We start from the raw sequence: 140,644 nt of genomic DNA on the forward strand, positions 1-140,644 counted from the left end.
TCGACAGACCCGAGGGCCAGAGAGATCGCTCCCATGGGCTGAGCGCGTGCTTTGCTTGCAGAAGGCCTGCATGGTCCCCCGAGACCCGTGGGAAGTCCCAAGCACAGACCCAGGAATGACCCCCGAGCACTGCCAGGTGTGACCAAGAAACAAGCACAGAATTTATTCCCAGTAAATTCAGTCTAAGTATAAACACCATAAGCAAAGGAACTTAAAGCAAAAAAAAAAAAAAAAAAAGGCAGGGCTAGAGCAATAGCACATCAGGTAGGGCGTTTACCTTGCACGTGACCGACGCGGGGTTCCATCCCCGGCCTCCCCTGGGGTCCCCCAAGCACCGCCAGGAGTGATTCCTGGGTGCAGAGCGAGGAGTCAGCCCTGGGCATCACCAGGTGTGACCCAAAAAGCAAATAAATAAATAAATAAATAAATAAATAAATAAATAAAGCCCACCTGGGCGGCCCACGTGCTCACTGACGCTCCATACTCCAGCCCAGCCACCTGTGAGCTGGGAGGGAGAGAGTTAACCAGGGACATTGGTCAGGCCGACGTCCAGGCCTCTCACCAGTAGGGCCAGTCTGGCTGGTGACACATTCCGTTCTGACTCCACCCTCGAAAAGAAGTGTGAGTCTATCCACTTTGTTCAGGGGCTTTTAAAAAAAACTACATCGTGCAGTAGTGATAGCTGGAGCGATAGCACAGCGGGTAGGGCGTTTGCCTTACACGCGGCCAACATGGTCGACCCGAGTTCGATTCCTCCGCCCCTCTCGGAGAGCCCGGCAAGCTACCGAGAGTATTCGATATGCCAGACACAGTAACAACAAAGTCTCCAATGGAGACGTTACTGGGCCCGCTCGAGCAAATCGACGATCAACGGGAGGGCCTTTACCTTTACCTTTACATCGTGCAGGGTGGAGACCCGAGACCCCCCGGGGCAGACTCTTTTTCTCTAACGTCCTTCTTTCCCACTCGAAGGCCTGAGCCCTGTCAAAGGAGGACTCTGGGGGTCAAAGGTGAAGTTCAGAGGCTGTTCGCTGTGCAGGTCCCTGGGGACTGCGGCTGGCAAGCCTTTCAGCACTGGGACGTTTCCTCTCAACGTCTGTGGGCTGCCATCACTAAGCTCACTGAAAAACCAGAGCACTTTTTTTTTTCAGGTCACAGTGTGTGTGAGTGTGTGTGAGTGTGTCTATGTGTATCTGTGTGAGTGTGTGTGAGTGTGTGTGTGTATCTGTGTGTCTATGTGTATCTGTGTGAGTGTGTGCATGAGTGTGAGTCTGTGTGAGTGTGTTTGTGTGAATGATGTGTCTGTGTGTGTCTATGTGAGTTTTTTTTTTTTTTGCTTTTGGGCTCACATCCGGCGATGCTCAGGGGTTCCTCCTGGTTCTGCACTCAGGAATTACCCCTGGTGGTGCTCAGGGAACCATACAGGATACTGGGAATCGAACCCGGGTCGGCTGCGTGCAAGGCAAACGCCATCCCCAGCTATCGCTCCGACCCCAAATCAACTCCAATTCTATCACCTTGCTTTGTCTAGGGTTATCCGAGAGAGCTAGAAACCCTGGAGCTGGCAATGGAGGTTTGCCGAGCTCACTCCTATTCTATCATCTCAGTTTTACTGCATTGTGAAAGGTGGACGGCTGGTGACAGCAGAGCCGGCTGTGGCACTGCAATGGCCCGAACAGAAAATGACCCAAAGGAATAGGAAGAATCAAAACAGGTGCTAGACTGGGACCCCTGGTAGAAAAGCCACTTCCAACCAGGACCCCCAGGAGGGCGAGGAGCCAGGCTGTGAGAAATCAGGGGGTGGCGGGAACAATCCACACACTGCCTCGCCCAGCAGCTGGGCCAGTTGGCGAGCACGGATCAGGGCTAAGCTCGGTCACCACTGGACAACTCCCAGCCACCGGGGATGCAAGAAGACAGAGCCAGGGCCTGGAGCAGGGCTTGGCTCAGAAATATGGCTGAATATTAAACACTGAAGATTCTGGCAATGATGGAACCATCTGAGACTGTAATTTAAACAGAAATTAGGGGAGAGTGCTTTCCCCGCACATGGTTGACTAAGCTTCGAACCACAGCACCACATCTGGTCCCTCGAGTCCCACCAGGAGGGCAGAGCCAGGAGTAAACTCAGTCCGGCTGGGTGAGGCCCCAGAACATCCCCCAAATTAAAGATTTCAGAATCAGAGGGGTTGGAACGATAGTACAGCAGGTAGCACGTTTGCCTGGCATGCAGCCGACCCGGGTTCAATCCCCAGCATCCCATATGGGCCCCCGGCACCGCCAGGAGTAACCCCTGAGTATCACTGGCTGTGACCAAAAAGGAAAAAAAAAAAATTTTAGAATCAGAAACTCTAAAGACTGAATAACAACAGCAACAAAAATTTCTGAACACGGTTATAAGAAATTATTGGATAGCTTCTTGCAAAAAAGGAAAATGGGAGGCGAAATCCCCTCGAACGCATGTGTGTTAATGAGTTTGAACACACGGAGACCGGTACCGTCATCTGTGTCAGATAAGCCACCGCCAATTGTGAGCCTCTGGTGGTTCACCAACATTTATAGTTTAAAGCACTTTCTAAGAGTGGAGTTACAAACCAGTGCCAGAGCACAGCTCCACAGGACGATGGAGGGGCAGGCCTCTGCCAAGGGGCCCGGCCTGCATCACCAGTGATTGTTTCATGCCAACAAAGGCTTAACGAATAGGGAAACCACGACCCCCACCAGCTGGGAACAACCCTAACTAATCACCACACTCTCAACATCCCCGTTCATGACAGAAACGAGGTACCAGGTGGAAGTTAGCCAGCTGGTCAAACTTTGAGTCCGTTAATTTCATTTCCAGGGAGTAGCTCTCGGTCTCACTCAAAATGTGCAGTTATTTATATGGTTTTCGTGCATATAGTGCTTATAGTAGGAATTCAAATTACCTGTGCGTCCAGCAACAGGGGATTAATTAAGTACTTTGCATCTAAGACGAATGGAATAGTTTATATGGGTATGGGTACAGAAAGAGAGTCATAACATTCAAAATTAAATAGAAGGGTCCGGAGAGATAGTGCAGTGGGGAGGGTGTTTGCCCTGCGTGTAGCTGACCTGGGTTCAATCCCTGTTATCCCATATGGTCCCCCAAGCACTATCAGGAGTAATTCCTGAGTGCAGAGCCGGGAGCAATCCCAGAGCATTGCTGGGTGTCACCAAAAAAGCAAAATAAATAAATACTTACTAAAAAATGAATTAATTTAAAGTCCCCTCTCGGAGAGCCCGGCAAGCTACCGAGAGTATTCCATATGCCAGACACAGTAACAACAAAGTCTCCAATGGAGACGTTACCGGGCCCGCTCGAGCAAATCGACGATCAACGGGAGGGCCTTTACCTTACCTTTACCTAATTTAAAAGCATTGGTTTATCATCTTATTTTAGTTATAATTTCGGTTTTAAATTTTAGATGTAGAAGTATAAACATATGTACATGTATACATAAAACAACACAAGCATCTATCTGCATATGCATTGCACGTAGAGAAGAACGGGGGACCAATAAATCTGTTACCTCTAAGGCACTGGGATGGAAGAAAGGACATTTATGAAGTGTGATATTACCTCTGTATCATCTGAGGTTTTTAAATAGTTGTTTTGTTGTTGTTGTTGGGGAGGGGTTCGATTTGGGGAGTCATAGTCATCTGTGGTCAGGGCTTACTCCCAGTTCCGTGCACTCCCAAGTGTGCTCAGGGGAAGATGCAGTGCCAGGGATGAATCCCATGTGTCCTGCAAGCAAAGCATATGCTTCGGCCCACTTGACTCTCTGGCCCAATTCTAATTTTTCTAAAAGGGAAATTTTACAGTTATGACAATGCCGATTTTATGTGAATATAAGTCAGTATTACCTTAGACAGACTATATCACTTTACCGAATGCTGCAGCAATGTCAAGCAAGCTCGGATCTCTTCCACCCACGGGAAGCACCCCTGTCCATACCACTGGGCTGGAGCAATAGCACAGCGGGCAGGGCGTTCGCCTTGCACCCGGCCGACCCGGATTCGATTCCTCTGTCCCTCTCAGAGAACCCAGCAAGCTACCGAGGGTATCCCGCCCGCACAGCAGAGCCTGGCAAGCTCCCCGTGGCATATTCGATATGCCAAACACAGTGACTATGCCAAAAACAGTAACAACCAATCTCACAATGGAGACGTTACTGGTGCCCACTCGAGCAAATCGATGAACAACAGGAAGACAGTGACAGTAATGCCACTAACCACTAAAAGGAGTACACAGGTCATAACGGACAGGCCTGGGAGGTGAGCCAGATTTGTGCAGCCTGGTGCAAGAGTCATCCCATTTGTCCCGTAAGCAGGCCCACCACAAGCCCATGACTCACCGTGCCTCTATTCCAGGGTGATGTCTTCTTGGATTATAATTATCAGGAACACCCAAGTCTGTTCATGGCACCACAAACTCAATCATTAATCCTGATGAGCAAAGGAGCACGTGGCATGCAGTCTCATCACTCAGATCTATCACTATTATGTACCTCACCACATAATTGTCACCATCAAATCACCACGGTACTGTTTTTAAGTACTACCAGCACATTTGACACAACACTTCAACCTCTTGGGTTTTTTTGGGTTTTGTTAGTTTTCAACCGCCAAGATGCAGAGACTACAAAACCCAGCTCCCGGAAGAGAACAGCACAGAGTCTCCTGCCCCCGCGCCTGGCTGTCCTCACCGGGGCCCCTTGGAGGGGGTCGGGTTGAGTTTCCTTCCCCCACCCCCCAGCAGAGCCCCAGCAGCCGAAGACCTCCAGAACCAGCCACAGTCATGCTGAGACCACTCTCCACATATCCGGACGGGCCTCATGCATGAAGGAACCACCAGAGGAACCCAGGCATGCGGGTCCTGGGGCTGAGATCTCCAAGCCTGCTCGGATCGGGACTGGGACTTCTCCACCCAGATCCCCCATCTTCCAGTAGGTAGGCGTCACACTCAGCAGCTGCCGCCGGAGCCAGGTTGGTCCCATCAATGGCCAAGACACAGAGACTATAAAACCCAGCTCCCGGAAGCACGCAGCTGCAAATGCGGCCACGCGACATCTCATTATCTCATTTTTCCTTTGGAGAACCTGGCAGCCTACTGAAAGTATCCTGCCCGCACGGCAGAGTCTGGCAAACTTCCCGTGTCGTACCCAATATGCCAAATACCAGTAACAATGATGGGTCTCATTCTCCTAACCCTGAAAGAGCCTTGAATATGGCTCTTTTAAAATCTCAGGACTGGGAAGAGGGAGACGTTACTGATGCCTGCTCTAGACAATCGACAAACAACAGGATGATCGTGACCGTTAGTTTTCTGAGAAGGGGCCACACTGGCAACTCTCAGGGAACCCTGCAGTGCCACCAGGAACTGAACCAGGACCAGATGCGAGCAAGTGGCTTCACCCCCAGACTATTTATCTGGTTCCCAACCCCTCACTTTTTTTTTTTTTTTGCAGCCACCACCCAAAAAAAGGCATAAAATCTGCGGCAGTTATACTGTGAAATGTGGTCGAGACAGAAACTAAGTCGTGCTCAGAGCCAGGAAGGCAGTTCATCCCGCTGGAGCACTGGCTTTGCATGCGGGAGGCCGGCGTTCAATCCTGGCACTGCTCCCCTGAGCACCGATTCCCAGAGTAGTCCCCGCACACCATTGCAGGTGTCCCTCACAGCAAAAATGAAAACAAGACACTCTTTCTCTGAGCTAGAAACTCACTGCAACATGGGCGGATGTCGATCACTCAGATGAAAGGTCTGCCCACCATTTCTGGCACTGAGACCCCTTCTATACCTATAAGGCACCCTCAGGGGCCAAGCAGAGAGCACAAAAGATGAGCGTTGTGAGCCCCTGAGTCCAAACCCCAGCACGGGCGACCCCTAAGCAGCATGGGGTTGCCCAGCACCCCTGGGTCCAAGTGGCACTGCATCAGCAGCCCCAGGAGTTCAACTGCTAGGCCTGCACAGCAAACTGAGCCTCCCACCTGGTTCCGGATTTCTGAGCACTGCCGGAGAGCCCCTCTCTTCTCATCATTTCACAGGTATGTCTTTTTTTTTTTTGGATTTTTCTTGGGGTCATACCTGGCGATGCACAGGGCTTACTCCTGGCTTTGCACTCAGGAATTACTCCTGGGGGTGCTCGGAGGACCCTATGGGGTGCTGGAAATTGAACCCAGGTCTGCTGCATGCAAGGCAAATGCCCTGGCCGCTGTGCCATATATATATACATGTATATATGTATATGTATATATACGTATATATATGTATATATATACACACACACATACATGCACACACACATATATATACACACAGATATATAATATAGGAGTACTGCTATTTTTTTTAAGCCAAATTACAGTCTAAGTTTGGGAAACTTATTTCCAGTTAGGGCTGGAGCGATAGCACAGCGGGTAGGGCGTTTGCCTTGCACAAGGCCGACCAGGCCGACCCGGGTTCCTCCAATTTCTCCGTCCCTTGGAGAGCCCATCAAACTACCGAGAGTATCCCGCCCGCACGGCAAAGCCTGGCAAGCTCCCCGTGGCGTATTCGAGATGCCAAACACAGTAACAACAAAGTCTCCAATGGAGACGTTACTGGGCCCGCTCGAACAAATCGATGAACAATGGGAGGACCGGACCGGACATCCACGATGGGTTGGAGCAATAGCATAGCGGGTAGGGCATTTGCCTTGCATGCGGCCAACCTGGCTGACCAAGGTTCGATTTCTACACCCCTCTCGGAGAGCCCGACAAGCTACCAAGAGTATCTCGCCCGCACGGCAAAGCCTGGCAAGCTCCCCGTGGCGGATTCGATATGCCAAACACAGTAACAACCAAATCTCACCATGGAGACGTTACTGGGCCCACTCGAACAAATCGATGAACAACGAGAGGACAGTACAACAGTGCTATTTCCAGTTAGAGCAAGGTCAAAAGTTTCTAATGGTGCCTCAGAAGGGAATATTTCAGAAAACCACAGGAAAATAAAGCCCAGCGAGGACATTGACACGAACCAATAGAGAAAAAAAAAAATCACAAAACTTTTAACAAGTATCCACTAGTGTGCAGTTACCCCACAGTTAGTCGGCTGATTCCTTTTCCAAATTTTCCAGCAGGATGTTCAAAGTTCATCTGTTGTTTTTTTTTTTTTTTAATGTAGGAGTACTGCTATTTATTCAGCCACTGATTAGCTGATTGAATTGGGCATGAACTCCACCTTACTTTTTTTTTCATAGTTTTATTTATTTATTTATTTATTTTTCATCTTATATTTATTGAATCACCGTGGGAAAAGTTACTAAGCTTTCTGGTTTAAGTCTCGGTCATACAATGATCAAACACCTCTCCCTTCACCAGTACTCACTTTTCACCACCAAGAACCCCAATATACCCCCCTCCAACCCCACCCAATGCCTGTGAGGCAGATGATTTCTACTTAACTCTTCTCTACACTGATTACATTCATCATTTCGACAGAAGATGCACCATTATTGTTTAGAATTCCCCCCCCCAAACCAATCAGAATTGCTGAAAAGGTACTGTGAAATACTTTGTTTTCTATAGCTGGTTATGAGACTCATATAACGTTGCTTGCCCGCTATTGTGACCACACAATTTTGGATTTCTGCAAAGAGTCAGGCAATTTAGAGATTGGTTTCTGTGTGTCTGGTGTTATGGCTGTGCCAGAGAGCCACTCATGGGGGGGGGGGGGGTAATTCAAAGCCGGCTCATACCTGGCTTTCCTATAATCTCTGAGGCAGTGGCCACCTTGCTGCCAGAGGGGAGAAAAGGCGGAAGGGAGCAACACCCTTTCCCTCCCGGGGAGGCATGGTGCTGTAGTTTAATGCATGGTCCATTCGCTTTTCTGCTGCAAGCTGCCGGGCTCTGGATTAAGTCCTTTTGCCTCTGGAGCCATGGCCGTGTATGCGGTCCAGATGCATTTCTGCCAAAAGCCGCTGGGATTCGAGATTTGTTTCTGAGTCTCTGGGATCATGGTCGTTAAGCAGCTTGATCAGGAGCCAGAGAGGCCGTTTGTAGGCGGCGACTCGAGGTCTTGCTGGGATGGGGAGGAAAGGGCCTGTTCCACCCCCACCTGGTGAGGACCCGCATGTCTCATCACTGCAGGCCCAAACCTGACTGTCCAGTGGCCTCTGGAGGATGACAGTCACCAGGCCGCCAAGGGGAACAGGCCAAGGCACGAAACCTATTCCCACCTGGAGTGGCCCAGCCCCAGTAACCTACTGCAGGAACAGGACGCATTTCTGCCCAAAGCTTTTGGGATCCGAGATTCGTTTCTGAGTCTCTGGGATCATGGCCGTTAAGCAGTTCGATAAGGAACCAGAGAGGCCATGCCTCCAATTATATAGCTGAGCCGGAGGTGGTTTGTGGGTGTGTCTCCCACATACCTAACTTTCGGCTGTTTACTTTCTTGGTAAACTTTGCCCCAAGTTGACGGGGTCTGGTCAAAGGCACAGCAGCACTTTGGGGGTATCTGAAAGCCTGACGGTACCATCAGGCTGTGGATGCACTCGCCTCACAGGTACAGATTGACCTGCTGGCGGTACCACACCCCCAGGATATTCAAAGTTCAAATGGTTCAAAACAGTTCTCCTGGGGCTGGAGTGATAGCACAGCGGGTAGGGCATTTGCCTGGCACGCAGCCAACCCGGGTTCGATTTCCAGCATCCCATAGGGGCCCCCTGAGCACCGCCAGGAGTCATTCCTGAGTGCAGAGCCAGGAGGAACCCCTGAGCATCGCCAGGTGTGACCCAAAAAGCAAAACAAACAAAAAAAATAAAGCAGCTCTTCTGGCTCCAGGATTGTAAGGGAAGTTTCTCCTGCCCGTGGCCTTGCCCCCAGCCAAGCCACGAAAGCGTTGCTCCCTTCCCTGCGTTTCTGAGCCCCGGCTCTGCAGACCCTCCTGCTGACCCCGCTGCAGGGCAGGTGGTGGGGTCCAGCCCTGAGCTGTGCCCAGCGGCTCCCGAATCTCCAGCTCAGCCATCAAGGACACCACCGCGAGGTCTCAACGCGCCTGAACGGCCAAAAAAGCCCAAAAAACGGCAGCGGGCCTCTGCAGACCAGCGCTGACGCTTCAGCATCAGGCCCTACAGCTGCAAAACGTTTCCCCAAAGGGCTGGGGCAGCTGCTGGGGGGGCGTTGGGGGCGGGTTCAGGTGGGCCCGGGTTGGTCCCGGGACCCCTCCCGTGCATGCCCACCCACTGCTTCGGATGATGGCACGTGGCTGCGGCGCTGGGTGACAGCTGCGCAACACGTGACGGTCATGTGACAGTCACGTGGCGGTCACGTGGCGGTCACGTGGCGGTCACGTGCCGGGCCAGTCTGCAGGCGGGGCTGGGGGTCCCCACCTGACCCCCAACCCGGGGGCTCGGGGACCCCCAACTCCCTCCCAGGGGCTGCCCTGAGGGCCCCGCCTGTCCCTGCCACACGCAGAGCTGGGGGTCCCCAGAGGAGGGGCTGCTGGGGACGCAAGTGGGGGGACGCAGGTGGGGGGACACAGGTTGGGGGGACACGTGGGGGGACGTTCCCGGCGCTCTGAGGTGACGCCGAGAGAAGGCGCGGGCGGGCCACAGCTTCCGGGTCATGACTTCTCGGGGTCACGGCACAGCCGCCAGGCGACCCTGTGGCTGGCAGCGCCTCACCACGTGCTGGAGCACGTGCCCGGGAAAGGGCGGGACTTCCGGAGCGCCCGAGGGGGCGGGGCCCGCAGGCCGGAAGGACCGGAAGGAGGAGCGTCGGGATGATGCGAGCGCACGGACACACGTGGATACACACACACGCACACAGATTACACAGACACACACTCACATACACGCAGACACTCACAGACAGACATACACACATCAGATACACTCAGACACATACTCACAAAGGCACACACTCACATAGACACACACAGACTCACACAGGCACACACTTACATAGACACACTCACAGACACACAGACACACGCTCACACACGCTCACAGACACACACATAGACACTCACACAGACACACACAGACACACTCACACTCATACAGACACACATCACTCACAGACACACACAGACTCACAGACACACACACAAAGACATACACACATACCAGATACACTCAGGCACACACACGCTCACACAGGCACACACTCACATAGACACACTCACATACACAGACACATCACTCACAAACACACACACAGACACACACACTCACACTCATACACACATCACTCACAGACACACACATAGACACACACACACACACAAAGACATACACACATACACAGATACACTCAGACACACGCTCACACACACAGACACACATAGACACACTCACAGACACACACAGAGACATACACACATACCAGATACACTCGGAGACACACGCTCACACAGGCACACATACATAGACACACACATACACTCACACAGACACATCACACACAGACACACACAGACACACACTCATACAGACACACATCACTCACAGACACACACATACACTCACAGAAGCAGACACTCACTCACACAGACACACGCAGACACACCACACAGGCACACACTCACATAGACACACACATACTCACACTCACACAGACACATCACTCACAGACACACACAGACACACTCACACACAGACACACACTCATACAGACACACATCACTCACAGACACACACATACACTCACAGAAACAGACACACTCACACTCACACAGACACACACAGACACTCATACAGATACACATAGACACACACAGACACACTCCCACACACACTCCCACACTGAACTCAGAAACAGTGCGAAGATGCCCAGATGTGAAGAACACACACACACACACACACACACACATCAGACTCAGAGACAGGGAGGAAGCAGGAAGGTGCCCAGATGCTGCAGCCGCCTGCGTGCCAGGCGTTGACGGGTTCTCCGAAGCGTCCTGGCCACACACAAGCCTCAGGGATCCGGGATGCTGAAGAAGCCGGCACCGGGAAGGAAGCTCCACCACTGTGTCTGCTCCCACGCATTCCTCTCTGACACACACACACACACACACTCACACAGACACACACACTCATACTCAGACACACACTTACACACAGACACAAAGCCCCTGCCAGCAACCTGGAAATCATTCCTCACCCCACCCCACCGCGGGTCCTCAGGATTCCTGAACCCTGGGTAAAAAGTAGATCGCGTGGGTACTTGATCATTGTATAACTGAAACCCAAGCACAAAAATTTATAAGTCTATAACTATACCTCATGGTGTTTCACTAATAAAAAAATAAATAAAGTTTACCTACAATAAAAAACAAATAAAAATAAAAAATAAAAATAAATGCATATTGGTAAATTTCCTTGAATTATTTTGGAATAGATTATTTCTCTGCCACATCCATAGCCTCAGGCTTAGTTGGGGAATTCTCTCATCTTATTTCACAGTGAAAATAAAACTTTGATGGGAAAACTGATAAAGGTGGTGCAATATACCGCCACATACATCTTAATTTTGAATTAGATATAATTCAGGCATTACGAATCTTAAGCTATACTTCCATTAATTGTAATAGACTTGAAAAATATTCCATTAAAAAGGGGTTTTCTTATTCTCAAAACTAAAGCTTCAGAAAAAAAAAAGTAGATTGCGTAACAGATGAACCAGCAACGGGGGTGGGGGTGGGGGGCATTTCTGCACCTGCATCCTGAAAAAGCAGTTTAAAAGTTGGGCTGGAGACAAGCACTGCCAGGAGCAATTCCTGGGTGCAGAGCCAGGAATAAGCCCTAAGCATCGCTGGGTGTGACCCAAAAAGAAAAAAAAAATTTCAATAAAAATCATCTTGCGGGGCTGGAGCAATAGCACAGCGGGTAGGGCGTTTGCCTTGCACGCAGCCAACATGACCGACACAGGTTCAATTCCCAGCACCCCATATGGTCCCCTGAGCACCGCCAGGGGCAATTCCTGAGTGCATGAGCCAGGAGTAACCCCTGAGCATCGCCGGGTGTGACCCAAAAAGCAAAAAAAAAAAAAAAAAAAAAAATCATCTTGCTTCACCAAAACCAAATAAATTAAAAGAAAATACACTCAACAAGAAAAATTTTTTAAAAATTAAAAAAACGGGCTGGAGAGATTGGACAGTCGTAGCCAGGCGGGTTTAGTCCGAGTGGTGTTCGGATCACGTGCAAACAGTCCATCCGAGCCTTCCTTGAAGCTGGCAGTGTTCCCCAGGAGTGCTCCCTCACAGTCCCCCAAGTCTCATGCACCCCACACCCCTTTTTCCAAACGTTTTTCTTTAAGTAGAAGTCACTTGTGCCCCTTCTCCCCAGGTACACAGTCTTTGACCTGTTAGCAGTACAAGCTAGAAACTTCCAAATCACTTCTAAGAATATATTCCCGAGTTTGGTCAAATGTAACGTAATGACGGGATGGGGGAGGAGGGTGGGGGGAGCACTCCTGAATTTTGAAATTGTGAAAGTTGTTGTTGTGTGTTCACCAAGTGTGTGGGCACGCTCGTCACTTGGCGTCCGTTGGCCCTGAGCCAATTCCCCACCCTGGTCAGCAGATGCCACTGCCGGACACATGGAGAACAGGGCCACCAAGCTGGTCGGTGATCAGTCGTCTTTTATTCCAATCTCCCCACGCTTTTTTTTTTTATTTTTACTTTTTTTTTATTCCAATACCAGCCCCACTCCGTCCCAGTTTCCTCTGCCCCTCACTCCCGTCTCTAGTCTCTCTGCACCCAGCCTTAGTCAGAGGACAAACCATGAAGGGTTGGGGTAGCAATACGCCAAGGTCAGTAGCACAATCAAAATATGGAAAGCCCTTCCTTCCGGGGAAGCTCTTCTAAGACAGAGATCTCAGCCTGCTAAGAGATCCACCCAAGGGCAAATTTCATCTAAGGGCCTGTTTCTCCTTTCCTTAGTACATACTCATTTCAACGATCATTGTTTTCTTTGGTTTTGTTTTTCTTTTGGGGTCACACCCGGAGATGCTCAGGGGTTCCTCCTGGCTCATGCACTCAGGAATTACTCCTGGCGGTGCTCGGGGGACCCTATGGGAGGCTGGGAATCGAACCCGGGTCGGCCGCGTGCAAGGCAGACGCCCTACCTGCTGTGCTATCGCTCCAGCCCCCTTAATGATCATCTTATATTTACTTCTTTTTTTTTTTTTGGATCACACCTGGCGATACACAGGGGTTACTCCTGGCTCTGCACTCAGAAATGACTCCTGGCGGTTCTCAGGGGACCATATGGGATGCTGGGAATCGAATCCGGGTCGGCCACATGCAAGGCAAACGCCCTCCCTGCTGTACTATCGCTCCACTTGATCAATTGACATCCCGTTATTCATCGATTTGCTCGAGCAGGCGCCAGTAATGTCTCCACGTGCTAGTATAGCCCAATGACGTCTGCTCCTTCTAGGAACACGAAGAGCCTCAAACCAATCAGTCAAGGACTTGATGAAGAAGTCTGACCATCTGGTAGGTGGGCGGCCACGCGGTCTTTTGACGTCCCGTGGAATCCAGTCGGTAACGGCTCTAGTCCAGCGGTCGTCTCTAAATCTCATTACGTGACCAGCCCATCTGATTTTCGACACCTTGGCAAACGAGACAGCGTCCCTGATTCTTGATCGTCAACGGATGTCGGAAGTCCGGACTCTTTCTCTCATTTGAGTGAAACGTGATATTCCAAGCAGAGCTCTTTCTATTCTTCTTTGGGAGACCTGAATGGCGTTCTCATCTTGTTTGCGTAGGGCCCAGGTCTCTGAGGCATATGTTAATGCAGGAAGAACAGTGGAATCAAAGAGATGTGCCCGGAGCCGGAGGTTCTTCGTCCTCTTAGCTACTTCTTCGACGTTCTTGAAGGCGTTCCAAGCCGCTCTCTTCCTCCTGCGCAGCTCGGGTGCCAGGTCATTTGTCATGTTGACAGTAAGAGATATATTAAGCTTAAAGATATATTAAGCTTAAAGGGTGGCTCTCCTGGGGACATCTCACTATGGCATTGTAGCACTGTCCTCCTGTTGTTCATCGATTTGCTCGAGCGGGCCCAGTTAACGTCTCCATGGTGAGACTTGTTGTTACTGTGTTCGGCATATCGAAGACGTCACGGGGAGCTTGCCAGGCTTTGCCAAGATGCTCTCAGTAGCTTGCCGGGCTCTCCGAGAGGGGCGGAGGAATCGAACTTGGATCGGCCATGTCGGCTGCGTGCAAGGCAGACGCCCTACCGCTGTGCTATCGCTCCAGCCCTCTCACTATAGATCCCAGACTATAGATCCATACCAAATGATGCCAAATGATAGAAAGATTATAAGGTAAAGGTAAAGGCCCTCCCGTTGATCGTCGATTTGCTCGAGCGGGCCCAGTAACGTCTCCATTGGAGACTTTGTTGTTACTGTGTCTGGCATATCGAATACTCTCGGTAGCTTGCCGGGCTCTCCGAGAGGGGTGGAGGAATCGAACTCGGGTCGGCCATGTTGGCCGCTTGCAAGGCGAACGCCCTACCCGCTGTGCTATCGCTTCTCGGCCTTTTGGCTAAGATCAAGTGTAGTGTAGAAAGATTATTAAGAAGTAATAATCATACCAAACGATAGAAGGATTGGTATCATACCAAATGCATCATTTGATATGGATTTGGTATTGACTGTGCTCTTAACTTATTATAAGCTTTATGGCGCTTGCCTGTCCCTTTTCGAAGCCAGGGTAGCACACAGCTTGTCCTGGGTCCATCCACATTCCTTTCTCGGGACTCTGCTTTTGGGGTACTAGGAACTAAGGGCAACTGAGGTTTAAGTCGAGTAAATATGACGGATGCCCAGGTGTAAGTATTATTCAGAGTCAATTAACTTCCAAGTTACAAAGGCATAGCATTAACTGTCTTCCTGTGTCGATACAAGAAAGGACATTGATCTAAACTCAAAGGACATATGGGAGGGCTGGAGCGATAGTACAGCTGGGAGGACGTTTGCCTTGCACATGGCTGATCAGAGTTCAATCCCCAGCATCCCATATGGTTCCCCAAGCACCGCCAGGAGTAATTCCTGAGCACAGAACCAGGAGTAACCCCTGAGCATCACTGGGTGTGACCCAAAAAGCTAAAAAAAATTAGACATATGGGAAAGAAAAAGGCACTTACAAAGACAAAGTCCAGTGTCCTTGGAAGGATCTGAGCTTGCAAGTCACAGGGTCTGATTTGGGGATATAAGTGATTAACAGCTAGGGGAAGCAGAGCCCAAAGGAGAAGTTAAAGATAAACGCAGAGCAATGGGAGTGACTCAGGAGCACTGAGATGGGTGTAACCCAATAAACCTAAGCTTGAACTGGAAGAAACCTGAGTGCCCAAGAACAGATGACTGGTTAAAGAAACTTTGGTACATCTACACAATGGAGTACTATGCAGCTGTTAGAAAAGATGAAGTCATGAAATTTACATACAAGTGGTACAATATGGAAAGTATCATGCTAAGCGAAATGAGTCGGAAAGAGAGGGATAGACATAAAAAATTCGCATTCATCTGGGGGACATAAAGTAACAAAATAGGAGATTAATACACAAGAATAGCCGAGATCAGTACCAGGAGGATTACTCCATAGCTTAGTGGCCAGCCGGGCATTCTAGGGGAAAGGGCAGTTCAGATAGAGAAGGGAACACCACATAAAGGGTGTTTGGAGGATCCTCCCAGAATGGGAGATGCATGTTGAAAGTAGACTATGGACCGAACATGTTTGCCACTCAACGCCTCTTTTGCAGACCACAACACCCAAAAGGAGAGAGAGAACAAAAGGGAATGCCCTGCCACAGAGGCAGGGTGAGATGGGGGGATGAGGGGGGTGGGAGGGATACTGGGATCAGTGGTGGTGGAAAATGAGCACTGGTGGAGGGATGGGTATTTGATCTTGGTATAACCAAATCCCAAGCACAAAATTTGCAAATCTACAACTGTACCTCATGGTGTTTCACTAATAAAAAAAATAAAATAAAATAAAAATTAAAAAATAAAAACTAAGCTTGGAGATATAGGTGGTTAGTAGGAAGGGGTAGGAGAGCACAGAGAAGTTAAAGATAAACTCAATAAACCTAAGATCCTTGCGGCAAGGGAGAAAGGACGAGAAGAAAGGATGAACCAGTGTTACCCTACAGTGAACCTGTTCTCAAAAGTCTCACCATCAAGACCGGAGACACAGTACATCAAGTGCCTGCTTGTGGCAGACCCAGTTCCCCTCTCTGGTACCACACATGGTTCCCTGAGCCCTGCCAGTAGTGACCCCTAAGCACAGAGCCAGGAGTGAGTCCCAGGTGTGTCCCCCCACCATCCACACCCCTCCCCCCAAAAATTAAAGGGTCTTGCCAATCTAGCCTTGAGCTAACTCATTTTTATTTCAGAATGCTCTCTCTACTTAAGCACCATACAGCAACAATAAATCTGCTAATTTTTTTTTCTATTTGGGGCACACCCGGCGATGCTCAGGGGTTCCTCCTGGCTCTGCACTCAGGAATAACTCCTGGCGATGCTCGGGGGACCCTATGGGATGCTGGGAATCGAACCCGGGTCGGCCGCGTGCAAGGCAGGCGCCCTTCCCGCTGTGCTATCGCTCCAAGCCCCTAAGTCCGCTTCTTTAAAATTTTATGCCTAATTTTGCAGACCGGTGTTTGCCAGATTCTATTTGACGGTTCTTTGGCTTTGCGTTTGGCCTTAGCTGGCGTTTCTATGGTTCACTTGCTTGTCTCGAAAACCCACCTTTTTGAGCCTGTTTTTAACCATTTGTCTCAAATTGTAAGTTTCATTTCCTGTGCTGAGAAATATTATGGGCGGGGGCAGGTAAAATGAGTGTCTGTGATTCCAGGAACATCACACCTAATCAGTATCTGCATTTCCAGGGCCAGAACAATAGGATAGCAGAAAGGGCGTTTGCCTTGCACGCGGCCTACCCGGGTTCGAGCCCCGGCATCCCAGATGGTCCCCCGAGCACTGCCAGGAGTGATTCCTGAGTGCATGAGCCAGGAGTCAGTCCTGAGCATCGCCGGGTGGGACCCAAAAAGAAAAAAAAGAAAAAAAATCTGCATTTTCTCCTGCGGATCTGCCCGAGAGAGATGGAAAAAGTGGAGGGAGCTTTCCTGCTACTGACTGACCACTCTGTGCTCTTCCAGAGAGTTCCCCAACAGCCTAAGCCCCTCGCTGCTACTGAGATGCTGCCACCATCCCCCCTCTCTCGTTCTGGTGGGGAGGGGGGATTAGGGGGCTCCTGGGCATCGGGGATCCCGCTGGCAATTCTCAGTCTCAGGGTGGGTGGTTTCATGCAGGGGCCTGAGGATGTCACACCAGGACACCGCCCCCCCCGCACCCACCCCCTGCCAGGGTGATTCTCCTGTAGACTGGCCCTAGCCCATGCACACCTGCTTTCGGCGGCCGCACTGCCCAAAAGTGCAGTCTCCTCTGTCCAGGAAGGGGCTGACCCCGGGATGTCTACTGGGTGGGGGCAGGGTGGGCTCCAGCATCTCTGTGATCTACTTACACTGAGTCCCCTCACAAAAGCCCCCGCCTGGAAGTGCGAAGCCCAAGATCAAGGTGCTAGAAAGTTCTCTTGTGCAGGAAGGCTCAGGCACAGCCCCGGTGGCCTTTGGAGCTTCAGGGGTCACCCCAGATCACTGGGGTGGTCTTCGGGGAGGAAGTCGCACCTCCTAGCTCAGGGGAAATCCTGAGCGACTTTTTCTCTCTCTTGTCCCTGCCTCCCCACTTTTTCTAGAGGTGCCCATTCGGCTCACGGGGCTCACCGCGGCACCCCTGCCCTCTGTCACTGAGTCCTCCTAGAGCGCGTTCCTCTCTATCCCACCGTTAGCAGCAAGCAGATTGAGATTCAGTTCCCGGGTCTGGCCGCTGACAGGATCAGCCCTGGGTCAAAGCCCTTCTGAAAACCAACTGTGGGGAAGGAAAAAAATGAGGGGGAGGGGCTGTAATGCAAACCATGAAGCCCAAATGGGGAGGGAGAGAGAGAGCGAGAGAGAGAGAGAGAGAGAGAGAGAGAGAGAGGAGAAAGAGAGAGTGAGGGAGGGAGAGAGAGGGAGGGAGAGAGAGGAAGAGAGGGAGAGAGACAAAAAAGAGAGGAGGAGGGAGAGAGAGGGAGAGGGAGGGAGGGAGGGAGGGAGGGAGGGAGGGAGGGAAAGAGGGAGGGGGAGAGAGACAAAAAAGAGAGAAGGAGAGAGAGAGGGAGAGGGAGGGAGAGAGGGAGGGAGAAAGAGAGAGGAAGAGAGAGAGTAGAAAAGTGCCTGCCAGGGTGGCTGGGGGCAGGGTGGGGTGGCAGGAGGAATATGGGGGACATCTGTGGGGGGACTGTTCACTGATGGAAGGACGGGTGGAACATTGTATGACTGAAACTGGACCGTGAAAGCTTTGTAACTGTGTCTCACAGGTGATTCGATTAAAAAATAAATAAACCTATTGTTCATTAAAAAAAACTCAGGGGGCAGGGAGAGAGAGAGAAGAAAGGTGTCACAGAGGTAGACTGGGTGGGAGACAGAGGGAGACGGGCACACTGGTGACCGGAAACACACACTGGGGAAGGGGACGGGTATGGGGATAGTTATGACGGAGACCCAATTGTGAGCAACTTTGTAACATTGTATCTCGTGAGGATTCCATAAGAAGTTTTAAAATAAGGGGCTGGATGGGGCTGGAGCGACAGCACAGCGGGGAGGGCGTTTGCCTTGCACACGGCCAACCCGGGTTCGATTCCCAGCATCCCATAGGGTCCCCTGAGCACCGCCAGGAGTAATTCCTGAGTGCATGAGCCAGGAGTAACCCCTGAGCATTGCCGGGTGTGACCCAAAAAGCAAAATAATAATAATAATAATAATAATAATAAGGGACTGGAGCGACAGCACAGCGGGGAGGGCGTTTGCCTTGCACACAGCCGACCTGGGTTCGATCCCCGGCATCCCATAGGGTCCCCCGAGCACATCCAGGAGTAATCTCTGAGTGCAGAGCCAGGAGTCAGCCCTGAGCATCCCCGGGTGGGACCCAAAAAGCAAAAAAATAAATAAATTTTTTTTTAATAAAACAACTGTGGGGGGCACAGCCCTGCCTTTCCCGCCTACGCCAAGAGGGGGCGCCCCTCTGAGCTCCCGGATGCCCCCAAAGCCCAGATGGCCACCAGCCCACGCACACCTGCATTTGGTCCCTCAAGCCCACTGGCCTCCTGCGTCCCCCTCCCAACAGAGCTCAGAGCCCAGCTCCCCCCGCCCACCCACCACATCTGGAACCTTCCCCAGGAGGATCCCGGAGAGGGACCAGTTCCAACGGAAATGCCACCCGTGCTCAGATGCGGCGCCCCTGCTCCCCACCCAAGGCCCTGAGTGGCATTTCCTTGGGTCCTGGAAATCCCCTGACCAGGGGCTTTTGGGGTGACAGCCAGTATGTAAATAGCAAGGAGGGACCCTGCTGAGCGGCAGAGTGGGGGGTCTCTCATTAGTCATCCAGGGCATGCAGCTGGCTGGAGCCCGCCCGGTTTGGGGGTGCATTTTCCATCCGTGGGCGTCTGGAACTCTTTCTCCCCCTCAAGAAAAGAACCAAGAAAACCATCCCAGGGGCCGGGGAGCTGGTACAGAGGGTAGGGAGACTCGCTGCCCATGGCTGGCCCGGGTTCGATCTCTGGCATCCCATAGGGTCCTCTGAGCATGCCAGGAGTGATTCCTGAGTGCAGAGTCAGGAGTCAGCCCTGAGCATTGATGGGCATGACCCAAAAAGTGGAAAGGGAAGGAAGGAGAGAAGGACGGAGGGAGGGAGGGAGGGAGGGAGGGAGGGAGGGAGGGAGGGAGGGAGGGAGGAAGGAAGGGAAGGAAGGAAGGAGAGAAGGAAGGAAGGAGAGAAAGAAGGAAGGAAGGAAGGAAGGAAGGAAGGAGAGAAGGAAGGAGAGAAAGAAGGAAGGAAGGAAGGAAGGAAGGAAGGAAGGAAGGAAGGAAGGAGAGAAGGAAGGAGAGAAGGAAGGAGAGAAGGAAGGAAGGAGAGAAAGAAGGAAGGAAGGAAGGAAGGAAGGAAGGAAGGAAGGAGAGAAGGAAGGAGAGAAGGAAGGAAGGAAGGTAGGAAGGAAGGAGAGAAGGAAGGAGAGAAGGAAGGAGAGAAGGAAGGAAGGAGAGAAAGAAGGAAGGAAGGAAGGAAGGAGAGAAGGAAGGAGAGAAGGAAGGAAGGAAGGTAGGAAGGAAGGAGAGAAGGAAGGAAGGAAGGAAGGAAGGAGAGAAGGAAGGAAGGAGAGAAGGAAGGAAGGAGAGAAGGAGAGAAGGAAGGAGAGAAGGAAGGAAGGAAGGGAAAGGAAAGAAGAAAAGAAGGAAAAAAGAAAAGAAGGGGGCTGGAGTGATAGCACAGTGGGGAGGGCGTTTGCCTTGCACGCGGCCGACCCGGGTTCTATTCCCAGCATCCCATAGGGTCCTTCGAGCACCGCCAGGAGTAATTCCTGACTGCAGAGCAAGGAGAAACCCCTGTGCACCGCCGGGTGTGACCTGAAAAAGCAAAAAGAAAAAAAGAAAAGAAAAGGAAGGGAGGAAGAAAGATCTAATATAAAGATCAGAAAGAAAGAGAGAGAGAGAGGAAGAAAGAAAGAAAGAAAGAAAGAAAGAAAGAAAGAAAGAAAGAAAGAAAGAAAGAAACCAACCGCTGGTCCCCTGCAGCAGGCAGAGAGCCAGGGTGGACAGCGCCCAGGGGATGCCCTGGGGAGGTTCCCTGGCCGGGCGTTACTGGGGGCACTGAGGCCCCGCCGGAGCCCCCAGTGCCTGGGAACCCCCCAGGGGATAAGGCCTGGGGCTGGGCCCTTGTTGCGCCTGCTGCAAAGGGTCCCTGGGATTTGCCAAGATCTTTCCAGAACTGCAGGAGAGCAAATCTGGCGCCGACTCAGCCGGGTGCGGCCGCTCAGTGCTGCCCCCTGCAGGCCGGTGTGCTCAGAAGCGCTGGGGTTTGACCCCTTGCTTCAACCTGGGGCGGGGGAGCCCAGGTTCACTCCCCCGCCCCCACAAGGCCAGATCTCCCTGTGTCCCCCCGTCCTGTCCCCCTTAGCCACGTGGCTTGGTGTCCCCAGAGTCCAGCACGGTGGACTCAGGGTCCAGGAAGCTCCAAAGTTGCGTTGGGGCGCCCGTTGCAGTAAGAGCAGGCGGCCAGCAGGGGGCAGAGAGGGCCCGTTTTCGCCCCAGAAACCCGAGAATCACAGAATTTTCTCCAGATGCGGCTGATCCTGTTTGCTGGGAATAAGGCAAAGGGGCCTGAGGGCAGGGGTCTTCCAGAGCCTTAGAGCCTGGAAAGAGACAGCGGAAAACCAGAGCGCCACGGACCAAAGAAATCAGCTCATCCCGGGAGCAGAACGGGAAACTGAGGTCCTTAGGGAAAAGAACCCAGAGGCGTCGGGGAGATGAAAAAAAAAAATGCAAAAACTGGGATTCCATCCCTGGCACCACCTGGGTGCCTCACCCCCTGCACCCCGGAGCACAGAAAGATAAAACCCTAAGTGTTCCCAGCATCCCATGGGGTCCCCCAAGCACCGGAGTGTGACCCCAGAGTACTCTGTGTCCCAGGAAAGGCGGAAGGAATGTTAAGAAAGGACCACCCATAACGAAAACATTTTTAGGGCCAGAGCGATAATAGTCCATGCACCCTCAATCCCCGGCATCCCATTGGATCCCCTGGGCCCCGCCACCAGGAATAACCCCTGATGGGACTGGAACAATAGCACAGCGGGGAGGGTGTTTGCCTTGCATTGTGGCTGACCCGGGTTCGATTCCCGGCATCCCATAGGGTCCCCCAAGCACCGCCAGGAGTGATTCCTGAGTGCATGAGTCAGGAGTACCCCTGAGCATCGCCAGGTGTGACCCAAAAAGAAAAAAGAAAACAACAGGAATAACCCCTGAGCACGGATCCAGGAGTAAGCCCTAAGCATTGCCGGGTGTCACCCCACTCTGAAAAAAATTAATTTCATAGAATTCATAATAAAAGATAAAATTCCAGGCGAGAGACGCCACTCGCTGGGAAAGCATGTGCCTTGAATGTGCCACCTCTAGTCCTGGGAACAAAAAGGAAAGATAAAACCCTAAGTGTGCCCTGACCTGGCCGCATGACCTTAGCTGGTGATCTGACCCCCTCTGCTCTGACGCCATCCTTTCACTGAGACGCTGAGTACTTCCTTGGCCTGGTTATCGGAGAGGCTGAGAACCTCGGGGTTCCGCTCAGCCCAGCCTCACCCTGCAGGGAATCAATCCTCAGGGTCTCCTGCTGAGCCCAGGGCTGACCCCATGTCCCACACTCTCTCCTGCCTTGTACCGCGCTGCCCAGGGTGTCTTGGCAACCTCATCAGTCACATCTTTGAACTGGTGCCCGTCTGGCCTGCCCTTGGCTTACCTCCGTTCCCACCAGGGTGAGGATTAACGAGATCCCGTAGGGCAAGTGCCCAAAACATAGTTTTTATTACCACTTAGGGAGCCGCTCAGACTGGACTGTGGGGGCCGGGGGGGGGGGGGTGGGAGCGGGGGTCCGGTCTGGATGCCCCGTGCATGATCGGAGAACAGGAAGTGGAGGGTGGAGTGAATACAGGAAAAGAGAATGTCCTTGGCAGCCCTTGTGGAAGTGGGGAGAGCGATCGGTGATTGTGAGTTCACAATGTGGGCGCGTGACCCGTGGGTTTGGTGGCCGAGAGCCGCCTCTCCGTGCCCCACCACCCCAGCAGAGGGACAAAGAGACAGGGGACACAGACTGAGGGTCACAATGGCCCGTTGAGGGGCTGGAGCAATAGCACAGCAGGTGGGACGTTTGCCTTGCACGCGACCAAACCGGGTTCGATTCCCAGCATCCTCTAGGGTCCCCTGAGCACCGCCAGGGGTAATTCCTGAGTGCAGAGCCAGGAGGAACCGCTGAGCATCGCCAGGTGTGACCCAAAAAGCAAAAAAAAAAAAAAAAGGTCCGTTGAATGCTGCCTGCTATAAAAACCAGCTCCCGGAAGGGCGCGGCCGCATTCGCGTCTTATCAGGACATCTTTTTTATGACATCTTATTATCTCATTCCTACTTTGGACAAACTGGCAGGCTACCGAATGTAGCCTGTCCTCACGGCAGAGTCTGGCAAACTCCCCGTGGCGTACCCAATATGCCAAATACCAGTAACAATGATGGGTCTCATTCTCCTAAAGAGCCTTGAATATAATCTCAGGGCTAGGATGAAGGAGACGTTACTGGGGCCTGCTCGAGGCAATCGACGAATAACAGGATGGTCGTGATTCGTGATTCGTGATTTTGGATAAACACAGTAAGAGATTCAGGTTCCAAAACTCTGGGCTTTGAGGGCAAACAAGGCTTTTACCGGAAATCCCAGACCAGGTCCCTCAGCCTGGGTCAGCTTGTCTTGCCCCATGGGGGTCCTGCCTCTTGATTCATAACAGCTTGCATTAAGACTGTGCATTGATGCTTTCTAGACTGTTCCATTTCGAGGTCAGGGTAGCTTTGCTGCTCACTCCGGGTTCATACCAGTCCCACCGCGGGATCTTCCTTTTCGGGGTGTTAGGAACCACGACAATTGAAACCTGAATCAAGTAATTATGACAGATGCCCAGGACTAGATATATTTCAAAGTCAATCAACTCCCGTGTATTAGGAGCACAGTGTTCATGGTCTTTCTGTGTTTACGCAAAGAACATTGCTTTATAGTAAAATATGAAAAGGCCATAGCGGCCGGGCAGGTCGGGCGTTGGCCTGGCACGCGGCCGACCCGGGTTCGATCCCCAGCATCCCATAGGGTCCCCTGAGCACCGCCAGGAGTAATTCCTGAGTGCAGAGCCAGGAGTCAGCCCTGAGCATCGCCAGGTGTGGCCCCCCCCCAAAAAAAAAAACTATAGAGAAAATAGAAAAGCAAGTAATTCACTACAAATGCAAAGTCCAGAGTCATCATAAATTTTGACTTATAAGTACCCAAGACTGACTTGGGGAATGTAGCAATGAGAGATAAAGCCCAAAGAAAAAGTTAAAGATAAATTTAGGAGGTTAGGGGTGCTCACAAGAGCACTGTAAGCTTCTTACAGTGGGGGAGGAAAAGGGGCCATTCACTAATGAAGCCTAAAACACTTAGGGTTGGGGCTGGAGCGATAACACAGCAGGGAGGGCATTTTCCTTGCACGTGGCCAACCCGGGTTCGATTCCCAGCATCCCACCGGGTCCCCTGAGCACCGTCAGGAGTGATTCCTGAGTGCAGAGCCAGGAGGAACCCCTGTGCATCATCGCCGGGTGTGACCCAAAAAGCAAAAAATTTTTTAAAAATTTAAAAAATAAATAAAAATAAATAAAACACTTAGGGGTAGTATCCAACAGGTGATGGGGGTAGGATCTAGCACCCCAGCACCCGAGAATAGTCGGGGAAGGTGTAGGTTTGGAAGGGACAGGAAGTCACCCGGACCTTACAAGGAGAGACAACTGGTTGTGCGTTTACGAGATGGCTATACTGTGGGTGGAAGGTTGTGGTACTGAAGGATGGCAGCTGGTGGGCGTTTGTGACGGATTAATTCCCTCCTCCACACAGCCGAGAACTGCCTCCCAGTTCTTGCCACAGTTCTTGCCCGAGGGAGCCTGTTGGCTTTTAGTTCCGAACTCAGCCAGTTTTAGAACTCCATGTTGAACTGCTCACAGATTCATGGTCACACGGTCCTCCCGTTGTTCATCGATTTGCTCAAGCGGGTCCAGTAACGTCTCCATCGGAGACTTTGTTGTTCTTCTTAGCTTACAGATTAAAAAAAAAAATAGAGACTGAATTTGCTTCCAAAGAACACAGGAGGGGGCCAGAGAGATAGCCTAGTGGGTAGGGCACTTGTCCTGCATGCAGCCGACCGAGGTTTGATCCCCGGCACCTGTGCTGGGCCCCCGAGTCCCGCCAGGAGTGATCCCTGAGCACAGAGCCAGGGGTAAGCCTTGAGCACCGCAGGGTGGACCCTCCCAAGCAAACAAAAATACAAGAGAGAATATAGGAGGGGCTGGGATGAAACTCAGTGGTAGAATACACACCTTGCCTGTGTGGGCTCCAGGTTTGATAGAAATAAATCAATAATAATAATAAAACGCGACAGGGACGAATGGAGACGTTACTGGTGCCCGCTCGAGCAAATTGATGCGTAACGGGATGTCAAGTGATCAAGTGACTTTTACGCAAAAATGCTTATCATAGGTAGTTCATCAAGTTTAACAACTAAAATTGCGGGTTAAATACAGGACACCGAGTGAAGCTTGAATTTCAAGTAAGCAAATTTTAGGTACATATGTCTCAAATAGGGCTGGAGCGATAGCACAGCAGGTAGGGCATTTGCCTTGCACGTGGCTGACCCGGGTTCGATTCCTCCGCCCCTCTCGGAGAACCCGGCAAGCTACCGAGAGTATCTCGCCCGCACGGCAGAGCCTGGCAAGCTCCCCGTGCCGTATTCAATATGCCAAAAACAGTCACAACAAATCTCACAATGGAGACGTTACTGGGCCCGCTCGAGCAAATCGATGAACAACGGGAGGACAGTGTCACAGAATAAAACGGGAGAGAGATGGTGAGGCTTCTCCTTGGAAAAACGGCAGGAAGACAACAGGAGCTTCGTGGGCATGAAAACAGATGCAGGTGGGAAGGATGCCCCTCCCTCCCCCACCACACACACACACACACACACACACACACACACACACACAGAGGTCACAAAGAAATCCGAGTGCTCCTGGGCCCAATGGCTCAGCGTTTGACGCCCAGCAGAGATAAACGGGGATGTGACAGATCACACGTGTTCATGCGTGTCCATGAGGGAGAACAGGGAGCCCATGCAGCTGAGGAACAGGCAGTGAACGGGATCACATGTTGGGGACATGGGGAAAAGCCATCCTTCTCATGCCCCGTCCCCAGGGGACCCTGGAGGTCACACCCACAAACTGCCCCTGAATGCTACTTAAGCATAATGCTACTTAATGGCCACAATCCAGAGACACACACAAAAAAAATCTTGGACCCAGACCCTGATTATCTAAAATTTTAGAATCCCAGGAGCACGTGGTCACATTCACAGCCACACGACACCTTATGCTATTCATAACAAGCAATGCAAAAGAGAGTATGGGGGAGATTGTCTTTCATAGAGGCGGGGGGAGGGTGGGGTGGGGGGAGACTGGGGACCTTGATGGTGGAGAATGTGCCCTGGTGGAAGGATGGGTGGTCGATCATCGTGAGACTGAAACTGAAACAGGAAAGCTTGGTAACTGCATCTCATGGTGGTTGAAAATTAATAATAATAATAATGTAATGAGGTTTACAGACAACCGCTGGACTAGAGCCATTACTGATTGGATTCCACGGGACATCAAAAGATCACGTGGACGCCCACCTATAAGATGGTCAGACTTCTTCGTCAAGACCCTAAATGATCGGTTTGAGGCTCTGCATGTTCCTAAAACGAACAGATACCATTGGGCTACACTAGCACGCAACCGGGATGAATGGAGACGTTACTGGCACCCGCTCGAATAAATCGATGAATAACGGGGATTAAGTGATTAAGTGAATAATAATAATACATAATAAAACGAAACATTCTGAATTTAAAAAGAAAGTAATGTGGAGTTCATGCCAAATTCCATCAGCTTAGCCAATAGCTGAATAGATAACAGTACTTCTATATTATAAAGAAAAAAGAAAGAAAAGAAAGGCCATCAATGTGTTTTTGGTGCACGGATGAAGCACACAGAGGCCCAAAGTCGAGATGCTTCCACTGTGGCCTCCATCAGCTGGTCCCAGAGGGGAAAGGACATCAAGACACATTTGTGCCCTCTAATTGTTGCCAGAGTCTGGCAAGCTACCCATGACGTATTCGATATGCCAAACGCAGTAACAGTTGTCACAATGGAGACGTTACTGGGCCCGCTCGAGCAAATCGATGAACAACGGGAGAACCGTGACCGTGAATTGTTCCCAGGTAGTCCCAGAGTCCGTCATCTTCAAGAACTCAATGGAAAACCCAGGTACGGGCCAGCAGTGATGCCACACGCCAGGCTTCACAGGATAGGGAGGGACCATGAGATGACTCCCACGAATGTCCCCCAGGTACTTACTAAGATCCTTAATGGCCATGATCCCAGAGACACACAAACGAATCTCAGAACTGAGCGGTTCTTGGCAGAGATCTCTCCAGACCCAATTATTCACTGTCACTGTCACTGTCCTCCCGTTGTTCATCGGTTTTCTCGAGCGGGCCTAGTAACGTCTCCATCATGAGACTATGTTGTTACTGTGTTTGGCAGATCGAATACGCCACGGGGAGCTTGCCAGGCTCTGCCGTGTGGGCGAGATACTCTCGGTAGCTGGCCGGGCTCTCCGAGAGGGGCGGAGGAATCGAACTCGGGTCGGTCATGTTGGCTGCGTGCAAGGCAAACGCCCTACCGCTGTGCTATCGCTCCAGCCCCTAATTATTAAAATTTTAGAATTCCAAGACCGCGGGACCGCGAGATGCTACTCATAAACCAGCAATACAAAACAAATTGTATAACGTTGCCTTTTCGGCAGGTCTGAGTGCTGGGGGAAAATTCCAAATACTAATGGTGGGACTGGTGTCGAAATATTGAATGTCATCAAAGTAGAGAGAGAGTCATGTGGAAAGTTTCTGCCACACAGGCAGGGGTAGGGTTGGGATGGGGGGCATATTGGGGGTTTTGGTGGTGGAAGATGTGCATTGGTGGAGGGATGGGTGTTTGATCATTGTATGACCAAGACTCAACCATGAAAGCTTTGTAACTGTTCTCACGGTGATTCAATAAATTAATTTAAAAAAAAAAGACACTTCTGTGTTCCTGACAAAGGCCTTATTTTTCCGAGAGAGAGAGAATATCGCCTTCCCATGTGCTCACTTGCCAAGAGATTTGCTCCCGGGCAAGCGAACCCCACAGAACAGAGGGCTGGACTGGGCCCTTTGACAGGTTTTTAATGAGCAACAGCATTGGGGATCAGGTGTTAGAGTGGGGGGACATTCAGGGTGGACAGAGAAGCTGAGAGAGTCCCTCCCCTGGTTCCACTGTGCTGGTCCTCTGGGGGCCCAGGAAACCGGGGCTGTGTCCACCTCTCAGACCAGCATCCAGTGTAAGCTCCGGCCTGCACCCCGAGACAGAGGCACCCCTACACTCAGCTGTCCTCGGGGAGGCTGGGCTTTCCTTGGCTGGGGTGAGTGTGTGCACAGAAGCTTGGCCCTCTGTTCCGAAGTTCTTTGTGTCAAAGTTCTTGGGTTTACTGCGCAGCGCTGGAAGGTGGGCACCCCAGAAGGCGTTCTTGCAGGCGGTCTTAAAACGTTCTCAAAATGTTCTACATCATTAATTATCGGGGAGATGCAGATCAAAACCACAATGAGGTACCACCTCACACCACAGAGACTGGCCCATATCCACAAGAACAAAAGCAACCGATGCTGGCGTGGATGTGGCGAGAAAGGGACACTCCTTCGCTGTTGGTGGGAATGCCGACTGGTTCAGCCCTTCTGGAAAACAGGATGGACGATTCTCAAAAAATTGGAAATTGAGCTCCCATTTGACCCAGCAATACCACTCCTGGGACTATATCCCAGAGAGGCAAAAATGTATAGTCGAAGAGACATCTGCACTTGTTTGTTCATTGCAGCACTCTTTACAATAGCCAGAAACTGAAAGAAACCTGAATGCCCAAGAACAGATGACTGGTTAAAGAAACTTTGGTACATCTACACAATGGAGTACTATGTAGCTGTTAGAAAGGATGAGGTCATGAAATTTACATACAAGTGGTACAACATGGAAAGTATCATGCTAAGCGAAATGAGTCAGAAAGAGGGGGATAGACATAGAAAGATTGCATTCATCTGGGGGATATAAAGTAACAAAGTATGAAATTAATACCCAAGAATAGCTGAGATCAGCACCAGGAGGATTACTCCATAACTTAGAGGCCAGCCGGGTATCCTAGAGGAAAGGGCAGTTCAGATAGAGAAGGGAGCACCAAATAAAGGATGTTTGGAGGATCCTCCCAGGAGGGGAGATGCATGTCGAAAGTAGACTATGGACTGAACAGGTTTGCCACTCAATGCCTCTTTTGCAGACCACAACACCCAAAAGGAGAGAGAGAACACAGGGGATTGCCCTGCCACAGAGGCAGGGTGAGATGGGAGGGATGGGGGTGGGGGGGACATTATCCATGGTGGTGGAAATGGGCACTGGTGGAGGGATGGGTATTTGATCATTGTATAATCAAAACCCAAGCACAAAAAAATTGTAAATCTACAACTGTACCTCATGGTGTTTCACTAAAAATAAAAAAAAAATTTAAAAAAAAAACGTTCTCATTAGGGATCTGGCCAAACAAGGCCGCGGGCTGCTTGCCAGAGGGTCTGACAAGGTACAGTTTAGACGAAAAAGAATGGAATGTCCCTCCTAACCCCGCTCCGCCTTTGGTGGGTGCTGGGAGAGCCAGAGAGTTAGGACACCGTGTCACCTGCACCTTCTTGACAAAAGGCCGCACCTTCACACTTGGAAGGTTCCAAGCAGTGCAGAGTAAATGCACCTCCCCAAACGGGCTTCCACTCAAGCAAGGTGCTCGCCAAGGGGACTTGTTGGGAGTGACTTGAGCTGCCAAGCTCGGGATGGGGCTGGCGGCTCTTCTCCTAACACTGTTTGCAGGGAAGTGAGACTGTCCCGTTAAGCAGATGGGGTGCTCACCTGGCCGGGAGGGATCCCTGAGCACTGCTGGGAATGGCCTCCCCCAAACCGAAACAACAACAAGGACTGCTGCACGGGACATTCCCGGGAGATCCGACTCCATCCCGTGGCTTCCCGGGAATTGTTTGGTGAGAGGCATCCACCACCCCTTAGGAAGTGGAGACCCCCCGGGAAGGAAATGAGAAAGGCCCCCCACGACCTCCAAGAATGGAATCTGGGGGGCTGGAGCAGGTAGGGCGTTTGCCTTGCACGCACCCGGGTTCGATTCCCAGCATCCCATATGGCACCCCGAGCACCGCCAGGAGAGATTCCTGAGTGCAAAGCCAGGAGTAACCCCTGAGCATCGCTGGGTGTGACCAAAAAAAAAAAAAGACTGGAATCTGGGGTGATGGCCCAGATTGGGGGGGGGGGGGCCTGCGGAATCATCCCGCCTACTCAGCCCACGTCTGATCCTGCAGGTACCCCCTCCACTCTACCTCTTCCCTCTGCCCCACCTCCAGCCCCACTTTCCAAGCATGGGGCCTTGACCTCCTGTTCTAGAATGTTCTTATCGCAGCTCTCTGCATGGCTGGCCCTGTCCTACGGGAGTCGCCTCTGACTGGCCTCCTGGTCCTGCCCCCCATTCACATCAGACATGAGTGTGTCTGGCGGTCCAGCTGGGGCCTCGCTGGCCCTCTCTGTGACACCTCCCGCCCCCACACCTGGGCACTGACCAGGGGGAAAGCACAGTTGCCCTGTGGCATAGTAGAAGTTGCAAAGTGACTCTCTGGGCAGGTTTGCCCTGTTGGCAGTATCACACTTAAACCGGCTTCTGTCACGCTCACTCTTACGACAGCTAAAGCTGCCAGAGATCAGGGAAGCACCTCGCTGTCAACCTCTCGGAATAGTGAACAGAATCTGGAAGAACCACAAAAGACTGACGCAAGAAACCAAGAAGAGGTCGAGAAACGCAGAGGAGAGGCTTGGAGCGATAGCACAGTGAGGAGGGCGTTTACCTTGCACGCGGCCAACACGGGTTCAATTCCCAGCATCCCCGAGGGTCCCCCGAGCAACGCCAGGGGTGATTCCTGAGTGCAGAGCCAGGAGGAACCCCTGAGCATCGCCGGGTGGGACCCAAAAAGCAGGAAAAAAAAAAGAAATGCAAAGAAGCACCCTGGGCCCAGATGGGAGATAGTGGTTTTGGGTTTTTTTTTTTTTTTGTGGGTTGTTTTCTTTTCTTTTCTTTTTTTTAATGTAGAAGTGTTGCTATTAGTTCAACCATTGATTAATTAAGCTGGTTGAACTGGGCATGAACTCCACAGGACCCAGTGTTGTCAAGAGATGGGGCCCAGAGAACAAAAGCCAGATCAGAACTCCAGCCACGTTCCCGTCTACACACAAATGGGTGCAAACTGTCTAGAGAAAGCAAAGGAAATGCCCCCCAGACGGGAACTGTGTCCTGGTGGAGTGCTCAAAGCACTGTGATGTGAGAGGAAGAGTAGAAATGTGGGTCCATAAAATAGAGCCGAGAGGCCCGAGTGATAGCACAGCAGGGAGGGCGTCCGCCTTTCACGCAGCCAACCGGAGTTCAATTCCTGCTATCCCATAGGATCCCCCAAGCACTGCCAGGAGTGATTCCTGAGTGCAGAGCCAGGAGTAACCCCTGAGCATCACTGGGTGGGACCCAAAAAAAACAAACAAAAAAAAAGGCACGCTGTGTTTCTAGTGGCTGGAGGTGACAGGCAGCAGGGGAGGAGGCTGGGGGGTGGCTGGGGGTGGGAGTGGGGGGTCTTAGGCACTTGGGTGGCAGACCAGGCCCAGCAGTAACTGTGCATTTGTACCAGAAACTTGAGCACTACAGAACCCTAGTGCTACAACTATAATAATAATAATAATAATAAAACAGAGCTGAATTTAGCAAAAACCCTTCCGTTTAGAATCCAACCACCCTTTATTTTAATTTTTTCTGGGGTGCTGGGACTGTTGCTCCCAATGGTGCTCATGGTAAAGGTAAAGGTAAAGGCCCTCCCGTTGATCGTCGATTTGCTCGAGCGGGCCCAGTAACGTCTCCATTGGAGACTTTGTTGTTACTGTGTCTGGCATATCGAATACTCTCGGTAGCTTGCCGGGCTCTCCGAGAGGGGCGGAGGAATCGAACTCGGGTCGGCCATGTTGGCCGCTTGTAAGGCAAACGCCCTACCCGCTGTGCTATCGCTCCAGCTGAAACCCCCTGAAATTCTCAGCCCACTGGGCTGGTGGTCCAGGGCCAGGAACTGAGGGTCGCTGATGGGAATATACTGGCGCTGCTTGGGGAACCATGTAATTCTGGGAAGGGGTCTGGGCACCTGTCAGATGTGTCTTCCACCACTGTCACATCTCCTGGACCCTCTGAAGTATTTTTGTTTGTTTTTTTTTTGGGGGGGTCACACCCAGCGATGCATGGGGGTTACTCCTGGGGGTGCTCAGAGGAGACCCTATGGGATGCTGGGATCGAACGCGGGTCGGCCGCGTGCAAGGCAAACGCCCTCCCCGCTGTGCTATCGCTCCAGCCCCCAGCATTTTGTTTTTTTAAAGAAGCTACAGAAGTAAATCAATGGAGAAACTGGGGTGTTTGTAGACACAGTGCTGGGACCTTGGGACATTCTGGTGGGACCAAAGCATCCCACCTGGTACGTCCGCTCCCTGTCTCTGGGTTTGCAGCTCACTCCCAAATCAACTCGAAATGTAAAATCTAAATGAGAAAAAAAAAATTTTGTGTGTGTGTGTCACACCTGGCGATGCTCAGGGTTTCCTCCTCCTGACTCTGCGCTCAGGAATCACTCCTGGCGGAGCTCGGGGGACCCTATGGGATGCCAGGGATCGAACTTGGGTTGGCCGCGTGCAAGGCCAACACCCTCCAAACGGTACTACTGCTCTAGCTCTAAATGAGGAAAATTCTTAAAAAACAACAGCTTGCTTTTGGAAAGGGTCTTCCCCTTCTCCACCCCCCGCCAAACCTCCTCAGTATCTCCCCCCACTGCAGACCCCTCAATGGGCAGACCTCTCAGAGACCCAGCTATGTATCAGGTGAGCCCTGCCTGGCCCCTGGCCTCTGGCTACTGGGCCCTGCCCTGACCCACGCTTCTGACCCCAGCTTAAGCTCCAGAGCAAACATGTTTGGCAGGACAGGGGAAGAGGGTGGAGGAATTTGTTTTCAGAGTTTCCCAGTATCTGCACTCATGCATTCCAATTTTTATTTGCTGTCATTGGCAAATATTTCTGTGATTGGCAAATATTTATTGACACAATGGGGTTGTTAGGACTAACACAACAAACAGGCACTACGCAACCATGACCAGACCAAACTGCCCTTGAAGCTCAAGAGCCTCTGGGTGACAGACCTTCGGGGTGGTGGTGGGGGGAGAGGGGGGGTCTACATTTTCCAAACCCAGATGGCTTTATTTTTTAAATTTTTATATTTTTTTCTTTTTGGGTCACACCTGGCGGTGCACAGGAGTTACTCCTGGCTCATGCATCCAGGAATTACTCCTGGCGGTGCTCGGGGACCTTATGGGATGCTGGGAATCGAACCTGGGTCATCCATGTGCAAGGCAAATGCCCTACCCGCTGTGCTATCGCTCCAGCCTGGCTTCTGATGGGAGCAGAGGTGGGGCAGTCCTCAGGGAAGGGTGAAGGTCGGAGAAGCAGATGGTTAGAGCTTACCGCTTCTCCCTCTTCACTGCGGGGAGCTGGGTAGGGCCTGGGCACCTAGTACCTCTGCGTTTCCAGCTGTACCAACAACGATCAGGGACTGTTGGTGACTTGGTGAAAAATACTCAGGACAGAAGTACAGCCGTTTTTTTGGAAAGATCTCAGTTTTAAACTGCTGGCAGCGATTTCAAAGGAATTTTAAGGTCGGCCAGGACTGAAGTAACCGAGTCTGCAGGGGGTAGAAAGATTAGTGGCCGTGGGCCACAGGCTCTGAATAGTCTTTATCTTATCTGGCTGTCTTTGCTTAGTTACAACAGACAGTGGTATAATTATTTAGCTGAGCAGTACCACCCTGAGCTCTGTAATTAGGTCTTTTCAAGTGATGGGTAATCTGTTTCTGCCCTCATCCATCCACTCTAGCTGTGGCAGAACCTCAAAGCACCAGCACTTAGGACTTTCCTGTCGAGTCACCCCCTTCGTGCTCCACTTCCCCCCTGCAAAAGGAGTTTAGACATAGGGCTGTTCAAACAATCCAAAAAGCAAGGTTAAATTAATCACTCCGCTGAGTTTTCCAGAGGGGCTAGGGAGGTTACCAGCAACCTCACTCCTAAGCCCTGGATTAGCTGAGGCTGGATAAACAGGACCAATGCAAACCCACTGACTCATACACACATGAGAGAGACGACTGTGATGAAAATTAAACTAAAACAAAAGGTGGAGGGTTGGGGAGAGTCTCCCCTTAATGCTGCCATGTGCCTGCCGGTGTCTGGAGGTCCCAGGGAGTTTCCCCTCCCCTGCACTGAGCCTTGAATCCCTGAGCTCGTCAGCATCCAGTCTTTGTTTGTAAAAATCCTAAATGATAGCACAGCGGTAGGGCATCTGCCTTGTGTGCAGCCAGCCCGGCTGAGCCAGGTTCGATTCCTCCGCCCCTCTTGGAGAGTCCGGCAAGCTACCGAGAGGATCTCACCCGCGCTGCAAAGCCTGGCAAGCTCCCCGTGACGTATTCAATATGCCAGACACAGTAACAACAAGTCTCAAAACGGAGACGTTACTGGGCCCGCTCGAGCAAATCGATGAACGACGGGAGGACAGTGTTGGACAGTTGGACGGATATCTGCCTGTATCCCAGGCTGTATCCCAGCGCTAGCAGACAGCTGGCAAGGCCAGAGTTACTGCTGCAACACTAACATCCTCCAAACAATAGCTACTGTGTATTTCCACCCTTGCTGCCTGCTCAAGGGTTGAGCTACACTGATTAGCTTGTCAGCTGCCAGGGCCTGCAGGGGATGTGACCTTATTCTGTTTCCTAAGTAAGACCTACCACTGACTCCATTCTTGGGGAGGGACACCCTCCCTGCCAAAAACCAAAATGCAAGTTCACGATCATTGTATAACTGAAACCCAAGCACAAAATTTGTAAGCCTATAACTGTACCTCATGGTGTTTCACTAATAAAAAAATAATAAAGTGCTTGGCACAGACAAAAAAAAATGCAAGTTCAGAGGACAGTCATGGGATCTACCTCTGTCTGACAGGGACCCCCAGAACTGACCCACACCCACGGAGCCCCTAAGCATGCTTTAAAGCTTACGTTTGGGGTTCTGCATAATTGCACTGGCGGGTTTTTATGGCTCCTAGCAAACTCGTGGGGAGGGGAAAGGCATCGGAGCAAGTTATAGTCCCCCAGGCCCCGGCTGACCTGGGTGCGGGGATTTTTGCTGCAATTGCAAAGTCACTTCCTGTGACTTAAGGTCCTCAGCTCGGGTTGCCTTACCACATCCCCTGTACTGACAGTCTAGAGGAGGGTCTGCACTGATCTGTGCGTCTCCCTGGAGGGGCCGCGAGCCACCTGCCCACCCATGGGGATTCCCCGTCTCGGGGTCTCCTTCCTGCTGCGTTCAGCTTCCGAATTTCCCCTCTCGAACCCCAACTCCTCGGAGGATCAAAGTTTGCGCAAGCGCAAGCCCCAAGCGTTCCAGGGGTGACGTCACTGAGGTTCGGGGCACGTTAGGGAACACGTGAGCTTAGGTAACACCAGGCTGGACACCAGATCCGGCGCAGGACAGCCTGGCCCGGGCCCCGCCCCCGGTGCGCGCCCGCTCGCCCAAGGCGTCCTCCAGGGCCCCGCCCACCGCCCCATTAGCCCCGCCCTCGAGCCCGCCCACACGGCGAAGGCACCTCCCGGGCCCCGCCCACCAGGCCCAGGCTCGGGCGCGCGGGACACAAGCCCCGCCCTCGGCTCCGTCCCGCTGCGTGTGCGCCTATCCGGACGGCGGCCCCGCTTCTGAGCCCGCCTACAGCCAGCTCCTCGTCCCGCCCACATCGACGAAGGCACTTCTTGGCCCCGCCTATCGGGCCCCGCCCCGCGGCGCGCGCGCCTATCCGGACAGCGGCCTGGCTCCTAGCCCCGCCCATACGTGGCTCCTCGCCCCGCCTACACCGGAGGGCCCGGGCCCCGCCCACCAGGCCCAGGCTCGGGCGCGCGAGACACAAGCCCCGCCCTCGGCTCCGCCCCGCTGCGTGTGCGCCTATCCGGACGGCGGTCCCGCTTCTGAGCCCTCCCACAGCCGGCTCCTCGTCCCGCCCACACTTCTTGGCCCCGCCTGTCGGGCCCCGCCCCGTGGCGCGCGCGCCTATCCGAACGGCGGCCTGGCTCCTCGCCCCGCCCATACGCGGCTCCTCGCCCCGCCCACACCGGAGGGCCCGGGCCCCGCCTACCAGGCCCCGCCCCGCGGCGTGCGAGCCTATCAGGACGGCGGCCCCGCCCCGGCCCCGCCCCCAGCCGTGCCCGGCCCCAACCCGGCCTGCGCGTCCCCGGCCCCGCGCCAGACGCCGCCGGCTGCTGACCGTCCCGCCGCGCTGCCCCCTCGCCCCGCGCCCCCGCCGCCGCCGCCGCCGCCGCCATGCCCGGAGGGCTCCTGCTCGGGGACGAGGCGCCCAACTTCGAGGCCAACACGACCGTGGGCCGGATCCGCTTCCACGACTACCTGGGGGACTCGTAAGTGGCCCGCGCCCCTCCCTGCACCGGCCCCCGCGCGCGCCCCGGCCCGGCCTACCTGGACGGGACTGGACCCGGGCCGGCGCGGGCCGGGGGGCGACGCGGTTGTCCCTGCAGCCCCGGGGCGGCGCGGTGCGTCCTCCGTGCCGCCCTGGAGTTTGCCCCCGAGAGGTGGGTCCAGGGCCAGCTGCAGGGCGGCTCGGGGCGTGCAGCGGCCTCCGGGGGGCCCCAGGGACTTGGTGTCCGGCGCGTCCTGCGGGGGCCGGGCTGTGATTTGATCAGAGCTTCGGGCGGGACCAGAACACGCAGTGATGTCGCCTGCTGTGCCTTTGGGCCCAGAGCGTGCAGGGGAGGCGTCCGGAGGTGACCCTGGCCGGACACGTGGGCCGCCCCTTAGGCGTCTTTTGTCTCCCTGCACGTGGCCGGGCCGGGAATCCCAAACGGCTGCTCCCTGGCCAGCCGGGCAGGCCCTGGGGCCTGTGGGCACCGTCAGCAAACTTGCTGCATTTGCAATCGCCCTCGGTTGGTTTATGCCTCTTGATATGCTTTTTCCGCTTCCTGGTGGCCTCGGAGGTGACAGTCTCACATGGGCCGCCTCCCTGCAGGCAGGTGCAGACTGATGGATGAGCCCCCCGGAGCCTGGGCTGTCCTTGTCCTTAAAGCACAGAAAAAGGCCGTTTTTCAGTCCCTGGGCTCCGGGATTAGCGCCTCTTGGTGTCTCTTCGGAGTTTCCATCCAATTTTTTGGGTTCCTCTTTCCTGTGTCCATCACCCACTAAAACGTGAATGTCTTACCGGAAGGGAACGCTGATGCTGTGTGCAGTGAAGACAAAGACCACGATCAGCACGACTCTGGTTAATCCTACTTGGGGGGCGGTGGGGGGGACACAGGAGCCCCTTGTCGCTGGCCTCGGCACCTGTCGTGATTTCATTTCCTGTGTAGCTTCTCGAAGCCACCAATAGGAAGGTGAGGGGATAAGGTGCGTCTGTAACACTCGTGTCCTTGGGGCCGGAGCGACAGATAGCACAGCGGGGAGGGCATTTGCCTTGCATGCGGCCGACCCGGGTTCGATTCCCAGCATCCCATGTGGTGGTCCCCTGAGCAGCACCAGGAGTGCAGAGCCAGGAGCAACCCCAGAGCATTGGTGGGTGTGACCCAAAAAGAAGGAGGAAAAAAATAATACTCATGTCCATTCTCCCCGAAAGCATCTGGACCCTTCCGACCCCCATGGTTCCGTGTCTATCAGAACGTGCCCCCCAAACTCTGCTCTGTTTGGGAATCTCTGAATTCACAGTATCTCTTTTCTGATGCAGGAGCCTAGAAGGAGAAAGACTAAATTATGACTGATCACTCCTGGCCCCCTGACAAATGGCCACACCCCCAGGCCGTGGGTGCGGGCAGAGGAAAAATCTATCTGCTCCCCACAACCTGTTTTCCTGGGGCTACTCTTGGGCCCGCCAGGGTGGCGCCTTCCCCTCAAGAAGGAAACACTTTGTCTTCTGAAATGAGGAAGGAAGGGCATGGGTTAATGTAACCGAATTACTTTCCAAGGCGTGCTCCCGGATTTGTCCTCCTCCCCACAGAGGGAGGCCAGGACCCCACAACTGGAGGCAGCGGAAAATGAGTTCATTGCAGCGGCTCAGCAGAACAGTCTCAACTCCCCGTACGAGACCACCCCCCTCCCCTCCCCGGCCCCCAATTTTCCTAAATCCATTGCCCCTTTATCACACACCCTGTCCTGTCTGTGGACGCCTCCTGTCCTGCGGCCTGGGAGCTGATGGCCAAAAGAGAGGGGCATGAGATGCCCTGACGTCTCTGCTTTGTGCTTGGGGACACTTGGCAGGCTGGCGAGGTCGGCCTGGCTAGTTGGTCATCTGCAGGGCTTAGGCGCGGCCCGCAGCCGTCAGTGATGGGAAACGACACTGAGGAATAAGCGACAAGCTTATTCCTCCTTCCCAGCTGCGAGCTCCTTCTTCCTCTTCCCGGCAGCTGTTCCCAAGAAGGAAAAGCGGCCGTTTTTCGGCTGAAGTGTTGAAAAACGCACGCCTCTGAGCTTGAGTGGCCGGGAGGACCCACAGAGGGGAGGATCTGGAGAGCAGGCTTGGCAAACATCAGGTGACCCGGGCTGGCAGGTTCCCTGGGAAAGGAGGCTGACAAGAGATTTCTGTCTCCTTGCCTAAGCCCGGTGTCAACTTTGATTTTGCATATGAATGGAGGCGGGAAGCTTTTTTAATTCTGGTTACATAATCTGTTGCGTATTGCCATCAGGATTGACTATGGGCCCAGGGCCCGGCAGGCAGGAGCTTCACGGTGGGGCTTTCAGCGGAGTGTGTGTTGAGAACGGGCAGAGAACGGGGTCAGGGCGGCTGACGCATCACGGCGCCACCCCCGAAATGACCTGAAATCCCTTGACAAGGCATCCCGCCCTGAACTGGGCTTTCAACACGGGCTTCTGGTGATGCGGCTCGGGAAACTGAAAGGGCTTTGTGGGCTGGGCCTACAGCTCAGAGGTCACATGCTTGCCTTAGATGTGTGCCGCCCTGGTAGCTTAAAAAAAAAAATGCTCAGGGGGGCATTACTAGAAGCTCAGCCCAAGGGTCTAGGGTGCTGGGGACTGGTGCTCGCGGTGCAGCAAAGGATGCAGTGCCAGGGATCAAGCTGTATGTGCTTGTGCAGCAAAGGATGCAGTGCCAGGGATCAAGCTGTATGTGCTTGGTACCCTACTCTCTGTGCATCCCCTGCTCCTTCATTCATGAACATTCTCTCAAAAGTCTGGGGGTGGGTGGACTAGAGAAATAGGTATTGAGGTTAGGGCACTTGTCTTGCATGCAGCTAATCCTGGCACCACCTGATCCCCCAACACCGCCAAGAGCATCACCCCCTGGACACAGAGCCAGGAGTAGCTGGCACTTACCAAATCACCTCCTCCTCCCCAAAAAGAAAAGTTGCTTTTGATGGTAGGATTCGCGCGTCCCTCGCTGATCCGGAACCTTCGGTCTCCCTTGCAGATGGGGCATTCTCTTCTCCCACCCGCGGGACTTCACCCCCGTGTGCACCACGGAGCTGGGCAGAGCTGCCAAGCTGGCCCCCGAGTTTGCCAAGAGGAACGTGAAGCTGATCGCCCTGTCCATTGACAGCGTGGAAGACCATCTCGCCTGGAGCAAGGTGGGCCCACGCCACTGGCTTCGGGGTTATTGGCCCTGCTCTGAGTCAGATGGGGCTGGTGACCTGCAGATTGCAGGAGTGTCATCCCTCCACGCCCGGCCCAGCCCCGCCTGCCCCTTGGACTTTGCTCTGTAAGGCCGCTGGGCCCGAGGCCCCCTGGGCTCTGAGCTCTGCTGGTCTCTGTGCTGCTCGTGGCGGCCTCTCGTGGCCATGCTGGGGGTCCACGCCATGCCAGGATCAGAGCCAACCCATCAGGGTCATGGGACCCCAAATTTGCGTTTTCCTCCTGTTTGCTCCAAGTTTCATGTTTCTGTTTTCAAGTCTGAGGGCAGTTTTGTAGCAGTTTCATGGGGGTCTGTGGCCTGGGCCATGATTCCGCGCTGTGATGCCTCCCGGGAGCCTGTACTCACGATGGTTGGGCCTCCTAAGGACTGGGGGTCTTGTTCCATCCATCAGTTTCTGTACGTGGACCATGGCGCTCAGAGCAGTAAGGGATGCGGCCTACCAGGAGATGGGATGTGAGAAGGCCCGTGGGCAGGGGCAGTCACTGCCAGCGAGTAAGGGACAAGTGTCTGTCACTTCTTTCTCCGTGAAGTAGCTTGGGGTAGCGTGGTCAGGGCCCGTGGTCAGCACATGGTTAGAGTATGTGGTCAAGGTGGGGTTAGGGAGCATGGTTAGGGTCCGTGGTCAGCTTTGGTTAGGGCATGTGGTTAGGGCATGGTTAGGGCTCCTGGTCAGCACATTGGCTAGGGCATGTCCGAACTGATGGAGCCCCAAGGCTGCTCCTGTGGTGACACGGTCCCATCCCGCATCCCGCCCCTCAGGACATCAACGCTTACAACTGCGACGAGCCCACCGAGAAGTTGCCTTTCCCCATCATTGACGATAAGAACCGGGAGCTGGCCATCCAGCTGGGCATGCTGGACCCGGCGGAGAAGGACGAGAAGGGCATGCCCGTGACCGCGCGTGTGGTGAGTCCTGGGCGCGGGCCCGTCTCTGGTGACAGGTTGTTGCTGCCTTGGTGTCCGGCCGTCCCGCCGCCTCTCTGGAAAGGCCTGGAACAGAGTGCTCGTTTCCACCGTTTCCAAACTGCTCTTAGCGTGGTCATCTGGAGGCGTCTCCGAGAGCTGGACGCTTGCTCTGCTCACAGTGCTTTTCGGTGGAGGGGGCGTGGGGGGGACAAGGCTTGAGTGTGAAGTTGCTGCTGTAACAGGGTCAACCCTGGTGGTGGTCAGGGGTCCCCCTACATCCCTTTTCATAGCTATTGGGATGACCACAGCCTTTGGTGGGCAGCTGGACTGTCCACTGTTGGCCTGCCACCATAACCTCTCCTAGTCTCCCGCTACTCGTCCTGAACTAACCTTTTCCCTGCCCAGAGAAAATTTCCCAAAATAACATCTTACACATTTGGGTGTTTCTCACTGAAATAGCGAGGAGCAAATGGCATTAACACGGAGAGGAAATTTCCCGGAGGACATTGCACTGTGTCCATCTGAGATTGAGGGGGAAGCGGGGTGGGGGGGAGGGCGTGTATTTTTATGTCCACGCTGAGTGCTGGGCTGCCTGCGGAGGCTTCTCCCGACGCCGTCCTCCTCCTCACCGCTCCCCTGGGCTCTGCCTGGCAGGTGTTCGTCTTCGGTCCTGACAAGAAACTGAAGCTCTCCATCCTCTACCCGGCCACCACCGGCAGGAACTTCGATGAGATTCTGCGAGTGGTGGCGTCCCTACAGCTGACCGCCGAGAAGAGGGTGGCCACCCCAGTAGACTGGAAGGTAACGATGTTCAGAGGACCCGGCTCCGGGCTGCGGGGGGCAGGAACTGGGGCAGCGAGCACGTCGGCCCGAGCTGTCTCCCCGCTCTGGTGCAACCAGCTGAGTGCCCAGATCGTGCATGCAGTTCCGTCAGAATGATTCCTTTCCCTGGCAAACGGGCATCATTTTTAAGACCCTCTAACCCTTCCTCAGTGGCAAGTTACCTGTGGCAGATCCTTTGGTTTTGTTTTCCTTTTTGGGTCACACCCAGCGATGCTCAAGGGTTCCTCCTGGCTCTGCACTCAGGAATCACTCCTGGTGGTGCTCGGGGAACCCTATGGGATGCCGGGAATCAAACCCGGGTCGGCCGCGTGCAAGGCCAACACCCTACCTGCTGTGCCATCGCTCCAGCCCCCTGTGGCAGACTCTTAATCAAGCAGTTGAGACACAGCTATCAGGAAGCACCCCCACAGAAACCGTGTAGAATACTCTGGAACACATGCAGTTCCAGCGGGTGCACTGTCCTGTGGCCCCTAGGGACAGCCAGGAACACTCACACCTGTGCTTCAGAGCCACTTCCCTGGGACACTCGGGTCCCTCGCAGGCCCCTGGCCTCACATTCTTCTCGGTGTTCTTCTCCACAGATGGGAGACAGCGTCATGGTCCTTCCGACCATCCCCGAAGAGGAAGCCAAGAAGCTCTTCCCCAAGGGCGTCTTCACCAAAGAGCTGCCCTCGGGCAAGAAGTACCTGCGCTACACGCCGCAGCCCTAGGCCCCGGCTCTGGGTGGGCTCTCCTGGACTCTTGATTCGTGCCTTCACCAGCCTTCCGTCATGTCCCCGCTGCTGGCTCCCTGCCGGGGGTCCCCTCTGCATGGGGTCTGCTCTCGGCAGCGGGGGAAGCCGCGCCGCCCCGGCATACACTCACTCTCGGGACTTTGGGGGTCTTGTTCCCTTTCGCTTTTCTAATCAGATCCTCTCTCCAGCCCCCCCGCCCCGTTGCGGGAGCCACCGTAGTTGAGCTGCTAATGTCCACGTTATTAATCCAAGCCCACGTATTAATTCAGTCCTTCCCGTCGTGGCGTCTGGTCAGCCAGGAGAAGGAAAACTGCACTGTGCTACACCAGCAGATGCGGCCGGGGCTGTGTGTTCTGTGGGGAGGTGGGTCCAAGGGTCTTTCTCTAAAGAAACTGTTTCCGTGAAGTGCCATCGAGGGGGAGAAGACCGCCGAGGCCTCCGTGGCCTGCTGGGAAGGCGTGCCCCGGGTGTGGACAGCCACGCGGGCGGGCGGGGGACAGGAGGATCGAAGACACTGTACTGGTATGCTTTTTTCTGAGCTCGGCTGTTTTGGAGATCCGTAAATAAATCCTTTGGTGAGATTGGAACTGGGCACCCTGTCACCTTTTGCAGAACTCCAGGGAGACCCGCAGTGGAAGGGCCTTTCTGTACCCTGGGTGGCGCCTGGGGGCCAGCTACCCCCACCCCCCCCACACACACACACACTCAGACACAGTCTCCAGGGTATCTACTCACAGTTGATGTCAGTTTAGAGGTGCAGTTAAGTCCTGGCTCACTCCTCGCTACAGTGCAGCTATTCTCCAAGAGAAACTCACCCTGAGATGCGCTCAGATCTCAGTCACTGCTTCCCCTCAGGAGTATCCAGAGTTGCTCTCTGGGCTGGGCTGGAGCTTGGCAGTGGAAAACCAGCCTTGGGCACAATCTCTTGCACCGTATTTTTTTTTTTAAGTTTATTTTCCCTGTTACTTGAAGAGAGAAATTAGCACTTAAAAATAGTGTTTATTAAATGCACTCCAAGGGATCGCAAAGCAATTGAACTTCCACCACTCCAAGGTTCATCTGCCTCCCAGCTTTTGCCTGTCATCTTCCAGAAGATTCTTTCCTGTCTCTCCGTATATGCGTCCGTGTGCTTCTTCCTGGACCAGAGAATCGTATGTTCTTCCCAACTTCGGGTGAGATGGAAAGGAATGAGGATTCTAAATGGAAAACAGGCAGATCCTCACACTCGACTCTGATTTCAAGAGAAAGTGAAAAAGACCCCCCCACACGGCCGTCACCTCAGAAGTGCTGGCCTCCGTCAGCCCTGCTTGAGTGACTAACACTGTGGAGCACAGTTCCACATTTTTTTCAGTGTTAGCTGGGGAGTGGGAGTGAGTTCACTCCGGGAAGTGTTAAGGCTTGAGCAACGGTAGTAAATGTCGCAAGTCAAACGTCGCAGGGAAACTGTGTTAGCTAGGACTGCCCACAGACACTCACAGCTGGGAGCAGGGTTGCAGCTACTCGGGGACGCGTTTTCAGATACCTTACCCGACAGAATTTTTGAGTATCTCAACTTAAGACTTGGCTGGAATCATAGCACAGCAGGGAGGGCACTTGCCTTGCACGCAGCCAACCTGGGTTCAATCCCCAGCACCCTGTATGGTCACCCAAGCACTGCCACTTGGAGCGATAGCACAGCGGTAGGGCGTTTGCCTTGCACGCAGCCAACATGGCCGACCCGAGTTCGATTCCTCCGCCCCTCTCGGAGAGCCTGGCAAGCTACCGAGAGTATCTCGCCCGCACGGCAGAGCCTGGCAAACTCCCTGTGACTTATTCGAGATGCCAGACACAGTAACAACAAAGTCTCCGATGGAGACATTACTGGGCCCGCTTGAGCAAATCGACGATCAACGGGAGGGCCTTTACCTTTACCTGTTTTAATATAAACTTAATATAAAAGATTCCTCCAGGGGCTGGAGAGATAGCACAGCGGGTAGGGCGTTTGCCTTGCACACGACCGACCCGGGTTCAATCCCCAGCATCCCATATGGTCCCCTGAGCACCGCCAGGAGTGACCTGAGTGCAGAGCCAGGAGTCAGCCCTGTGCATCGCCAGGTGTGACCCAAAAGGAAAAAATAAGATTCCTCCATCCCTCTTGGAGAGCCTGGCAAGCTCCCCGTGGCATATTCAAGATGCCAAAAACAGTCACAAGTCTCACAATGGTGACATTACTGGTGCCCGCTCGAGCAAATCGATGAACAACGGGAGGACAGTGCTACGGTGCTACGTTTTTATAAGCTTGTGGGGAGAGTTGGGGGGACCTCCCCAGAAGTGCGTGGGAGACTGCAGTGCCAGGAATTGAACCCGGGGGTCCATGCGTGGGCTCCAGCCCTTTGGTCTCCCCAGTCCTAATCTTCCCGGCCCCAGCACTGGGCCTGACCACTGAACTGCCCGGCCTTCCTAGCCAACTCGGCTCTGGAGGCCTTCGAAAAAATAAAAAGCTTTCTTCTCTACCCTAGTATGACCCTCTGAAAGAACACCCAGAAAAGTCAGTCCTCTGGAGAAAAGCCCCCTGGGCCCGTGATCCTGCCCCCCTCCCCCATCCACTATGAGGTGGCTGGTCCCCATTCCCAAGGACACCCCTTCCCCCTTGCCCCCTGCAGCCTGCTGCCTGTTTTCACTGCATCTGACAAGGAGCTGACTCCGGGCTTACCTTGTCCTCAGTCATATTATTTCTTGGTGCTTTTCCCCATCACGTCTGTCCACGCAGGAGCAGGAGAGAAAAGCCGAATTAGAGTGTCAGACCGCACCTGAGCGCTCAGCGTGTTCCCCTTCCTCCCTCACCCCTTCCTGATGCCCCTCGTCCTCCCCTGACCCATGGGCTCCTTCCTGTCCTCAGGGAGGCTTGTGACTCAGTTCCCCAAAGCCCCAAAGGGGCTGGCAAGCGTGGGCGGGCAAACCACACGAGCGAAGGGTTGTTCCGTGTCTGGGGCCGAGACAGAAGAGAACGGTGGGGACAGGATTGGACACCAGTCCCAGCCCACTCCCCACCCCACCTCCACCTTTTTTTTGGGGGGGGGACCTTAAAATTGGAATTGTTTTGTAGTTGGCGATTCATTCAGTATTTTAAGAAATAAAGCGTTGGGGCTGGAGTGATAGCACAGCGGGGAGGGTGTTGGCCTTGCACGCAGCCAACCCAGGTTCGATTCCCAGCATCCCATAGGGTCCCCTGAGCACCGCCAGGGATAATTCCTGAGTGCAGAGCCAGGAGGAACCCCTGAGCATCGCCGGGTGTGACCCAAAAAGAAAAAAAAAAAGAAGAAAAGAAAGTTTGGAGTCCAGAAAGATCGTACAGTGGGGAAGGGGCTTGCCTTGCATGGGTCCAACCCAGGGTCGCCCCCAGATTACCCCCATCAGGTGGGTCCCCTGAGGACCACCAGGAGTGACTGCTGAGTGCACAGCCGGGAGTCAGCTCTGAGAACTGTTGGGTGTGGCCCCCCAAACAAAACCAACAAATAATAATTCAAAATAATAATAATCCAGGCCCAAGGACAGCAGGGACTGAGTTCGGCCTCGGGACAGAGCTGGGGTCTGAGCGTCCAGCTGTCCAGGGGAGAGCAAACTGGCCACCCTAAAAAAAACCCTTGAGGCTGCATGGGGGTCACTTAATGCCCCTTTGGTTGTCTGGAGTGGCCACACTGGGGCTGACATGTCTGTCACCCCACTGCTCGGGTCCCCTGGGCACCCCCATCCCCAACACTGGGCACCTGCAGCACCCAGGAAGGAGCAGAGGGAAGAGGGGAGGGCAGGCCGGGGACAGGAAGTGGCCCAGGGGGAGTCCACCCAGGGACACTCTGAGGAGTGTCCACGCAGTATGGGAGCAGGGTGGGCCCAGTGAGGGGGGCAAGGATGCGGCCACTCCCTGACCCCGAAGGACCTGCCTCACCTTTGGAGAAGCTCCTCTTTGGGGACTTTGGGGTCTTGGACCATCAGAAACTTGTTGACATCTGAAGTTCCCTGAACCTAGAGAAAAGTCAAATTCGGATAAAATGTCTCTCTGGGGAGCTTTAGTGATAGCAAAGCGGGTACGTCGTTTGCCTTGCACGCGGCTGACCCGGGTTCAATTCCCAGCATCGCATAGGGTCCCCCAAGCACTGCCAGGAGTGATTCCTGAGTGCATGAGCCAGGAGGAACCCCTGTGCAACACCGGGTGTGACCCAAAAAGAAAAAATTTTTAAAAAATTTTTAAATGTCTCTCTGCATCGATCGGGGCCATGCCAGCTCAAACCCAGGGCCATACGCGAGCCAGGCAAGTGCCCTCCTGCTGAGGGCACTTGGTCCCAGCAGTTCCCCGGGGAGTAGCAGAAAGAAGCCAGTATAGACAACTGGGCCTCCCGTGAAATTGTCTCATTCAAACCCTCCCCAGCAAATCACCTTCTGCCAATGCATGCCATACCGAAAGGGAAATCTCGACTCCTTATTGTCACCTGGATTTGCTCGAGCGGGCCCAGTAACGTCTCCATTGGAGACTTAGTTGTTACTGTGTCTGGCATATCGAATACTCTCGGTAGCTTGCCGGGCTCTCCGAGAGGGGCGGAGGAATCGAACCTGGGTTGGCCATGTTGGCCGCTTGTAAGGCGAACGCCCTACCGCTTGTCACCTGGATGGCAGTGCCCAGGTTGGAACTGGCTCACGGGCTGCCCACACGCGACTCTGTGGGCTCCAGGCCAAGCCTTCCCCAGGGCAAACAGCAGGTTCTCTCTTGAGTTTTTGTCTCAGGCCCCTAAACTTCCCTGCAGAGGCCAGCGTGTCGATGACAAGGGTCCAGCTCTCAGGACAACTGCCCGCCTCCTCCCACCAACACGCCCAAGGCGGAAGGCAGAGCCCAAAACTGCCCAACGCCTGACTCTGGGATCTGAGCGATAGCACAGCGGGAAGGGTGTTTGCCTGGCACATGGCCGACCCAGATTCAACCCCTGGCATCCCATAGGGTCCCCTGAGCACTGCCAGGTGTGATTCCTGAGTGCAGAGCCAGGAGGAACCCCTGTGCAATGCCGGGTGTGACACGAAAAGAAAAATTAAAAAAAAAATTTTAAATGTCTCTCTGTATCGATCGGGGCCATGCCAGCTCAAACCCAGGGCCATACTCGAGCCAGGCAAGTGCCCTCCTGCTGAGGCGGAAGGCAGAGCCCGAAGATGCCCAATGCCTAACTCTGGCGTCTTACTGGACCACTCAACTCTGGCCACTGCTCCCGCCAGCCAAGACACAGACCCCGTTTCAGACCTAAAAGGATTTCCGTTTCCAAGGACGCCTAAACGGCCTGCAGTAGTGAGAGGCGCAAGACGAAAGAGGGACTCCCAACTTCTCCAGGACCAACATTCCCAGACAACGAACGGCTGGTCTGGGGGGCTTGAACAGTCAGCAAAGGTCTCGGAAGGCGCGAAGCTGACACCAGATGAAAGCACCGCCCGCTCCCCTCGGGCCACGGGGTCTCCCCCACACCTGATACCTCAACGGCAGGTGCCCCCAGAGAGGTCTGACTTCCTGCCCCTTCCTTCCCAGGCCCAGCTCTCAAGTAGCCACGGAGATGTGGCCCCCACTCCACTTCCTTCTTATCAACAAGGACAGAAGCTTCCAGAACCACGCCAACATCCGCTGTTGTTGCTTGATGTAAACTAAGAAAAAAATGAAGCCCGTTCTTCTGGGGAGGAGGCCAATGCCATGCCCAGGGCAGAGGACTTGGCAGGCAGAGAGCACCCACACAGTCCTCATCTGCCCCCAGTCCGTGTGCCTGGACACCCCTACAATGGCCGCAACCCCAGGCCACGTGAGTTCTGCCACATCTTTCCAGGTCGTGTGGCTTTTTTTGGTTTGTTTTTCTTTTCAGTTTACACCTGGCCATGTACAGGGGCTACTTCTGGCTCTGCACTCAGGAATTACTCCTGGCAGTGCTCGGGGGACCCTATGGGAGGCTGGGAATCGAACCCGGGTCGGCCCCCACTGTGATATTGCTCCAGCCCCCACATGGCTTTTTTCTTCTTCTTCTTCTTCTTTTTTTTTTGAAGTAGTTGAGTTTCAAAGTTGCCTGTAGGGAAAGTCACGGTGTCGAGGCCTCACCAGGGCAGGCTGCTCCCCCCGGGGAACTCCGAGGTCCAACCACAGGCTCCCCGGGGGATGAGGAAGCTGTGGTGGCCATAGGCTCCCAAAACAGGACTCTGCCACGAAAGGTGACCAAAGGACTGGAACTTGAAGGGACAGAGCTCAGGAAAACAGGCCAGGAAGTCCCAGACAATTGCCGGAGACTGTAAGGAGCTGGAGCCAGGAACTGGCAAGCCACGGACACCGAGCCACGAACGCCGAGACACAGAAAACCCAGGCGTGGGCCAGGAGGGGCAGCGTGACGGGGCCGAGTCGCGTAGGATGGTGAGAGCCACAGCCCAGGGCCCAGGGCCGCACCTGCTGGCAGGTCTTCGGTAAGATGCTGGGGGCGAGGTAGGACTCCCCCGTCTTGGTGTCAACGGCGCTACCGTACACGATGATGACCAACTTCAGGTTCAGGTTGTCGACGACCATCTCGTTATAGCTGGAGAGCGTCTCCACGTAGGCGTGGTTGAACTGCACGCACTTCTCGAAGGTGAGATCCTGGAAGAAGTCGACACTCCCTCCAGCCACTGTGCAAAATGAGCTGAGCCGGGCCCCCCAGGAAGCGGCCAAGGGGCGAGTGCTTGGAGGCCATCGGAGGCAGAACCGGTTCCACCTGCCAGGGGCCCAGGAATGACTCCGGGAGCTACATCTGAGTCTAACGAGGCAAGCAGAGGCCTCCTTCTCGGGTCACCTGGGCCCCCAAAATGTCAAGGGAGAGCAGACTGGCAGCCCTTTTTTTTTTTTTCATTTTTTTTGGTCACACCCAGTGATGCTCAGGGGTTCCTCCTGACTCTGCACTCAGGAATTACTCCTGGCGGTGCTGGGGTGACCCTATGGGATGCCGGGGATCGAACCCGGGTCGGCCACGTGCCAGGTAAACGCCCTCCCTGCTGTGCCATCGCTCCAGCCCTTGTCTCTTATTTGCACATGGCTCGAGAACTAGGCTCGAACCCGCTCCTGGTCTCGGAGAAGCAGCTCTGCAGCCTCCACTGAGGCCCGGCAGGGCGGGAGACGGTTTCACGGCAGCGGGGCCACAGCCCGCTGCGCCCAGGAACGCAGCGTGACGCATCGGTGCTGTTCTCGGGGCTCCAGCTACTCAGTATTTTCCGGATCCCATTTTAAGGGGGGGCGCTGTACCGAGCCTGGGCAAACGGGCTGTGCCGAGAGAGCTGACACCCCTGAGCTAAGAGAATGTTTAGGGCTGGAGCGATAGCACAGCGGGGAGGGCGTTTGCCTGGCACGCGGCCGACCCGGGTTCGATTCCCAGCATCCCATAGGGTTCCCTGAGCACCGCCAGGAGTCATTCCTGAGTGCAGAGCCAGGGGTAACCCCTGTGCATCGCTGGGTGGGACCCAAAAAGCTAAATAAATAAATAAATTTAAAAAAAAATAAGAGAATGCTTAAAGCTCCGTCGTTGTCTTTGTCGCCAGACGGTGACCTCTGGCACAGTTTTGTCGGGTCACTCACCTCGGTCACGAGACTCGACTCAAAGTACTGGAAGGCGATGGACAGTGACAGCTTGAGCCACAGCTTATACTCCAGGGACGGCCAGAAGATGTCGAAGCCCTCGAACAGGTCCTCCAGGGAGATAAAGCAGGCCTGGGAGGGCAGGGGACGAGGCCGGCTCACTTCCCCGTAACCCCGGACCCCCGCCACCCAGCTTCCGGTTGCCTCCGCCTCTCGCGTGCAGGAAACCCACTCCCGTGGATCGGTCCGGGCCGCTCTCTAGCCTCATCCTGGGAGGCTAACGGGGAAAGGTGACCAGGTGTGCGGGCAGTGAAAGCAAGATTCTCAGTCACGGGCCGGGAATGCTGCTCTCAGACAGCAGCTGTGGCAGAGCCCAAGACGCCCGGATCGAGCCGCAGAAACACCATATCCACAGGCCCCGTGGGCAAAGCAGCTCGTTCACCGCATGTTCTTTTTGTTGTTTATTTTTTGTTTTTGGGGGTCCCACCCAGCGATGGATGCTCAGGGTTTCCTCCTGGCTCTGTGTTCAGGAATTACTACTGGCGGTGCTCGGGGGACCCCATGGGATGCTGGGGATCGAACCCGGGTCGGCCGCGTGCAAGGCAAACGCCCTCCCTGCTGTGCTATAGCTCCAGCCCTTCCCCACGTTTCCTTCCATGAATATGGAAACACCTTTTCAACATGCATGTGGCAGCGTGTATGCGTGTGCGCATGCATGTATGCACGTGTGTGCATGTGTGTGTGCATATATGCATGTGTGTGTGAACACGTGCACGCGTGTGCATGTTTATGCTCATGTGCTTTTGAATGCACATGTGTGTGCACGCGCAGGAATGCACATGTGTGCACATGTGTGTATGCATGTGTGCGTGTGTGCATGCATGCATGTGTGCATGCATATGTATGCACATGTGTGTATATGAACACATGTGTACATGTTCATGCTCATGTGCTTTTGAATGCACGTGTGTGCACGTGTGTGCATATATGCACGTGTGTGTGAACACGTGCACGCGTGTGCATGTTTATGCTCATGTGCTTTTGAATGCACATGTGTGTGCATGCGCAGGAATGCACGTGTGCGCACATGTGTGTATGCATGTGTGCGTGTGTGCATGTATGCATGTGTGTGCATGCATATGTACGCACATGTGTGTATACGAACACATGTGTACATGTATGTTTGTGCTCGTGTGCTTCTGAATGCACGTGTGTGCACGTGTGTGCATATATGCACGTGTGTGTGAACACGTGCATGTGTGTGTGGACACGTGCACGTGTGTGTGGACACGTGCACGTGTGTGCATGTTTATGCTCATGTACTTTTGAATGCACATGTGTGTGCACGCGCAGGAATGCACATGTGTGCACATGTGTATATGTGTGTGTGCGTGTATGCATGTGTGTGCGTGTGCATGCATATGTACGCACATGTGTGTGCATACGAACACACATGTACATGCATGTTTATGCTCTCTTGTGCTTTTGAACGCACGTGTGTGCGCACGTGTGTGTGCACGTGTGTGTATGTCAGCCCATGCTACACCTGCCTCTGCAGCTGGCCTCTGCTGCTTCCAGTGACATGCCGGGGGACGAAGGACGGTCGCAGAGCCGGAAGGAAGAGGAGGGACGGGGGTCTACCTGCAGGGCGGTCTCGCAGATGGCCATGTACTCCGTCTCGTGCTTCAGCAGGCAGCTCAGCTCGCCGATGATGTCCCCGCTCGTACAATACTCCGTGAACATGGTTTTGGACTTGCGGGTGGACCTGATGCTGCTGTTCACGCCAAAGCCAGGGCTCGACCTGTACAGCTGCGAAGGGAAGGCAGCATGCAGGAGGAGAGCTGCAGCGAAGCCCCCTTGGGCCGAGCTGGATGCCCCACCGGGTGCCGCCGTGATGGGGGAGCCTCGCTGGGGACTTCACGGGGGGGAGGAGGATTCTTCCACACCCCAGCTCTCCAAGGCAGGCGGGTCCTGGGGGGTGGCTACTCCCAGCTCCCTCCCAGTGGTGTTCCAGGGGTGCGGGGTGCCGGGGGCAGAAACAGGCCTCCTGTGTGCAGAGCTGGGATCAGCGCGCCGGGCTCTCTCTTAGCATGAATGCCTTCCACTCTGGCCCCGCTGTTTGCAAGGCGCTGCTTCTAGCTCCCGTGTATAAAATCCTCCCAGGGGCTGGAGCGATAGCACGGCGGGTAGGGTGTTTGCCTTGCACATGGCCGACCCGGGTTCGATTCCCAGTATCCCATATGGTCCCCTGAGCACCGCCAGGAGTAACTCCTGAGTGCAGAGCCAGGAGTAACCCCTGTGCATCGCCAGGTGTGACCTCAAAAAAAATTAAATCCCCCCCAAAACAGCAGCTGCTGCAGCTCCACTGAGGTGGTCATCTGCCCTGAGTCAGCGGGGGACCCTGACCTAAGGAGCTAGAGCCTGGGGGGAGGGGGTGTCAGTACCCAGGGTCGCCACACCAAGGCCTGGTTCAGTAAAAGCCTTGTTTGCCCTCACGACAGTTCAGGATGCTGAGACCCCTGAAGCCCATCTGAGTAGGGTTTTGAGGGGGCACAGTGGACTGGCGGGAGGCACCACTGTCCTGCAGAAGGGGCCCGGAAGTGCAGCAGGAGGGGCTGTAAACGCCCCCTCCCCCGGAAAGACTGTATGAGAGATGGGGGGGGGGGGGCGGTGGTGAAAATACGCCCCTCTCCACCCAGGTACTTCAGGAAACCTCCCCTGGGTGTGTGTGCTGAAGGGAAAACTCTCCTGGGGGCTCGCAGAAGTGTCTTGGCCACGGTTCTCACTAGAACAGAGCCGGCAGCTGAGGTCACATGGGGCAGTGTAGCCAAATGGCAAAAGACAGAGCCTGGAGACTGGGCCCCCTTCCCCCTCCATGTGTCCTTGAGGCGTGAGGTACCTCGATGCTGGAGCTCAGCCTTTAAAGGGTTTGTTGAGGCTGCCTGAGGACCAAGGGAAGCAGCTGACCTCGGAGTCACGTCTTACTTGTAAGTCTCCCCGGGGAAGTGACCCCTAGGAAAGCAGGCTCTCGGGGAGATAGTACAGCAAGTAGAGTGTTTGTCTTGCATGCAGCCGACCTGGTTCGATTCCCAGCATCCCATAGGGTCCCCGAGCACCGCCAGGAGTGATTCCTGAGTTCAGAGTCAGAAGGAACCCCTGTGCATCTTTGGGTGGGACCCAAAAAGCAAAAAAAAAAGAAGAAGGAAGAAGAAAAAGAAAGAAGAAAGAAAGAAAGAAAGAAAGGAGGAACAAGGAGAAGAAGGAGGAGAAGGTGGAGAAGGAGGAGGAGGAGGAGGAGAAGAAGGAGAAGAAGGAGAAAGAAGAAGAGGAGGAAGGAGGAGGAGGAAGAGGAGGAAGAAGAAGAGGAAAAGGATGAAGAAAAAGAGAAAGAAGAGGAAGAGGAGGAAGAAGAAGAGGAAGAAGAAGAGGAGGAAGAAGAAGAAGAGGAAGAGGAGGAATAAGAGGAAGAAGAAGAGGAAAAAGAAGAAGAAGAAGAAGAAGAAGAAGAAGAAGAAGAAGAGGAGGAAGAAGAGGAGGAAGAGGAAGAAGATGAGGAAGAGGAGGAGGAAGAGGAGGAGGAAGAGGAGGAGGAGGAGGAAGAGGAAGAAGAGGAGGAGGAGGAAGAGGAGGAAGAGGAAGAAGAAGAAGAAGAAGGAAGAAGAAGAAGGAAGAGGAGGAGGAGGAGAAGGAGAAGGAGAAGAGGGAGAAGAAGAAGAAGTAGGAGGAGGAGGAAGAGGAAGAAGAGGAAGAAGAGGAAGAGGAAGAAGAAGGAGGAGGAGGAGGAGGAAGAAGAAGAGGAAGAAGAGGAAGAGGAAGAAGAAGAAGGAGGAGGAGGAGAAGGAGGAGGAGGAAGAGGAAGAGAATAAAGAGGAGGAAGAGGAGGAGGAGGAGCAAGAGGAGGAGGAGGAAGAAGAGGAGGAGGGAGGAGGAGGAGGAGGAGGAGGAGGAGGAGGAGGAGGAGGAGGAGGAGGAGGAGGAGGACAGGCTCTCTCTGGCCAGATGGTCAGTCCTGTGCCGGATGTACCGACTATATCATATTTGCCCAGTGACTGGCTGGAAAGCCCCTGGCACCGGTTGCGCCTGTGTTAGGATGGCATTTATCAGAGACCCTTCCTTATCAATGTCAGTGGGGGGGGGGGGGGGTGAGAGCCTCCTAAGCAGTGCTCAGGGGTCCCCGGGGCTACTCCTGCGACAGTCAGACCCAAGAATGCAGAACTGCTTGGTTCTTGCACACCCCCGAGGGCTATGCCCAGTGGTGATGGGGGCCCACGGGGTACCAGGGGCCAAACTGGGGTCTCCACACAGGCAAAAAATTGCACTCCTGGGGGCCAAGCTCTCTCCAGCCCTCATCAGGAAGTAGCCTAACCACTTCCGGCATCGATTCCTTAAGCTGAACCTCGAGGAAATGGTGATTCTGCTCGGGATTGAGATGAGGAGTAAGCCGGGAGTCTGGAAACATTTTGTGCCATGGGAAGTCATGGCCTAACGTGGGGCACTGCCTCACTCTACGCTCAGGCTCCCGTGTTTGCCGTGAGCAGAAGTGGCTTCGTTTGCGAAAGAGTCCATCCCCAAACAGGAGACCTGCTTGGCTCCTAGTAGTCTCCCCTCAAATCATAACGACAATCTTCCACCACACACTCTCAGAAAAACGGTCTCTTACGATCGCCAGTCCTGAAATGATCAGGTAGATTCCTTGCGGCATTTCTCCTTCTTTGCAAATGATGTCACCATATTCAAAATAGACGATCCTGGCTCTTTGCTGAAAGAAATCAATGAAAGAGGCAAAGGAGAGGCAACACAGAATGGCCGGGGTCTGCTTTTCTAGGGAATCTTCAGACTGAGAGATCGAGGCATCAAAGATTTCAAGTAACATAAAAACACAAACTTAAAGAAAGAAAAAGACCCGGATTCGATTCCTGGCATCCCATATGGTCCCCTGAGCACCGCCAGGAGTAACTCCTGAGTGCAGAGCCAGGAGGGACCCCTGTGCATTGCCAGGTGTGACCCAAAAAGAAAAAAAAAAGACAAAAAGAGCCAGAGCTATAGAATAACGGGTAAGGTACTTGCCTTGTTCCTGGCCAACCTGGGCTTGACCCCCGGCATCTCATAGGGTCCCCCAGCACTACCAGGAGTGATTCCTGAGCTCAGAGCCAGGAGGAACCCCTGAGCATCATCAGATGTGACCCAAAAAAGCAAAATAAGAAAAAGAAAACTTTGTCCCTGTGTTGGGCTAAAATGGAAAGCAGAGGATGATTGTGTGAGGTTGGGTGGATATCTGTAACATGGGGTGAGAATTCTGATGAAGGGCCGGGGCTCTGGAAAAATCCAGCAAGGCCACAGGGCCCTGCAGTGGGTGTCCAGGGCACACGGAGCAGAGAGGAGTGGGTTGGCTGAGACGAGAGGAAGGGCAGTGTCCAGGGTACAAAGGGCCACAGAGGCTCAGGACAAAGCAAAGACCCAGAAATCAATTTCCGGCCTCCTCTGTTCTGACTTCCTTTAGTGAGAGGGCTTGGCCGTGGAGATGCTTTAAAAAAAATTATTCTTAAGTTTTATTCAATAATTTACATTTGCCTCTGGTGCATTCTTTCTTCGGATCCATCACTTGTACTTACAAATTGCATTTTTAGTAAATAAGCCAGTTCTATGAACATTAAAAAATTTTAAAGATTTTCAAAAGGACACTAAAAATGTCTGAGGACGCTTTTATAGGACATTCGTGTTTTATGTTTACTATATGTTTGAGTAATCAAAAGAGAAAATGCTTAACTGAATTATTTAGACATACTGTTTCAAGGTGGGCTGGACCGATAGCACAGCGGTAAGAGCGTTTGACTTGCGCGCAGCCAGCCCGGCCAAGCCGGGTTCGATTCCTCTGCCCCTCTTGGAGAGCCCGACAGCTACAAAGAGTATCTCGCCCGCACAGCAAAGCCTGGCAAGCTCCCCGTGACGTATTCAATATGCCAAACACAGTAACAACAAGTCTCAAAATGGAGACGTTACTGGGCCCGCTCAAGCAAATCGATGAACAACGGGAGGACAGTGACAATTCTTAAGTTAGATAATAGGAAAAGAAAAAAAGAAAGAATGTTCAAGCATGAGAGGGATGAGTAGCCGGGGTCTCTACCTTGAAAAACTCAATGAGAACGTCCTTGTTTTCCAGCCAGACGATATTGCGAAGGAATTTGTCCAGTGTCGGGGGTGGGATCGTCATGGGGAAGCTGTTCAGGTCTTTGATTTTGGAAAGAAGCACCTACAGGTCGACAATGCAACGAACAACGAGAAGGACATCAGGTTAAAAAAAACGGAAGAAATCCAAACTGACTCAGTATTGGGGGGAACACTTTGTTCCACACAGCAGAGTCTGGCAAACTCCCCGCGGCGTCCCCAATATGCCAAATACCAGTAACAATGATGGGTCTCATTCTCCTGAAGAGCCTTGAATATAATCTCGGGGCTAGGATGAAGGAGACGTTACTGGGGCCTGCTCGAGGCAATCGACGATTAACAGGATGATTTGTGATTGTGATTTTGGTGCCAGGGATTGAAGCTAGTTGGGTCTCTGGCCTGCAAACCATGCACCAACTGAAGAAATGCATCGAGGCCATAAGACGTTGGCTATCTTGGGTATCTCTTTGGCTGGTGAGGAGTTAGGTTTCTGCACTTGTACCCAAGATGTGTTGGGAGGTGGCGGGTACCATGGGCGTGCAAGGGCATGTGTTACCGCGGGCGTGCAAGGCTGCGGGCAGAGGGCAGAGTGGACGCAGGGGCTCATCTCTTGCCCACTGCTCTCTGCCCATGCCCCCCCGGAAGCAGCAACGGGGAGAGGGGCCCGACCTTGTTTATCTCCATGCCCTCGTGCTTGCCGATGATGCCCCTGGACCAGAGGAAGGTGAGGTTCTTCAGGGCTTTGGTGATCACCGTGAGGATGGCGTGCCGCGTCTTCAGAGCCATGACGATGTCGCGACACTCGTGCTCGATGAACCCTGAGGCCAAGGGAACGGTCAGCGAGCCAACAAGGTGAGTGCTGCCAGTGCACAGGAACTGAGTCCCAGGTGCAAAGCAGTTCTCGGGTCATCCCTTGAGCTGAGTCCCAGGTGCAAAGCACTTCCGGGTCGTCCTTTCTTGGCTGTCCAGGGCAGGACCCAGGTGCACAGCTGTTCCCGGGTCGTCCCTTGAGCTGAGTCCCAGGTGCAAAGCACTTCCGGGTCGTCCTTTCTTGGCTGTCCAGGGCAGGACCCAGGTGCACAGCTGTTCCCGGGTCGTCCCTTGAGCTGAGTCCCAGGTGCAAAGCACTTCCGGGTCGCTGGATGAGCTTGCGCCCACTGTGTCGAGGAGGAAATGGAGGGTGTACCCCCAGCCCAGCCCTTGTCTCTGCCTTCTTCCCAGGGGGACCCTGTGCATCCCCGTTAGGGACGCGTTACCCACAGCCCTTCACCATCTCCTCCACACTTTTTGTTTGTTTTAGTTTTGAAGTCACCCCCGCCGGTGTTGAGGGTTCTACACTCAGGAATCTCTCCTGGCAGTGCTCACGAGACCATATAGGGTACCGGGGATCGAACCCGGGGCTGCCGTGTGCAAGGCCAGCGCCCTTCCCGCTGGACTACTGCTCCAGCCCATCCTCTGCCTCACTCTTCAGTAAAGGGCAAATCAAAGTGCCCTGCCACGTGGGCTGGCACCATGCAACCCTTCCTGTCATCTCGCCAAGAGGGCACTCGCTGTGGACCTAACTCTGAGAGCAAGGCCTGACACCCCGGGGACACGCAGTCAGAATTGTCTAGTTTGGGTTTTATTGTCTGTATGTTCTCACCGGCATAGCCCGGCAAGCTACCGAGAGTATCCCGCCCGCACAACAGAGCCTGGCAAGCTCCCTGTGGTGTATTCGAGATGCCAAACACAGTAACAACAAGTCTCACCATGGAGACATTACTGGTGCCCGCTCAAGCAAATCGATGAACAACGGGAGGACAGTGACAGTGACAGCGTTCTCACCAGCAGCAGACTCCCAACTCTGTACTCAAGGGTCTCTTGGGGGACCCCAGGTGGTACCAGGGGATGGCATCATGCAGGGCAAGTGACTTCCCCCTTGTGCTCTCTCTCCAGACCTCACGCGTTGGAATGCAGTGACGGGGAAAGGAATGCTAATTGACAGTTCACTAGAGTTCAAGGTCTGTGCCAGACAGTCCTGTAGCTGTGCTGGCTCACAGCTGGACAAAGGCTGGACACCACTGCCTAGCTCACGGCGAGAAACCCAGAGGGCCTGGGGAGTTCAGCTGTCCAGGGGACACCCGTTTTGTCTCCTATCAGGAAGGGGAGACCGTGACTGCCTCACGCTAAGGATGGAGACATGCAATTACAGTGCTCCTGACCCAGCAAGCATTCAGCAGGAGCCCAGCTTCCTGTCACCACCACCAGTGTGCAGGAATGTACCACCCGGATCCAGAGCATGGTGTGAGGGCTGGGGTGAGGCTCGTCTGATGTGGGCCAGCAGACCCTGACCACTCAACGCACAGGATGCCAACGCAGCCTCCCTGGTCCATGCTCTCTCCATCCCACAAGCCTCTGAGCTTACGCGACCATGTTCTTAACCTTTCGCTGTGGAGAGATGGGAAGCCCTGGGGGAGCTCTGGGCACCAGACACGCCTGACACCTACCGAGTTCCTTAATCGCGTCTTGTTTGTTGGCTTCCAGAATCTTGTATAATTTCTGCAAGAAGTGAAGGATATTAGTTTTTTCTTGCACCAATTTCATTGCTGGCTTTCAAAGCGAGAGGAAAGAGTAGGACAGAAGGGGCTGGAGCAATAGCACAGTGGGGAGGGCGTTTGCCTTGCACACGGCCAGCCCGGGTTTGATTCCCAGCATCCCATATGGTCCCCTGAGCACCGCCAGGAGTAATTCCTGAGTGCAGACCCAGGAGTAACCCCTGTGCATCACCAGGTGTGACCCAAAAAAATAAATTAATTAAATTAAAAAAAAAGAGTAGGACAGAAAAAAGCTCATTTAGTTCATGATTTCCGGGGGGGGGGGGGGGAGGGTAGGGGGGGAATCTGGCTTGTCCCCCCCTGCCCCCACCCTATAATAAACCGATCTATCTAAAAAAAAATCCATGCAAAAGACAAAACCCACAGCCCTTGGGGGCTGGAGCGATAGCACAGCGGGGAGGGCGTTGGCCTTGCACGCGGCCGATCGGGGTTCGATTCCCAGCATCCCATATGGTCCCCCGAGCACCGCCAGGAGTAATTCCTGAGTGCAGAGCCAAGAGGAACCCCTGAGCATCGCCGGGTGGGACCCAAAAAGAAAAAAAATCCTGCAGTCCGCCCCTGATTTTCTGCTCCCACACAGTCATTCCAGCTGAGGCTTCGGTAAATTACAAGTTCAGAGGGAAGATCTGTGTCACACTGTGGCTGAGAAAATACCCTGTAGACATAAATAACCCTCGTCACACACAAGGAAAGTCACCTCCAAGCCAGCCAGCATGGACGAGGGAAGGAGTGTGTTCAAGGGGAGCAGTGTTCCAACCCATCCCTCCCGGGAGAGCATGCAGACTGTTGGTGAGCTGAACTGCAGGCAGGAAACAGGAAGGGGTCCCTAGCCACCCAGGAGGCCTTTGCACCCTGTGGTAGGGCTATTCCCGGGCAGCTGCCTCAATACCACACTGTCCCGGGCAGCTACCCTGCCACCTCGCACCCAGGAACAGCCCGAAGGAATCCTTTAAATCTTTTCATAATATTTTCTCGAAGTTTTGAAATCCTGTATGATAAGGTTTTTTTCTTTTGCTTTCTGGGTCCCACCTGGTGATGCTCAGGGGTTCCTCCCGGCTCTGCACTCAGGAATCACTCCTGGCGGTGCTTGGGGGGACCCTATGGGATGCTGGGAATCGAACCCGGGTCAACCACGTGTGAGGCAAGTGCCCTACCTGCTGTGCTATGGCCCCAGCCCCCTGTATGATAAGTTCTTTTATTTGTTTGTTTTGGAGGGTTTTTTTTTGGGGGGGGGACACCCGGTGATGCTCAGAGCTGACTCCCGGCTCTGCATTCAGGAATCACTCCTGGCGGTGCTCAGGGGACTCTATGGGATGCCGGGGATCGAACCTGGGTTGGCCGCGTGCAAGGCCAACACCCTCCCTCCTGTCCTATGGCTCCAGCCCCGCATGGTCAGTTTTTAGCACATTTTCCGTAATTCCTTCCTCCTCCGTCCAGTGTCTCTCCCGCCCCATCACACATCACTCTCCCCCGCCTTCCCCACACAGACATGGGCTTACTTTGGGTTTGGAGGTGGGGTTTGTTCTTTCTGGTTTGGGGGCCACCCCGAGTGGTGCTCAGGGGTTACTCCCGGCTCTGTACCCAGGCGTCACTCCGGGTGGGACTCAGGGGAGCTTGTGTGTGGCGAGGATCACACTTGGGTCAGCTGCCTTCCAGGCCAGCTCCCTCCCCACTCTCGCTCTGGCCTCTAGACACGGGCTCACTCCTGGCTCTGTGCTCTGTGCTCAAGGATCACCCCTGGAGGGGCTTGGGGCGGGAACCAAAGCTGGGCTGGCCGCGTGCAGGACAAGTGATTCAACCCTCAACCGTCTCTCTGGGTGTTGGCCCAGACTCAGAGAGCGAGTCCACAGTCCCCCAGTCTATGCTCTGGGCCCCAAAAGTGAGAGCGAGAGGCACCATCCCACGGAGACCCCAGGAGTGAGTCCGAGGGTGTCCGCTGGCATTCACAAAGCAGAGGTTGGGGTTGGAGCGATAGCACAGCGGGGAGGGCGTTTGCCCTGCACGTGGCCGACCCGGGTTCGATCCCCAGCATCCCATTGGGTCCCCCGAGCACCGCCAGGAGTGATTCCTGAGTGCAGAGCCAGGAGTCAGCCCTGAGCATCGCCGGGTGTGACCCCCTGACACACAAAAAAAGCACAAAGCAGAGGTTGTCCTGTGGGTCTCCCCTGCCATCCTTCACCTGAGGGAGGGGCTTGGAAGCAGCCAGACCCCCACCCACTGTGCCACTATCCACACACAATGCGGAGTCCCCAGATCTGCCCCCCCCCCCAACACACACACACACTGCCCGTCGCAGTCTGGAGCCGGCGCCTACCTCGTTGACTGATTCCTGGCTGAAAATGCGTTTGATCAGGAACTGTGTATCGTCCTGGGCTTTGACGTAGCCTTTGGTGATACTGTACATTAGGCTAAGGCGTTTCTTGATCAACTCATCCATGACACCGAGGAGCACCGGGATCAGTATCTACAGAATAGGGGGAGAGTGAGGGGCTGGTCCTCCCCGGGCGGTCAGGGGCCCCTTCCACACCGGCCACTGCCAGCCCTCAGAGCTCTGGGCAAGCTGAGAGCAGCTCTGGAGGCAGGTTCTGTGTCTCCACCTCTGTACGGTTACTCTCACAGACGCGGTGGGACAGGACGGGACAGAGGGACAGTCTGGGAGGCTGGACCTGAAGTGAAGTAGGTGACAGGTTCTGCTTCCTTTTACTACCAAGGTTTACAGCTGTCACTGTCACTGTCCTCCCGTTGATCATCGATTAGCTCGAGCGGGCCCAGTAATGTCTCCATTGGAGACTTTGTTGTTACTGTGTTTGGCATATTGAATACGTCACGGGGAGCTTGCCAGGCTCTGCTGTGCGGGCGAGATACTCTCGGTAGCTTGCCGGGCTCTCTGAGAGGGGCGGAGGAATCGAACTCGGGTTGGCCACGTTGGCTGCGTGCAAGGCAAATGCCCTATCGCTGTGCTATCGCTCCAGCATTTTTGTTTAATTGTTAAGCTTCCAGGACTTCAATGTGTGTTAGCATGATTTTTTACTGTGATTTAAGTGAAAGCGACTAATGAAATCATAGAGAACTCCCAAGAGAGAAGCTGAGAGAGTGAGAGAGAAGGGGGATATTAAAAAGCTGAATCAGGGGCTGGAGCGATAGTACAGCGGGGAGGACGCGGCCAACCCAGGTTCGATCCCCGGCATCCCATAGGGTGCCCCAAGCACCGCCAGGGGTGAATCCTGAGTGCAGAGCCAGGAGTAACCCTTGAGCATTGCCAGGTGTGACCCAAAAAGCAAAAAAATTAAATTAAAAATTAAAATTAAGGCGCATACACTGCCTGAGCCCATGTGCTGCTTGCGCCCACGTGGCCGAGCACATGTGTCGCCCACATCTCCCCTCTTGAGATGTGGACTTTCATGCTTTCGTGTCTCATGCTAGGATGTGTGTAGGGGCTCTTTCCGCCCTTGGAGAGGCCTGTGTTCTCTCTTGAGTGTGTTTCTCTCTCTCTCTCTCTCTCTCTCTCTCTCTCTCTCTCTCTCTCTCTCTCTCTCTCACACTCTCTCCCACTCCACACCTTAAAAACCCTCCAAATAAGACTGGCCCACATCCACAAGAACAAAAGCAACTGGTACTGGTGCGGATGTGGCGAGAAAGGGACCCTCCTTCACTGCTGGTGGGAATGCCGACTGGTCCAACCCTTTTGGAAAACAGTATGGTCGATTCTCAAAAAATTCGAAATTGAGCTCCCATTTGACCCAGCAATACCACTCCTGGGAATATATCCCAGAGAGGCAAAAAGGTATAGTCGAAGTGACATCTGCACTTGTTTGTTCATTGCAAATAGCCAGAATCTGGAAAAAACCTGAGTGCCCGAGAACAGATGGCTGGTTGAAGAAACTTTGGTACATTTACACAATGGAGTACTATGCAGCTGTTAGAAAAGATGAAGTCATGAAATTTACATACAAGTGGTACTACATGGAAAGTATCATGTTAAGCGAAATGACTCAGAAAGAAAGGGATAGACACAGAAAGATTGCATTCATCTGGGGAACATAAAGTAACAAAATAGGAGACTAACCCCCAAGAATGGCCGAGATTAGTACCAGGAATTTTGCTCCATGGCTTGGAGGCCAGCCACACATGCTAGGGGAAAAGGGAGCTCAGATAGAGAAGGGAGCACCAAATAAAGGTGTTGGGAGGATCCTCCCAGGATGGGAGAAGCATGCTGAAAGTAGACTATGGACCAAACATGATTGCCACTCAATGCCTCTCTTGCAAAACAGAGGACCCAAAAGAAGAGAGAGAGAACAAGGAGGAATGCCCTGCCACAGTGGCAGGGGGGAGTGGGGGGATGCGGTTGGGACGAATGCTGGGACCCGTGGTGGTAGAGGTAAGCGCTGGTGGAGGGATAGGTACTCGATCATTGTATGACTGAAACCCAAGCACAAAAATTTGTAAGTCTATAACTGTACCTCATGGTGTTTCACTAATAAAAAAAAATAAAAATGAGCGATAGCACAGCGGTAGGGCGTTTACCTTGCACGCAGCCAACACGGCCGACCCGAGTTCGATTCCTCCGCCCCTCTCGGGGAGCCTGGCAAACTACCGAGAGTATCTCGCCCGCACGGCAGGCCTGGCAAGCTCCCCGTGACGTATTCGATATGCCAGACACAGTAACAACAAAGTCTCCAATGGAGACGTTACTGGGCCCACTCGAGCAAAAATAAAAATAAATTTAAAAAATAGAATTTAAAAAAAACCCTCCAAATAAACCTATTTAAAAAATAATAATAAAATAAAATAAAGTTGAACCAGATCATCGGGGAACGTACCGTCAGAATCCAACCCAGAGCTGTGGTGAGAAGGGATAGCCCCTCTGGTGAGAAGAGAGGGAACCGCAGGCAGGAGAGAACATTCTCATCCTTTCTGCAGAGCCGAGCAAGATTCCCTAAACTCTCAGCACCTGCTTCTGGGCCACATCCACTGCTGCCCCCTCCTGAGGTGTGCGGTGCTCACAGGATGCAGGGTACTCCATGGGCGCTGCCCATGACCAGAACCAGGACCCAGAGGTTCAGGCATTATCGCAGACTCACCGAGGTGTGCAGTGTGAGGTAAGACAGTTACTGGCGGAGGGCAGGGCTGGGAAGAGGGGACGGGAGGGTTGGGAGTATGGAGGCCGCGTGCCCTTTGCCTCAGGATGGTGGGAGAAGGGGAGAGGTGGGTAACGGCAGTTTTTAAGGAAGGGAGAGAGGAAATGCAGCAGAGAAGAAGCTCCCGCGTTCAGGAAAGACACAGAGCTTTACCTTGATTAAAGGAACAAGCCGCAGGAACCTCATGTACCCCAGAACCACGGTGATCCGAATAAGAATCCAGTTTTCCGGCCTCAGGGTGACAAAGTACACACAGAACAGATCCAAGAGGCCAAGCAGCATGAGGGCAAACTGCACTATGTTCCAATATCTCTGAAAATATTTCTTCTGCAGAATGATTATCTGTTCAGAAAACAAACGGCGCATGTGAATTCCTGAGCGGGAGGGAAAGCTTCCGAATCAACAGATCAAGGCTCTACGGCAAAAGGTATCAATTATCCAAAAAGAAAAAAATAAATTAAATAAATAAATGAATGGGGCTGGAGCAATAGCACAGCGGGGAGGGCACTTGCCTTGCACGCGGCCGACCTGGGTTCGATTCCCAGCATCCCATATGGTCCCCTGAGCACCACCAGGGGTAATTCCTGAGTGCAGAGCCAGGAGTAACCCTTGTGCATTGCCAGGTGTGACCCAAAATGGAAAAAAAAAAAGGTATTGATTATCAGTTGAAAAAGGGTTGGGGACTGGAGTGATAGCACAGCGCGTAGGGCGTTTGCCTTGCACACAGCCGACCTGGGTTCAGTCCCTGGCATCTCATAGGGTCCCCCAAGCACCGCCAGGAATAATTCCTGAGTGCAGAGCCAAGAGTAACCACTGAGCATCACTGGGTGTGACCCCAACAGGCAAAAAAAAGAAAAAAAGAAAAAGGGTTGTTTCTTTTTTTAAATCTCAGCACTAAATTTGTTATTTGATTCAAAAAGATCTTAATGATGCCAGAATGCCAAAAACAAGCAACAAAGACTAGCAACAAGTGGGTTTATTGCAATACTATTAAAAATAATCCGAATATGAAAAACTAATGCTGAAAAACCACCTTTGAAAGCGTCTTACAAAGTTAGCCCTCACATTATGTTATGATGAGAACTGAGAAAACTGGTATTCTTGTTCACTTATTTTTTTTTTAATCATGGCAAGACAATGTCACTGTCACTGTCCTCCCATTGTTCATCGATTTGCTCGAGCGGGCCCAGTAACATCTCCATTTGTCCCTGTCGCGTGCTAGTGTAGCCCAATGGCGTCTGTTCGCTCTGGGAACACGAAGAGCCTCAAACCGATCATTCATGATCTTGATGGAGAAGACTGACCATCTGGTAGGTGGGCGGCCATGCGGTCTTTTGACGTCCCCTGGAATCCAGTCGGTAACAGCTCTAGTCCAGCGGTCGTCTTTAAATCTCATTCCGTGACCAGCCCATCTGATTTTTGACACCTTGGCAAACGAGGCAGCGTCCCTGATCCTTGATCGTCGACAGATGTCAGAACTCCAGATTCTTTCTCTCACTTGAGTGAAACGTGATATTCCAAGCATAGCTCTTTCAATTCCTTTTTGGGAGACCCGAATAGCGTTCTCATCCTGTTTGCGTAGGGCCCAGGTCTCTGAGGCATATGTTACTGCAGGAAGAACAGTGGAATCAAAGAGATGTGCCCGGAGCCGGAGGTTCCTCGTCCTCTTAGCTATTTCTTCAACGCTCTTGAAGGCGTTCCAAGCACTTTTATAATACTTTTTTAAAAAACTGATATCCAGGGGTCAGAGCGATAGTATGGCGGGTAGGGCATTTACCTTGCACGTGGCTGACCTGGGTTCGATCCCTGGCATCCCATAGGGTCCCCCAACCACCACCAGGAGAAATTCCTGAGTGCAGAGCCAGAAGGAACCCCTTGAGCTGGGTGTGACCCAAAAAGAAAAAAAAATGTTTTAAAAATCTGATATCCAGACTGGAAGCATGACACTGATTTCATTATGACCTTAGAGAATACAAGAGTACTACAATTCCGCAATCCTATCAACTGTGGCAGCAAAAATCTCCCAGCATCAAATCATTTTCAACAGTGATAGGGGGCCTGGAATGTGTCCCAGTGGTTAGAGCTTAGCCCTTAAAACAAGACAAACTAAGCATCTGAAATATTGTTGTCTGTGCCAGGGGAGGGGGGGCTATTAAATGAGACAAAGAACATGGGTAGGGTGACCCCCAGAGTGGGAGTGAGGGGTTGAAAACTCAGACTCTTGGCTTTCCTTTAAAATCCAAGTCACATTGTATTGCACCAGGGCCTACCTTCAGCCATCCATCATTTCCAACCGTTTCCAACCAGCATGTGGAGAGGTCAGCGTCCATTCAGCTCCTGACAGTCCAACTGTCCCCTTCGCCAGGCATACCACTGCCCCAGACCCATCCTCCCAGACTCACAACTCTCCCTCCTTCTAACCCCTCATTGTCTCAGAGTCCAATTTTAAAAAAAAAAAAATTAGTTCAGGGCTGGAGTGATAGCACAGCGGGGAGGGGATTTGCCTTGCATGCGGTCAACCTGGGTTCAATTCCCAGCATCCCAGAGGGTCCCCCGAGCACTGCCAGGAGTGATTCCTGAGTGCAGAGCCAGGAGGAACCCCTGAGCATCGCCGAGTGTGACCCCCCCCCCAAAAAAAAGAAATTTAGTCCATCTATTAGAATATTTTTCTATTTTTAAGCATTACCTTCAAAACTGATTCTGCGACAAAGAGAGCCACAAAGTAATAGTTCACTGCTATCAGTGCTCTGACACTCAGCTCTCTTGTCTTTGGCCACAGATGCACTGCCAAAGGATAAGTGTAAATTAGTCTCAGGGCGTGTTCTGCGTATTCAAAGTCCTCCGAAAACAAGATTCGGTAGATTAGAATCATGAGTTTATTTTTCCTGGAAAAGAGAGATTAAAAACAAAATGTCAGGTCACTTTAAGAAAACAGCAATGGCTCCCAAAGTTTCGCATTTGTTTGTGTAAATTATCAAGTTGGAGGAGAATATAAAACAATAAATAAGTAGAACACCCAAACATTTCTCACTCTAGAAGTTGTAATGGCAGGGGCTGGAGCAATAGCACAGCGGGGAGGGCGTTTGCCTTGCACGCGGCCGACCCGGGTTCGATTCCCAGCATCCCATATGGTCCCCCGAGCACCGCCAGGGGTAATTCCTGAGTGCAGAGCCAGGAGTGGCCCCTGTGCATCGCCAGGTGTGATAAAAAATAAAAAGAAAAAAAAAGTAAAAACGGTTTCTAGGGGCTGGAGCGATAGCACAGCGAGTAAGGCATTTCCCTTGCATGCAACAAACCCAGGTTCGATTCCCAGCATCCCATATGGTCCCCCAAGCTCTGCCAGGAGTGATTCCTGAGTGCAGAGCCAGGAGTCAGCCCTGAGCATCGGCGGGGTGTGACCCAAAAAGCAAAAAAAAAAAAAAAAGTAATTGCAATAGCAAAAGATAGAAATATAAAAATAGACTCTTATTTATCTGTTTCTGGGATGGGGGGGCACTAAAAAAATCAAGACTAATGGGGGCTGGAGAGATAGTACAGAGGGGAGGGGACTTGCCTTTCACACGGCCAACCTGGGTTCAATCCCTGCATCCCATAATGTTCCCCCGAACACCACCAGGAGTAATTCATGAATGCAGAGCCAGGAGGAAGCCCTGAGCACCGCTGGGTGTCTGGGTGTGGCACAAAAATCAAAACCAAATAAATAAATTAATTAAAAGTCAAGACTAATGGTACTAAGATCATAATGCAAAGAATCATGAATAAAAGAAATAAACTTATTTTAAATATCTGTATTGATTAAAACCACAAACAAGAAAAATACAAGGCTTATTAATTACCTGAGTTTTTATTCTTATTCTTTTTTTTTTTTCTTTTTGGGTCACACCCGGCGATGCACAGGAGTTACTCCTGGTTCATACACTCAGGAATTACTCCTGGCGGTGCTCGGGGGACCATATGGGAAGCTGGGAATCGAACCTGGGTTGGCTATGTGCAAGGCAAACGCCCTCCCCGCTGTGCTATTGCTCCAGCCCCTCTTATTCTTATTATCGACCTCTTATTCTCTAATTCTCGCTCTCAGAGAACTGAGAATATCATGCCCGCATATATGCCTGACCGGGGATATCTGTAAAGGTGATTAGAGGCTTCCCCAAAAGCCTCCATCTCTCTTGGAGAGCCTGGCAAGCTACCCGTGGCGTACTCGATATGCCAAAAACAGTAACAATGATGTCCTCATTCCCCTGACCCTGAAAGAGCCTCCAATATGTCATCGGGCTACACTAGCATGTGACAGGGACAAATGGAGACGTTACTGGTGCCCTCTCGAGCAAATCGATGAACAACAGGATGATAGTGATGATGATTAATTACCTGGCATACAGCCACATGTGCTAGGTGAGAAGGAAGCTCAGATAGAGAAGAGAGCACCAAATAAAGGGTGTTGTGAAGACCCTCCCAGGGTGGGAGAGACATGCTAAAAGTGGTCTATAGACCAAACATGACTGCCACTCAATGCCTCTCTGGCAAAACACAGTACCCAAAAGAAGAGAGAGAGAACAGGGAGGAATGCCCTGCCACAGCGGCAGGGTGGGACGGGGGGGTGGGGGGGAGGATGGGGGGTGGGAGGGATGCTAGGACCCGTGGTGGGGGAGGATGGGCACTGGTGGAGGGATGGGTACTTGATCATTGTATAACTGAAACCCAAGCACAAAAATTTATTAGTCTATAAGTGTACTTCATGGTGTTTCACTAATAAAAAAAAATGATAAAAAATAAATAAATAAAAATAGAAGCGAAAAAAAAAATTACCTGGCATAGTTAAAAAGTTCCCTGCAATCCATCTAAAGTAGAATTTAACAAGAGAGAAGTTATCTATGGGGGCCGGAGCGATAGTGCAGGGGGTAGGGCATTTGCCTCGGGCGACCCAGGGTTCAATCCCCGGCATCCCATATGATCCCCCCAAGCACCACCAGAAGTGATTCCTGAATGCAGAGCCAGGAGAAACCCCTGAGCACTGTCAAGAGTGCCCACCCCGCACACAAAAAGAAAGAGGTTATCTGGATGTATGATAGGACCATAAGATTGTAATATTTTATATTTCTCTTTAAAACTAATAAATGGTAGAAAATTTAAATAATACAAGATGAAAATTTAAACGATGAGAATTTTTTTTAATTAGGGGGATATTAATAACCATTCAAAATTTAGTAACATTAATGCTTCTGGTATCTTATCTTTTTTAAGTCTTCTGTCACTGGAAAAGTTTTGTCTTCCTGCTCTAAAAAGCACATTAGTTCAGGGACTGGAGTGATAGCATAGCAGGTAAGGCGTTTGCCTTGCATGCGGTGGCCAACCCGGGTTCAATTCCCAGCAGCCCATAGGGTCCCCCGAGCACCACCAGGAGTAATTCCTGAGTTCATGAGCCAGAAGCAACCCCTGTGCATTGCCAGGTGTGACCCAAAAAGCAAAAAATTAAAAATCACATTAGTTCATCAAAATGACAATGAAATTATCACTCGCACCCTCCAGAATACATAAAGGTCAAAAATAGGGGTCAAGGCGCTCTTCTTGCAGATCAACCCTGCTTTGCTCTGAGTGCTACTAGGAGTGATCCCTGAGTATCACTGGGTGTAACCCAAACCAACACACACACACACACACACACACACACACACACACGCACGCACACAGCGTCAGTAGCAACTGGTGTTTTGATAGCACAGCGGGTAGGGCGTTTGCCATGCACGCGGCCCACATGGCCGACCCGAGTTCGATTCCTCCGCCCCTCTCGGAGAGCCCAGCAAGCTCCCAAGAGTATCTCGCCCGCATGGCAGAGCCTGGCAAGCTCCCCGTGACGTATTCGATATGCCAAACACAGTAACAACAAGTCTCATGATGGAGACGTTACTGGGCCTGCTCAAGCAAATCGATGAACAACGGGAGGACAGTGACAGTGACAGTGATCCAGCAAAGCGACTCCTTGGCACCTACCCCAAGACAACAAAAACATTTATTTAGAGAGATGTACGTACAGCTGTCTTGCAGGTCTACATCCACGAGCTCAGAGCTGGACACAACCTGAGTGCCCGACCCCAGAGAATTGGAACTGTAGTCTGCGGAAAGGGACACGCTTCTTGGGGGAAGTGGGGTGATAATGGACAGAGTTGTGTTACAGGAAGTGAGTCAGAAGGAGAAGGCGGGAGTTGCTGGGCATCTCACACCTATGTGCTATTTAAGGCCAGAGGGCAGGGAGACCACAAGGGACAAGGAAAACAGCCCCTTGGACTTGGGCAAGAGAGAAGAGAGACTAACAGAGGGGGAGGGTCCTGGAGGGGGTATCAGGAGAAACCAACAGCAGTAGGAGAGTGCTGGGTGCAGTGCAGAAACACCGTACGCTTAAAGCAAAAACATTAACACTACTGTGAACTGCGGGGTTTTTTGTTTTGTTTTGTTTTGTTTTGTTTGCTTTGGGGTCCCACCCGGCAATGCACAGGGGTCCCTCCTGGCTCTGCACTCAGGAATCACTCCTGGCGGTGCTGGGGGGACCCTATGGGATGCTGGGAATCGAACCCAGGTCTGCCGCCTGCAAGGCAAATGCGCTCCCTACTGTACTTTCACTCCAGCCCCTGCGCCTTTTTTTTTTGTTTGTATTTTTTTGGTTTTGCCCCTCTTCTAAGATCTTTATTTTATTTTATTTTTTTAATTTTTATTAGTGAAACACCATGAGGCATAGTTGTAGACTTACAAATTTTTGTGCTTGGGTTTCAGTTATACAGTGATCCAGTACCCATCCCTCCACCAGTGCCCATTCTCCATCATTTACATTTTTTTAAAAATTTTTGTTAGTGAAACACCATGATACAGTCGTAGATTTACAAATTTTTGTGCTTGGGTTTCAATTGTACAATGATCAAACACCCATCCCTCCACCAGTGCCCATTCTCCACCACCAATGATCCCAGTATCCCTCCCACCCGCCATCCCCCACCCCACCCTGCCTCTGTGGCAGGGCATTCCCTTTTGTTCTCTCTCTCCTCTTGGGTGCTGTGGTTCGCAAAAGAGGCATTGAGTGGACATCATGTTTGGTCTACAGTCTACTCTCAGCATGCATCTCCCATCCTGGGAGGATCCTCCCAACACCCTTTATTTGGTGCTCCTTTCTCTCCCCCCCCCCCCCACTTTTTTTTAAGTACATAAATTCCCAACCTATATAACTATATGTGCATCCCATAACCTATAAATTCTCTCCTATATAAGGAGTCTACCCAAACTCTCAGACTATCAGTACCTTGTGATGTCTGGAAAACAGATCCCAGGACCTATTAAGGCTCGTCTGTTTTTTCCCTAATGATTAACACCAACACAACAGCCCTACCAGGGTCCTGATGATAGGAGCTGAGAGCAGGGATGGAGGAGGGGAGGTTGGCATTTCCCAGCCTGGCCGCAGAAGTAGGGAAGTGGCCGGATGCAGGCCTAGGACATGGCAGACCACGCAGAGAGGGTCCTCCTTCTTCCTTCTCACAGAGAGGGGCTGGGACAGGGGTACCAAGAGCAGGAGAGACACGCGCGCTCAGCCCTTCAGAGCTCCCGGGCACAGCCGGTGTTCTACAGGAATCTGAGCCTGGGAAACTTTGCTGTGAGCCCCCTGCCTCCCCCCACCCCAGCCCCCCCAGCTTGCTCAGTGGCCTTACCCGTACACGTTAAGAGGCGGATTCTCCCTCTCGTGTTCCAACAGAACCAAGTATTTTTTTAACTTCATCACCCAGCTTCTCTTTCTCACGTACGTAGAGACATCATAAATGCTCATGAAACTAGGAGAGACAGACCTGTAAGCTGGTTAGGAGGACAAGCAAGGGGGTTCTGCCTTCGAAGGGGAAGTTAGATGAAAGCCGGGCGGCACGCTGCCCTCTTGAGCAAACTCTGCCCTGACCTCGGTGCCCATCCATGGCCTCCGACATGGACCTTCCACGCGTGGCCGGGAAGTGGCACATGTTCGATCTATGAGTCTGGGTGTCTCTGCGCTTGAAGCCAGACCTTCCCTGACAGAGGACATCATGGAAGCTTCTCCACTGGTCCTCTGGGATTGGAATCCCCTTTCCTTCTCCTGGGCGGTCAGGCCCTGCCTTCCTGGGCGGTCTCTGGGAACTGGTGCCCAGAGGTCAGCCATCACCCAAGGAACTCACCAAGACCTGGACCAGCGGCTGTCTGATGTCTGCCTGGACTAGGGCCAGACGTGAGAAGTATCTCTAAGACACTTGAGGTTTGGGGCTGGAGCGATAGCACAGCAGGGAGGGCGTTGCCTTGCACGCTGCGGACCTGGGTTCGATTCCCAACATCCCATGTGGTCCCCCAAGCACCACCAGGAGTAATTTCTGAGTGCATGAGTCAGGAAAAACCCCTGTGCATCTCCGGGTGTGACCCAAAAAGCCAAAAAAAAAGAGAGAGAGAGGAGGACTGATGGTCAGCTCAGAGAGTCTTGTTACACTTACCTTTCTCTATTGATGCAGTGCGTCTTGGTGGCACCGATTAACATCCGACCCGCGTCTTGGTCGAGGATACCATTGCTGCATTGTTTCTCAAAGCTGCTCTAAAGGAAGGAGGCAGAATAAAAGTTACCAAGAGCCCGGAAAGGAACGGGGACACTTGGCTGGTCATTCAGACAGCCTCACCAAGATGACCCTTACCATGATGAAGAAACTGAGACAAACGTGATGTTTATTGAGCGTTCCTATTTGGTAGGCATTACTGGGAATTTTTTTTCTAGTTTCTAGACCACCGCTGGCAGTGATTAGGACTCTTGACTCTGTGCTCAGGGAGCACTTCTGTGGTTCAGGGGACCAGAGAGATGGTTTGTGTGCCAGAGAGTAACAGACTAGAGCATGCTGTGTATGAGAGAGACCAGAGTTCCATCCCCAGGACACATGGTCCTCTGGACATTGCAAAGAACATTAATGAAGGGCCAGAGCAATAGTACAGCAGGTAGGGCATTTGCCTTGCACACAGCTGACCCGGGTTCGATTCCCAGCATCCCATACGGTCCCCCCGAGCACCGCCAGGCATAATTCCTGAGTGTGTGAGCCAGGGGTAATCCCTGAGCATCGCTGGGTGTGACCCCAAAGCAAAACAAAACAAAACAAACAAAAAAGGACATGAACGGAAAATCCATGAAATTGAATAAGAAGTCAACAGTGTTATACCAATGTCTTCCCTTTTTGGGTCTGCTTGGATCGGGCTGAGCATCCTCCACCGAGATCCTCCATCTTCCAGTAGGCAGGGATTACACCCACCGGCTGACCCCCAGCGCCTTGTGATTCCCAAGACCCAGAGACTATAAAATCCAGCTCCCAGAAGGGTGCGGCCGCATTTGCGGCAGCATGACATCTTATAATCTCATTCTTACTTTGGACAACCTGGCAGGCTACCGAACGTAGCCTGCCCACACGGCAGAGTCTGGCAAACTCCCCGTGGCGTCCCCAATATGCCAAATACCAGTAGCAATGATGGGTCTCATTCTCCTAAAGAGCCTTGAATATAATCTCAGGGCTAGGACGAAGGAGACGTTACTGGGGCCTGCTCGAGGCAATCGACGAACAACAGGATGGTCGTGATCGTGATCCCTTTCTGGTTTATTTTTATTTGGGGGCCGCACTTAGTGATGCTCAGGGCTGACTCCTGACTCTGCACTCAGGAATTACCGCTGGTAGTGGTTGGAGGAATCATACAGGGTGCTGGGGGTCCAATCTGGGTGAGCCCCAGGCGAGGCAAATGCCCTCCCTGCTGTACCACTGCCCCCCGACTGTCTGGCTTCTGGTGAGTGTTAGTGAGGAGCTCGTGGAGGGCGGCTACCATCTCTGCACTTTATCTGCGGAGCTCGCAAAGATGGGGAGGGAACAAAGGCATTTCGAGCAAGGAAAAGCATCCACGAACAGGAGAGGACATACAAGCACCAACCATTTGTATGACAGCTACGTGCAGTCCTGCTTCGTCCACTAAAGTGTCTTCGATGGGCTCCTCCCACTGGGTCGTGGACTGGAGGACGGGCACGTCAGTCTGATTCCAAAAACACACAGAAAGTTTGAAACAACGGTCGGAGCGGCTTTTTTCTTGTTTTTTTTTTTTTTGAGCAGCCGTATGTTCAAAGACCGCCCCCTCAGCTGGTCTCAGGCCCAGATTGCCCGAGTGAAAGCTGTGACTGACAAGATGGGGTTCTCCAGGGCCAGAAAAGCTGCTTTTCTTTTTGGGGGGGTTGCTGTAACTGCACCAAGAGGGGAGTCCCCAGCCCATCTCTGCCGTCTCGGTGCAAACACCTTTGAGTTCTGCCTCTAACCTCGTCTTGAAGACTGGGAAGGGCTGGAGCAATAGCACAGCGTCCCATAGGGTCCCCTCTTTTTTGGGGGGTGCTGTAACTGCTCATGTGGGGAGATTCACTTCTTCTGCCTGTTTACGTGTAAGTGCTCCCGGGGAGAGCCTGTTTTCTGGGTTCTGAGATACGCCCCTCCCCCAGACCCTGAGCTCCCAGTCTTTTTTTTTTTTTTTTTTTTTGCTTTTTGGGTCACACCTGGCGATGCAGGGGTTCCTCCTGGCTCTGCACTCAGGAGTTACTCCCAGCAGTGCTCAGGGGACCCTATGGGATGCTGGGAATCGAACCCGGGTTAGCTGCGTGCAAGGCAAACGCCCTCCTCGCTGTGCTGTCACTCCAGTCCCTTATTTTATTTTTATTTTTTATTTTATTATTATTTTTTTGCTTTTTGGGTCACACCCTGCAATGCTCAGGGGTTACTCCTGGCTCTGCACTCAGGAGTTACTCCCGGCAGTGCTCAGGGGACCCTATGGGATGCTGGGAATCGAACCCGGGTCAGCCGCGTGCAGGGCAAACGCCCTACCCCCTGTGCTATCGCTCCAGCTCCAACTCTCGGATGTTTAAGCAGCAGCAGCAGCAGCAGCTGTGAGTTCAGAACGAACGAGGCCAAGGTGGGGAGACGCCGCGGCCAGGGACCGACTTACGGGAATGTCATACTCGATCTTCGTCTTCTCTTCCACGAGGGCCCAGTCCACGTTGGTCAAAATCTTCTCTGTCTTACTTAAAGTGATCGTGTTTTCTATTATCTCCTGGATGTGCCTCACGATGCTCTGGATGGCCATACGCCTCGGGAGGGAGATGGTGCAGAGGCCTGTGGGCCAGGGAGACGGGCCTTCACCGGGGGCAGGGACCCCCGCAGGCCAGACCCCAGCCAGGGCCAGCTGGTGGGACCTTGGCTTCAAAACCAGCAGGAAATTGCCACACTCGGCTCCCTTCTGGCTGTGGAGCTCAACTTGGTTACATGCAATAACCCAAGAACACGCAACATGTTCCACCTCCCTCTCTTTCTCCCTCCCTCTCTCCCTTCCTCTCTCTCCCTCCCTCTCTCTCCCTCTCTCTCTCCCTCTCTCCCTCCCTCTCTCTCACTCCCTCTTTCTCTCCCTCTTTCTCCCTCTTTATGTCTCTCTCTCCAGATTCTTTCAGAAGCTTCTTTTCTTTTTTGGGGGGTTGCTGTAACTGCACCAAGAGGGGAGTCCCCAGCCCATCTCTGCTGTCTCAGTGCAAACACCTTTGAGTTCTGCCTCTAACCTCGTCTTGAAGACTGGGAAGGGCTGGAGCAATAGCACAGCGTCCCATAGGGTCCCCTCTTTTTTGGGGGGTGCTGTAACTGCTCATGCGGGGAGATTCACATCCAAGAGGGTTCCATTCAGGTGAACTTGGCAAGTTACCGTTTGGTCTGGGAACATCACGGCTGATTTATATTGTTTTTTTTTTTTTAGCTCCCAGGCCCCTCCCCTCGAAGAACACCAAATATACCAATTTTGGGTGGGGGAGGGGCGCGGAGGCCGGAGACATGCGACTTCAAGGCTCCCCATCAGTATTGCCCAGAGTATAGAAAAAGTGTCTCCTTCAGGCTGAAGGGCAGTTGGGGGAACTGTCCATGTCTTGGGCTCCACCCCACACCAAGATATTCAGATTGTCCTGGGAAGTGGCCCTTTATCAAGTGCTCCCTTCTAATTGGTTCTCTGGACGGGGCACCTCGAAAGGTGGAGAGAAAAGCTCAAGGCCCCTGGGTGACCCTGGGGAGTGGAGCCGGTCCACTGTCCCAACTCAAGCCCGTCAAGAACGAGCCGATCCGAAACCCCTTCCTGGGCTCCCCCAGGAACGTCTCTGCGCTCAGCCTCACTCTGCCCTGTTACTGGACACCCCACGAGCCACTTTACCTAACAACCTGGCCAAGTAGATGGTCATGGAGGCGTTGATTCCCATCGTCAGCAGCGTCAGGACTTGTATGTAAAATACGAACTGCAACACGGGACACACACAGAATCAGCCGAGGAGCCGCTCTCCTGAGCGTGCAGGAGACCTCACCTCTCCTGAGCATGCAGTTACCTCCCGCCAGGATTCTCTCTCAACCCAAAGATGCAGAATGGACTTTGTGGACACCACGTGAATCGGATGTGCAGAAACAGGTGTTCGTTCTCCACCTGGATTTTGTTAGAGGTGTGTGGGGGTGGGGGATGTGTGGCTTCTGGGAGAGACCAGGACAGGGGAGAAGAACGGTTCCAGGTGAGTCCCACTGGCAGCCGACTTTCCCTCTGGGAGCTCAGTGCCAGGCAAGCACGCTCCGTGTCCAGTGAGTGGGACAATGCACAAGGCCATGGGACAGGATGTCCTACCTTCTGTGGTTGGTTTACTTTCTCTTCAGACAGGTTGTAGGCGTCAGGTGCCAGCAGCAGGTTGATAGCCCCTCTGGCCCCAGACCACGCAATCACCATCGCCCACTTCCAGTTATACTCATGGCTCAGATGACCCAGGATCGGACTCACCAGCACCACCGTGAACAGCCTGAGGAGAGAAGATCCCTGGCTGGGGCCGCTCTGTCTCTCTTAGGGCAGCTGGGCGACCCGGGGGATGATCAGAGAGGCTGGGGCCCATCTGGGCTGGTGGTACCCAACCTATTATGAGCAAGCCGCGCCCATTTCCTGGATCCAGATTCAGGGATGCCATGCAGTGAAAAGCTTGGCAAGGTGACATCTGTGAAGCCATTTTTTTCCAAAAGGGTGTGGGGAGACACCACAGACATTCTATTTATTTATTTTTTCCAATTGAGTCCAATTTTATTTTTTTTATTTAATTTTATTTTTTAAATTTTTTTAATTTAGATTTTTATTAGTGAAACACCATGAGGTACAGTTGTAGATTTACAATTTTTTGTGCTTGGGTTTCAGTTATACAGTGATCAAATACTCATCCCTCCACAAGTGCCCATTCTCCACCACCACGGATCCCAGTATCCCTCCCATTCCATCTTTCCCCCCATCCCACACTGCCTCTGTGGCAGGGCATTCCCCCTTGTTCTCTCTCTCCTTTTGGGTGCTGTGGTTTGCAAAAGAGGCATTGAGTGGCCATCATGTTCAGTCTAGAGTCTACTCTCAGCACGCATCTCTCATCCTGGGAGGATCCTCCAACACCACAGACACTTTAGTACCTGTCCCTTCACCTGGGACAGAGAGTCATAGACTGGGTCCAAAACAATTATTATTCTTCACTGTATCACTGTATCACTGTTATCTCATTGTACATCGATTTACTCAAGAGGGCGTCAATAACGTCTCCATTCCTCCCAGCCTGGGATTTTAGCATCCTCTCCTTACTCGTCTTTCCCAACGATTGGAGGCTCTTTCAGGGTCAGGGGAATGAGACCCGTTATTGTTACTGTTTTTGGCATATCGAATATGCCACAGGTAGCTTGCCAGGCTCTCGTAACGGGCAGGATGCTCTCATAACTTGCCAGGTTCTCTGAGAGACATATATATATATCACTGTCACTGTCCTCCCATTGTTCATCGATTTGCTTGAGCGGGCCCAGTAACATCTCCATTGGAGACTTTGTTGTTACTGTGTTTGGCATATTGAATACGTCACGGGTAGCTTGCCAGGCTTTGCCATGTGGGCGAGAGACTCTCGGTAGCTTGCCAGGCTCTTTGATACATATATATATATATATACACATATATATACATAGATATATATTTCCCTCTATGCTTTGTTGCCTACTGTCTGAACCCCATCAAATATGGTATGGTAATTATGGAAAATGGGTAGGGGTGTCTTGTGATGTGTCATGCGACCGCAAAAGCGGCCTCGCAATCCAGGAATATGTTCACTCATATGTGAGGCTCAGCCCAAGCGTGTGGAGAGCGGTCTGGAGCGTGATGGCTGTTGGGTAGTAGAGGTTGGCTGCTGGGGCTGGGTCCCTATGATGATGATGATGATGTTTTTGCTTTTTGGACACACCTAGCGATGCACAAGGGTTACTCCTGACTCCGCACTCAGGAATTACTCCTGGCGGTGCTTAGGGGATACTATGGGATTCTGGGAATCAAACTTGGGTTGGCCACATGCAAGGCAAACACCATCTCCTCTGTGCTATCGCTCCAGCCTCCATTATTATTTTTAAGCCATTCAAGTAACTGAACCCTTTTCCTGCCAGACAACCAACGATGGCGTACTTTCAGTGCGAAATTCTTCATTCCCAGGTAAACACACTTTTGCCTTCCTGAATTTGGGGCTCTCAGGCCCGTGAGTGTGAGCTCTGTTAAGCTCCTGTGGAACCCTCTTGTTCTGCCCCCTCCTTTCCACAGATAGGATCTGAGGGAGCAAATGGACATTGCCCCAGCCTGGCAAACACTCTTGTCTGACTTTGGCAAGAGCGGAACAGATTTCCAGGCTCTTTCAACGGACTCTTCCACCTGAACCCCTCAGCTCTCCAACTCCTCCTGACCCTGACTTTAACACGCCGTTCTTACCTGGCAAAATTCACTGTTGCGAATAAGATGAAGATGAACACTAGAACATAAAGTTCTAGGTACGTGACTTCTCCACATCCGACTACAATGCCAAAGAAGGTGTATATCAAATGTTGGTACGCACAAGTAAATATCATCAGGAACCTGGAGGGATGGAAGGAAACTGCTTTTGAAATCACGCGTTGGCCTCCTCTGTCTCTGCAGAGGCTCAATTCGCAACAAAGCGGGCTGCTGGGGGCTGGAGCGATAGCACAGTGGTAGGGCATTTGCCTTGCACGCAGCCAACATGGCCAACCAGAGTTCGACTCCTCCACCCCTCTCGCAGAGTCCGGCAAGCTACCGAGAGTATCTCGCCCGCATGGCAAAGCCTGGCAAGCTCCCCGTGACGTATTCGATGTGCCAGACACAGTAACAACAAGTCTCACCATGGAGACGTTACTGGGCCCGCTCGAGCAAATCGATGAATAGCAGGACACTGCTATGGTGCTACAGGTTTCATGAGGAAAATATTTAAACACCCAGAACACTAGTAAGACTTTGTCAAGGTTCTGACTTTGATCCTTGGCATCCCACGATTCTCAAGTCCCTCCAGGAGTGATCCCTGAGTGCAGAGCCAGGACTGAGCACTGCCGTGTAAGACCCCCCCAAAAAAAAACAACAACAACAAAACAAAAAAAAATGGGCTGCTGGAACTCAGTGGGGAGGCACCCACCCTCCCTGTCGGGGGCTTCTTATTGTGATTCGCACCCAAAACCCTTGGTTCTGGAGGGTGGGGGGAGGACACAGCCCCCGTGTCATACAAAACGAGTCTGCAGGATTAAATCTTCATGGGAAAAAGTCAGACTCCCAGCTCATCATATTCAGTTTGGCATCCAACTGCCCCTGATGGGGGGACTTTTGCATGGAACAACCACGAGGTGTTGGTAGTGGGGACTGGGAACGAAGGAGTGCCGAAGGGTTTTCCATAAAACTCATGAGATTTCCGTGGCTTGTCAACGTTACATGGTGTCCACTAGCCAGCATCTCCCCTAGGGGACACTTACTCCAGCATCGTCCAAGGCCAGGCAAGGGCCGCAGCTGATAAATTGAGCATTTATAATAGGCCCGTGGACTGGAGCGATAGCACAGCGGTAGGGCGTTAGGCTTGCACACAGGCAGCCCGGCCGAGCCGGTTTCGATTCCTCCGCCCCTCTCAGAGAGCCCAGTAAGCTACCGAGAGCATCTCGCCCGCACGGCAAAGCCTGGCAAGCTCCCCGTGATGTATTCGATATGCCAAACACAGTAACAACAAATCTCACGATGGAGACGTTACTGGGCCCGCTTGAGCAAATCGATGAATAACGGGAGGACCGTGACTGTGAATAGGCTTGTGTGACTTCCAGGCCCTTTCCGGAAACGTGTGCTAGGCTGGTTTCTGAGTCTGAGCACACACAGTTCCAGTTCTGTGCACTGCCATTGCGTGTCCAAGTGTGCATGTGTGTGTGTGTGTGTGTGTGTGCGTGTGTGTGTGTATGGTCTTGGCTGGGGGTGCAGGCGTTCTTCCCCAAACCCAGTTCTTCCCCAATCAGAGCACTGCCACTCAGTGATGTCACAAAATAATAATGGGGAGGGGGCCGGAGAGATAGCACAGCGCGGAGGGCATTTGCCTTGCACGCGGCCGACCCGGGTTCGATTCCCAGCATCCCATAGGGTCCCCCGAGCACCGCCAGGAGTGATTCCTGAGCACAGAGCCAGGAGGAACCCTTGAGCATCACCGGGTGTGACCCAAAAGAAAAAATAATAATAATACTGGGGAGAAAGACTGTTTTATACTTTGCACTGCCCAAAGTCAACTGTGATCGAAGAGGTGCTGATGAAAAGCATGGGGGACCCCCCGCCCCCGAGCCACTGACGATGATTCCCGAGACCAATAATATTCATGCCTGATGTCTGTTATGGAGGGGAACCTGAGTCACATTCCACTTCTTCGGGAGCTATTCCCAACACACCCGAGGCGGCTCACCTGGTGATTATCAACTCCATATTTGGTTTAAAGCATAAGGAGTCCAGTTTCAGTCCAATTGTCATTACAGCCACCACGCCGGACATTCCCAGGAGTTCCACTGGGGAGGGAAAGAACAGAACTGCCTTCAACCAAGCACCTGATGTACTTTATTTTGAGTATTTATAGATTTCAGAATACTTTTCTGTTTTTCCTTTTTGGTTTTGGGTCACACCCAGCGATGCTCGGGCGTTAGTCCTGGTGGGATCCAGGGACCATAGAGGGTGCCGGGGATCGAACCCCGGTAGGCCGCACGCAAGGCACACGCCTGCCTGCTGCAAGTATCGCTTCAGCCCCAGTATTTCTTTGGAAAGGAACATTAAGGTCAAATCCAAGTAGTCAGAGGTGGGCACGTGTTTCCGGGAAGGGCCTGGAAGTCACACAGGCCTATAATAAAAGGTAAAGGCTCTCCCATTGTTCGTCGATTTGCTCGAGCGGGCCCAGTAACGTCTCCATTGGAGACTTTGTTGTTACTGTGTTTGGCATATTGAATACTCTCGGTAGCTTGCCGGGCTCTGCCGTGCGGGCGAGATACTCTCGGTAGCTTGCTGGGCTCTCCGAGAGGGACAGGGGAATCGAACTCGGGTCGGCCATGTTGGCTGCGTGCAAGGCAAACGCCCTACCACTGTGCTATCGCTCCAGCCCTATAATAAATGCTCAATTTATCAGCTGTGGCCCTTGCCTGGCCTTGGACGATGCTGGAATAAATGTCCCCTGGGGAGATGCTGACTAGTGGACACCATGTAACGTTGACAAGCCACGGAAATCTTATGAGCTTTACGGAAAACCTTTCAGCACTTCTAGGCTGACAGAGAGCCTGCCAGGAGCTCAGGCGATGGTGCTCCGGCCCTTTTGCCAGGGGAGCTAACAGGAAGTGAGCAGAGGGCATCCGGCTGCAGCCATGGAACAGAACGTCCATCAAGTCAGGAGGCCTGGAAGCCTGAAGTGCCCTGGGACTAACAGCCAACCTGACGGCACGGTTCTGTGCTCAGGCCCAGAGGTGTGGGGCGGGGAGCAGCGAGGGGCCAGGGATGACACTCTGGTCTGAGCATGGAGCTGTCTCCCCACCCATGGGATCACATGACGACACAATGCCGCGTAATTGACAGCCGGGGGGAAAACTCTGGCCCTGAAGGCCGAGGCCAGAATGTTCTCGGGGATCCCACATGGCTCTGAGAGCGTGTCTCAGCCCTGGCCCTCCCGGAAGCATGCAGACACATGATGATGCCAGGCTCAGGCTGCAGAGTGCTGAGACGCCCCTGCAGAACTAGCTTTTAATAAATCACTGAACTGGGCGGCCGGGGGAGGAGGGAACTAGGGGAGGAAACAGTGGGGGGCAGGAGGATTCGTGGTACCTGGGAGCACTCCTCGGGCTCCTGCTCATCTTCTTTTTTTAAAAAAAAAATAATGTAGACTCAGAGACTATCAAACCCAGCTCCCGGAAGTGCATGGCCACATTTGCGGCCGCGCGACATTTTATCATCTCATTCCTACTTTGGACAACCTGGCAGGCTACCAAATGTAACCTGCCCACAAGGCAGAGTCTGGCAAACTCCCCGTGGCGTACCCAATATGCCAAAACCCAGTACCAATGATGGGTCTCATTCTCCTAAAGAGCCTTGAATATGGCACTTTCTTAAAAATCTCAGGGCTAGGAAGAAGGAGACGTTACTGGGGCCTGCTCGAGGCAATCGACGAATTTGGGAGTCCTGCTATTTGTTCAGCCATTGATTAAGCTGACTGGATTGGGCATGAACTCCACATTACATTTTTTTTAATTGTATCACCGTGAGATAGAATTACAAAGCGTTCATGGATTTTTGGTTTTTTTTGGTTTTTTGTTTGTTTGTTTGCTTTTTGGGTCACACCCGGCATTGCACAGGGTTTACTCCTGGCTCGCGCACTCAGGAATTACTCCTGGCGGTGTTTGGGGGACCCTATGGGATGCTGGGAATTGAACCCAAGTCAGCCGCGCACAAGGCAAACGCCCTACCCACTGTGCTATTGCTCCAGCCCCAAAGCTTTCCCGTTTGAGATTCAGCCATACAACGATAGAACACCCATCCCTCCACCAGACACATTCTCCACCACCCATATCCCCAGTCCTCACCCTGCCTCCATGGCAGACAGTTCCCCCAATCCTCTCTCTACTTTTGGGCATTATGTTGTGCTTGAAAATTCCCCCCCGCCACTTAAGCCTACCTGCCAGGGGCAGACACTGTCACTGTCACTGTCACTGTCCTCCCATTGTTCATCAATTTGCTCGAGCAGGCCCAGTAACGTCTCCATTGTGACAATTGTTAATAATTTATTTTCCATTGCTCATTTTGAATGAGAGCTCGCATGGCCACGATTGTGAATGTGAATTTCTAGATTGTTAATTATTGGGTTCCAGAGACATCTCTGCATGGCACAAATCCATCTGGGGATTCAATTGGAGAATCTGGGCCCTGCTCATCTCTTTAGGGCCAGTGGGTGGGTCAGACTGATGGCCACCCAAAGCCAGCACTGTGATAACTGGCAACTGATGTTTTCTCCATGACTCGGGGCTCTTGACAAATGTGTCAGGGTGGGCGGGGCCCCTGCCGATGATGAGGGAAGTGTGGTGGGCATACAGACCAGCAGTCCTGGGCCAGGGAGCTTTAGAGCCACTGGACACGGCAGAGGGGAAGGACTGCGGATAGGGGGATGGGGCATATGAGGAAGGGGCCAGACAGAGCTTCCGCCCCCCCCCCCCAGAACGCAGTCCTGTCCCCTCCCTGGGGTGCCCACTGAATTAAAGGCAGCTGAGCTGGAAAACGTCCAAGGAAAATACACTTGTCAGAAAATACACTTGGAGCAATAGCACAGCGGGTAGGGCGTTTGCCTTGCACGCGGCCAACCCAGGTTTAATTCCCAGCATCCCATAGGGTCCCCTGAGCACTGCCATGAGTAATTCCTTAGTGCAGAGCCAGGAGTAACCCCTGAGCATCACCGGGTGTGATCCAAAAACCAAAGAAGAAAAGAAAAAAAAAGAAAACACACTTTTCATACGTGTATCTTGGGGATGGCATGTTTTGGTGTCCTTTAGGGACGTCTCTGGGGCCTTACCTGCATAGAAAGTCATATAGACCATGGAGAAGAGGAGAATGATGGTCGTCAGCGTGTTGCTGAAGTGATGCATGAGGATGAACTTGATGACTTTCAGGGCCCAAAGTCCACACGCTATGCTGCCTAGGATGCTCATGAAGAGAGAGATGAGGACGTGGGACTCTGCAGGGAGAAGGGGGGAGCAGGCAGTGCAGCTGAGGGTTCTGCCACTAGTGACTCTGGGATCTGCCCACAGACGCCTGCCCTTGGCATTGTGCTCAGGGATCGGGTCCTTTGCCAGGTGTGGGATTCCCTGGCGGGAAAGAGTGGCCAAAGGCCAGAGGCCAGTGGGTCATCTACATGCTCCACTCGGAGTTCGCTTGTTCAGGGACCGCAGCGTCAGAGGGGCCAGGTGGGGGCAGTAGAGAGTGCGGGACCACCAGAGAAACTAGATCCACTCAATCCACTTGCAGACTAGGGCAGGGCCAAGCACCACATCCGGGTACTGTCTCCCACCAGCCACCCACCATGGCCACTTTTCTAGCCCTGGTAAAGCAGGGACAAAGGGCCCCAGGAGACCCCACTGCCAGGATGTCCATGGGCATGAAGTGAGATGCCTGAGGCATGTTGCCCCCGTGACTCCAAGGACACAGACAGCCACTTTATCCTTGCCCCTCGGGAAGCTATTTTAGTGCGCCAGGGAGAGATGCGACGACTGTGACACATCTCCCTCTCGCTCTGAAAGGAAATGCCCTATATCCAAGCGACTCGGAATCCGGCGGAGAACGAATGCTCTGACCTCTCAGCACAGATAAGTTAGGTATATTGCTCCGGAAATTCCCAAGTAAAATGGTGACGAGGCCACACATGACCAGCGATTCTGCTGAAATGGTATCCATGTGTGTCTTGGAATTACCTGAAGAAGGAAATATGAAATATAATTTAACGCGGTTCACCAAGAAAAGGAGGCACGAGTCCAGGAACCACAATGCACAGAAAGAACAAGTTGAGGGTGGGGGGGCGGGGAGGGTGAAGGTGTCCACAGCTGGGGCTGCAGACATTCACCATCAATGTCCTTTTTTATTTTATTTTTGGCTTTTTGAGTCACACCTGGCAATGCACAGGGGTTCCTCCCGGCTCTGCACTCAGAAATCACTCTGGCAGTGCTCGGGGGACCATATGGGATGCTGGGAATCGAACCCCGATCGGCCGCGTGCAAGGCAAACGTCCAACTCGCTGTGCTATCGCTCCAGCCCCTAGCTGTCTTTTAATTCTCCACATTGCCCCTTCTCTACCTACTTCAAAACAATATAAAAATAAATAAATAAGTAAAGACTTCTCGGGACCCTGTGGTCAGTGTGAGTGAACATGAAATCGCGAGCCTCAGGGGAAAAAAAAGTAGATAGCTCAAAGGTAGCATGCAGGGGCTGGAGCGATAGCACAGCGGGTAGAGTGTTTGCCTTGCACGCGACCAACCTGGATTCAATTCCCAGCACCCACTATGGTCCCCAGAGCACCGCCAGGAGTGATTCCTGAGTGCATGAGCCAGGAGTAACCCCGGTGCATCACCGGATGTGACCCAAAAAGGAAAAAAAAAGCATGCAGAAGACCCCAAATTCAATTTCCTCCACTGAACCACTGCAAGGGTGGACCCAGTCATTTCCACAAGTGCCAGGGACCAGACCAGGATCAGCTACATGCAAAAATAAGTGCCTTAATCAGTCTATCCTATCCAGCCCTCTATTCCCTTTTCAAAAAGTTAATTAATTAAAACAGTTGAAATTTAAAAACGAACGCATTAAAAATATTTTTAAGCAAGGCAACTACAAAAAACAACTGAATCATATAGGATAGGATAGTAAATCTGACATACCAATATTTTTCAGCGCCTTCACGGAAAGCATCGGGTCTGTAATGCTTAGCACCACGCTAAAGAGTATGGAAGACTGCGTATTCCACAATTCTTTATTGTATTTTATCACCACGGTGAAAAGGATGGTGAACGATGTGAGGAAACTGATCAACCCAACCAGCAAGACCTGTAAAACCGATTCATAGCACAAAGTTGGTTACTTAACGCCCTCACTCTCGGATCTGGTTATACAGCTTTCAAAAGCAATTCCTCTGAGAGATAACCTGGAAACGTACTTTGGTTGACTTGCCTCAAAGAAACCATCCCTTCTAACAAATCTACCTTCCCATTAAAAGATGGATTCACCAATCTTTTTCTTTTTTGATGTTTTTTGTTTTGTTGTTTTTTTTGGTTTAGGGCCACATCCAGTAGTGCTCTGGGCTCACTCCTGGTTCTGTGCTCAGGGATCACTCTTGGAGGTTTTTTTTTTTTTTTTTTTGCTTTTTGGGTCACACCCAGCGATGCTCAGGGGTTACTCCTGGCTCATGCACTCAGGAATTGCTCCTGGCGGTGCTCAGGGGACCACATGGGGTGCTGGGAATCGAACCTGTGTCGGTCATGTTGGCTGCGTGCAAGGCAAACGCCCTACCAGCTGTGCTATCGCTCCAGCCCCACTCCTGGAGGTTTTTTGGGGACCAAATGAGAGCCAGGAATCAAACCCAGGTCTGCTGTGTGCAAGGCCAATACCTTCCCCATGGTACTATCACTCTGACTCCTCGCCAGTCTTTCTTGCCTCTATTCCAGCTTAAATGGTTGTCAACCATTTAATGCCTTCCTAAATCTTCATTTTGGGGTGCCACATCCAAAATGAAGCTCACAGGCTACTCTCAGCTCAGCTCATAAGACTCTCAAAGTCACGCCTGGCTCAGTGCTCAGGGGTTGCCCTAAGAATGCCCTAAGAATAAAATGCCAATCTCGGGGCTGGAGTGATAGCACAGCGGGGAGGGCGTTTGCCTTGCAGACAGCCGACCCGGGTTCGATTCCCAGCATCCCACATGGTCCCCCGAGCACCGCCGGGAGTAATTCCTGAGTGCAGAGCCAGGAGGAACCCCTGAACACTGCCGGGTGTGACCCAAAAAGAAAAAAAAAATGAAATGCTAATCTGTCCTGCTTCTGTGTAAAGCTTTACCTGGTTTCCTCAGGATGAATCTGAATGGCAAACGGACAAATGGAGACGTTACTGGCGCCCGCTCGAGCAAATCGACGACTAACGGGAAGTTAAGTGATTAAGTGAATCTGAATGGCAGCGTTGCCGATGCCAATGCCAAAGGCCCCTGTCAGCTCACTGCTCCCCTCCCTGCAGTTTCCAGAGCTCTAGGAATGCTGGTATACAGTTCACTGGCCAAAATGCTTTCTGGGCTACCACATCCATTGGGGGTGCGGGAAATGTGTTCTCCTAGCAGACCCACGACCTTAACAGACCAAAAATTTTAAAAAAATAATAGCGTATTTCTGTTAGAATAAAGTAAAGGAGAGGGCAGTCAGTGGTGTCTGCCTCCAAGAAATAGGGAGAGGAACCAGTGAGATGCCCTAAGGGTTGGGGTTCAAGTGGAGTCCCAGCTATGCCAAGCACCGCCAGGAACTCGAGGGAGGAGCAGCCTCTGAGAATCACCAGGTCTGGGCAAAAGCAAACACACGATGCGGCACATTAGCAGAGAACTCTTTTTCCAGGCAAGCCTCAAAGGCTGGTGTCTCAAATCTGGTGCAACGCTTTTTGGCCTTTGGGCCTGGAGGCAGAGCACCTGCTGGACAAGGCCTGGCTCATCCCCCAGCACTGCGTGACCCCTAAAATCAAATAATAATTGCCTTCCTAAATCTTCATTTTGGGGTGCCACACCCAAAATGAAGCTCACGGGCTACTCTCAGCTCAGCTCATAAGACTCTCAAGGTCACGCCTGGCTCAGTGCTCAGGGGACCGTGGGGTGCCAGGGAACAAACCCAGGCCTCCCCCATGCAAAGCTTGTCCTCTAAACCTTTAAGCCATAGTTTTTGACCACTAACAATAAATACTAAGCAAGTTTTTTTTTCTTTGGCTTTTTGGGTGACACCCGGCCATGCACAGGGGTTACTCCTGGCTCATGCACTCAGGAATGACTCCTGGCGGTGCTGAGGGGACCATATGGGATGCTGGGAATCGAACCTGGGTCGGCCACATGCAAGACAAACACCCTACCTGCTGTGCTATCACTCCAGCCCCCCCCCCTTTTTTTTTTAATCAGAAATTTTCAGCCTGGAAAACCCGACATATTTATTTAAAAAAAAAAGACTAAAAAAATAAGACATCAAAACAAGGATAAGAAAACCTCAGAAGTGAAAGGATAGAAAAAGCATCTCAGAAAAGTAGTAAGGAAAAGAAAGAGGTGTAATGCAATGGAGTACTATGTAGCTGTTAGAAAAGATGAAGTTATGAAATTTACATACAAGTGGTACTACATGGAAAGTATCATGTTAAGCGAAATGAGTCAGAAAGAGCGGGATAGACACAGAAAGATTGCATTCATCTGGGGGATATAAAGCAACAAAACGGGAGACTAACACCCAGGAATGGCTGAGAATAGTACCAGGAATTTTGCTCCATGACTTGGAGGCCAGCCACACGTGCTAGGTGAAAAGGCAGCTCAGATAAAGAAGGGAGCACCAAATAAAGGGTGTTGAGAGGATCCTCCCAGGATGGGAGAAGCATGCTGAAAGTAATCTATAGACCAAACATGATTGCCACTCAATGCCTCTCTTGCAAAACACAGTACCCAAAAGAAGAGAGAGAGAACAAGGGGGAATGCCCTGCCACAGAGGCAGGGTGGGAGGGGGGGATAGGGGGTGGGAGGGATGCTGGGACCCGTGGTGGTGGAGGATGGGCACTGGTGGAGGGATGGGTACTTGATCATTGTATAACTGAAACCCAAGCACAAAAAAATTTATAAGTCTATAACTGTACCTCATGGTGTTTCACTAATAAAAAAAAAAAAGAAAAAAAAGAGGTGTAATTAATAATACCAAATGAAAGTGACTTAGGGCCAAAGTGTTCTGTGGGATAAAAATTAAATAAACAACTAAGAATATAAATGCTGGCAGGAACTTCAATGGCAGTCTGCTTACATGTAGTAAAAACTGGCAGAATCGCAAGAGGAAATGAGAACTCCTCCAATAATAAGGAAAGGCTGTTATATTGAACTTAGCACTGTAGCACTGTCCTCTGGTTGTTCATCAAGTTGCTCGAGTGGGCACCAGTAACATCTCCAGTGTGAGACTTGTTGTTGCTGTTTTTGGCATATCGAATATACCCCATGGGGAACTTGCCAGGCTCTGCCATGTGCGTGGGATACTCTCGGTAGCTTGCTGTGCTCTCCGATAAGGATGGAGGAATCGAACTTGGGTTGGCCACGTGCAAGGCAAACACCCTACTCGCTGTGCTATCGCTCCAGCCCGATCTTAACAATATTGGCAAATATTGGCGAAAATAGAAAAGACCGAACTTCACCATCAGTAAGGTAAAGGTAAAGGCCCTCCCGTTGATCGTCGATTTGCTCGAGCGGGCCCAGTAACGTCTCCATTGGAGACTTTGTTGTTACTGTGTTTAGCATATCGAATACTCTCGGTAGCTTGCCGGGCTCTCCGAGATAATATAAATTACAAAACACATTCAATTCCCTATGCTCAGCAACTAGAGAGTAAACACTCAGGGAAACCAAACACAGATATTTGGGGAAATTAATCATCTAGGTGGCAGCAAAGAAAACATCCAGAAATCTCCAAGTTGGTAAGGCAGGGGCACTTTCTGCAATCAGAGAAGTACTGATTAAAAAGTCTCTATGGGGGACTCTTAAAATAACTTCTAAGTAACCGTTGGTTAAAGAAGAAAGTATGCTGATCAAGCTGCTTAACGGCCATGATCCCAGAGACTCAGGAGCAAATCTCGGAACCCAGCAGGTTTTGGCAGAAATCCCTCCAGATTTAAGTGTTAAAATTTCGGAATTTCAAAATCACGCGGCCACTACTGCAGCCATGCAACATCATATGTTATTCTTAACCAGCAGTAGAAAACAAATTGTCTACTGTTGCCTTTTCAGCAGATCTGAGTGTTGGGATAAAATCCCAAATAATAATGGTGTGTCTGGTGCCAAAATATTGAATGTGATCAAAGTAGAGAGAGAGGAATGTGGAAATCATCTGCCCCACAGGTAGGGGGAGGGTGTGGGATGGGGGTATACTGGGGTTGTTGGGGGTGGAGAATGGGCACTGGTGAAGGGACGGGTGTTTCATTGTATGACTGAGACTTAGACCCAAAAGCTTTGTAACTGATCTCACGGTGATTCAATAAATAAAATTATAAAAAATGGAAAAAGAAAAAAAAAAGTAAGGTGAAGTTCATGCCCAATTCAATCAGCTCATCGGTGGCTGAATAAATAGCAGTACTCCTACATTAATAGGTAAAGGTAAAGGCCCTCCCGTTGATCGTCGATTTGCTCGAGCGGGCCCAGTAACGTCTCCATTGGAGACTTTGTTGTTACTGTGTCTGGCATATCGAATACTCTCGGTAGCTTGCCGGGCTCTCCGAGAGGGGCGGAGGAATCGAACTCGGGTCGGCCATGTTGGCCGCTTGTAAGGCGAACGCCCTACCCGCTCTGCTGGGCTGGAGCGATAGCACAGCGGGTAGGGCGTTCGCCTTACACGCGGCCAACATGGCCGACCCTACATTAATAAAAAAAAAAAAAAAGAAGAAGAAAGTATGATAAAATTCACGTAGGTCTGGATCGAGATCAGCAGGATGAAGCTAAGAGTAGTGATCGGAAAATAGGAAGCTGTAAATGTAGAAAATCAGAGAGAGAGAGAGAGAGAGAGAGAGAGAGAAACAGAAAAGCTTATAGTAAAATGCATACCTTACTCAAACTGTCAGGGGAAATAATGGACTAAAAACGAAGAAAGTAAAACACTTTTTGAACAGAAAAGTAAAAGAATCTGAGAAGCACAGTTACTAAAAGAAGGCTGGGGGCGGGGGACAGGGGGGCTGGAGTGATAGCACACCGAATAGGACATTTGCCTTGCACGCGGCCAACCTGGGTTCGATTCCCAGCATCCCATAGGGTCCTCCTGAGCACCTCCAGGAATAATTCCTGAATGCAGAGCCAGGAGGAACCCCTGTGCATCACTGACTATGACCCAAAAAGCAAAAATAATAAATGAATTCCAAATTCCAGTAGGCGGGGGTCACACCCACCAACTGGCCCCCTGACGCCGTGTAATCCCATCAATGGCCAAGATTCAGAGACTATAAAACCCAGCTCCCGGAAGTGCGTGGCCACATTTGCGGCCGCGCGACATCTTATCATCTCATTCCTACTTTGGACAACCTGGCAGGCTACCAAATGTAACCTGCCCACACGGCAGAGTCTGGCAAACTCCCCGTGGCGTCCCCAATATGCCAAATACCAGTAACAATGAAGGGTCTCATTCTCCCAACTCTGAAAGAACCTTGAATATGGCACTTTTTAAAAAAATCTCAAGGCTAGGACGAAGAGACGTTACTGGGGCCTGCTCGAGGCAATCGACGAACAACAGGATGGTTGTGATTGTGATTGTGAATAAATGAATAAATAAATAAAAAGCTGAGGTTGTCTCCACATACAGCTGGGCTTGGAACCCAGGTTCTCACGAGACCCCTGGGCCCCTGTCCATTTCCATGTGACTGAGCACCTAGCCAGGGGGCTGCTCAGAAAAATATTCCCTTTCCCTCTGCCTGGGCGCATCGGAAAGCAGTGACGGGTCCCTAACCGGGTCCTTACCTGCCACAGCACATTCTTGAGGAAGTGGAAGTCCACATTCAGAGCAGCCAGGAAGATAATTAAAGGGGCAAAGTAGCAGAACAGGGAGAAACTGGACGACAAGAGAAGGGGGTAGATAACCTGGTGAACCTATACCAGGAGAAGCAAACAGGAAGTCAGTGTCCGTCACTTGGGAAGCCTGGAAGTTGGGGGACGGGGGTTTGCCCGTCCACCAACCTACACTCTACGCCCCATTCCGCCTTGCACCAAACGAGACGTCGACTCTGAGGCCCGCCCACCTGACCTGAGGGGGTGTCAAGAGCTACGACGGAGTGTGGGTCCGAGGAGTTGGGAGGTCATGGGGCGCGTGAGCGTGGTCTGCCTGCCCCCTGCCCCCTGGCCACTCTGAACGGCTCCTGATGGCTCCCAGTCAGCTTTGACTGGTGGCTCTTCCTCCCCCGTGGCCTAGAGGAGCCTTACACAGGTTCTGTGGCTCCAGAGACCTTTGTCGAGGGTTCCAAACCCTTTCCGTGAGCCACACAGAGACATGGTGGCGCGAACTGTTAAGTCCAGGGAAGGAAGCCTACAGCTCAAAGCTGGGCGCAGCAGTGACAGGGGGGCCACCACCTCCCCCCACCAACGTGGCGGGGCTCCGTTAAACGTTTAGTTTTCATTACAGAGCCCAGCAAGCTACTGAGAGTATCTCGCCTGCACGGCAAAGCCTGGCAAGCTACCCGTGACGTTCAGTATGCCAAACACAGTAACAACAAGTCTCATGATGGAGAGACGTTACTGGGCACGCTCGAGCAAATTGATGACCAACGGGAGGACAGTGCTACAGTGCTACTTAAACTTCTGGGGCCACCCCCTGCAGTGCTCACGGGCTACTCCTGGCTCTGTATGCAGGAGTGACCCCCAGTGGTTCAGCTGGGGAGAACCCTAGGCAGTACCAGGGATCGAACTGGGGTCAGACACATGCAAAGGCAAGTGCTTTAAGCCCTGGACTATCTCTCCCATCCCGACTTCACTGTTTGTGCTTCATTTCCTCCTCTGTAAAATGGGAGTAAAAGACCTCATGCGTGGGGTTGCTGTGAGGAAGACCACACGCAGAAGAGCAAATAAGAAATTAATAGGGGCCGGGGTGATATCTCAATGGGGAGGGCATTGGCCTTCCACGCAGCCAGGTTCGATCCCCGGCATCCCATAGGGTCCCCCGAGCACCACCAGGAGTGATTCCTGAGTGCAGAGCCAAGAAGAACCACTGAGCATCACCGGGTGTGACCCCCCCCCCCAAAAAAAAGTTAATAAATGAACACTGAGCACTGATGAGGAAGCCCTGTACACAGATGGGAGCATGAGGAAGAGTTGGTTGACACAAGAACCCAGAGGCTTTTACCAATCTGCAAATACCACCACTGTCTTCATTGTGGAAATAAAAATACAAAAATAACCTAGATGAGCGGTGAGCACTGGTTATGGATCCCACTGCAGTGTTCGTGAGATGAAGACTCTCACAGCACCCTGACTCTGTCCCGTGTGGCGATCGCTCAGTCTCCTCGCCCGGAAGTTAGAAGGTAAACGGTCCTTCCTGTGGCTGGGATTGCATTTTTAGGACTTGGGTGTAGAAACCAGCCTAGATGTTTTGTCTGACTTTGGGGTGACACCTGGCAGTGCTCAGGGTCTACACCCGGCTCTGGGCTTGGATTCACTTCTAGTGATGCTCAATGAGGGACACTGGCAGTGCTGGGGGTCCAGCTTGGCCTCCTGTGGGCAACGCATGACACTCAGTCTTTCCTTCAAGCGGGCTCTGGCCCAGGAACCAACCTAGTCACAGGGGAAGGACGTGAGAGCCAGGCTCTAGCGGCCGATGACCAAGAACCCGGCAATGACGAAAGTCTCCTCGCTTTCAAGGACAGTTTCTCTCATTCTGTTTCCACAGTATGACTTTTCACGTCATCAAGCTCAGTACCGATAGCACAGCGGGTAGGGGGTTTGCCTCACATGCAGCTGACCTGGCCGACCTAAGTTCGATTCCTCCGCCCCTCTTGGAGAGCCTGGCAAGCTACCGAGAGTTTCTCTCCCACACGGCAGAGCCTGGCAAGCTCCCCGTGACGTATTCGATATGCCAAACACAGTAGCAACAAGTCTCACAATGAAGATGTTACTGGGCCCGCTAGAGCAAATCGATGAATAATGGGAGGACAGTGAGACAAGCTAAGTAGCATTTGGATTATTTTTTTTTTAGTCCCTGATCACACTAAAAATAAATAAATAAATCCCTGCATGCAGGGCAGGGGTGGGGTTGGGGCTGTGGAGACACTCATTTTTTTTTTCCCCTGGAATTCTCACATTTCTCACAGAATCATTACCTCAACCACATGGTGGGCCAGCTGCCCTAAGGCCAGTCCTGCCAGAGAGAGCAGACACAGGACTGCCACTTCCGAGTTCCTTAAGTATGCCTTCAGAATCCCTGAAACAAACACACATGTCTGAGAATGCCGTTTCAGAAGTTTCTGTTCTCTCTAGGTATTTCCTTTCTCTTTTATTTATTTGTTTTGATTTTACTGAATCACCGTGAGATGCAGTTACAAGCTTTCATGTTCGGGTCACAATCACACAATGACCAAACACCCATCCCTCCACCAGTGCCCATTCCCCACCACCAATATCCCCGGCATACCCCCCCTTTCCCACCCTCCCCCTGCCTCCGTGGCAGACATGATTCCCCATAATCTCTCTCTGCTTTTGGGCATTATGGTTTGCAATACAGACCCTGAGAGGTTGTCATGTTTGGTCCTTTATCTACTTTCTGCACACATCTCCCATCCCGACCGATTCCTCCAGCCATCTTTTTCTTAGTGATCCCTTCTCTATTCCAGCTGCCTTCTCCCCTGGGCTCATGAGGCAGGCGTCCAGCTAGGGAGCAATCTTCCTGTCCCGTGTATCTACTATCCTTAGGAGTCAGCCTCATGTTATGTTGTTTTATACTCCGCAAATGAGTGCAGTCCTTCTCTGTCTCTCTCTCTCTCTCGTTCTGACTCATTTCACTGACAAATTCTGACAAATTTCATTACTTCCTCTCTCATAACAGCTGCATAGTATTCCACTGTGTAGAAAAAAATACGGAGCGTTTCACGAATTTTCATGTCATCCTTGCATAGGGGCCATGCTAATCTTCTCCGTATCGTTCCAATTTTAGTATATGTGCTGCCGAAGCGAGCACTCTCTAGGTATTTTCATCTCAACTTCCCATCCAAAAATAGTTTTGAAAGGAGGAGGGACCAGAGCGATAGCACAGCAGAGAGGGCACTTGCCTTGCACACGGCTGACCCGGGTTTGGTCCCCGGCATCCCATGGGGTTCCCCAAACACCGCCAGGAGTAATTCCTGAGTGCAGAGCCAGGAGGAACCCCTGAGCATCACCGGGTGGGACCCAAAAAGAAAAAAAAAACTCGGAAGGGGCTAGAAATTTCTCTCAGAGGCTCGCATGGAGCTGTGATGTGAGAAGCTCTTCTTGAATATCCCTTTACCGGCACGGGTCACCTTTACTGACTCCAGAGGAGACCCTGACTCGTGAAACTTCTCCTGGCTCTGGGTTTTGCTGGCGACCCTTGCTCCCTCCCGTCGGCCTCACCCCAGAGATTTGGGTCCATGTAGTCCTGGTATGCCCTCCGATCCTGCTGAGGCAGACCCAGGCCCCCACATGGGAGTCACGGGCACCTGGCGGCCCTTGCCAAGGCCTTTTTCTAAGCCTTACCCTGGTGGGCAAGGGACATGCCAGTCACAACTTATGAGACAAAGTTGGTTCTGGGTCTTCACGCACACCTCATTTTCCTCCCACGCTCCCCTAGCTCTGGCCTGTCGCTGTCACCACACCCAACACAGACAAAGGTGTGGAGGGCAGGTGGGTCAGACGCCTGGCACCTACCTCCAAAAGCCAAAATGACAAAGATCAGTATGGGGAAGTAGATGCTGTCCACCACGTAGTCGGCCGCCTGCCCACACAGCAGGTCGGGTCTGTGGGTATCTTTCTGTCCCCAGAAGTGGGGGGCAGACATGGTCGCCACTGGCGAAGTGGGGGCACCTGAGGAATTCATGTGCGAGGGCTGAAGCCGCCTTCACAACTCCAGACAAACCTGTTGGAATAAACAAGAAAGGAAGATGAGGCCATTTTCTAGAAGTCAGCGAGAAACTCCAGCTCCCACATGGCCACGATCTGGAGACACACAAACGAATCTCGGACCCGAGCAACTTGCTGCAGAGATGGCCCCAGACTTTGCAATAGGCCGTTTCCACTGGGCTGCTCCGGACGGGGGCAGGTGCTGTTCCTCCCCTCCCCTCCTACCCTCTAGGAGCTCCAGTGGCTGCCATTTTCTAGAAGTCAGTGATAAACTCCAAGTGGCAGTGGCAGCAAAATTCCAAGCCTCACAGGACAGGGGAGGAGTGGGTCCTTCTCCTCCCCCACTTCCCTGTCCCAAAGGGACTCCAAGATGATGCGACATCTGGCCACCATCTATATAAGCTCCCACAAGGCCACGATCCAGAGACACACAAATGAATCCAGGACCCGAGATCTCGTCAGACCCTAATTATTAAAAGCTTAGAATCCTGGGGGCTGGAGCAATAGCACAGCAGGTAGGGCATTTGCCTTGCACGAGACAGACCTGGGTTCGATTCCCAGCATCCCATGTGGCCCCCTGAGCACCGCCAGGAGTAATTCCTGGGTGCAGGGCCAGGAGCAACCCCTGTGCATCACCAGGTGTGACCCAAAAATAAAAAAAAAAAAGTGTAAAATCCCTAGAGCGGCTTCGTGACATTATATAGTTTCCATAACAAGCAATCACTTAATCACTTAACTTCCCGTTAATCGTCAATTTGCTCGAGCGGGCACCAGTAACGTCTCCATTTGTCCCTGTCGCGTGCTAGTGTAGCCCAATGGCGTCTGTTCGCTCTAGAAACACGAAGAGCCTCAAACCGATCGTTCATGATCTTGACGAAGAAGTCTGCCCATCTGGTAGGTGGGCGGCCACGCGGTCTTTTGACGTCCCGTGGAATCCAGTCGGTAACAGCTCTAGTCCAGCGGTCGTCTTTAAATCTCATTACGTGACCAGCCCATCTGATTTTTGACACCTTGGCAAACAAGACAGCGTCCCTGATTCTTGATCGTCGATGGATGTCAGAACTCCGGATTCTTTCTCTCGTTTGAGTGAAACGTGATATTCCAAGCATAGCTCTTTCAATTCCTCTTTGGGATCCATAACAAGCAATACAAAACACACTGTCTAGCATTGCATTTTCGGCAGGTTTGAGTGGTGGTGGGACTGGTCTCGAAATATCGAAGATAACTAAATAGGAATTTTAGGTGGGACTCCGCTCCAAGCTGTGGGGTGGGTGAGAGTCCTCCCCACCCCAAGGGACCCAGCCCCAGAAGCCAACCTCCACTATGCAACCACCACCACCACGCTCCAGGCCACTCTCCGGACACTCAGGCTGAACCTCACGCATGAATGAAGTCCCACGGAACCCAGATAATGCGGATCTTCATGACCTTGAACTCTGGACTCAATGGGACCCCGGAAGAGAAATCCTCTGCCTGCTTTCCCCAGTCTCCAGTGACTCAGGGATCACACCCAGAAGCCACACCCTGCTGGCACCAGAAAATACCTTCATCAGCCACCCTCCAGAACTCAGGATGCTTCTTCCAGACAGGAGTATAAAATGAGGCTCCCAGAACCATGCCACCAGACTCCATGCCAGGCTGTGGGGCGGGCGAGGCCCTCCCCACCCCAAGGACCCAGCCCTGGCAACTGACCTCCACTACCCAACCACTACCATGCTCCAGGCCGCTTTCTGAACCATGCAGCCACTTTGCGGCCACGCAACACATTATAAACACTTCCTACCCATTTTCCACAATTACTACACCATATCTGATGGGGTTCAGACAGCAGGAAACAAATCATAGAGAAATACATATAAATATATGCCTCTCGGAGCCCGGCAAGAGTGTGGGCTACTCAGAGTATCCCAACTGCATGGGCAAAGCCTGGCAAGCTCCCCGTGATGTGTTCAATATGACAAATACAGTAATGACAACAGGCCTCATTTCCCTGACCCTGAAAGAGCCCCCAATCGTTGGGAAAAGACAAGTAAGAGGCTGCTAAAATCTCAGGACTGGGAGGAATAGAGACGTTACTGGCGCCTGCTCGAGTAATTCAATGATCAACAGGATGACAGTGACAGTGACAGTGAACTAGAGAAAGAAAGTATTGTGCAAATTGTCTGCCACAGAGGCAGGGGGAGGCATGGAGGGGGGGGATACTGGGGATTTTGGTGGTGGAAATGGGCACTGGGGAAGGGATGGGTGTTTGATGACTATATGATCGAAGCTCAAACACTAATGTTTTATTACTGTACATCATGGTGAATCAATCAATAAAAAAAAAAGATGAGCCCCAGGTGGCCACGGTCTCTCGGAGAGGGGGACACTCCGAAGTGACCACTCTCCTCCTGGGCCCTGGCCACATGTCTGTCTCCTGCCTTCCTTGTAGTGCTCTGCCAAGGGCCAGGTCTGACTGCACCGTCGGTGTAGACAGCGGGGCTCCCCGGCTCCTGATCCACTTGACTATGATGGAGTAGGCTTTCTGGAATTCTCTTTCACCCCTGACCCCCACTCCACCCCCAGCCTTTTCCTCTCTTGGGCCCCTTAAGACCCAGGATGGAAGCAGATGGGGAATAAGGTCAGAGCTGAGTGAGGCCAGGAGGGCTGGGGCTGGGGCGTGGGAAGGGACCCAAGCTGAGGTCTGGAGTTCCAGAAGGTGCCCACTTCCTGCGTACAGGGGCTTGTGGCTGGCCACGTGAATCAGCACCCACGGATCACTGGGCCTGTGATGGATTCATTCCACTCCCACCCAAAGATTTCTGGGGGTTCCTGAACTATCTTCAGGCGTTTTGTTTTGGTTTGGGTTTTTTTTGTTTTTGTGTTTTTTTGGGTCACACTCGGTGATGCTCAGGAATGACTCCTGGCGGTGCTCGGGGGACCCTATGGGATGTTGGGGATCGAACCCAGGTCAGCTGCATGCAAAGCAAATGCCCTACCCGCTGTACTACCACTCCAGTCCCGTCTCTAGGTGTTTCAACCCATCTTTGGTTTCCTTATTGGCCCCTGTGATGCTCTACGAGTCACGGGTTCAGACGTGAGGCAGAGTGCGGCCCAAAAATGAGATTCAGGGGGCTGGAGCGATAGCACAGCAGGTAGGGCGTTTGCCTTGCATGCGGCCAACCTGGGTTCGATTCCCAGCATCCCATATGATCCCCTGAACACCGCTAGGGGTAATTTCTGAGTGCAGAGCCAGGAGTAACCCCTGTGCATCGCCGGGTGTGACCAAAAAAAAAAAAAATGAGATTCAAGTCTCATCTCCCATCACTTGACCTGTACCTCCAGGAGGCCGTTAGGGCCGTGGCACTGACAACCCCCACTGTCCCCACCTGTCGCTCCAGCAGGGCACTCAAATCTGTTCTCCTCCAAACCAGCAAGACCTTCCGTGGCAGGCGGGCTCTGAGTGGAGATCAAGATGAAGGCTCTCAGGGATGCCTGAGCAGAATGCCCAGGCTGGTTGCAGGATACCTGCTGTGGTGCCAACTGCTCTCACCCAGAACCACTTCCCTGCCTACTTCCCATTGGTTTACAGCCGACTGACTTTTGTTCTGATTGGCTACAGGCGTGTTCCCGGCTTCCAATCCAGAAGAAGCGACTCAGTTCCAGGAAGTTTGCCTTTCTTGATGCTTAAACTGAGTGTCCACTCACAACTGTTTTTAACTGATTTTCTCTGCCTGCCATAAGAACCGAAACAGGGGCTGGAGTGATAGCACAGCGGGTAGGGCGTTTGCCTTGCATGCAGTCGACCCGGGTTCGATTCCCAGCATCCCATATGGTCCCCTGAGCACCGCCAGGAGTAATTCCTGAGTGCAGAGCCAGGAGCAACCCCTGTGCATTGCCGAGTGTGACCCAAACAAGCAAAAAAATAAAGAACCGAAACAAATGGTCATTGGCCGGTGGACGAAAGGACTCCCCACGTTTTTCATACATTCGCTTTCTTCATTCAACACTCATGCTCCATACTCTTCCCTTTTTCTACCCTTCCTCCCTTTGCAAAGAACATTTCTCACCCCCATTTCCTGCCTTACCTTCTGCTTAGCAGTGGCTTCGGACCCTTAACTTGGAGACTCAGATTCAACTGTTTTTCAGAGGACTCAGCACCTTCAGTTCTGTGATGCCTAAATATGGTTCGCCTCAGACCTCATGACTGCAAACAGTGTAAATGAAAACAAATGGACATTCTTCATCAATTTTTTGTAGTTTTATTGCAAGGAGATCGCAACGTGAGTGGAATTTCTCTCCTGCCCTGCCACACCTAAGCTAATCCCCTTCTCCAGGGTTATTCTCTAACTGGATGCTTGTCCTTTCTGATGCACTTTAGCTAAGAAGCGAACGTTTCCTTGTTCATCTCAGTTTCTCTTCTCCCATGTTAGAAGGCAGGTGACTGCCAAAACACTCTAGAAATATCCTTAATTCCCCTTCTGAGGACCGAAATCCTGCCTTCGCGGAGCAAGGACCCCTCCTTGCAGCTTTGGGAAACATTACCTATCCTTCAAGGTTCCCTTGTTCTGTCTTACCCCCTCCAGCTTCTGTCTTACACCCAGTCCCCCAAAAGGCAATGACACATTTTGGGGGGGATTATTAGATCCGTGTGTCACTTCTGGTTCCCAAAGCTGTTCGCCATATATCTGGAGGGGTGGGGTATCAAGCAGACACGAAACTTTGTGGCTTCAGATAATAAGTATTTATTGAGCAGAAACTGCGATTTCGGCAGGACTGTACAAAGGAGGCTGAGTCTGCTCCCCAGGGCATCACGACTAGAGGACATGCATCTAAAATGGTGTGCCACACGAAGGCTGCTAAGGGAAAATGTCCCAGGGCTGTGGGCTGCGCCTTGGACCTGTCGGGTGGGTCTCTCCTTGTTCTTCGGCTTCCAAGAACAATGATGTCAAGAGCAGCAGCGAGACAGCTTCACCCTTCGAGACCTTTCCTCTGCAAGGACACGCAGGGGATTCTTCCGCCGTGGTCCACGTGAGGGGCAAGCGGAGAGCCCCCAGCCCACTGTGAGGGAAGCAGGACGGACGGAGTTGTGGCTGTCCCGGGATGCACAGAGGCAGTCCAGCCTTGGTGGTGTGGGGGCGGGGGGGGAGCCCAGGCCTCACCGCTGGGTCAATGTGTTGACCCGCAGGGCGAGTGTCTCCATGGCGGGACCACGAGCCAGTCCGGATGCATGATAAAAAGTTCCAGTGTAGATGGCAAAATGAGAAAAACGTGTTATATAAAGTCTATAATAAAATTTAATCATCCAATACAAAGGTAAATAAATCTTTTCCCTTCGTTTCTGATGTTAAAAAGTCTCTGATTAAAGGAAAGTGAGAGAAAATAGCTTTTTCTCCTAACTGAAGTAATGCTGGTCTCCCGCAGTATATCAATTTCAGATGCACAGACATACCTCAACATCTGCAGGTGATTTTATTTTATTATTATTATTATTGCTGTTTGGGTCACACCCAGCAATGCACAGGGGTTACTCCTGGCTCATGCACTCAGGAATCACTCCTGGCGGTGCTCGGGGGACCCCATGGGATGCTGGGAATCAAACCTGGGTTGGCTGCGTGCAAGGCAAACGCCCTCCCCGCTGTGCCATTGCTCCAGCCTCTGTGGGTGATTTTATGCTTGTCACCAAGAATCTCATTTTCATCCTTTGCCCAGCTATGGACGCCTTTCATCCAAATCCAGCAGCGTAATCTAAGTCTGAGCAGGACTGCATGCCTCAAAGTAATGTGACATTCCAGATCAAGGTTCAAAATGCAAATGGAGAATTAGATAAACAAATCTGACACCTGAATCTTCCCACACTAAGACAGTTTCTAGGACACAGGCCTCCTGACAGGGAGGTTGACTGGAGGAAGGGGAGCTCAGTGGTTTTCTCCTACACCCAACATCATTGGCTATGCTCACCAGCAAGGGGTGGGGGCAGTTATTGCTGTGATTTTGCTTAAGGCGACTGAAAGAGAATTGATTACACAGGCTGAGATCTCAAGACTTTAAAAATCTACATTTCAAAAAGTGCTATCTCCGAACTGTGAAGAAAATAACAGGAACTCACTGAATTTTTCCCCCTTCCCCTCTATAATGAGCGATTAGTCCACAGGTGGAACAAAGAGAAAGTCATGAGAACAATAAACAACTGTGAGGCTATTTTCTTCATTTTAGGAAATTGCTCTAGAAAATTGTTCTAGAAAATCAGAGAGTCATAGAATGTTCTAGGGCTTGAGCAGATAAACCTGAAAAAAAAACTCCAAAGCACTAGCAAGAAACCACCAGGTGTCACCCTGAAGAGTCCACATTGCCTGCTGAGAAGAGGGAAGATGCCTGCAGCCCAGCAAGTAAGTTTCTATGGCCACGTCTGCAGAACAGGAAATACACAGACAACTAATCATATTGGCCTTCAAGGTGGAAGAAAGTTCATAAAGAAAAGAAAGGAATGGAGAAATAGGACAGCAGAAAGGGCACTTGCCTTGCACACGGTCAACCCAGGTCCAATCCTGGACACCCCATATGGTCCCCTGAGCACCGCACCAGGAGTGATTCTTGACTGCAGAGCCAGGAGTCAGCCCTGAGAATCACCAAGAGTGGCCCCAAACCCAAAATAAAACAAAACAAAAATAATAAAGAAAGAAGAAGCTTCACTCAGGGACTACACCCCACCTGACAGGTAAGAACACTTTCTAGGAGGAGGGGATCTCCTGAGTGGGGTTCAAGGGGGCTTGGGGACTGCTTCCGGCAACACGTGGCCAGTTGGGAAGTAGGCTGCGGTTTCAAGGGTGCCGGAAGCTGCAGGGCTACCCCAGCACACCGGGAGGCCTCCAGGGTTCAGCCCAGCAATGCTAGGAAGAGACCCCGGTCGGGCTGTACAATCCCCGGACTCCCCTGTACTGGTCAAGTTAACTTGGGAAAGCAAAGTAATCGTCAAAGCAGTGGCCTCCATCTAATGGTTCAGGGATTTCCTGGATCCAGAATGTCTTGCCTTAGCTTTCCTTCTGGAAACATAGAGCCGCCTCTTTCAGAATGACAGAATTCCCTGGGGAAATAGAAACCCTCCGCTTCAGTTCCCCAGCAATTGGTTCTGATGCTCTAAATAGCGTGGAAAGCTGCCAGAGAGTGCCTGTGAGCGACCCCGGGGAAGGAGCACGGGCGGTGGGTCTGGGCAAGGCAATCTCACGGGACAGGGCAGCGACACCAAGTCTTGTCACAGGCCGTCGTTTAATGAAAAGTCACATTTAGTTTCTTCACTCCATACGCGTCAGTAGGTTTGCTCTAGCAACGCCACAGGGAAATGTGGTTCCGTGAAAAGTGCTCGGCAGAAGGTACGATCGGGACCTCCTTCCTGACCATGCCTTAATTCACAGACTTGGCACTTCTCACTTGACCTGAAAGGAAACAGATTTTCGATGACATTTCATTAGCCCGCGGTAGACAATAAAAACGAGAGCCAGGTTTTGAAAGCAACGGGCGTGAAATAAAACGGCAGGCCAGCCTAAACCGGTCATTGAGCCCAGAACACACCCAGTTTAGGGGGAACACGGTGAAATCACTCCTCATCAGGAGACTGTTGCCGTTAATAACGGGCACTGGGAGGGAAGCTGTCAGCGAAGAACTTCTCTTTCTGCATCGAAGAATGAGGGCCTGCTCCCGAGGTTACCTTACAGGGAGGGGCAAGACCACCAGGGTTCCCTGAGCACTGCTTGGGAGCCCCTCACACAGTGTCCCACCACCCCAAAGAATCCCAGAATCTCAGAAATAACAGCACTGCTCATCCTCATCCCCATCTTTTCTGACACTCAAACCACTTCCCCCCCAGACTTACGGGCGAGGCTCATTTTCGTGTAGATGGGAGTCACGATGTCTTCCAGGTGCTGCTTCTGCTCATAGATTTCCTTGATGGATGCCTGCAGGTGCGTGTCCAGCCACTCGCTTTTCATCCGGCATGCGTTGAGGATCGTGTTCTGTGGACAAACGCAGAGACTGCATGTCATGACCCTGGGTAGGGAGGTCTCACCAGGGCCCCTCGATGAGGAAATGCACCTTCTACATTGCCCAGTGGGGCTACTTTTAGTTTGTTGTTGGGTGAGCACACCTGACAAGTGCTCAAAGGCTGCTCCTGACTTTGTGCTCGTGAGTGAACCCTGGAGGTACTCGGGGGACCACACACAGTGTTGGGGGACCTGCATCCAAGGCAAGAGGCTGACCCCTGGAACAGTTCTCAGGCCCCTCAGCTGAGTCTGTATTCTCACGGGGTCCTGGGACAAAGAGCAGTGTTCGAAAAGGCTGGAAGGATGACGCAGGAGTCCCTGCAACTCCACATCCCCCCAGAGGCCCGGAGGAAGAGAAAGTGCAGAGAATGCAGGGGGAGCTTCCCCCACAGGAAACCTTCCCACTCTGCGTTGCAAAACCATCTCGACTGCACTTACACCACAAAATGAAAATGTTTACTGCTAAACAGAAACGAAGCACTATATTTCACATCCTATCCATATTATTATATATGGATATTATATATATTATTATATTATTTCTGCAATAGTGATTTGCAGAAATAAGTAGATTTGGAAGGACGTTCGTACTATATTCAGAGGAAAAAAGCAAATGAAAGAATAACTGGGATAGCACGAACCTATTCTCTTTTGTTTGTTTGTTTGTTTTTTGAGCCAAACCTGGCAATACTCAGGACTTACCCTTGGCTCTGCGCTGAAGGATCACTCCTAACAGACTCGGGGGACTACACGGGGTGCCAGAGATTGAACCTGGGTCAGCTGTGTGCAAGGCAAACGTCCTACCTGCTGTACTCTCTCTCCAACCTTGAACTTATTTTTTATAAGAACAAAATATCTCATAAATCTGTATGTGTATAAACAAGTTAATCTGTATGTGTATACACGAGTTTATAGAAGTGAAGGAGAAGCTATGGTGAATTTACAAAATTATTATTAGAACCACAGGGTATGATGCCTGGGAATGAAATGGTGTAGATATTGTGTTTGCTTAATGTTTTTTATCTTTTCTATAATTAATACATGTATGTGAAATTTCTAGTTTAAGCAAACACTTAAAAACTGAACTTAAGGAAGCTTTGATGTGTTTGGGTGATGTGTGTAGCGAGGAAACTGGACAGTGGGTAGGGTACCTGTGGTGTGTACGACCAACCCAGGTTAGATCCCTGACATCCCACGTGGTCCCCCAGCACCACCAGGAGGAATCCTTAAGTTCAGAGCCAGAAATAACCCCTGAGCATCACGGGGTGCTCCCCCAAACAACAACAAAGAGAAAGCTTTATGGTAAGTCGTTTAATGGCACTGTTTGTACCGGAAGATTTCATTTTGCAAACTGAACTATTATAATAGAAGAATATTCTACCAATTTTACTGATACTTTGCTTGCTTTATAAGACCCTTTGCAAAGTATTCTATGCAACAAGTAAAATATGGAAGTTAGCGTGTTCTAAGACGTGGCCAACTTGGTTCACTTTTAGTAACAAATCATTCTTTCTCATCCAGATTCTTCTTGTTTTTGTTTTGGGGCCACACCTGACAATGTTTGTGGATTACTCCTGGCTCTGCACTCAGGAATTACTCCCGGCAGTGCTCAGGGGAGCCTATGGGATGCCGGGAATTGAACCTGGGCCCATCGTGTGCCAGGCAAGTGCCCTACCCTCTGTACTATTGTCCACACTCCCTCAAGCAGGTTCTAAGTCATGATAAAATTATTTCAACTCATTTCATTTCACAAAGCATCCTACACAGAAATGAAGACATAATTTTACACCCAAAGAGTCCTTGCTGCCATCTGAATCTGCTCTTTTTCTACAGTGAGTAGTACGGCGTGTTGCAGCCTGTTTCACAACGGGCTCTCTCTATGCCTTTGATTTCTACCGGAACATAAAACCTGATGAATGAGAAGCCGTATATACTAAAATATATGCTGCATGCCCGAGTTTTTTTTTTTTTTTTGGCGTTTTGGGTCACACCCGGCAATGCACAAGGGTTATTCCTGGGGCTGGAATGATAACACAGCAGGTAGGGCGTTTGCCTTGCACACGGCCAGACCCGGGTTCCATTCCCAGCATTCCATAGGGTCCCCTGAGCACCGCCAGGAGTAATTCCTGAGTGCAGAGCCAGGAGTAAGCCCTGTGCATCACCAGGTGTGACCCAAAAAGAAAAATAAACAAATAAGGGTTATTTCTGGCTCTGCACTCAGGAATTACTCCTGGTGGTGCTCAGGGGACCATATGGGATGCTGGGAATCGAACTCTGGCCGACCGCATACAAGGCAAATGTCCTACCCACTGTGCTATCACTCCAGCCCCTGCTTGCCTGAGTTTTCCAACACAATGATGAGCTGAGGACTTCTACTCTGTAGAAGCACTTGCTCTCCCTAAGCTTATCCCAGGGCCAACCTAAATGCACGCGACCTCCCAAGTCTAACCCACTCGTCCCCATCCCTAGTGGCCTTTCCCCGATCCTGCTGCTGCTGCTTTGAGAGAGAAATCTGGGTTCCACCCCACCCCACCCCACCCCCATCTGACTACTGGAACTGCTTTCCCCATTCAGACGCAGCCCTCGGCAATGCAGTGGGACTTGCAGGGCCCAGCAACTCCGCTGTGAGTTCACCAGATTTCTCTTCCGTCTCCCTCTTACCGGAGCCTGCACAGAAGGGAGAGGAGGGAGGAGGAGAGAGCAGCGAGGGGCTGGTCTCCTGAGCCCTGGGGGATGACATTACAGATCTCAAGGGGTCTCGGGAGGCACCTTGTCTTCTTTGAAGAGCTTCGGCTGTCCCTTCTCTGTGTCTGTCACTCCAGCAAAGACCTTGGCGATGTACCTTTTCAGAGTCAGCCTGGCATCTGGAAAAGCAGAGCAGGGAAAGGGATACTCACGTCAGAACAGCGCTCAGCAGCTGGTATTGTGCTACCACAAAACCAGCGGGTTAGACAACACAGAAGACAGCTGCTTCCACGGCGGTTGTTTCCACTGAAATTCAACCATCATCATCATCATCAATCAGAGCATTTGGGGTGTCGCTGTGTTCCTCGAACTGGGGTTAAGAGTTCTGAAGAATAAATAAAAACTTGATATCTAGTGGCTGGTTCTGGAGGTCTTCGGCCGCCAGAGCCCTGGTCAGGGCGGGGAGGAAAACTCAACCCACTCCCCTCCAAGGGGCCCCGGCGAGGACAGCCAGGTGCAGGGGCAGGACATTCTGCCATCCTCCACCCAGATCCTCCAAATTCCAGTAGGCAGGGGTCACACCCACCACCAGGCCCCCTGGCGCCGTGTAATACCATCAACGGCCAAGACTCAGAGACTGTAAAATCCAGCTCCCAGAAGCGCGCGGCCACATTTGCGGCCACGCGACATCTTATTATCTCATTCCTACTTTGGGCTGGAGCTATAGCACAGCAGTAGGGCGTTTGCCTTGCACGCAGCCAACGTGGCCAACCCGAGTTCGATTCCTCCGCCCCTCTCGGAGAGCCCAGCAAGCTACCGAGAGTATCTCGCCCGCACGGCAGAACCTGGCAAGCTCCCCGTGACGTATTCGATATGCCAAAGACAGTAACAACAAAGTCTCCAATGGAGACGTTACTGGGCCCGCTCGAGCAAATCGATGATCAACGGGAGGGCCTTTACTTTTACTTACTTACTTTGGATATACTGGCAGGCTACCGAATGTAACCTGCCCACACAGCAGAGTCTGGCAAACTCCCCGTGGCGTCCCCAATATGCCAAATACCAGCAACAATGATGGGTCTCATTCTCCTAAAGAGCCTTGAATATGACACTTTCTTAAAAATCTCAGGGCTAGGATGAAGGAGACGTTACTGGGGCCTGCTCGAGGCAATCGACGAATAACGGGATGGTCGTGATATCTAGTGCCAGAGAGCACAGTAGATAAACACTTGCCTGGCTCAGAGCCGACCTGGGTTTAATCCCTGCCCAGGATCTCAGACGGTCCCCTGAAATGAGCCCTAAACTCAGAGCCAAGAGTGAGCCCTGAGCACCGTCAGGTGTGGCCCAAGCTCTCCGTTCCCACAACAAAACCATGACACTCAGTCCACAGAGACGTTACACAGGGGAGGGTTTTTGGCACTTTCGGTTGCCCAAGCCTCTCTCCACTGCCTCTCCACGTTGCCACTTCCTGCACTTTGTCCAGTACTTCTCCAGACACTCTCCTCAAAGCTCCTGCTCACCAGACTCTGTGTACTGCTCCACCATAGGCCCGGGAACATTCTTCAATCTCACCCACTTTCAATGCTCCTCTGGCCTCTTTCTTCCTCTTCCAGAGCGTGAGCTCCTGAAAGGCAGGACTTTCCTGTTGTCTCATCTCTGCTTTGACCCTGCCTCACGCTATAGGACGTGGCACCACGGAAGGGACAGAGGTTAGCAGGAGGAGACACCCAATAACCGATTGACTATTGGAAAAGAAGGGAGGCCCTGGGTGGGTACAGGGCTGTAGGTGTCGCCATTTCTCTAGACCCCGTCCTACTTCATGAGGACCGAGTGGGTTCCGGGAGTTCATTTCACACGATTAGTCTGAGCTGATGAGCCAGCAGCATCTCTGGAAGATGTCCACTTTTCAGAAGCCAGAGCAGTGAAAACCATTCTGCAGAAAGAAAGCAGCAGCCTCAAAACGCTGGCCTTCGGCTGCCCACTGACTGTTGGTGACCTCACAGTGGCTGGTGATGTGACAATGGTCGTCAGTCGACAGAGTTCATGGGGCATGTGCTGGTGACAAGGAAGATTCCCTCACATGTTCCGCCATGAAAAGCATCTAACACTCAGGACACTTCTACTCTGTCTGAGAAATTTTGGCCCTCGACTTCTTTTCCAACTGGGAAAGATGCCCATTTTCCCTCTGTTTATCTGCTTCTTCATGGACAGCTTTTGCATCTGTGATAGAGCTACCTGGACAAAGGTTGGATGGGAGATTTTTCCAGAAGAAATACCTTATCTGAAAGTTCCGCTTCCGCCATCCCACTGTCTCCCTTACCCTCTGGACAGACTCTGCTGCAATTTTGGCAACAAAGACACCCTCTATGGCTGCCTGCAACTCATTTACATTTCCCTGGAAGCTCTGGGTCTAATCCTGCTTGTCCTGTCAGTGCACTACCTGTGGATGAAATGGAAGAAACACAAAAAAAAGGTGACTGCGTGACGCGAATATTAAGGCCGTAGAGCAGGCCGCCACCTTCCTGAGGGAAAGAACCACGCCTGTCCCTTCCCTTCTCCGCCCTTTCTGTCCCTGGCGAGAGTGTCCTGCACACACACGAGGGTCCCAGCCCACACAGACCCAATTAGATGGCCCTTAATCTGCTGATCGCTGCAGAGCGTTTAAAAACACAACAGAAAAGCAGTGAGCTGCAGTGATGAGAATGTAATTGCAGAACATATCAGAAGTTATCCGTCTGGGCCAAGAGGTAAATCATTCGCCCTTTCTCTGTTCTCTCAGCCATAAAATGAAGCACCTGGGATAAGAGCGGAAATCCTCTCCAGACACGCCCTCCAAGTTAATTATACAAAAAAAAAAAATCCTGCCATTTCTTTATTTTTTTTTTTAATTGAATCACTGTGAGATACAGTTACGAAGCTTTCACGGTTGAGTTCCAGTCATGCAATGATCGGACACCCATCCTTCCACCAGGGCACATTTTCCACCACCAATGTCTCCAGTATCCCCCACCCCCCACCCCAACCCTCCCCTTGCCTCTATGGCAGACAATTTCCCCCATACGCTCTACTTTCTGGGCACTGCCATTACCTGAATGAACCAGAAATGAACTTTTAATCTTCTGATAACATTCTAGGATCTCCGGCTAAACTCCCCCCTTCACCTCTTTGCTCCATACTTATTAAAATCTCACTAACAGAACTTCAGTGACCCTCACATGTAGATATTCATTTTGATTATAACTATGATTTGATTGTCTTCCAAGCCATTCCTCCTGCCACAAAAAGCTATCCCATGTTTCTGATGGTGATACTGATGACTATAATCTCATAAAGGGGCAGACGCAGAAAAGCATTTCTTCTGCACTGAGATTTTTTACACAGTAATCTTTTTGTATGCATAAATAAGTAATCTTCTGCTTTTTAATAATTATGTATAGCATATAATTAAATATAAAGTATATAACTTGTACGAAATCTTTCATTTACATAACTATTAGATATACTCTTGAATCTTACAACTAAGTAACATCTTACAACTGAGGAACAGAGGAGGGGTAGATGAAATATTTCTTTGGCATTTATAAAAGATCCGTCTATAGTCTCCTTTCTTTGAGTAATGCAGCATGTGAACTTTGAGTTTACAGACCCGCATCGCTCAATGACAGGGATCCTGATGACCGTGTCTGTCCCCTGTGTCTCGGTGTGCTCACTCAAACCCGGCCGGCAGAGCTGTGTGCCCCAAGTACATGGGGCACAACCTAGTAAATCTGTCACTGACAGGGTGATGTGGTGCATGGCACACACACACATCCAGCAAGGACTGAATCTGCACAGCAGGAAGAAAGCAGTCAGTCACACTGCTCTCTGTCCTTTCAGCTGGAAACAACACAGGCTGCCCCAGAAACCCCGAGCAAAGCCGAGAACCAGTCCTCCTACGACATTGACCAGATCCTCTGCAAACTGGTAGCTACGACATCCATGATGACCAACTACCTGAACCAGGTCTTCGCCCGCCCTCCGGCCAAGAAGGGCAAGAGCCGCAAAGGGCGAGGGAAAAAAACGAAGGAGAAGGAGCCCGCGGAGCCCAAGGCGTCCACGTGCAAATGCAGTGCACCCCCATATGAAGATTATGCAAGAAACCTCCTGACGGAACTAATGTAAGACTAGAGAGGTTTCCTGCAGAGAGAGATGTTCTGTCTTGATAAACTTTCCAAACAAGTTCAGGTGAAAAAGCCATTTCCACTGGGCAAAAAAAAGCATACACACACACACAAAAAGTACTGCGAAAGAACATTCCATCACAGGCTGGTATTCAGTGTGACCTGGTCTGTTAAGATCTATTAGATTACTAACCTCTAACCGGTCTGTAGAATCTTGAGCAAGTAGTTCAATAAATCCATGATTTAGCCAAATTCACTTGTGATTTTTTGTTTCTGAGCAAATTTTATGGCCAAATAAAATTAGGAGATTTAGTTTCCTGTCTCGGAGCGCAAGAAGTAGTCTGGGAGTAGGAAGGGAGAGATTCATCTTTTGTATAATTTTTCTTAGCAGTAGGGTAATTAATCTAAGAATCAACATTTAAAAATTGTCAAATGATTGCTTTTTTTTGCGGGGAGAGTCTTATTTTCTTTGGCTTGGGGCCTATAACCAGCAGTGCTCGGGGCTTTCTCCTCGCTCTGTGCTCAGGGATCCTAGCGGTGCTCAGGATAGAATGTGCGTTGACTGCGTGCAGGCACGTAGCCGTGCCCACTAATAACAGAAGAGAACTGTCCCCCCAAGGGTGACAGCCTGACCCTATTTTGCAGACTTCGTCTCACTTCCCCGCTGCCCCTCACTCCATATTCATGAATGTCTTCCCCTTTTAAATAATTTGCATTATTTTGATGGGGCAGGGGGTACTCGAACATGTACAAATCTCCAAATCTCTCGAACCCAAAGAGTGAATCTCCAAGAGTGGAATTTTAAGCAGCTGGGAGACAGTTCTCTGGGGAGAGAGGTCGTTATTCCCAGAAATCTCTCCAGAAGATTCCTCCCGTCACCAGAAGGATAAGCAGGAGATTCATACTCTCAGCACTGTAGCACTGTCCTCCCATTGTTCATCGATTTGCTCGAGCGGGCACCAGTAATGTCTCCATGGTGAGACTTGTTGTGACTGTTTTTGGCATATTGAATATGCCACGGGGAGCTTGCCAGGCTCTGCCATGCGGGCAGAGATACTCTCGGTAGCTTGCCGGGCTCTCTGAGAGGGATGGAGGAATCGAACCCAGGTTGGTCGCATGCAATGCAAACGCCCTACCCACTGTGCTATCGCTCCAGCCCACTCTCAGTTAAACAAATGTTAATTTTTACGTGAAGTATGTGTATTCTGACATTCCACAAAAAGCTCCATGCCTTGTATACCAGTCTGGTGGTAAATTTTAAAATGCGAGTTTGTTTTTTATGGTCTTTTATCTCCTTCACAAGGAAATGCATAGAACTCACCCATGTGAAGACGTAAGTAGATGAATGCTGAAAACGAAACTCTATACATATAAGCCTCAGTGTTTATTGTTTTTTTTTTCCAAGCCAGCAAAATTTGTCTCTAGGTGTATTTTGGTTTGTTCGGTTTTTGTGGTCATACCTAGAGGTATGCTGGCAATTACTCCTGGTATAGTGCTCAGTCATTTCTGGAAGGGTCCTGCAGTAACTGGGGATCTAGCCTGGGGTTGCTGCATGCAAAATGTGTGAAGCCCTTGGCGCCATGTCCCTAGCCCTCCTGATTTGGTTCCTAAGTACCTTGAGTCATACTTTAGGGAAGGAATTTTTTTTATATAATGCAGGAGTACTGCTGTTTATTCAGCCATTGATTAAGCTGACTGAATTGGGCATAAACTTCACGAGGGAAGGATTTTTAAGCCAGGGATGGAGTTACACACGCGAGAGTCAGCTTTGCAGGTATGAAGCCCTGAATGGAATCCCAGGTGCACCCCACCACACATATACACACACAGATTTTAGATATGAATTTCACCCGTAGTAGCTTCACGGACAGCTCAAATTCCATGTTATTTTTTTTTCTTTTTATCTATAGACTTAATCATAAAATCAACCTTGGAATTATTGGTACAAATTACTGAACAGGAATATTGCCCCCAGAAAACATTTCATACATGTGGACAATTACCTGTAACACAATCTACAAAGTATTTCCTCTTTTTTTTTGTCCTATAAGCGTCCTTCCCTCAGTTTCCTTATTTCCATAAATTCTCACGACCCCTTCCTGATTTTACTGACAAGCAAGCTCCTTATTGCCACCAAGTGATTCTCCTAAATACGATTTTCATCCTCTTTATACAATGCCTTTCAGTGGCTAGAGAATGCAAATGAAAATATCTTAGCCTAAAAAAAAAAAAAGTCCCATAGTCTGGTATTTCAGGGTCCAATCTGGCCAGACAGCAGCCACAACAGGCTTCAGTGTTGCTCACCAGCTGGCATGAAGAGACAGAGGCGCTTGCACCAGCGGTCTGATGTTCTACAGAGCCAGTTGGCAGGTGGAAAAGGCCAAAGAAAGCTGTTTTATACCAACTCACTTCATTCTCAAAGCTCCAATGAAGTCGGTAGAAAGACTTCAGAATCCTGGATCACATGCCTCAAGAGTATATGAGGCCAGGGTCAGAGCAGTAGTCCAGCGGGGAGGGCGTTTCCCTTGCACACGGCCGACCCGGGTTCGATCCCCAGCATCCCATAGGGTCCCCCAAGCACCGCCAGGAGTGATTCCTGAGTGCAGAGCCAGGAGGCAGCCCTGAGCGTCACTGGGTGGGACCCAAAGGAAAGAAAAGAAAGAGACAGAGAGAAAGAAAGAAAGAAAGAAAGAAAGAAAGAAAGAAAGAAAGAAAGGAAAGAAAGAAAGAGAAAAAGAGAGAGGAAGGAAGGAAGGAAGGAAGGAAGGAAGGAAGAGGGGCTGGAGTGATAGCACAGCGGGGAGGGCGTTTGCCTTGCATGTGGCTGACCCAGGTTCGATCCCCGGCATCCCATAGGGTCCCCCGAGCACCGCCAGGAGTGATTCCTGAGTGCAGAGCCAGGAGGAACCCCTGAGCATCGCCGGGTGGGACCCAAAAAGAAAAAAAAAAACGTATCTGAGGCATCGAGTACAAACACAGAGCCTACCCATCATCGAGCCCCCTTACCTGCCCACTCCAGGAATTCCACACACTCAGTCTGCAAGTACCGAGCCGCCACATCGCGAGCACTTTCCTCCCTGTAATTCAGAGCTTCTATGTCAGCATCCAACTCCACCAGGGCCTTCAGGGTCTCCAGGCGCCCCCAGGCCGCAGCACAGTGTAAAAGTGTGTAACCTGAACAAACCGAAAACACATGCAGCTCAGGAGGGTAAAGTGGCCGCCGCCTCCGCCGAGTTTCAGAGGCACCACAGTGATCAACACTGACTGAGCTCAGGATCAGGCGCGATGCTCAGGGATTCCCACACGGTAGCTAACAGCTTGCAAAAGCCCCACGAGGTCAGAACTACTTTCATGCCCGTATTTCAGATCAGGAAACTGAGGTCACAGTTAAGCAACAGGCCCAAGGAGACAAGCTGGAAAAACGGAGACGAGGGCTGGAGCGATAGCACAGCGGGCAGGGCGTTTGCCTTGCACGCAGCCAACATGGCCGACACAGGTTCGATTCCCAGCATCCCAGATGGTCCCCTGAGCACCGCCAGGAGTGATTCCTGAGTGCATGAGCCAGGAAGAACCCCTGGGCATCTCCGGGTATGACCCAAAAAGAAAAAAAAAAATGGAGACAAGATGTCAATACAGGCTCTCTAAAGATGCGAATCCTCCTCAATCGAAGCTGGCAGTGACGCCAGCAGCTCTCTCGTGAGGGACACAGTTCCAACCCACGGCTTTGGCTGAAGAAACTTTCATCAGTAATCACTGCTATCGGATGATTGTCCCAAATGGAATGGGGACGGGAAACACCAGGGAACCTCTGGCCTTGCAGCAGGCGTGGGAGCTTATAAAACTGGAGGGACAGGACAGCAGGGAGAGGACTTGCATTGCATATGGCAGACCCAGGTTCGAGCCCCAGCACCACATATAGTCTCCTGAGCCCACCAGGAGTGATGCCTGAGTGCAGTCAGGAGTCAGCCCTGAGCATCGCCGAGTGTCATATCAAAACAACCACAACAGAATGATAGTAAAAAAAACAATTTTTTTTTCTGCGGCTGGAGAGATAGCACAGCGGATAGGGCGTTTGCCGTGCACGCGGCCAACCCGGGTTCGATTTCCAGCATCCCATATGGTCCCCTGAGCACCGCCAGGAGTAATTCCTGAGTGCAGAGCCAGGAGTAACCTCTGTGCATCGCCAAGTGTGACCCAAAAAGAAAAAGAAATTTTTTTTTTCTCAGAGAGAAGAAAATGCCTCGACGTCATAGAGGCAGGCTGGGGTTGGGGGGTTGGGAGAGGTGATGGGAGGAAACTGGGAATACTGGGGATGGGAAGTGAGCATTGGTGGAGGGATGGGTGTTGGAACACTGTATGACTGCAACCTAATTAGGAACAGCCTTGTAAGGGTTTAACTCAGTGATTCAATAATAATAATAAAAAAAATCTTAGAAATTTAAAAAAAATATTTTTTTTTCTCTTCGAAGAGTGAAGACTACTGAAAGGTATTTTTCACTCTGAATATGAATGTGTCCCCCTAAAAAAAAATCTTATTGGGGCTGGAGTGATAGCACAGCGGGTAGGGCGTTTGCCTTGCATGCGGCCGACCCGGGTTCGGTTCCCAGCATCCCATAGGGTCCCCTGAGTACCACCAGGGGTAATTCCTGAGTGCAGAGCCAGGAGTGACCCAAAAAGCAAAAAAAAAAAAAAAATCTTATTAAACCCGAGATGTCTTTATCTGGGCCATTAAACGACTGGGGCCTGTGCGGTTCCTTTCTGGAGCTGTCCAAAACCGGCACCTCTCACTTTAAAGACAACGGGCACGTCTCTAAGCGCCCGGGAGAGGCCCATCGAGGCCAGCCGAAAACAAAATACCTCTGGTGGTCTTCTCGTTCAGATTCACGCCGTACTTGGCCAGAGCCCTGATCACGTCACTCTGCCCGGCCATGCACGCGGCGTACAGCAGGTTTCTGCCCACCACGTCCTCTGCCAGGAGGAACTGCATGGCCTGATCGTGCTGCGGGTCCTCGAAGATCTCCTGCAGACTCTCCACGTCGCCCGTGAGGACGGGCCGCAGGAGGGGGTTGAGACCCGTGCCCGCCTCCGCCGCCTCAGCTGCTGGCTCAGAGGCCTCCTCTGCCTCCACCTCCCCCTCTGGCTCTTCTGGCGAGGAGAAAAACAAGGATCTCTCAGAAACGCCCCGGGTGGGTCCTGCAGCCTCCATGGAAACGGGCCAGAGATACCTGAGGGAAGACAACAGTCTTAGCAAGCCATATCTGACACAGAACAACAACCACAGCAAGCCATACGTGGGGCAAAACAATCACAGTAAGACACACCTGAGGCAGAACAACAACCACAACAAGACATGCCTGAGGCAAAACAACAACCAGAGCAAGACACACCTGAGGCAAAACAACAACCACAACAAGACATGCCTGAGGCAAAACAACAACCACAACAAGACACGCCTGAGGCAAAACAACAACCACAACAAGACACGCCTGAGGCAAAACAACCACCACAAGACATACCTGAGGCAAAACAACAACCAGAGCAAGACACACCTGAGGCAAAACAACAACCACAACAAGACACACCTGAAGCAAAACAACCACCACAAGACACACCTGAGGCAAAACAACAACCAGAGCAAGACACACCTGAGGCAAAACAACAACCACAACAAGACACACCTGAGGCAAAACAACAACCAGAGCAAGACACACCTGAGGCAAAACAACAACCACAAGACATACCTGAGGCAAAACAACAACCAGAGCAAGACACACCTGAGGCAAAACTACAAGAGCAAGACACACCTGAGGCAAAACAACAACCACAAGACATACCTGAGGCAAAACAACCACCACAAGACATACCTGAGGCAAAACAACCACCACAGCAATACACACTTGAGGCAAAACAACAACCACAAGACACACCTGAGGCAAAACAACAACCACAAGACATACCTGAGGCAAAACAACCACCACAGCAATACACACTTGAGGCAAAACAACCACAAGACACACCTGAGGCAAAACAACAACCATAGCAATACACACCCGAGGCAAAACAACAACCAGTGCAAGACACACCTGAGGCAAAACAACCACAAGACACACCTGAGGCAAAACAACAACCAGTGCAAGACACACCTGAGGCAAAACAACAACCACAAGACACACCTGAGGCAAAACAACAACCAGTGCAAGACACACCTGAGGTAAAACAACAACCACAAGACACACCTGAGGCAAAACAACAACCAGTGCAAGACACACCTGAGGCAAAACAACAACCACAACAAAACACACCTGAGGCAAAACAACCACAACAAAACACACCTGAGGCAAAACAACAACCAGAGCAAGACACTCAACTCTGGGCCTGCTGTTCCTTAAAAACGCTGAGGGCAGGAGCAACACCAGGGAGGGTGTTTGCCTTGCATGCAGCCAACCCGGGTTCGATCCCCAGCATCCCAAAGGGTCCCCCGAGCACCGCCAGGAGTGATCCCTGAGTGCAGAACCAGGAGGAGCCCCTGAGCATCGCCGGGTGGGACCCAAAAAGCAAAAAATAAATAAGTCACTCTCACTGTCACCGTCCTCCCGTTGTTCATCGACTTGCTCGAGCGGCATCAGTAACGTCTCCATTGTGAGACTTGTGACTGTGTCTGGCATCTCGAATACCTCACAGTAGCCCAAAAAAAGAAAATCTAAAAAGCATTTTAGGGGCTCTCTGCAGAGACAGGACATCTGGGGTCGACCCCCCGCACCCCACAGGGCCCCTTGTGCCCCGCCAGGAGCGTTCCCCGAGCACTGAGCCAGGAGTCAGCCCTGAGCACCACCGGGTGCGACTCCCCCAAACCAACCACCACCGAAAAATGACAGTCGTCATTTCTTTTCTCCTCAGAGGGAGGCTGTGGAGGCGGGTTTCTCACTCCTGAAGGGAAGCGGGTGCGCCGCGACGACGCCCCCGTCAGTCGGTCCCGAGCACGCCCCCCCTCAGCCCCCTCAGGACCCCCCACCCGCCACCCCCTATTTCAGCGCAAAAAAAAAAAACGCCCCCGAGGGGGTCTCGACTGGGGCCCTCGGGTGCGGGCTGGGGGCTCGGGCCCCCCCTCAGCCCCCCCCTCAGCCCCGGGACCCCCGGGGGTCGCGCACTCCCGCCCCCCACTCACCCGCGGCCGAGACGACGTGCGCGCAGCCCGCGCGAGACGCCTCCCCCGCCTCCGACGCTCCCCCCCTCAGAGCCCCGCGCCCGCCCGCGAGCGCCACGGTTGCCATGACGACGGCACAGCCCGCGCGACAGGCCGCCGTCCCCGCCGCTGGCCCGGAGCCCGCGTGTGCGCAGCCGCGGTTTCCATGGCGACGCACAGCCCGCGCGCCCGGCCGCCCCCGCCCTGCGCACTCCCAGCGTGCGCATGCGCGGACCGCGGTTGCCACGGCGAGGCACAGCCCGTGCGACAGGCCGCCGACCCCGCCCGGAGCCCGGAGCCCGCGTGTGCGCAGCCGCGGTTTCCATGGCTACACACAGCCCGCGCGCCCGGCCGCCCCCGCCCTGCGCGCTCCCAGAGTGCGCATGCGCGTATTGCGGTTGCCTTGGCGACGGTTTAGCAATTCCCCCCTCCCTCCCGGCACCCTGCCTGCGGCTGACACCTGACACCTTCGCGCTCCCGGAGTGCGCATGCGCGCACCGCGGTTGCCGTGGCGACGGCGCAGCAATTTCCCCCCTCCCTCCCGGCGCCCTTGCCTGCGGCTGATACCTGACAACGGCTCGCGGGGTTGCCGTGGCGACCGCGCACGCGGATGCTCCTCCCGGACGCGGGATGCTGGGCGCACGCCGCGGTCCCCACCTGCCACCGCGGGCCAAGGAGGCGCTGGGCCAAAGGCCTGAGCGATGGCTCGCGTCGCGGGGTCCCCACCTGGGGTCACTGCATCTCTTGGAAAGTCTCGATTAGCTCCCGTGGGCTGATGAGTCGCCAGTCTTTGCTTGTACACAGTTGCAGTTAACTGAAGTTTGGGTCCGGAGGTACTGGCCGGGGGAGGCGCGCCGGTATTTCCACCCCTGCTTGTCAGTCTAAGACTGACCATCATCGTACTCCGGCCCTGCGTGTCCTTCTGAGAGCCGTGGACACTGCTACACCACTGATGCTCAGAGCCACTTAGGGAAGCGTGCAGGGGATCCTGCAGTTCCCGGGGATTGGACCCAGGTCCCTGCATGCCAAGCCACGTGTCCCCTGCACCTCAGTCAGGTTGGTTTATGAATTACCTAGTAATTTTTTTGGATTTTTTTTTCTTTTTGGATCATACCCGGCGATGCACAGGTGTTACTCCTGACTCCTGGCGGTGCTTGCCGGACCCTATGGGATGCTGGGAATCGAACCCGGGTCAGCCGCGTGCAAGGCAAACGCTGTACTCGCTGTGCTCCCTCTCCAGCCCCAAATTACCTAGTGTTTAGCAGAGTAGCTCATATGAACCACTCGTGCAGTAAGGCAGACTGTGAAAGGGTCGTGGGTTAGTAACAGTCTTTAACTTTCTTCATGATCATATTTTCATGTAATGGAAGAAGTTAAGGTTATTACAGAGATTTGTGTGTGTGTGTGTGTGTGTGTGTGTGTGTAATAATAAAGTTATAGACAAGAAATTTCAGAGGGATAGTCCAGCGGGTAGGATGCTTGCCTTGCACTAGGCTGACCTGGTTCCATCCCTGGCATCCGATGTGGTCCCCTGAACACTGCCGGGAGTGATTCCTGAGTGCAGAGCCAAGAGGAACCCCTGAGCATCCCTGGGTGTGACCTAAACAGGAAAAAAAAAGCGAAAACCAAGTATCAAGTCACATTTTGAAAAGAGACCTTCATTGCTGACATAATCAGAGAAATACGTATGAAAACCAGTGGATTATCCTGTTTATACCCAGTCTAGCAAAATTAACATCAACAGACACCAAGCATAATGATAGACTAAAAGGAGACTTTATTACAAGTTGTTTCAAGGTATTTTTCCCATTTTAGAAATAACAGATTTATTTTGATGCTTTGTGAAGAACAGCTAACGAAAATCTGATGAAGTTCATGCTGAGAGTAGAACAGTTATCAGGAAATCAGCTGAGTATGAGGCAGACATTCCTAAAACTGTGTCCTCCACCCCCTATTCATTTTCTAGATATGCAGTGAAAAGCAGGTGGCTATGTGCTATGGAAAAATTAAGTCTAGCCAAAAAAAAAAAAATAGGGAAAACAAAGTTTTCCCCCTAATACTAAAGTGAGTCCAAGAAGTGCCAAAGTTTATCCCCTATGGAATTTATTTATTCCCTAGAGACTAAGTTGGGGTGTCTTTCCCCCAAGGTTCTCCTCAGATCCCCTCCGGCATCTCATCACTCAACTCTGGGTCACCAGCATAAGGATGGTCAGTTCTGCACAAGGCCAAGGATGCTGCCCCGTCAGCTGGCATGACCACCAGGACAACCACTAAAGTCACAGTGCGTGATGAGAGTGATGGGGGCTGGAGCGACAGCACAGCGGGGAGGGCGTTTGCCTTGCACGCGGCTGACCCGGGTTCGATCCCCAGCATCCCATAGGGTCCCCACAGCACCGCCAGGAGTGATTCCTGAGTGCAGAGCCAGGAGGAACCTCTGAGCATCACCAGGTGTGACCCAAAAAGCAATAAATAAGGAAAGAAATAAAGAAGAGTGATGAACCAGGGGCCCGGGCAATAGCACAGCAGGGAGGGCATTTGCCTGGCACGCGTCCCACCCAGGTTCAATCCCCGGCATCCCATAGGGTCCCCCAAGCACCGCCAGGAGTGATCCCTGAGTGCAGAGCCAGGAGTCAGCCCTGAGCATCGCTGGGTGGGACCCAAAAATAAATAAATAAACAAATAAGCGATGAACCAGGGGCCAGGCATTAGCACAGCGGGGAGGGCGTTTGCCTTGCACGTGGCCGATCCAGGTTCGATCCCTGGCATCCCATAGGGCAACGGCCAGGAGTGCACTCAGGGGAGTGCAAGAGCCAGGAGGAACGAACCCCTGAGCACCTCCGGGTGCGACCCAAAATGCAAAAAACTTTAAAAAAAAAGGAAATGAACCAGGGGCCCGGGCAATTGCACAGCGGGGAGGGCATTTGCCTTGCATGCTGCCGATCCGGGTTCTATATCCGGCATCCCCTAGGGCACCGCCAGGAGTGATCCCTGAGTGCAGAGCCAGGAGGAACCCCTGAGCACCTCCGGGTGCGACCCAAAATGCAAAAAACTTAAAAGAAAAAAAAAAGGAAATGCACCAGGGTCCCGGGCAATTGCACAGCAGGGAGGGCATTTGCCTTGCACGTGGCCGATCCAGGTTCGATCCCTGGCATCCCCTAGGGCACCGCCAGGAGTGATCCCTGAGTGCAGAGCCAGGAGTGACCCCTGAGCATCTCCGGGTGCGACCCAAAATGCAAAAAACTTAAAAGAAAAAAAAAGCAAAAAACAATAATAATAATTGATAATAATAATAACAATGAGATAGATCTGCACCCCGGGCCGTTTGCACGCCCGAGGGGCCCCACCCGCGGACCCCAAGTCTGCAGCCGCCCCGCCTGCAACGCCCAGAGGCCGCGCCCCAGCGAGGCGCGGGCGGGCTGGACCGGGCCCTGCAGCCGGCCGGAACCTCCCGGGCCCGCGCGGGTTCCGGCGGGGACGGTTCCGAGCGCGGACACTTCCGGCGGGGAGCGGGGCCGAGCGCGGACACTTCCGGCGGGGCCGGCGCGGGGCGGGGCGGAAGCGGCGGGCGGCGCTGGCGTGGGCGCGGGGCCCGGTGAGCGGGGCGGGGGGCTGCGGGCCGGGGGCGGGCCCGGGCGGGGGGCGCGGGGCGGGAGCCGGGCCGGGACCCCCCGGCGTTGCAGTCGCGGCCAAGGGGCCCCCGCGGGCCGGCCCAGGGGAGCGCGGGGGAGGGGAGGGAGGGAGGGGGGGGGTCCCCGGGCGGGGGTCTCCCTGCCCCCAGCCGGGCCCGGCACTTGCAAGCCGAGCTGGGGCTTGTTTTCCTTTAAAAAACAATAGAAAAGGAACAAGCAGCGGAGAAACCGGTTTTGATTTTTTTTTCTTTTTGCGCCTTCTCTTCCGGGACGCCCCCCTCCCCTCCCCCCGCTTTCTGATCCGTTGAGCCGGGGGGTCGCGGCTCCTGCCCCATCCGTCACTGGCAGCCCTGGCAGCCCCCCTGCGGGCGAGCTCCAGGTCCCCGTCTTGCAAAGGGGACACCAGTCGCGCCCCACCCCCCACCCACCAGGTGCACCTTGGATGCACCGAGCTCCCCTCCCCCCCCCCACCGTGCGACCCTTGGGTGCACCGAGCATCCCCCCCCCCCCGTGCGATCCTTGGATGCATCTAGTACCTCCCCCTGCCTCGTGCGACCCTTGGATGCACCGAGCCCCCCCCCCCCAGTGCGACCCTTGGGTGCACTTGGTACTCCTACCCTGCCCGTGCGACCCTTGCACCAAGCCCGCCCTCACCACCCCACCCCCACCCCCCGTGGGACCCTTGGATGCACCTAGTACGCCTACCCTGCCCCATGCAACCCTTGGGTGCAAGAACCCCCGTGCAACCCTTGGGTGCACCTAGTGCCCCCCCCGCGACCCTTGGATGCACCTAGTGCCCCCCCCTTGGACGCACCAAGCCCGCCCTCACCACCCCACCCCCACCCCCCATGGGACCCTTGGATGCACCTAGTACCCCTACCCTGCCCCATGCAACCCTTGGGTGCAAGAACCCCCGTGCAACCCTTGGGTGCACCTAGTGCCCCCCCCTCACCCTTGGATGCACCGAGCCCGCCCCCACCCCCTGTGGGACCCTTGGATGCACCTAGTAGCCCCCCCTCCTCCCCCTGCGACCCTTGGATGCTCGGAGCCTCTCCCCCTTCCGTGGCTGCAAGGACCCGGTGGTGGGAGCAGGTGCATCTAGAGGGGGTGCGGGCTGGCATCGTCGGGTAAGTCCCTGCTCTGCTGTCGCCCCAGGTGCGGCTCTGGAGCGTGGAGGGACCTTTTCCCGGTGCATGGAAGGGAAGCCAATGCGCAGGTAAGGCCCTGGGCAGGGTCCCGGCCTCGCTGGGGGGTCTTGACGTTGTGCAAGCGGCCAAGAGGCCACTGGCGTGTCCGCCTTAAGGAATTCTCCTTGGAGTCGCTGGTTCTGGCTTTAAAGTGACTCAGACACAGGAGAGTCACGGTAGTTTGGGAGGGTGGCGGGTCTGGGTCGGGGGTCACCGGGTCCAAACCCCACCAACTGTGCAGAGTCTGGTGCTGTGCCCTGCAGGGGTTGGGGCCACCCAGCTGCACCCAGTTTCCAGGGTGCCGGGGGGTGAGACTCGGGCTTCCTGATGGCCGGGCGGCGCTTGGTCCTTGGAACTTTCTCCTTGGAGTGAAAATGCAACGCACGTTCTTGGGGTGCAGTGCTTCTGCGTGGCTGTTAACAGTTTTCCTTTCTGTGTGGTGGTTTCTTGTGTCCTGGTCATTTACTGTACTTGGAGACTGTGTGAGTGTGTGATCATCTTCATTTCTCTGTAGAACGAAGGGGCTCTTTTGGCCGTGTGAGTATGATCGATTATTTGCAAACAGAACTCTACTGCCTGTCTGATTACGGCTTGGTTTGCTTCATTGATGTTCAATAATGCAGGTTGTTTTTTTTTTTTTTTTGGTTAACTAAAATAGCCGCATTGTAGGGAAGATTGCTTGAGAGTGAGGGAAGATATTGGCACAGTAACTTAGTCCATAGAGAAGTAGAACGGTGTGGGAACTGCAGCCAATTACGGGCCCTCTGCCTCTAGAATTTGTAACGCTATTTCACAATCTTGTTGAACAGCTCTTTGATTTTTTTTTTGTTTGTTATACGTTTATAATATACATATTTGTTATAATAGTCAGAATTGGCCCTACAACAAAAGAGTCTGGTTTTATGACTTCATTTTTAGAACTGATTTCTTTTCATTTTCTTTCTTTTTTTTTTTTTTTTTTTTTTTTGCTTTTTGGGTCACACCGGGCCATGCATACGGGTTACTCCTGGCTCTGCACTCAGGAATCACTCCTGGTGGTGCTCGGGGGACCCTATGGGATGCCAGGGATCGAACCCGGGTTGGGTTCAAACTGGCGTGCAAGGCAAACGCCCTACCCACTGAGCTATCACTCCAGCCCCTAGAACTGATTTCTTAAACTCTGATGATTTGTTATGTTTACATCAAAAATAAACAGGTCCAGGGAGGCTATTCATCCTTTCCTGATGGGGACAAGAACTTAACTCCTAGGAGCATGGATCAGAATATGTGTCTGTTCCCAAATGTTCCTCGCTTTCTTCCCAGTGTTATTTCTCTGCTGTTTCTGAATAATATTGGGAATATTGACTGGAATACTGGAAATAGATACTTGTAAAATTGTATGCTCTCCAGTTGAAAAGATGTTATGATTGTTTAAAAAAAAACCAAAAAAGATACCGTCTTAGTTTATATCCAGGGACTGTTAACCATCTAATTGCAAAAGGTCTGAAGAGATTACACTCGGCATGCTTGGTGACTTCTGCTTTTAATATGATTGCAAAAGGCATGGGTCATTCTCCTCGGCTGCCATAAACATCATAGCTTATGTAATTGCTAGAATAAGAGCTTGAAAAAAAAAAAGAATAAGAGCTTGGTAGTATTTATTTTTTTTGCTTTTTTTTTTTTTTTTTTTTTTTGCTTTTTGGGTCATATCCAGAGATTCTCAGGGGTCACTCCTGGCTCTGCACTCAGGAATCACTCACTCCTGGCGGTGCTCGGGGGACCATATGGGATGCTGGGAATCGAACCCGGGTCGGCCGCGTGCAAGGCAAACGCCCTCCCGGCTGGGCTATCGCTCCAGCCCCTTGTTCTGTTTTTGTTTTTGTTTTTTAAGGAGAGGGCAGGGTGGGGAACTTGGTGTTTATCAGTAATTTCCGCATAAAGGACTTAATCTCTCGTTTTATTACGTAACCGGCCAGTTCGAGGATCCTGGCCTTGTTCTTTGGGTCACTGCCTTGCCCAGAGCCTGGCCTGCTGTTCCCTCTGTTTTGCCTGCCCCTGCATCTCCGTTAGCTGCTGTCCTCCTGCCCTGCCCCGGCCCGGCTGGGCTGTCATTCCGGCCTCTGTGTCTGTGACGGAGGAGCAATGTCCAGACAGTGACGTCCAGTCTGTCCTTCGCTCCTGGGGGAGCAGCTTTGAATGCTCGTCCTTCCTCCCGGCAGGTGGGTGCCCTTGGGTCTCGGTGCCCGCGGTGTCTCTGCCTCCCTGGCACCGGACAGTTGCCACCTGGCTCTTTGACCCACTGGCAGTATCTGCAGACTTTTGCACCGCACAGCCCTGGCCCCCAAATCTAGGAAGAGGAAGTAGCCCGAGTGGCTGTGACAGGGGTTCGCGTGGCGGAAGCTTGGCTGCCTTCGCTTATTGAACTCCCAATATGTGCCCACGAGACAAAACTTCAGAGCTGGGGCCGGAGCGATAGCACAGCAGGTAGGACGTTTGCCTTGCATGTGGCCGACCCGAGTTCGATTCCCAGCATCCCATAGGGTCCCCCGAGCACCACCAGGAGTGATTCCTGAGTACAGAGCCAGGAATCAGCCCTGAGCATCGCTGGCTGTGATCCAAAAAGCAAAAAAAAAAAAAAGAAAGAAAAACCAAAAACCTTCAGAGCTGCAGTAGAATTGTCCATAAAGGAACAGATATCCGGGGCTGGAGTGATAGCACAGTGGAGAGGGGGTTTGCCTGGCATGCGGCCGACCCGGGTTCGATTCCTGGCGTCCCATAGGGTCCCCCAAGCACTGCCAGGAGTAATTCCTGAGTGCAGAGCCAGGAGTCAGCCCTGAGCATCGCTGGGTGTGACCCAAAAAGCAAAAAAAGAAAAAGAAAGAAAGAAAACCAAAAACCTTCAGAGCTGCAGTAGAATTGTCCATAAAGGAACAGACACCCGGGGCTGGAGTGATAGCACAGTGGAGAGGGGGTTTGCCTGGCATGTGGCCGACCCAGGTTCGATTCCCAGCATCCCATAGGGTCCCCCGAGCACTGCCAAGAGTAATTCCTGAGTGCAGAGCCAGGTGTGACCCAAACAAAAGAAGAAAAGAAAAGAAAAGAAAGAAACAGATGTCAGGCCAGTGCCCAGCTCCTGGGTTAGTGCCCTTCTGCAGAGACCCCGCAGTTGGCAGCTTTCTGGGCGCCGTGACCCGGGTGGGCTTCTGCGGGTCATCTCGTCTCACGGGCACTGCTGCCTGCGTCTCCTGCATGGGCTCATGCATCTTTGCCTTTGACCCTTATCTCGTAGGTTGGGGTCCGAGCCCCCGGAAGCAGTGCCACAGTGTTCCATTGTTCATGAGTGCCAGCGTCAGCCAGGCCCTTTGAGACGTTTAAGCCATCTGGGACGTTTCCCTGTGAGGGACAGTTGTGCCCTGCCTGACCTTGGGGCCGGTTTGGCCCAGAGGCGCCAGGCACGGAATCGACCGCCAGAGGAGTCGGATTTTAGCGCTTTAAACGCGGAACGCGGGGACGCATGTGGCCCTAGAGGTGACACTCGAGCTCGACCGTCCGAGTTTCCAGATTAAAACATGGATTCGGGAGCTGGAGCGACAGCACAGAGGGGAGGGCATTTGCCTGGCACGCGACCGACCCGGGTTCGATCCCCAGCATCCCATAGGGTCCCCCGAGCACTGCCAGGAGTGATTCCTGAGTGCAGAGCCAGGAGTCAGCCCTGAGCATTACCGGGTGGGATCCAAAAAGAAAAAAAATAATAATAATTTAAAAATGCACAGTGTCAGGAGTGCGACTGGGGGCTAGGGAACGTGCCTGACTTTCCATTTTCGGGGCCACTTCAGGACTGGGCCCCTCGACGGAGGCCTGTGGGGTAGAAGATGAGGGAGTGGGTCCGGGCTGGGAGCCCACTGGCCCCTTTCCAGGGGGGAGGGGCAGGCTGTTTGCTCAGGGAGGGGCTGGAACCGCATCCTGGCGAGCATGGCCACGGCCCGGCCCCTCCCTCCCTGCACCTCCTCGGCTCACCCAGTTCTCATGACTTTCACTGCACCCACTTCAGCAGCCACTTCCTGGGACCTGGACGGGCCGGTTCTGCCGCCACTGTGGGTGCCCAGTGGGTCCCCAGCCTGAGCTGGCAGAGAGCGGCAGCTGGCGTGGGGCGGGGACGCTCTGGTCCTGGAGAAGGCCCCCACCCTCCCCTCGTGGTTCCCGGAAGCAGGGGGCAGGGCAGTCGGTGCCCCTGTGGGCGGGTCTTCAGGACCCGTGCGGACAGACGCCCTGGACAGTCTCAGCCCTGGACAGTCTCAACCAGCCAGGCCCAGGGGACCTTGGTGCTTTTAGCTGAGTCCTACTCTTTGTTCGTTGGGGGTCAGCCCCCGCTGCAGCCTCAGGCCTGTTTCCAACCGAACATTCTAGAGACTTCTAGAGATCTCTAGAGACCCCCACCAAGGCAGCTCTCCGGGGCCCCGCCAGCTCCACTCCCTGATTCCCACATGCCTGGCCGGCTGTCTTGGGGGCACAGTGGGGGTACCCCCTCGCCTAGACAGGCCTCTGCACCCACCCTGCCTGCACCCCATCCACACTGCTCTCTCCCCCCGAAAAACAGGCCCCCGAGGTGAGCTCCTGACTCTGCCCTCGTGCCCCGGGGCTGCCCCCTCTTCCCTGGGTTCTGTGCCCACCCTTCAGAGCTCCTTCCTCCCCCACCCCCGCCATGCTCTGGGCCTCCCTTCACTCCCTGCGGGGCAGGTGTCATTATCCCCACCTCAGACACATGAACCTGAGGACTAGCGAGAGTAAGTCACTTGGATGTACCTTGGCATTAGAGAGAGTGAGTCATTGGCCCGAGATCGTACCTGCGAAATGATGGTGCAGAGGCTGGAACCTGTGGTTTGCTCGGCCAGAAACTGGGTATTAGTTCCTGAGAACTTGATGAGAAAGTTTGGAGGCGCTAGTTTAGACTGGCGGGGGGGGGGGGGGGGGGGGGGTGGGGGGAGGCACATCATTTCCTGAGAGTTTGGTCAGCGCCGGCCTCGGGCATCACTGTAGATGCAGTGACCAAGAGAATGACATTTCCCAGGCACCTGCATTCCACTTGGCATATGAAGCCAGATAGGGACTTATAAAGAGGTCGGTATGGGGCGTCCCCATGGGGGTAGTGAGAGATGCCTTTTGAGAGAAGGAGACAGAGACCCAGGCACGGATGGAGAGAAAAGGAGGTGTGAGCTTGGCACGCCCTTGGGCATAGGGGGGAGGGAGGAACCCACCAACCCACCATGCAAGCAAGAAAAGCCTGGACATGGGGCTGGAGCGATAGCACAGCAGGGAGGGCGTTTGCCTGGCACGCGGCCGACCCAGGTTCGATTCCCAGCATCCCAGAGGGTCCCCCGAGCCCCGCCAGGAGTGATTCCTGAGTGCAGAGCCAGGAGAAACCCCTGAGCATCGCCGAGTGGGACCCAAAAAGCAAAACAAACAAACAAAAAAAAAGCAGAGACGAAAAGCCTGGACGTGTCCCAGGATAGCCCAGGAAGAGCAAGACCCACCGGGAGACGGGGTGGGGGCGGTGAGCTGCCCCCTCATCCATTCAGTGCCTCCCAGGGTCAGGACTGCCCACCTCGGGGAAACTGCCAGCGAGATGGGCTCCCCCAGCTGTCACTTAGAAGCCCGCCCCTTCCCTGGCCGGGAGGTGCCCTGTCACCAAGGCGGTTTCCCTGGGGGAGGCTTCTCCACTGTGCGCCCGTGTGCAGACCTCAGTCGTGACCCCAAGTGTGGGATCATTGTAGCGGGGGACTGCATGGAGACTGATTCTCCCCCCGCTCCCAGGAGAATTTCTTGCAAGAGCCCAGCCCGAAAGGTGGTTGGTGGCCCAGAGGCAGGGTCCATGAGCCCGTCTGTCCCCTCACCCCCATGGGGTCTTACCCAAGGGCAACATAAACCACCGAGCTGCGTCTCCTGCCCTCTGTGGCCCGCTTTTCACAGAAAAGGCCAAGGAACGGGACTTAGCGTCCAGATTCCTTAAGGGAAAAGGTGGTATGAACCCAGCGATCTCGGTTTTCTTGGTTTTGTTTTTTACTTTTTTGGGTCACACCCGGTGACGCTCAGGGCTGACTCCTGGCTCTGCACTCAAGAATTACTCCTGGCGGTGCTCGGGGGACCCTATGGGATGCCGGGGGTCGAACCCGGGTCGGCCGCGTGCGAGGCAAACGCCCTCCCCGCTGTGCTGTCGCTCCGGCCCGCTGTCTCCCTTTTCAGTTCTTTAGGTGACAGTAAAGAAAGACGCCGGCGCGGTGTCAGTTCCACAGCAGGAGGCCTGGACCCGCCTGGCAGGTGCCGTGCTTGCCAGCGGTTGGTTTTTCTGGGCATCCTGGGCAGCATCAGGTGTGGGTGTCCCCAGGAGCCTGACCCGGCTCGGCTTTCGTGGGAGGCTTGAGAGTGTCGTGTCACCAGCGCTGCTTCTGCTGGAGGTTCGCACTCACCAAAACTACTTGAGAATCCAGAGTGACCGCGGCCAGAGACCCGGCGGGGGACCCCGAGTGGAGGGGACTCCGGAAGCAGACCACTGCCGGGCCCGGGAGAGCCCTGCTCCTTTGTCTTCCAGCAGTGTCGTGGGATATGGCGTCTGCTCCGCGGACAGTGCTCCCTGGGTCTCGCTCCCTGGCGGGGACTTCCAGCTCAGTCGGGTCCTGTCAGTGCTGCGGCTCTGGGGACAGCTGAGACTGCCCCAGATCTTGGGCTGACTCTGTGCTGCCCCCCCTGACCCTGGGGACACTTCCCTCCCCCCCATAACTTAACCAGCCCCCGCAGCCCCACGGGGCCCACAGAACTGTGACCCCTGACATCACCGTGAGCTCTGGGCCCACGTGGGACCACCTCATGTGACTCGATAGCGTTCTGGGGGCTCTTGTTGGGATCTGGGAACACACGGTGGCCGGGGGGTGGATTTCGTCCATGTAAACGCTGACTCGCGGGCTGGAGCAATAGCACCGCAGGGAGGGTGTTTGCCTTGCATGCGGCCGCCCCGAGTTCGATTCCCGGCATCCCATAGGGTCCCCCGAGCACCGCCAGGAGTGATTCCTGAGTGCAGAGTCAGGAGTGAGCCCTGAGCATCGCCGGGTGGAACCCCAAAAAATGCTGACTCCGTTTCCTGCGCATTCCAGTGCTCTGGCCCCTAGCCAGCCCCCGGCCTCTCCTCCGGGAGACTTCGGGCGAGTCTGTAAGGGGTCACTCCGGGGGGGGGGGGGTCTGTGCGCGTCTGTCTGGGTCACGCTCAGGACGCCTGTCCCCCAACCCCACTCTCTCCCTCCTGCCGGCAGGTGTGCCAGCATCCGACCCGGAGAGACAGCCATGGACGTGACCAGCCGCTGCACCCTGGGCGACCCCAACAAGCTGCCCGAGGGGGTCCCGCAGCCCGCCCGCATGCCCTACATCTCCGACAAGCACCCGCGGCAGACCCTGGAGGTGATCAACCTCTTGCGCAAGCACCGGGAGCTGTGCGACGTGGTGCTGGTGGTGGGCGCCCGCAAGATCTACGCCCACCGCGTCATCCTGTCGGCCTGCAGCCCCTACTTCCGGGCCATGTTCACGGGCGAGCTGGCCGAGAGCCGCCAGACGGAGGTGGTCATCCGCGACATCGACGAGCGGGCCATGGAGCTGCTCATCGACTTCGCCTACACGTCGCAGATCACCGTGGAGGAGGGCAACGTGCAGACGCTGCTGCCGGCCGCCTGCCTGCTGCAGCTGGCCGAGATCCAGGAGGCCTGCTGCGAGTTCCTCAAGCGCCAGCTCGACCCCTCCAACTGCCTGGGCATCCGCGCCTTCGCCGACACCCACTCCTGTCACGAGCTGCTGCGGGTCGCCGACAAGTTCACGCAGCACAAGTTCCAGGAGGTGCGCCGGGGCCCCCGCCGCTCCGACGCCTGAGCCTGGTTCTGGCTCTCATTCATTCATTCATTGATTGATTTGTAACGGTATCAAGTAGTTCCCGATACTTGATGACGTTCGATGCTCCAACACCAATCCCACCACCGTGATTTTCCCATTTATTTGTTTATTTATTTTGCTTTTTGGGTCCCACCCGGCGATGCTCAGGGCTGACTCCCGGCTCTGCACTCAGGGATCACTCCTGGCGGTGCTCGGGGGACCCCTATGGGATGCCGGGGATCGAACCCAGGTCGGCTGCGTGCAAGGCAAACGCCCTCCCCGCTGTGCTATAGTTCCAGCCTCAGCCTTATTTTTTTTTTCCCTTTTTGGGTCACACCCAGAGATGCTCAGGGGTTCCTCCTGGCTCTCCACTCAGGAATCACTCCTGGCAGTGCTCGGGGGACCCTGTGGGATGCCGGGAATTGAACCCAGGTCGGCCGTGTGCCAGGCAAACGCCCTACCCGCTGTGCTATAGTTCCAGCCTCAGCCTTTTTTTTTTTTTTCTTCCTGGCAATGCTCAGGGGTTTCTCCTGGCTCTGCGCTCAGGAATTACTCTTGGCAGTGCCCGGAGGACTCTATGGGATGCCGGGGACCGAACCCAGGTTGGCCGTATGCAAGGCGGAATGTCCTTCCTGCTGGACCATCGCTCCGGCCCGCCACCACCATATCTCGGACGTTTCCATCCCGAACCCAAATCCCTGCCCCAAAGCAGAGCCGAAATAAGATATTTTATATTGTTTGTTATGAAAAAAAAACGCTGAAAATGCTACCCAAAAAAGTATCCTTAGAGGAAAGAGTGTGGATATTGTTGTATTTCAACTAGGGGCCATTAAGCCGTTCTATAAGAGATCACTAACATGTTCTACATGTTTTGTTTTGTTTTTTACTTTTTGGGTCACACCCGGCAATGCTCAGGGGTTTACTCCTGGCTCTGCACTCAGAAATCACTCCTGGCGGTGCTCGGGGGGACCATACGGGATGCCGGGGCTTGAACCTGGGTCGCCTGGGTCGGCCTCATGCAAGGCAAACGCCCTCCCTGCTGTGCTATCGCTCCAGCCAAAGGAAGAAATGAAGTTTGAGGATCTCAGTGGGCTGGTGAGCAGGAAGGCTGGTTTTCCTTCTCCCCTGGTCCAGGTGATGGAGAGTGAGGAGTTCATGTTGCTCCCGGCCAATCAGCTCATCGACATAATATCCAGCGACGAGCTCAACGTCCGTAGCGAGGAGCAGGTGTTCAACGCCGTGATGGCCTGGGTCAAGTACAGCATCCAGGAGCGGCGCCCTCAGCTCCCCCAGGTAGGCGGGGTGGTGACCCCCGGTCTGCCTCCCTCAGCCCGGAAGAAAGTGCCCGTCGGGAGAGATGCCAGCACGCGCTTCCAAACTTCGCCATCCCGACGTGCCATCTGCCCGCCCCCGCTTCCTTTTTATTCTGCATCAGCACCAGGTTTGGACCCAAAGCACACGAGTCAGAACCTAGGAGCAGAAACAGCAAAGGAGAGCGAAAGCACGGCTGTTCCGCTTCCCATCGCTCCGGCTGCGAAATGCCAAATCACAAACGGGCGATTGGGGGCACCGGTGGTCACTGCAGGGAATGTTTGCAGCCCATGTCACTGTGACCATTAGGGTCTCGCATGTGAGCACTTACAGACGCGGCTTGCTTGCTCGGAGGCTGACCTGTTCTCTCCAGTTATGGGAACGTGCTTCCGTTTTCCTTTGTTTTCTGTTTGTTTGCTTGCTTTTTGGGTCACACCCAGCAATGCTCAGGGGTTCCTCCCGGCTCTGCACTCAGGAATCATTCTTGGCGGTGCTCGGGGGACCACAAGGGGTGCCAGGGATCAAACCCGGGTCGGCCGTGTGCAAGGCAGACGCCCTCCCCACAATACTGTCGCTCCAGCCCCTTTCCTTTGGTTTTTAATTGTAATTAGTTAGTTTACAGCTAGAACACTTTGATTTATTAATTTTTTAAAAACCTTTATCTACAAAAAAATACTATTTTTATTTTAGTAACCGTTATTTGAGATTTTTTTTTTAATGGAATCACCGTGAGAACAGTTACAAAGCTTTCATGTTTGAGTCTCAGTCATACATAAAATGATCAAACACCCATCCCTCCACCAGTGCACTTTTTCACCACCAAAAACCCCAGTATATGCCCCGCTTCCCGACCCTACCCCTCCTGTGTGGCAGAAACTTTCCACATGACTCTCTCTCTCTACTTTGATGACATTCAGTATTTCTACTCCAGTCCCACCATTATTATTCGGAATTTTCCCCCAACACTCAGACCTGCTGAAAAGGCAACGTTAGACAATTTGCTTTGTGTTGCTGGCTATGGGTAGCATCTCACGGCCATGTAGTTTGGGAATTCTGTTATTATATTCGTCGATTGCCTCAAGCAGGCCCCAGTAACGTCTCTTCGTCCTAGCCCTGAGATTTTTTTTTTTTACAAAGTGCCATATTCAAGGCTCTTTCAGAGTTGGGAGAATGAGACCCTTCGTTGTTACTGGTATTTGGCATATTGGGGACGCCACGGGGAGTTTGCCAGACGCTGCCGTCTGGGAATTCTGGGAATTCTGAAATTTTAATAATTAGGGTCTGGAGAGATCTCTACCCAGAACCACTCGGTTCAAAGGTTCCAAGATTCATTTGTGTGTCTCTGGGGTGATGGCTATTAAGGAGCTTGATGGGTCGCTGGGGGCCGTTTCTAGGCGGCATCTCAGGGTCCTTTTTGGGGCCGGGGAGGAGGAGGACCAGCTCCTCCCCAATCCTGTGAAGCCCAACGTGTGACGTCACTGCTGGCCCGTACCTGGGTTTTCCATTGAGTTCTGGAAGATGGCAGCCACTGAGCTTCCCGGGGCACCAGCGGAGGGACGGAACCGGCTCCTGTCTGGAGTGGCCCGGAGAAGGTGGCCTATTGCAAAATCCAGAGGCATTTCTGCCAAGCGCCGCTGGGTTCCGGGATTTGTTGGTGTGTCTCTCACAGCTAGAACTCCTTTAATTGAGTTTTGGGTTTTTTTTTTTTTTGGCCACACCCAGCGGTGCTCAGGGCTTGCTCCTAACGCTGTGCTCGGGGATCTCTCCTGGCAGGGCTCGGGGGAGCCCTTGGGGTGCCAGGGACCACACCCGGGTCAGCCGCCCGCCGCACTGTCACCCTGGCCCCTGGCTGTGGGTTTCATCGTGTCCGGATGCCATCAGTAATGTTGTTAATTCAGCCAGGGCGCCCCCGAGAGCTGGGTTCTGTGTCCGCGGCAGAGAGACCCGCCTTGACGCACCTGCTCCCTTCCAGGTGCTCCAGCACGTGCGTCTGCCTCTGCTGAGCCCCAAGTTCCTGGTGGGCACTGTGGGCTCCGACCCCCTCATCAAGAGCGACGAGGAGTGCAGGTATGGCCGGCCCCGGCGTTCCCCGGCCTTCCCCTCCCCCACTCCACGGCTTCCGGCCACTGTGTCCGTCAGGACCGAGGCTGCTCCGGATCCAGCAGGGTCTTGTTGGGGGCTGGGCTCGAGGGGAGGCGGAGGAGGAAGAGGGGATGGACGTCCAGTTGGGGGTGGGCAGTCCCACTTGCTTCGGAAGTGGAAGGACAACCACACCCCTGTAGCTGCCTCACCTCGGATGAACCCTGAACCCGGGTCCTCTTTCTTCCTGCTGTTTCTTCCTTTGTTTGGTGATTAGTTTGGTTGGGGGCTTTCAGATAAACTTGGAAAGAGAGAGCAAAAGCATCTCTTAAAAAAATGAATTGTGGATGGATAGCACAGCGGGGAGGGCGTTGGCCTTGTACGCGGCCGACCTGGGTTCGATTCCCAGCATCCCCATAGGGTCCCCTGAGCACCACCAGGAGTGATTCCTGAGTGCATGAGCCAGGAGGAACCCCTGAGCATCGCCGGGTATGACTTAAAAAGAAAAAAAAATGTTGGGTCAGGCCTGGGCCTCATTCTGCAGGAATGGGTTACTCTTCTTTTTTTTTTTTTTTTTTTTTTTTTTTTTTTTGCTTTTTGCTTTTTTGGGTCACACCCAGCGATGCTCAGGGGTTATTCCTGGCTTTGCACTCAGGAATTACTCCTGGAGGTGCTCAGGGGACCATATGGGATGCCGGGGATCGAACCCGGGTCGGCCGCATGCAAGGCAAATGCCCTACCCACTGTACTATCGCTCCGGCCGCTAGGAATCAGTTACTCTTTATAACAGAAAGTAGATGATCATTGAGCAGACATGTTCAGAGGGATGAAGGAACACACTGAATTTGCTTGAAGACTCTAAACTATCCACAGAACGTAAGTGAATCAAACAGATCGTTTGCATTAGGATACTGTATTACCAAGAATACTTACCAGAGACTTCTCATGCTGTACCCATTTAGAAGACAAAAACTTTCCCACCCTCAAAAATAAATAAATAAAGAGGGGTGGGAGCAGAGGGGTGCCAGGAGTGATTCCTGAGTGCAGAGCCAGGAGGAACCCCTGAGCATCACCGGGTGTGACCCAAAAAGCAAAAAAAAAAATGCAGTACCCATGCAGTACCAGGTTAGTGTTCAACAACAAAAAAAAATGCAGTACCCATGCAGTACCAGGTTAGTGTTCAACAACAAAAAAAAATGCAGTACCCATGCAGTACCAGGTTAGTGTTCAACAACAAAAAAAAATGCAGTACCCATGCAGTACCAGGTTAGTGTTCAACAACAAAAAAAAATGCAGTACCCATGCAGTACCAGGTTAGTGTTCAACAACAAAAAAAAATGCAGTTCCCATGCAGCAGTACCAGGTTAGTGTTCAAAAACGGGACACGACTCCGAGTCTGACGGGGAACCTGCACTGTGACTCGTGCGGGGACCGTGTCCTTTTCAGTGATGGTGGGGGCAGAGTTTGCGCCGAGAGGGGAGGTAGTGATGGGCCGGGTTGGTCCCGGGATCCTCAGCCTTTCCCGGGATTCGATCTGGTGTGGCACCGTGGCCCTCTGGAGTCAAGGCTTGGGTTTCCTCCCGCAGAGACTTGGTCGACGAGGCCAAGAACTATCTCCTGTTGCCACAAGAACGACCGCTGATGCAGGGGCCCCGGACACGGCCGAGGAAGCCCATCCGCTGCGGGGAAGTTCTCTTCGCAGGTGCGGCTCTCCCCTGGGGTTCTCCCCCACACGGTCGCGGGGACCCCGCACACGCTTCCCACGCATCTGCACGCCACAGATGGGGGATTGTCTGCTTGGGCTGAGCGGGAGGCCAGGCCCGGCTTAGCACCCGGGGCATCCGTTGCCCAGCTTCCTGGACACCCTGCATGTCCAGGAAGGGTGGCCTCTTGCTCTGGGCACCCCCTTCTCCCCGTGTCTTCCACACTGGGTGGGTGTCCCCAGAAGCCCTGAGGGTGCCCGAGGGAGTCCCCCGGGGGCCGGCCATTTGGGGGGCCTTCCCGCCCTCCTGCTGCTGGCCCTGGCGGGTGATGGGGTCCAGCCTCCATTCCAGCCTCTGCTCCAGCCTCTCTGCCTCCACCGAGTGAACTGCAGGCCCAACTGCGGCCTTGGCTGCCCCTAGGGATACCCAAGCGCTCGGCCCCCGTCCCCACCTTCGCGGGAGGCCCACAGGCCCCGGCTCACACCAACTTCCTCTCCCCTCCTCTCTGCCCCCACCCCGGCTCTCCCCAGTCGGAGGCTGGTGCAGCGGCGACGCCATCTCCAGCGTGGAGCGGTACGACCCGCAGACCAACGAGTGGCGCATGGTGGCGTCCATGAGCAAGAGGCGCTGCGGCGTGGGCGTCAGCGTGCTGGACGACCTGCTGTATGCCGTGGGCGGCCACGACGGCTCCTCCTACCTCAACAGCGTGGAGAGGTGAGGCGGGTAGGCAGGGCCCGGGAACTGCATGGGAGAATGAGTCCAGTGAACATCACGTGCCCTGCAGTTGCCGGGGACGCGGAGAACCCGGCTGAGGGAGAAAAATGACGCGCTGGCACCATGGGGAGGGCGCTGGCCTTGCCTTTGGGCAGCCCAGGCTGGACCCCCCTGTGTCCCACCCCCCCCACCCCACCCCACCCCCGAGCACGCCAGGAGTGATCCCTGAGTACAGAGCCAGGAGTAACCCCTGAGCATCGCCAGGTCGGACCCAAAAAGCAAAAAATACAAAACAAAAAGGAAAAAAGTGAGTGTGTTGCTTTTATCTGCTCTGAAGAACATCACTGCAGGCCTTGGAGGATTGACACAGCCCAGATGGGAGACATCAGGGCCGGGACTCAGGGAACTTCCGGTGCTCTCGCACATTCTCGGAAGTGTCCGTGAGGGAAACATACTCCCGGCCCCGGTCACAGCTTCGTGGGGGAAACTCCAGCGGGACGGTGCAGCCTTTGGGGGTGGGGGGGATTGTCTACACCGGCAGCTGCCACCGTGGCAGTGAACAAGCCGCTCTTCTCTGTCCTTGGTAGGTACGACCCCAAAACCAACCAGTGGAGCAGTGACGTGGCCCCCACGAGTACCTGCAGGACCAGCGTGGGTGTGGCGGTGCTGGGGGGCTTTCTGTACGCCGTGGGGGGCCAGGACGGCGTGTCTTGTCTCAACATTGTGGAGAGGTGAGTTTTGCTGCTTTTTTTTTTTTTTTAAGGATTCAGAAGCGTTTTTGGAAAGAAATCAGCTGGGGCATTTGGGGCTCCCCAGCTTCCTTCCAGAAGAAAGTTCTCAGTGGCAGGGGCGGAGCGATAGCACAGCGGGGAGGGCGTTGGCCTGGCACGCGGCCGACCCGGGTTCGATTCCCGGCATCCCATAGGGTCCCCCGAGCACTGCCAGGAGTGATTCCTGAGTACAGAGCCAGGAGGGACCCCTGAGCATCGCCGGGTGGGACCCAAAAAAGGAAAAGGAAGGAAGGAAGGAAACGAAGGGAGGGAGGGAAGGAAGGAAACGAAGGGAGGGAGGGAAGGAAGGAAACGAAGGGAGGGAGGGAAGGAAGGAAACGAAGGGAGAGAGGGAACAAGGAAGGAGAAGCCGCCCCTCCCCCCTGTGCCCGGGCTCCCCCTCACCCCCGGAGGAACCTGATGGGCAGCTGGCCATCAGCTCCTGTCACCCTCCTGGTCCCCAAGGGGCAGTTCCGGAGCTCCCAGAGCTCGTCTCTGGCGTCCCTGCAAAGTTGGGCCTGTGTCTGTGCTCCCTGCGCCTCTGGTCGCTCCCGGTGACTTGGGCCGAGGCCACCCTGGGTCACTTGCGCTCCCAGGGACAGCCCCGAGGGACGCTCGGCTGCCCCCAGCCGCTCACAGACGCCGGGCGCCCTTTCCAGATGGGCAGAACCTGCAGTGGGCGGGGGGGGGGGCCCCGAGGCCAGGGGGAGTCTTGCCCGCGCCTGCCCGACACCCGGCCTCTGGCTCCTGTCGCCGCAGGTATGACCCCAAGGAGAACAAGTGGACCCGTGTGGCCTCCATGAGCACCCGGAGGCTCGGCGTGGCCGTGGCCGTGCTGGGGGGCTTCCTGTACGCCGTGGGCGGCTCTGACGGCACATCTCCCCTGAACACAGGTCAGTCCCCTCAGGAGAGCCCCCGCCCCCGGCTGGGCTATATGCAGCAAGAGGACTAGTGGTGGATTATGGCCCCCGGATTCCTGGTCACTTCACAAATCAGAAACGCTTCCTCCTGGGGCCGGAGCAATAGCACAGCGGGGAGGGCGTTGGCCTTGCACGCAGCCGACCCGGGTTCGATTCCCAGCATCCCATATGGTCCCCTGAGCACCGCCAGGGGTAATTCCTGAGCACAGAGCCAGGAGTAACCCCTGTGCATCGCCGGGTGTGACCCAAAAAGCAAAAAAAAAAAAGAAACGCTTCCTCCTGGCCCGGGAGGGACATAGCGTCCACACCCTCAGCCGCCTTAGAGGAGGGTCATGTGAGCCGGGTCCATGCCACGGTGCGGGGGACGGGGGAGGTGGGGGGCGGGATGGAGGCAGCCCCCAGGCCACCATCTGGGTCCCTCCCTGGGTCCCTGACACCATCCACCAGCGCTGGGGCCGGGTCCCATCTGCTGGACGGTCGTGGCGCGTGCGGGTCCTTCTGGGTGGGTGTGGTCACCGGCCGTGTCCCTGTGTGTGTCCCCCCCCAGTGGAGCGCTACAGCCCCCAGGAAAACAGGTGGCATACCATCGCCCCCATGGGCACCCGCCGCAAGCACCTGGGCTGCGCCGTGTACCAGGACATGATCTACGCCGTGGGCGGGCGGGACGACACCACGGAACTGAGCAGTGCCGAGAGGTACAACCCCCGGACCAACCAGTGGGCCCCGGTGGTGGCCATGACGTCACGGCGCAGCGGGGTAAGTGCCCGGGGCCACGCCCGGGAGGGGGGCGGCCCCCGAGGCTGGTGGCCCAGGGGACCTGCCCAGCTAGCCAGGGGTGAGCGCGAACTCCTTCCAGGTCAGCTGCTTCTCTGGAAGCTTCTGCTGCTCTTACCTGACACGCCTGTCCCCACCAACTGGTTTGCGGGGGCCGGTCAGGCTTCCCCGGACCCCGTGGAGGGCCTGTGCCTTCCTGAGGCTCCCGGGGTGGGATCCAGAACCTTCCACTTGGCCTGACTCGGTGAAACGCTGCCCCGGCCATGGAGCCGGTCAGAGCTGTCGAAGCGAGGGGGTGCGTGGACATCGCCCAACCCCCTGCTGGCGCCCGTTCGTCGTTGGCCCCTACAGGGTAAACCCAGGGTGGGGAGGCCTGCGGGGCCGGGTGGCCGCATGGTCAGCGCCCGGGTGTGGCCTGCAGGTCGGCCTGGCCGTGGTGAACGGCCAGCTCATGGCCGTCGGGGGCTTTGACGGGACAACGTACTTGAAGACCATTGAAGTTTTCGACCCTGACGCCAACACGTGGAGGTAAGCCACGGGCCAGCCTGGACTGGGGGCGCGGGTAGCCGGCGAGGGGTCACTGGCGGGGATGCAGCCTCTGCTCGTCTCTGCACGCTGCTCCCGAGGGCCTTGGAGCTGGCAGAGATTCCTTATACCTGTGCAGTTTCCTCTTTGGGGATGGGGAGAATGCAGTTATTTAGCCCTGGGGGAAATTAAGCTGCTTTTCATTTCCTTGCTCGCCGTTTTTTTCTTTATTGGGAGGAGGGGTCCATCAGGTGTGAGCCGTGCTGGGGGCTGAACGGGGACCTACGGCAGGAACCTGGTCCCCCCAGGGCAGGGTCAGCCTTAGAAAGTGACCAGGAAGGTCCGCTGAGCCCCGACCCAAGGGGTGGTTTGCCTGCTCGAACCCTGCACACACAGGGCTCGGCCTTGGTTGTAGACAGGCCGGGGGTGCCGGCGATGCTCAGGGGTTCCTCCTGGCTCTGCACTCAGGAATCACTCCTGGCGGTGCTCGGGGGACCCTATGGGATGCCGGGGATCGAACCCAGGTCGGCTGCGTGCGAGGCCAACGCCCTCCTCGTGCTATAGCTCCAGCCCCAACGTTTGCTGTCTTAACAGCTGAATGTAGGGGCTGCGGCCCGGGACCCACTGGCGTGTGGTCTGGGGTGGCACTGGGTCCCGGGAGACGTCGACGCTGAGCGCGCTCCCTTCCGCAGGCTGTACGGCGGAATGAACTACCGCCGGCTGGGAGGCGGCGTCGGCGTCATCAAGATGACACACTGCGAGTCGCACATCTGGTGAACCAGCGAGCGCCAGCGTGTCCGCCCCGCGCGGGGCCCCTGGACTCTGCCCTCGCGACCGAGCACGTGCCGCGGGAGAACATTCGGACCCATCACCCCCGTCGCGGTGCCTGGGCGGGCGGACGGACGGACAGACAGACGTGGAGGGCAACGGGAGCCCGTCGCCTGCTCCGGCCGCCTGGGCACGCGCGATCCCAGTTCCGTGCAGAAGAGTATTTATTTTCGGTTTTTAATTTATCACGTTTTGTTTTGCGGGGTTTGGGGTGTTCGGTTTTTGGACTTCAGCCTTCTGCCCACCAAGAAAAAAGAAGGAAAGGAAAAAACAAAGGAGTCAAACTTTTATTTTGAGTTACAGCTGAAGTCGGCAAAGACCGACCAGGGCAGGGGACGGTCCAGTTGTGACACTCATGTGCTTTCTTCTCTGTCCCCTCCACGACCGGGCAGGGCGGAGTCGGGGCCCGGCCCGCGTCCAGGCCGCCAGGACACCAGGAGACTTGAAAATTCCAAAGAAAAGAATAAAACCAGACACGAGGAGGCAGCTGGTCTTTAATAGCCCAACGCAGGGAAGTCAAGTCACAGACCAGGACCCGGGTGCCCGGGGCCCTCGGCGGACACCCCTGTTTTGTTTTCCTTCCTTGCCGGCCTCCTGCCCCCTCGGAGTCCTCCGCGAAGTGACCAGCTCGCAAGTGGCCGCTCGCCTCAGTCACCGGCCCGTTCTTAAGGCTGTCATGTGCCCCCCAGCCGTGGGCCACCGTGCATGGACACAGAGGTGACCAGAGCGACACCCCACTGAGGAGCGGCCAGAGGAGAGACGGTCCACCTGGGCCACAGGGACAGGGCAGCCCACGGTGCCAGGGCCACCGGCATCCTGGTTCCAGTTCACAGATTGCACTTTTCTGCCAAAACATTAAAAACTTTGAGGAAATTAACTTCAGTGGTTAAAGTTCTTTTCTTTTTTTTTTTTTAATTTTGGGGGTCACTGTGTTCCTAGACGAATTTTT

General features: G+C 53.1%; 5 protein-coding genes, 1 non-coding gene and 1 pseudogene across 6 annotated transcripts; 4 read left to right on the plus strand and 3 right to left on the minus strand.

Annotated features, from left to right (window-relative positions):
• The first annotated feature begins 14,536 nt into the window (after positions 1-14,536).
• Positions 14,537-14,692, plus strand: LOC130016665 (uncharacterized; annotated as a pseudogene).
• Positions 14,693-36,202: 21,510 nt separating this feature from the next.
• On the plus strand, positions 36,203-42,695 carry PRDX6 (peroxiredoxin 6). Its single transcript, XM_056107382.1, has 5 exons — positions 36,203-36,395; positions 39,404-39,560; positions 40,385-40,531; positions 41,186-41,332; positions 41,956-42,695. The coding sequence occupies exons 1-5, from the start codon at positions 36,301-36,303 to the stop codon at positions 42,082-42,084; spliced, it is 675 nt and encodes a 224-aa protein (XP_055963357.1). The 5' UTR covers positions 36,203-36,300; the 3' UTR covers positions 42,085-42,695.
• Positions 42,696-46,029: 3,334 nt separating this feature from the next.
• SLC9C2 (solute carrier family 9 member C2 (putative)) lies at positions 46,030-95,263 on the minus strand. Its single transcript, XM_056107400.1, has 25 exons — positions 95,134-95,263; positions 93,576-93,676; positions 91,228-91,356; positions 85,409-85,574; positions 84,335-84,451; positions 83,557-83,718; positions 80,428-80,527; positions 78,426-78,569; positions 76,293-76,461; positions 75,837-75,918; positions 74,598-74,764; positions 73,545-73,622; positions 72,083-72,180; positions 71,285-71,404; positions 66,283-66,481; positions 63,750-63,938; positions 60,773-60,922; positions 58,351-58,402; positions 56,534-56,682; positions 55,824-55,949; positions 54,360-54,458; positions 51,341-51,508; positions 49,700-49,831; positions 48,545-48,730; positions 46,030-46,110 (listed from the first exon to the last, which is right to left on the minus strand). The coding sequence occupies exons 1-25, from the start codon at positions 95,261-95,263 to the stop codon at positions 46,030-46,032; spliced, it is 3,294 nt and encodes a 1,097-aa protein (XP_055963375.1).
• LOC130016668 (U6 spliceosomal RNA) lies at positions 94,323-94,429 on the minus strand. Its single transcript, XR_008791252.1, has one exon. It is a non-coding gene; the product is annotated as a U6 spliceosomal RNA (small nuclear RNA).
• A 7,357-nt stretch (positions 95,264-102,620) lies between the features above and the next one.
• On the minus strand, positions 102,621-117,371 carry ANKRD45 (ankyrin repeat domain 45). The gene is made up of 6 exons (XM_056107381.1): positions 117,351-117,371; positions 115,043-115,410; positions 113,192-113,359; positions 106,110-106,204; positions 103,175-103,313; positions 102,621-102,737 (listed from the first exon to the last, which is right to left on the minus strand). The coding sequence occupies exons 2-6, from the start codon at positions 115,389-115,391 to the stop codon at positions 102,706-102,708; spliced, it is 783 nt and encodes a 260-aa protein (XP_055963356.1). The 5' UTR covers positions 115,392-115,410; positions 117,351-117,371; the 3' UTR covers positions 102,621-102,705.
• TEX50 (testis expressed 50) lies at positions 108,196-110,186 on the plus strand. The gene is made up of 2 exons (XM_056107379.1): positions 108,196-108,498; positions 109,902-110,186. The coding sequence occupies exons 1-2, from the start codon at positions 108,196-108,198 to the stop codon at positions 110,184-110,186; spliced, it is 588 nt and encodes a 195-aa protein (XP_055963354.1).
• A 3,565-nt stretch (positions 117,372-120,936) lies between the features above and the next one.
• KLHL20 (kelch like family member 20) lies at positions 120,937-139,696 on the plus strand. Its single transcript, XM_056107380.1, has 12 exons — positions 120,937-120,956; positions 122,148-122,213; positions 129,465-130,038; positions 131,206-131,364; positions 133,355-133,449; positions 135,048-135,163; positions 135,695-135,878; positions 136,466-136,609; positions 137,408-137,541; positions 138,116-138,324; positions 138,764-138,870; positions 139,560-139,696. Exons 2-12 carry the CDS (start codon positions 122,191-122,193, stop codon positions 139,642-139,644), a joined length of 1,830 nt encoding a protein of 609 aa, XP_055963355.1. The 5' UTR covers positions 120,937-120,956; positions 122,148-122,190; the 3' UTR covers positions 139,645-139,696.
• Positions 139,697-140,644: the final 948 nt, after the last annotated feature.

This window comes from Sorex fumeus, unplaced genomic scaffold, assembly GCF_029834395.1.
Source record: "Sorex fumeus unplaced genomic scaffold, SorFum_2.1 ptg000164l, whole genome shotgun sequence".
Lineage (NCBI taxonomy): Eukaryota > Metazoa > Chordata > Mammalia > Eulipotyphla > Soricidae > Sorex > Sorex fumeus.

Coding starts and splice junctions, on each gene's coding strand:
- KLHL20 (XM_056107380.1), top strand. CDS start 122,191: ATGGAAGGGAAGCCAATGCGCAG. Junction 133,450..135,047: donor AAGAGCGACGAGGAGTGCAG/GTATGGCCGGCC, acceptor TTCCTCCCGCAG/AGACTTGGTCGACGAGGCCA. Junction 138,871..139,559: donor CCTGACGCCAACACGTGGAG/GTAAGCCACGGG, acceptor TCCCTTCCGCAG/GCTGTACGGCGGAATGAACT.
- TEX50 (XM_056107379.1), top strand. CDS start 108,196: ATGCCCATTTTCCCTCTGTTTATCTGCTTCTTCATGGACAGCTTTTGC. Junction 108,499..109,901: donor GGAAGAAACACAAAAAAAAG/GTGACTGCGTGA, acceptor CTGTCCTTTCAG/CTGGAAACAACACAGGCTGC.
- PRDX6 (XM_056107382.1), top strand. CDS start 36,301: ATGCCCGGAGGGCTCCTGCTCGGGGACGAGGCGCCCAACTTCGAGGCC. Junction 39,561..40,384: donor ACCATCTCGCCTGGAGCAAG/GTGGGCCCACGC, acceptor CCCGCCCCTCAG/GACATCAACGCTTACAACTG. Junction 40,532..41,185: donor TGCCCGTGACCGCGCGTGTG/GTGAGTCCTGGG, acceptor TCTGCCTGGCAG/GTGTTCGTCTTCGGTCCTGA.
- SLC9C2 (XM_056107400.1), bottom strand. CDS start 95,263: ATGTCTGCCCCCCACTTCTGGGGACAGAAAGATACCCACAGACCCGAC. Junction 93,677..95,133: donor TGTCATTTTGGCTTTTGGAG/GTAGGTGCCAGG, acceptor TGTTTGTTTCAG/GGATTCTGAAGGCATACTTA. Junction 75,919..76,292: donor AAGTAAACCAACCACAGAAG/GTAGGACATCCT, acceptor CCCGTGTTGCAG/TTCGTATTTTACATACAAGT.
- ANKRD45 (XM_056107381.1), bottom strand. CDS start 115,391: ATGGAGGCTGCAGGACCCACCCGGGGCGTTTCTGAGAGATCCTTGTTT. Junction 106,205..113,191: donor GGAATTCCTGGAGTGGGCAG/GTAAGGGGGCTC, acceptor CTGCTTTTCCAG/ATGCCAGGCTGACTCTGAAA. Junction 102,738..103,174: donor CACGAAAATGAGCCTCGCCC/GTAAGTCTGGGG, acceptor GTTTCCTTTCAG/GTCAAGTGAGAAGTGCCAAG.